Below are 144179 nucleotides of genomic sequence, written 5' to 3' on the forward strand. Positions count from 1 at the left end.
CTCGAACAGCTTGCACCATTTTATATTGTCGAACGCTTTTTCCACGTCGACAAATCCTATGAAAGTGTTTTGATTTTTCTTTATCCTTGCTTCCATTATTAGCCGTAACGTCAGAATTGCCTCCTCGTCCCTTTGCTTTTCCTAAAACCAAACTGATCGTCACCTAGCGCATTCTCAATTTTCTTTTCCATTCTTCTGTATATTATTCTTGTAAGCAGCTTCGATGCATGAGCTGTTAAGCTGATTGTGCGATAATTCTCGCACTTGTCAGCTCTTGCCGTCTTTGGAATTGTGTGGATGATGCTTTTCCGAAAGTCAGATGGTATATCGCCAGACTCATATATTCTACACGCCAACGTGAATAGTCGTTTTGTTGCCACTTCCCCCAATGATTTTAGAAATTCTGATGGAATGTTATCTATCCCTTCTGCCTTATTTGACCTTAAGTCCTCCAAAGCTCTTTTAAATTCCGATTCTAATACTGGATCCCCTATCTCTTCTAAATCGACTCCTGTTTCTTCTTCTATCACATCAGACAAATCTTCACCCTCATAGAGGCTTTCTATGTATTCTTTCCACCTATCTTCTCTCTCCTCTGCATTTAACAGTGGAATTCCCGTTGCACTCTTAATGTTACCACCGTTGCTTTTAATGTCACCAAAGGTTGTTTTGACTTTCCTGTATGCTCAGTCTGTCCTTCCGACAATCATATGTTTTTCGATGTCTTCACATTTTTCCTGCGGCCATTTCGTCTTAGCTTTCCTGCACTTCCTATTTATTTCATTCCTCAGCGACTTGTATTTCTGTATTCCTGATTTTCCCGGAACATGTTTGTACTTCCTCCTTTCATCAATCAACTGAAGTATTTCTTCTGTTATCCATGGTTTCTTCGCAGCTACCTTCTTTGTACCTATGTTTTCCTTCCCAACTTCTGTGATGGCCCTTTTTAGAGATGTCCATTCCTCTTCAACTGTACTGTCTGCTGCACTATTCCTTATTGCTGTATCTATAGCGTTAGAGAACTTCAAACGTATCTCGTCATTCCTTAGTACTTCCGTATCCCACTTATTTGCGTATTGATTCCTCCTGACTAATGTCTTGAACTTCAGCCTACTCTTCATCATTACTGTATTGTGATCTGAGTCTATATCTGCTCCTGGGTACGCCTTACAATCCAGTATCTGATTTCGGAATCTCTGTCTGACCATGATGTAATCTAATTGAAATCTTCCCGTATCTCCCGGTCTTTTCCAAGTATACCTCCTCCTCTTGTGATTCTTGAACAGGGTATTCGCTATTACTAGTTGAAACTTGTTACAGAACTCAATTAGTCTTTCTCCTCTTTCATTCCTTGTCCCAAGCCCATATTCTCCTGTAACCTTTTCTTCTACTCCTTCCCCTACAACTGCATTCCAGTCGCCCATGACTGTTAGATTTTCGTCCCCCTTTACATACTGCATTACCCTTTCAATATCCTCATACACTTCCTCTATCTGTTCATCTTCAGCTTGCGACGTCGGCATGTATACCTGAACTATCGTTGTCGGTGTTGGTCTGCTGTCGATTCTGATTGGAACAACCCAGTCACTGAACTGTTCACAGTAACACACCCTCTGCCCTACCTTCCTATTCATAACGAATCCTACACCTGTTATACCATTTTCTGCTGCTGTTGATATTACCCGATACTCATCTGACCAGAAATCCTTGTCTTCCTTCCACTTCACTTCACTGACCCCTACTGTATCTAGATTGAGCCTTTGCATTTCCCTTTTCAGATTTTCTAGTTTCCCTACCACGTTCAAGCTTTTGACATTCCACGCCCCAACTCTTAGAACGTTATCCTTTCGTTGCTTATTCAATCTTTTTCTCATGGTAACCTCCCCCTTGGCAGTCCCCTCCCAGAGATCCGAATGGGGGACTATTCCGGAATCTTTTGCCAATGGAGAGATCATCATGACACTTCTTCAAATACAGGCCACATGTCCTGTGGATACACGTTACGTGTCTTTAATGCAGTGGTTTCCATTGCCTTCTGCGTCCTCATGTCGTTGATCATTGCTGATTCTTCCGCCTTTAGGGGCAATTTCCCACCCCTAGGACAAGATAGTTCCCTGAACCTCTATCCGCTCCACCACCCTCTTTGACAAGGCCGTTGGCAGAACGAGGCTGACTTCTTATGCCGGAAGTCTTCGGCCGCCAATGCTGATTATTTATCAAAATTTAGGCAGTGGCGGGGATCGAACCCGGGACCGAAGATGTTTTTTTGATTATGAATCAAAGACGCTACCCCTTTTTTTATTTTTTTTTATATCCCTAGACCACTGGTACATTGCTGATTTTGAAGTAGACAGATACAAAATTTCCAATATGGAAATAACCGATACGGCAATAGTCGAAACGGAAATAACCGGTACGAAAGTAATCGAGTCGAAAATACTTGAAACAGAAATAAGCAATACCGTAATAAACAGTAGAGAAATAACCGATACTTTAATAACTGAAATCGGTTTGCCAATAACTGATACGGGACTCTTCAATACAGAAATGGCCATTACAGAAATAACCAATACGGAAACACCAAATCTGATAATCAGTGATATGAAAATAACTGATATGGAAATAATGGACATGGTAGTACCTAATACAGAAGCATCTGATAGTGGAATAAACAGTAACGAAATAACCGATGCCACAATATCTGACAGTGAAATAACCGATTCGATAGTAGCTGATATGGAAGTATCCTATACGGAAATAACTGATAAAGATATATTCAGTACTGAAATATTCGATACAGAAATATCTGATTCAGAAAAACTCAATAAGAAAAGGCCGATGAAGAAATAGCCTATACGGAAATAACCAATACAGAAATAACCATTACAGGAATAATTAACAGCGAAAAAACCGATGCGGAAATACTTGATACCCAGAAATGCGATATCAGAATACCTTATGCTGGCATCTTTTGTCAAGCTGTGTGAAGTTAATTCGTCTTCTCTGTCTTTTGTACACCATATCTACTTGAACGCCACATGGGCCGTGCATGAACTTTTAGCGAGAGAAAGATAGTCAGTACCCTTCTCTATGGGCACTAATTTCTCAGTTTCAGATTCTGTCGTCGTGTCATTACGAGAGATGTATGCAGGAGAAAATAGTATTCATTTTCGGACGTTCGCTATCGAATTTTATAAAGCTTCCCATGGAATAAATAACATCTGTTGTACAAGTAACAACTCCAGTTGCAATTTCCAGAGCACTTCTCTGACACTCAGGCTGAGTAAACAGATCTGTGATTAATTTGATAACTCTTTCAATCTTTTCTGTCTGTTTCGTTTATCAGATTGATAAGGAAGCTAGATCGAAAAATGTTGCTCGAGAATAACTTGCACATGGCTTCTTTCAAACCTGAATTAAAGTTGCTCAGAAACCTTCCAAAAAGTCTGTGTTATCGTTCCACCTTAAAATCCTCTGGACAGACAGTCTTAGATACTTAACCTTAATGACTTTCCACGCCGATTGCACTGATGAATAGAATCTGATTTTTCGTTCTACTTACGCACATCGCATAACATTAATGTTTAGAGTTAGCTCCCAATCTTTAAATCAGGGACTAATCTCAAGTATCTCTGCAGTTCCTAGTATGCTTTTAAGTTTATTCAGTAGTCATAGCAGCTGTTTTCAGCCTTTGCTTACAAGACCCCACAGTCCATTCGAAACGCTTAAAATTCCAACCTTTCTGAAGGTTATTCATAAAAATTCCTCTTTTTGGGAAGATTCTAAGAAGTTTAGGGGACAGATGAAGTTCTAAATAAGATAGAACCAAACGTCAAGAAACCTAGCAGATCCATTCGTACAAAAAGCGTGCCTTCGACACGATCTGCCAGAAAGAAGGTAAGGGCCTCAGAAGCTTGTGTTGTCAGTGCAGAAAGAAGCCAGTGGCTGATTACTTCTGCTCTGTGACTGATTGGGGCTCAAATCTGGCAGCTGTCATACAGTTACCTACAATCCTTCAGACTTTCGGCACTCTGGAAGAAACAATCTGTAGGTCAATAGCGAGCTTCCGGGTGTCCCGTTGAGTTGCAGTTTCCATTTTATGCACAGTATTTGGAGGATCCATCCAGCTGTGATCTTCAGGTGCTGTTACGTTTACTCGCTGCCTGGACTCCAACAAGAGTTAACTATTGACGGTCTCACGCCATCATTTATAACCGAGTTCGATTTTCGACATCCACTATGCTCTTTTTCACAGCCGGCACATACGAGGAGTGACGAAAGTGCAACAGACGTTTATGTTTTTCTTAAAGAATCTGTATTTATTCATCAACATCAACTTGGTCCATCCAGAGTAATCGACTCAGATATAATACGCTTTTTCCAGCACTTTATCCAATCTTGGAAGCACTCCTGGAACTCACTTTTCGTTATAATGTTTAGCTCCTCCAGCGATTCTGTTTTTATCTCATCAGTGACGGAAAAACGACATCGTTTCATGGTTCTCTTCAGCCTAGGAATAGAAAGGAGTCACAGGAGTCCATGTCCGGCGAATACGGTGGCTGAGGCAACGTGACGGTTTAATTTTTTGCCAAAAAATCACGAACAAGCATTGAGATGTGAGCGGGAGCATTTTCATGATGCAATTCTCACTAGTGGTTTTACCACAGTTCTTGTCGTTTTCTTTGGACTGCTTCAAGAAAACGACGCCTAACTTCCAGGTAATATTCCTTATTGCCTATACGACAGGAAATCATGATTCACTATGTAATCGAAAAAAACAGTGAGGTGAACCTTCTCATGTCATCGAACTTGTAGAATTTTGTTCTGTCAGTTTCCATTGGAACGATTGTGCCTTGGTTTTGATGTCATACCCATACACCCATGTTTTGTCACCTGTTATAACCTCCTTTGGAAGTTCTGGATTGTTGTCGACTTTATTCAGCAATACCTGAGCGATGCCTAGGCGACGTTGTTTGTGGTCAAAGTTCAACAATCTCGGAACAAACTCTTCTGCTATACATTTGAAAACCAAAACATCCGAAAATATTGCTTGGGATGAGCCAAAAGGTGTGCCGATTTCATCATCAGCCTCTCTGATGGTGATCCGGCGATTTTCCAGAAAAATTTTCTTTATTTTTTCCACATTGTCATCACTAACTGATGCACTAAAGCATCTAGGGTGGTCGTCCTCTTCAACGTCTTCTCGACTCCCTCTGAAACGTTCATACCACTCAAACTTTTGTCTTAATCAAAGTAGATTCCCCATAAGCCACAGCCAAAATTTCGAAAGTGGTGCTGCACTTTATTCTATTCTCAAGCAAATTTAATGCAAATTCTTTGATCCATCTTTTGCGAAAGTAAAAATTCGCCGAACACTCGAAATCACATATAACCTTTTCGACTGTCAAGAATAAATAAAAATTCAAAACAGCTGAAACTGCAAACGTACATCAGGAACATGTGTACAAACATGATAAATAAATTAAAAATCGGATGTATAAACCCCACGAAGTTAAATCACCCTTTTTTTGGTCACACTTTGTATTCTGTGAAACGCAGATTCTCTCAACGTCTTCCAGTTGTTGCTGATGTGACGCACGACGAGATTTTAATAAGCTGAGTACACATAACGGAGAAACTCGCAGCAGTGGCTTTGTAGTCAGCGCATTGGACTCGCATTCGGAAATACGAAAATTCAAATCCGCATCTGGCCATCCACATACAAGTTCTCCGTGATTTCACTAAATCACTGCAGCAAATCACGCGATAGTTCGTTTGAGAGGGCACGGCTAGTTTCCTCCCTCGTCCTTGAAATAATCTGAGCTTGTGCTACGTCTCTAATGAACTCGATGTCGACGGGACGTTAAACGCTAAGCTTTTCTTTCTTGCAGCACCTGAAAAAGACTAGTGGCACGATCGTCAAAATATTGTTCATAACATGGAAACAACCCAGCAGAACAACCAGAAGCACACTATTATCCAACTGCGCCAAAAAAATCTTAAATTATGTTGTTCGAAGTATTTAAAATACGTCTTTCCAAGTGCAAAAAAGTGCGTATTTATTTCAACATATTCATTTTTCTTAATTTTTTATTGGTTTAAAGCAAATCACGTTTCACCGATACAAATACGCGACACAATGAAGGAGCAGTTTAATTTGTCTCACTTCATTAGCAAATGTAACCAAAATTGCGTAAAGATAAGCGAACAACTGTGCCACATAATTTGTCTACAAAGTGCATAAGCTTGAACCAAAGTTTTATATAAATTATAAACCTTAAGTACAACAGCCACGTTTCTTAACATGTCGACTTTCGACAAAATAGCGTTGAACCAAAGTGTTTAGACTGATTGATCGAAATCATACTTAGATGACTGGAACTGCTCATATTTACAATTTTGGTTCGCTTTCTGCAATTAACAGCAGTTGATTACCAAAGATATTGAAATGTGATTTTTAGAGCATATTTCTCTGACTTCCGCTAAGATCTGAAAGTGTCGTCTGGTTGCACATTTTCCAGGTAGAGTTGAGTCATCACTTATGGCCATCTTAAGAGTAATTCGAGATGGGCTCTGTGTCTACTATATTAAAAAAGTTTAGAAGCTGCTTCTAAAAATCATTTTAATTGCTTCAATGTATTTACATTACTATTGTGTAGGAAGAAATGTCATAAGTTTGATAACAGAAGCAAAGAAATATTTAATACCAAATGGCATATTTCTCCAGTTTTGGGCACATTAACTCTGGCTGTGGCCAGTCATTTCTCTACTTTTGGCCACTATGTGTTACTCGTATACTCATAATAAAACAGGCGCTTTAAATGATAGTAGAATTAGCTTTCTAGAATGTTATTCGTTCTTCATAAAAGAACATAAAAGAACATAAAAAAACCATGCACAAAGTAGATAAAAGCTACACCAATTAGTAGTACAGAAAAACAGTTGAAAAAGAGTATTCTAATGACTTGCATAGAAACAATCTATGATTAATTCCTTTTAGGAGCTAGAAAAAAGGTTCCATCTATATTAACAACTCTGTTAGGTTCTCATTTAACTTTTCTCTGTCGCTCAGTGTTTTAGATACTTACTAGAACCTATTTCTCATTTTTCTTCACTGAAATAAGACCTCTGGCACCATTAAAATTCACTGTCTTTTTGTAACAACCTTCGCGTCTCTTAAGATAACCGTCGTACTACTTATTTCCGCCTGGTTGTTTGCAGTGCAGTTTGGAACCTCACAAATCCGCTTTACAGTGGATTTTTACATAGATGCAAAGAGATTTTGTTTAGTAACTTGAAGCCCCATAGTGGAACAGTCGAGAACAATGTCCATCAATATTATTTTCTGCTCTTTTCCCGCTAAGAAAGAATGTACACCATGGTGTCCAGTACATTCTTGTGGAGACAGACCAGAAATTTTATTTCTTAATGTTCTTGCAGCGTTGTACAACCTATTTGCAGTAGCGATCTCCAGTGCATTTTTAACTTTTCTGGGAGAATACTGATATCTCTTATTCTTTCGCTGGCTCAAAAACCTTGATTTAAAAATGTTATATTTTCATAAATCGTATTGCATAATTTACTACGTTACAAGGATAGATAAGTAACGTGACATACTGAGGCAAGACTATTAATTAGGTCTATCTTGGTAAAAATACGAGAAATATTTTAAAGAGGCCTAGTTAAATAAAATTAGCCTAATTAGAACACAGACCAAATCTGTATTATAGATGTTCTGTATATATTTTTAAATGTGCCCAAAGCAGGACACGTGTCTCTGCTTACGGCCACAAGCATTGCCGTAACAGGAAACAAAGACTAAATATTGATCTGTTAAGAGCCATAAAATTTTAATGGTACGTTTATGGCCTATACCATATTTAACATGTAAGAAATGAAACTAAAATATTTAACCTTAGCTTGCAATAGATTAAATTTCTTCTGCTGCTTTATTTACAATCCGTTATGCGTTGCTTAAAGAAGAACTCCCTGAACTCAAGTTCCTCGACATGGACCTTTCCACAAAATTATGACTCCAGACAAGAACAGAGGAAGTAATACTTGTCTATCTAATTGAATAGCATATTTCATGTTGTTTATAATAAGCTATTGTAAGATTTGCTAGTATTCAAAAGAAGCTTAAAAATTCACTATCACGTCAAAGTAACCATAAGTGCAGTAGTGGACAAAATTGGAGCCTTGAGTCCTATTACTGTATACACTACCCGATCAAAGGCATCCAGACACATCTGTGTAATGCCGAATTGACCACTAGACGTCACGACTGTCGGATCCTCCATGATAAAAGGAGACAGCGACTGTTGTATTGTCAATGAAGAAACAGTAGCAACAGAATGGGGTGGTCAAGAGGGTTCAGTGATACATTACTGCAGGTATTTTCTTAAAAGTATTACCGACACTGTGAAAGTGGACACTCTACCAGTGCAAAATTGTTTAGTATCTGGCGCTATCAGTCCCACAAGCCAGAGGGTTGATAAGCAAGTACAGGTTAATGTAGAATTAGAGAACGGGGGCATTAGTTGCACGTTTCTCGTGGTGAAGTGGAATTTTGGAAGAAGCTTATTGGGAATGGAGTTCCTGTGCTGAAGGAACGCTAAAATCAACCATCCTAGTGGCCAGTGCCATTTGATAGTTGATGGCAAAGAGTTTGTTTTATATTTAATTAAAACCAAGCCACGTCATGGTAGATTCTGTCAGGGAGTTAAAGTAAAAATCATTCGATCTCGGGTAATCTGCATACACGTTCGTCTGACTATACCAGTACCACACCTGTTTCGTCAAATGATGATAATGTAATGTGTGATCCTGCCCAAGTGCACAAGACAGCTGAAAAATCTGGATGTTTGTCAGAGGAACAGAGACTTGATGTGTCATGCTAAATTTTTCTCAAGTAAACCTGGAGTAATTAAGAGATATCAGTATCAAGCGGAAATAGTTGCCAATAAAACATGTTGCTATGGAACGAAGTCTGTCCCGTGAACTGAAAGGGAGGTGGAATCAGAGAATTCTAAACAAATACACAAAATGGAGATACTGTACATGGTACACCATGTCTTATTTGTAAATACGTTTCTTTTATCCCGTTATTTTATTTGTACGATTCATTATCTAAATGTATTTTGCATAGTGACTCTTGTTTGCTGTTTGGTAATGTTAAACACCCCCCCCCCCCCCATGAACCATGGACCTTGCCGTTGGTGGGGAGGCTTGCGTGCCTCAGCGATACAGATGGCCGTACCGTAGGTGCAACCACAACGTAGGGGTATCTGTTGAGAGACCAGGCAAACATGTGGTTCCTGAAGAGGGGCAGCAGCCTTTTCGGTAGTTGCAGGGGCAACAGTCTGGATGATTGACTGATCTGGCCTTGTAACATTAACCAAAACGGCCTTGCTGTGCTGGTACTGCGAACGGCTGAAAGCAAGGGGAAACTACAGCCGTAATTTTTCCCGAGGACATGCAGCTCTACTGTATGATTAAATGATGATGGCGTCCTCTTGGGTAAAATATTCCGGAGGTAAAATAGTCCCCCATTCGGATCTCCGGGCGGGAACTACTCAGGAGGACGTCGTTATCAGGAGAAAGAAAACTGGCGTTCTACGGATCGGAGCGTGGAATGTCAGATCCCTTAATCGGGCAGGTAGGTTAGAAAATTTAAAAAGGGAAATGGATAGGTTAAAGTTAGATATAGTGAGAATTAGTGAAGTTCGGTGGCAGGAGGAACAAGACTTTTGGTCAGGCGATTACAGGGTTATAAATACAAAATCAAATAGGGGTAATGCAGGAGTAGGTTTAATAATGAATAAAAAAATTGGAGTGCGGGTTAGCTACTACAAACAGCATAGTGAACGCATTATTGTGGCCAAGATAGAAACAAAGCCCATGCCTACTACAGTAGTACAAGTTTATATGCCAACTACCTCTGCAGATGATGAAGAAATAGATGAAATGTATGACGAGATAAAAGAAATTATTCAGGTAGTGAAGGGAGACGAAAATTTAATAGTCATGGGTGACTGGAATTCGTCAGTAGGAAAAGGGAGAGAAGGAAACATAGTAGGTGAATATGGATTGGGGGGAAGGAATGAAAGAGGAAGCCGCCTTGTAGAATTTTGCACAGAGCATAACTTAATCATAGTCAACACTTGGTTCAAGAATCATAAAAGAAGGTTGTATACCTGGAAGAATCCTGGAGATACTAAAAGGTATCAGATAGATTATATAATGGTAAGACAGAGATTTAGGAACCAGGTTTTAAATTGTAAGACATTTCCTAGGGCAGATGTGGATTCTGACCACAATCTATTGGTAATGAACTGCAGATTGAAACTGAAAAAACTACAAAAAGGTGGGAATTTAAGGAGATGGGACCTGGATAAACTGAAAGAACCAGAGGTTATAGAGAGTTTCAGGGAGAGCATAAGGGAACAATTGACAGGAATGGGGGAAAGAAATACAGTAGAAGAAGAATGGGTAGCTCTGAGGGATGAAGTAGTGAAGGCAGCAGAGGATCAAGTAGGTAAAAAGACGGGCTAATAGAAATCCTTGGGTAACAGAAGAAATATTGAATTCAATTGATGAAAGGAAAAAATATAAAAATGCAGTAAATGAAGCAGGCAAAAAGGAATACAAACGTCTCAAAAATGATATCGACAGGAAGTGCAAAATGGCTAAGCAGGGATGGCTAGAGGACAAATGTAAGGATGTAGAGGCTTTTCTCACTAGGGGTAAGATAGATACTGCCTACAGGAAAATTAAAGAGACCTTTGGAGAGAAGAGAACCACTTGTATGAATATCAAGAGCTCAGATGGCAACCCAGTTCTAAGCAAAGAAGGGAAGGCAGAAAGTTGGAAGGAGTATATAGACGGTTTATACAAGGACGATGTACTTGAGGACAGTATTATGGAAATGGAAGAGGATGTAGATGAAGACGAAATGGGAGATAAGATACTGCGTGAAGAGTTTGACAGACCACTGAAAGACCTGAGTCGAAACAAGGCCCCGGGAGTAGACAACATTCCATTTGAACTACTGATGGCCTCGGGGGAGCCAGTCATGACAAAACTCTACCATCTGGTGAGCACGATGTATGAGACAGGAGAAATACCCTCAGACTTCAAGAAGAATATAATAATTCCGATCCCAAAGAAAGCAGGTGTTGACAGATGTGAAAATTACCGAACTATCAGTTTAATAAGTCACAGCTGCAAAATACTAACGCGAATTCTTTACAGACGAATGGAAAAACTGGTAGAAGCCGACCTCGGGGAAGATCAGTTTGGATTCCGTAGAAATGTTGGAACACGTGAGCCAATACTGACATTACGACTTATCTTAGAACAAAGATTAAGAAAAGGCGAACCTACGTTTCTAGTATTTGTAGACTTAGAGAAAGCTTTTGACAATGTTAACTGGAATACTCTCTTTCAAATTCTGAAGGTGGCAGGGGTAAAATACAGGGAGCGAAAGGCTATTTACAGTTTGTACAGAAACCAGATGGCAGTTATAAGAGTCGAGGGGCATGAAACGGAAGCAGTGGTTGGGAAAGGAGTAAGACAGGGTTGTAGCCTCTCCCCGATGTTATTCAATCTGTATATTGAGCAAGCAGTAAAGGAAACAAAAGAAAAATTCGGAGTAGGTATTAAAATTCATGGAAAAGAAATAAAAACTTTGAGGTTCGCCGATGACATTGTAATTCTGTCAGAGACAGCAAAGGACTTGGAAGAGCAGTTGAACGGAATGGACAGTGTCTTGAAAGGAGGATATAAGATGAACATCAACAAAAGCAAAACGAGGATAATGGAATGTAGTCAAATTAAGTCGGGTGATGCTGAGGGAATTAGATTAGGAAATGAGACACTTAAAGTAGTTTTGCTATTTGGGGAGCAAAATAACTAATGATGGTCGAAGTAGAGAGGATGTAAAATGTAGACTGTCAATGGCAAGGAAAGCGTTTCTGAAGAAGAGAAATTTGTTAACATCGAGTATAGATTTAAGTGTCAGGAAGTCATTTCTGAAAGTATTTGTATGGGGTGTAGCCATGTATGGAAGTGAAACATGGACGGTAAATAGTTTGGACAAGAAGAGAATAGAAGCTTTCGAAATGTGGTGCTACAGAAGAATGCTGAAGACAAGGTGGGTAGATCACGTAACTAATGAGGAGATATTGAATAGGATTGGGGAGAAGAGAAGTTTGTGGCACAACTTGACTAGAAGAAGGGATCGGTTAGTAGGACATGTTTTGAGGCATCAAGGGATCACAAATTTAGCATTGGAGGGCAGTGTGGAGGGTAAAAATCGTAGAGGGAGACCAAGAGATGAATACACTAAGCAGATTCAGAAGGATGTAGGTTGCAGTAGATACTGGGAGATGAAGAAGCTTGCACAGGATAGAGTAGCATGGAGAGCTGCATCAAACCAGTCTCAGGACTGAAGACCACAACAACAACAATGTTAAACATTGCTCACTGCTACCTTATAAGCACTGAACGTTCATAATGCTCCTCCCTATTGTAAATATTAGTGCGTATTATTAGAACAGTAAGGACAATGATAAATAGAATTTGTTACATATATTTCTGATGTACTTGGCAGATTTATCATTATGGACATTTAGCCAAAGATGAATAGCCTATTTAACATGAACAAATCATTTGTAAATATTTGCGATGTAGGAAAATATAAATTGCTGCTTACCGCAACGATGACACGTTATGTTGCGAACAGGCACAGTTAAAAGACACACATAATCTTTCGGCCACAGCCTTCTCCAGAGAGAGAGAAACACACTCCATTCATTCACACAAGCCAGCACACTCACGCACACATGAACGCCGACCCCAGCAACTTGGGCCAGAGTGCAATCTTTTCCTACATTGTTGATATTCCTACCTGGAGCTTCCGTTGTTTGATTTGTTAATATTTTGTAGAAACGCTAAATGGGAAGAGGCATTTGTTCCCAAGCTCGTGTGGGAAATTATTTTCCTATATGAGTGATGCGGATGGAACCACAGATGTCAGTTTTGCGTGCTGTATTTATGTGATCAGTAGTGACTACATCAGATGCGAAAGACTACCTTAGTGACACACCATGAGATTGTACATATGCATATGCAGTATAGGTTATATGTTTTACATACTTTGATTGTACTGTGGGACTAAGATGCACAGAATCCTACTCGTCCACACAATATGTAATATGGAAAGTAAATGGCAGTGACATTTGTTTTACGCTTACCAGACACTTGAAAGAAATATTTTAACATTTTATGACGAATACGTGTGTCTTTTAGTTTTGTAACTAAAGTAAAATGAGCAATTGATTTAGTCTAGCGCTGGTACAGTAGGGTTTCAGTTTTATAGTACGTAAGTGGCACAGTGTCACGGCTGTCGATGTAAGGCAAGCTATGAATTGTTCAATGGGTGTTTCATCCTAATCTTGAGTTGTAATTGTCTTTTGAGACCGCGGCGGATTTGTTACTTTGGTGGGTTTACCATGTCCGACTCGTGTTAGTCCTGTGTAAGAATAAGAGAAAAGGTTCCCAAGTCCTGAAGTTCATACTTATATTGTATTACTTATATGTATCAGTATTTTGAGTACCATGCAAAAATTACAGACACCAAAAATTAAACGTAAGTTTTGTAACGAAAGAAAATGGGAGACACTGTACTCTCTGTGTAGTACAAATAATTATTGTTAAAATTCCTTGACCCAGGTACTGTAAAGAAAGTTTTACTGTTCGTGGGACTACCAAAGAAAGAGATTTTTTTATACGTTCCTAGTGAAGTTGTTAAAGTCGAACTACGTGCGAACCTAGTGTTCTTTCAGTCAAGTCTGAACTGATAAGGTAGTATGTGGGACGGTCATACAAGCAAAGATGTTGCGCGATGCACGCAGGCGGACGTCCGGTAAACATCTGAAAGCGCACAGTGCCTGTGAACTCAACCCTGATGAACTGGGACAGATGTGAAACTGAGTGAAGTGTCTAAAAGGCGGCTGTTAACAATACCGCTGCAAAAGACTATTGTAGCCATGTATTCAAATGCATCCCATGCGGACTACAAACCGTTACACTACAGTGACGTTCGTTACTTTCCGACAGTGAAAAAAATTATGTGATCATTCGGTACTAATATGCTCCATACTTTGACATAAATTGATAAATTGACAAGAAGAGCTATTAAGTTTGTAAATATGTTCCGTGTTTACGCCAGAAAAAAAAATAGCAGACCGCATCGGATTTGGGTAAAATAAATGTATATTTCTGGCTAATTGTGACCGTTCTTGTTTGTAGGCAGAACAGAGCGCGCGCTTTGAAGTTAGAAGTCAGGAAGTTTCATTTGAGTCCTGGAAGTGTTCGCAAGCGTGAAGAATCTGCTTCCCCCCCCCCCCCCCTCCCTGCAGGGCACTGAAGTGTGCGACTCCGCCATTTTATGCTTCCACAACGTGAGTACTTGGCGTAGTCTGGGAACTCGAGCAGCGGCCGAATCCACTTTTTGTTTACCCAGTGAGTAGCGAGACAGCAATCGATGTGCCAACCTCCAGACAGCTAAGGAATACACAGTGAGCGCTAGTCGGGAATTTTAGCAGTTTCTCCCCTGTGATTTGTGCCGAAAAGAGAAATCACGGATTGTCAGGCTGGTAATCGTGATACGTGCTTCCCTAGAGGGCCTTGCGCTCCGGAACGAGAGTGTGTGGTTGTAGCGAGGGCGGGGAGCAGCACGTGGATCAGCGAGGTCTGACTTTCTCTCGCCGAGACACTCGTCTGCACCCTTGGACGAGTTTATTATTCTGAGTGAGTGTCGCAGTTTTGCAGCAGCGCAATCCTTTTACCTCTGAGCCACACGCAACTTGCATGTCTTTTAAATCACAACTTGTGTTGCATTTGTATTAATACGGAGTTGGGTTTAGTATCCAACAGTTTTCTTTAATAGCGTTTGTGGTGTGCTCAGACCTATTGGAGCGCCGCCTGCACTTCCGCTAGAAGTCTTCCATGTTACTCGTTTCAGTTAGCTCATAAACAACTGCGGTGTAATCTGTAGTCTGGTTTGATAAATCTCCTTTGTGAAAGGTCTTTGTTGATAATAAGTTGAACGGTGTTACACACCCAAGTTCAACCCTCTTTTAATACTTTGTGGATAGTTAACATTGCACAGTCTTTATTTTCAAGCATAGCTTTTTCTTATTACATCATTTTTACAACAAATTCTATTTTTGCCATTTTGTCTAAAACTGACATGGTGAGACCGTGGCTGTGTACAATTAATATAGGTTAATTCTTACGAAGAAGGAAACAACAACCAGCCACTATTAATACTGCTATTGGACAGACTGAGAGAAACTTTGAGATTCGATTCAAAGAACATTTAGATGCCATACGTCTGAACAATCCTTCAAAATCTGCATTTGCAATGCACACAACTCTCAGTAAACATAGAGTGAAAAACATTGAAGACCACATTCAAATATTGCATCACGGTGAGAAAGGTAGCCTCATGAATCTGCTTGAAGAGATACAAATATATACACATAAAAGCAAAACAGACAGAGCTAGCCAATGCAACCTTTCTACAAAGCTTCATTCAGCTATTATTCAGTCTAACACATAAATAAACACTACTCCTTTTAACAACAACATGCAATCAATAATCCAAATAAAGTATTACATCATAATATAGCTGCCTGCTCAATTACACATTACTGCAACTGTAAAATTGATTTAAAAATAAAAGTGGTGTGCCATACTACATTTATGTTATTACTAATGTCACATTATTCATGTATCTCGTGTATATCTTGTCAACTGTTTATTGCACTGTATTTACACAATACCATATAAGTAACATTCATACAACTGGCCATCACATTTTCCCAAGTTATTTGTAATTAATGCTCACTGAATATGGTATTCTTTGTAATATAAGTACTTGTAATGTACTTGTAATGCTACCTTGATTCTTGGAAAAAAATATTACTGCTAATATACTTGATTCAAAATTTCAGTGCACCATAGATTGCTGTTAATACAATTGTTACTGTCATATTATTCATTTTATCTCACTTCTATGTTGCTCCTTGTATATAGCACAGTATTTACATAATACCATACAAGTAGCATTCACACAAGCTGGTTACTACATGTGTCAACTTCATTTGTAATATTATACGCTCATAATGTAAGGTTTATCTTTGTGTTTTAATTTTCATTAAGTTATGTTATTCTTTACAAACAGTCATTCTGTGAAATCGAAGCAACCTGTATATTGTCTCTGAGAGAGAACGTCTCTGACACTGCTGTGTTTGTAAATCTGCAATCTCTGTGATAACTTCACATGTGGCAAATTCTTTTTGGTGTGTGTTTGTGTGGTGCTTTGCACAATATGGTAATGTACAAGTTACGTAAGTGCTGGATATATTTAGGAATATGTGAAAAATACAATCCTGCAACTTCGCAACAAAATCGCGCGGAATTTTTGACGTAAGTACCATAGCCAATTAACCTCACATATTTATTTACGCTGTATTTCATCGTTTGGAGGTTAGTTATTTTCACATAGGGCGCTTCTAACGCTGTTTTTCTACCGCAGGGTAACAACACACCAAAAATACTTCGCCACAGTGGAATAATAAAAACCTAAAACGGACGATAATGTAAAGTGTATCTTGAAAATCATGTGAACAGCCGTCTGATGATGAACTTGCCAGTTCGAAACAAGTAACGGCGCTATTTGCCTAAATAAATAGCAGTATTAATAGTGGCTGGTTGCTGTTTTCTTCTTTGTAAGAATTAACCTACATTAATTCTATTTTTTATGAATACCACTGACCTCAGATTATATTGTATACTCTACATCAATGAAATAAACTAGATTAATTAAAATTGCTCCCTTTAACTTATTTCGCTCAACTTCATCACTCTGAACAGGCGGCCGTTCATTATTGAAAATTTGATAAATATGTTCAGTAACATTTGTATATATTAATATATGTTTTCATTTTGCCGGCGGTCCTCACTCAAATCAATTTGAGGACTTTTCAGTGGAAAGAAAGATTCAATTGTTATACTCCTTATGAATTTTCTTTTTTTTTAAGGTATGAAGTCGCTGGAAGAGTCTTCCTTTTTTGCTGAGTACGTGAGAGTGGCACGACCACTGCGTAGCCCCAGAATGTCTCGTTGCAAAATAAAACAAACATAAAAACAGGCTGTCAAGAAGGAAGGTAACATTTCAAAGGAAAGAACAGTTTTGCACGCTTTATGGATAAATAAATCATCTATATAAATGATGGAACACACCAAGGAAACTGTAAAATGGATGAAAACTATAGACATAATTGTATCTCTTGAACTTGTTATCGAGTGCCTTCATTCTGAATCAGTGCAATAACCGTAAAGAGTGCTTTGTAGTATGCCTCGCTCCGGTAGTTTTTTTTCTGCACGGCTGTTCATTGCCGTAAGTTGGGGAGGAAGAGGACTTAACATACTAAATGAGACATGGAAACAAATTAATCGTTGAGTTCTCATCGGGCGCTGTAAAGTAAAATTGACTTTGTTGCGATTAACTTACTTGTCACCTGAGCTCTTATCCAAATCATCTTTCAAAGATTTACGGTGCTCGTGGAGGGCGTATAACGAGACATTTGTTAGAATATTCATCTATCTTGTGTCGTACCCTGTGAAGCTATTTAGTAAAAATTAAACGGAACATGTGATGTTGAAAGATAGCTTCCGTCAACTGCAGTTGAATGCTTAAAGCGAATACCGTTAACACAACAATTCAAGGGGGCTACGAAAGGTTAGCTATTATTTCTGTCTTTGCTCTACTTTCTCTTTAGTTAATTATATATAATGTACAATTATCTAAAATATTTCGTAAGAGAAGGTACTTTTATTTATAAGAAAACGAAGCTGTCCAGTGAAAGATAATATTAATTCCGTTAACGGAGATTCTATTCAAAGCGCCGATGCTTCCATAAAATGTACTGATGAATGTAAAGCCACTGAAAAATCTGAAAGTGTAAGCTTCATTAGTCTTCATCCTAATATCTTGTTCTTAGGAGCTCAAGCTGAGGAGATGGTAAGTTTGGTAGTTGTCATATATTTCGTCCACAAATGTTATTTAGGTCCGTGTATTGTATCGGCTTGATCATTATTTTAAGCCTCTTCCTTGACTCAGAATCATTTATTTCATTTACACTGGGATTTATTTATGCTTCACCAAAAAGTCAGATGAAGTTGGCAGCGAATTTTCCGGATTCAGAAGACCGCACACTGTTGGTGCTCTTTCGTTAAATGCTTTTCTGTTAAGGGCCAGAATCATCTGAGATATTTAAGCCAATCATTTTTCTGCTGTATGAAATACTATACAGCAAAAAGCAGGAGCGTCTGATCGGCTTCTGTTCCCGAACGACGACACCCGCCTACTTACTCGCTGAGCTGCTGTAGCGAAACTGACTGTGCACAGTAAGGGTGTGGGCTACAGAAAGGTAAACTGATCAGTATAATTCTGGAAACTCCAGTTATTAGTAAGATGTCCTTTTTCCTCCTTAATACTTATTCAGCTGCGCAAATTCCAATAGGTTATGGGCCCAGCGTGCATTTGGAATAAGTATATCAATAAAATAGTAGGGAGAAAGTATTGGAAAGGTTCCAATTTACGTGAAGTGCGAGTTATCCTTACAAGACGATCGCAATATTTTTCCACATTATTTTTCGGTGTTCTTTACGGCAATAAAAAGCAAGTTACCGTTAAGAATGAGTGCGGCACAAATTCCACAGATTGAAAGACTTATAGGTCGCGAAAACTATGCAACCTGGAAGTTCGCAGTAGAAGCGTATTTACGTTTAGACGACCTATAGGACGTGGTAGATGGGACAATGAAATCTACAGATCAGAATTATTCAAGTAAGGATAGGAAAGCAAAATCAAAATTGATATTATTGATTGATTCGGTGAATTATGTTCACGTTGAAAAAGCTGCTACAGCGAAAGAAGTCTGGGACAATTTATGAAGTGCATTCGAGGATGGTGGTCTTACGAGAAAAGTAGAATTATTACGCGAGTTAATTACCACTCGTCTGGACAAATGTAAGAGTGTAGACGAATACGTTAACAAAATAATAACCACGTCGAACCGACTGAGAAACATCGGATTCGAGATCGCTGACGAATGGATAGGAACATTGCTGTTGGCAGGACTGCCCGAAAGGTATGCACCTATGATTATGGGACTTGAAAGCTCTGGTATACCAATCACAGGCGACAGTGTTAAGGTGAAAATCCTACAGGACGTAAAGAGTGCTCCAAGCTGTTGTACATTTGAGAAGGAAGGTTCGTCTGCTCTCTACTCAAAAAACAAAAAGAAGAAACCGGTGAGGTGCTATAAATGTCAGAAGATGCGACATATTGCGTCTCAGGGCAAAGAAAAAGTAAGCCAAAGATCAGACACTCAGCAAAACAGGTATGTTACTGATAGCCCAGAGAGAAGGACCAATAACAAAGGTAAGTCACTCTCATGTTTTTATTCTTTTGGTGGGATGAGTAATCGTGATATGGAATGGATTTTAGACTCAGGTGCATCTGTGCATATTGTTAAAGATAAATCACTTCTTTATGACATCAAAGATAAGACTCATATGGGAATATCTACTGTTGATGGCAACAAGCTCCAGTCTCACCTGGCTAGGAAACTAGATCTACATGTAGGTGTAAATGTTGAATCAGATATGGTTACAGCACACAATGTTCATTATGTGAAAAATGTGTCAACTAACCTACTGTCTGTAGGGGAAATTGTCAAGAAAGGAAATACAGTCACCTTTGACATGCAGGGTGCAAGAGTAATCAGTGAAAGTGGTGAAGTTATAGCTACAGCAAGTAACGAAAGGGGTATTTTTAAGTTGGATACCATTGACAGTAAACATAAAAATGTTAGTGATTCAGTATATTCAGCAGAAGGTTTTTTATGGCACCAGAGGCTTGGACATCTAAATAGAAAGAGTATGTCTATAATAAAGGATATGGTAAAGGGAATACAGAATTTTAGTGTGTCCAAGGATCCCTGTGAGACATGTATAAAGGGAAAACAAGCAAGGTTACCCTTCAAGACTAGTAAGAGTAAATCCACAGAAGTCTTACAGTTAATCCACACAGATGTATGTGGCCAGATGGAGTGTGAATCCATAGGTGGGAGTAATTATTTTCTTACGTTTATTGATGATTACCCACGATATACTCATGTTTATTTTCTTAGTTCTAAAGACCAAGTGAGAGATATCTTTGAGCAATATTGCAATATGGTTGAAAGGTGGACGGGAAAAAAGATCAAGATCATCAGGTCTGATAATGGGAGAGAATATATTTCCCAGATATTGAAGAAACTTCTGGCAGAAAAGGGAATCAGGCATCAAACTACCATAAGGTACAGCCCATCTCAAAATGGGGTTGCTGAGAGGGCTAATAGGACCATTGTTGAGAAAGCAAGGAGCATGATGACTGACGCTGAATTATCCAAAGATTTTTGGGCAGAGGCAGTGTCAACAGCTATATATTTGAACAATAGATCACCTACAAAAGAATTAAAGAATAGAACCCCTTATGAGATATGGGTAGGAAAGAAACCTGATCTAAGCAATATAAGGGTTTTTGGGTGTGATGCAATGGCACATATTAGAAAACAGCTAAGAGGAAAATGGGATCCGAAAGCTAAAAGTATATTTTTGTAGGCTATTGTGGAAATTCAAAGGGCTACCGATTAATGGATCCATTGACTAAAAAGATTGTCACAAGTAGAGATGTAATATTCTTTGAAAATAGAAAGGACTCAAAAGAGAGCAAAACCACTACATCAACTGCACCTAGTTCAGAAGGTGAAACCTTGTGTGAGGAAATAGGAAGTGAAGAAGAGGAAGACGACAGCCAAGGACAAATGGATACAATTTATGATGACAATGAGTTAGAGGATGAAAAACATGAAGAAAACAATGTAAGGCGTTCTTCTCGTGTACCATAACCGAAGGAATATCCGGATTTTGAGATGTATACAGCACAGTGTTTTAATGATGAGCCAAGAACAGCAGAAGAAGCAATGAGTGGCCCAAACTCTCAAGAATGGAAAGAAGCAATGAAGAAAGAATTAGAATCTTTATATCAGAACGAAACCTTTGAATGGGTAGATATGCCAGGAGATAAGAAACCACTGCAGGCAAGATGGGTATTCAATTTGAAGAACCCTGAAAGCTCATCACCAAAATACAAAGCAAGACTTGTGGTAAAAGGATATTCACAAAAACAAGGGGTAGATTACGAAGAAACTTTTTCACCTGTAGTCAAGTATGCATCATTGAGATATCTTTTAGCCTTGGCAGTAAAACTAAATTTAATAGTTCATCATATGGATGTTAAAACGGCATATTTAAATGGGAAATTGGAGGAGGAGATATATGTCATTCCACCAAGGGAAGCCATAAAAACCAGGTCAGAAAGTAAAAAGATTTGGCGTTTGAGAAAAAGTATTTATGGACTCAAACAAAGTGGACGTTGCTGGAATCGATGTCTACATGAAACTCTAATAAATATGAATATGAAGCAATCCAAGGCAGATCCCAGCATTTACTATAAAGGGAGAAAAGAAGAAATAATAATAATGGCGATATGGGTGGACGATTTCTTTATCCTGACTGAAAGTGAAGGCCAAATGAGAATTTTCAAGAAACAGCTGCAAACCAAGTTTAAGGTGCATGATTTGGGAGAAGTCAAACGTTATTTGGGTATGCAGATTACTAAGGATGAAGAAAGACAAGAATTGAGCATAAGTCAATCATCATACACGGAAAAAATATTAAAGAAATTTGGCATGAGTGATTGCAAACCCATAAGTACTCCAATGGAAGTAGGAGTGAAGTTAAGTGTAAATGAGACTGATGTGGAATGTGACAAGAATGTTCCTTATTTAGAAGCAGTAGGGAGTCTGTTATATTTGTCTCAAACGTCACGACCCGACATTGCTTTTGCCACCAATTCAGTGAGCAGATATTGCAGAGACCCAAAGGAAAAGCACTGGAAAGCTGTAAAGAGGATATTCCGATACCTAAGAGGAACCTCAAACTATGAGTTAAAATACCATAGAGATGGTAATGCAAAACTAGAGGGATATAGCGATGCGGACTGGGGGAGTGAATTGGGAGACAGATACTCCACCACTGCCTGCTGTTTTAAATTAATGGGGGGCCTCACATCATGGTCCTGTCAAAAGCAAAAAACTGTTGCATTGAGCACCGTAGAGGCCGAGTATATGGCACTATCTTACACCACACAGGAAGCATTATGGCTACGAACAGTAATAAGTGAAATAGAACCCAATTTAATTGAGGAACCTACAACCATCTTCTGTGACAATAAGGGAGCCATAAACCTAGCTAAAAATGATGTTACTAGTGCTAGGACAAAGTATATTGATATACGGCACCATTTCATTCGGGACCACGTAGAGCGACAGAACATTACCGTGGACTATCTGCGTACAGAAGACATGTTAGCTGACCTTCTGACCAAACCCTTGGAAAGGGAGAAGTTTGAGAAGATTGTGGGACTATTTGGTTTAACTTGTGGAAGCAACACACAAAATATAAGTTCAAGAAGGGGTGTTGGAATTGTGTGAACAATATATTTCGTGTGTGACGGCGCAAAGTGCACTGTGTAAAATAGACCTCTTTGACATTGTCTAACACTCTTTGTGTGCGCTAATTATTCTGTTGTGTTCGCTGTAATTTTGTTTGTTCTTGAATGTGCAAATATAGTTATTAGTAAGATGTCCTTTTTCCTCCTTAATACTTATTCAGCTGCGCAAATTCCAATAGTTAAAATTTTCCATATCCATACTAATATCACATAAGCGAAAGTAACTCTGTTACCTTTTCATGACATAATCGCTAAACCGATTTTCATGAAATATGGTATGCCGATAACACGAACGCTGAAGACGGGCATGTGTATACAAGATACTTATTGACTTGAAGAATATTACGGGAATTGTGTATAATATTTATTCATTGAAAAAACTGTTTGCTCTCTGACTTTTGACCTCTATCACATTAGTGGTGGTTGGTGGTGGTTGGTTTGGGGAAGGAGACCAGACAGCGTGGTCATCGGTCTCATCGGATTAGGGAAGGATTGGGAAGGAAGTCGGCCGTGCCCTTTCAGAGGAACCATCCCGGCATCATTAGTGAAATTGCTTTTATTGGTTGATGTAACCTACATAAATAATACGATTCAAGGTCATGAATACACAATGTTTATACAGTCCTCAACGTATTCATTCCATACTTCCATACAATAAGGTAATAAGTGAGTAAGTAACTCTGTCCGTTGCGTTTTGACGACTAGACTGCTGAACTGATTTCAGTAAAAATTTTATATGGAGGTAGCCTGGAACCTAAGAAAGCACATAGGCTACTGTAGAAAGCATAAAAAGGGACCTCTGAAAGGGTTCACTAGAGAATGGAACAGCTCTATTTACATAACTGAACATAGGGGCCTAAACCATGACGAAAAATTATTAAAATTGTTGCGTAATGTACATGTTTTACAACTAATAGCTACCGTGTATAGCAAATCACGAGCCGTGCTTATCCGAACAGGCAGGCACGTCCAGAGCAGCTGACACTATAGCACTTATAATGACTTACTTCCCGCCGCTCATCATACGGTACTACTGATATGCTAGTGCAGCCACGGGTAACAGCTAGTACATTATAAATGCGAAAGTTTGCGTGAGAGTATGTCTGTTACTCCTTCAGTCGATAGGGCTGGACGCAACTGGAAGAAATTTGTTATGGAATTAGTTTATACTCTGAATAACACAAAGGCTACTTTTAAAAGTGTGTAGTGCAAGGTATTAATTGATATGAAGAATATAACGCGAAATGTGGAACAATAATTAATGTTATAAAATTTTATTTACTCTTTGAGTTTCGAACTGTAACATACTTCTCAAAATATTTTTATTGTTTAATATGTCCTACATTATGCGATTCAATGCAAGGAATACAATGCTTATACAATCCTCAAAGTATTTTATCCATACTTCCGTACACACATGAATTTTATTCACTGAGCGTCTGGCGTATCTCGTAGCTTCTTAGACGCTTGAAGAGTCACAACGGCGGTGTCATTTAAATGGTTTACGACGGAGACACGTCGTGCCTCTACATGTAAGCGTGGTATACTTTTAGTGAGGCTCGGATTTTATTACGATATGCGAGAGTAACTTCTATTAACAGGGGCAGACATGTGGACAAATGACTTTTTTGCACCTACAAATATTACAAAATATGGCTGCACTCAACTAGAAACTGCTTACTTTCTTTCTTCGTCGAGTTATTACGTTTGTTACTCCTTGACGCGGAAAGGAGTTGGTGGAGGTGGATGAACTTTGACATGGAGATAGGCTGCATCATGAATTAAAACATATGCTGCCTTTAATTCCGAAAACATCGCTATTTGTCGTGGTCAGCCCATTACTGCAGAATACTGGCTCTCCATACATAGACAGTTATGATCTTTTCTATGCTAGGCATATCGCGAACAGTTGTAACATTATTTACTCCCTGGCCTGGCACATTTTTTACTTCGCTACTCTGTCGCCTAAAAATTTTTTCATAAGTAAACGAGTGAATCGTGAGCAACATGTATTCTCTAAGCTTCCCTCAGCGTCTTAAAATGTCTTTTCTTCGATTTGCTGGGCCACGAGTAACTCGTGCCTCAATATTTCCAAGACATAATTTTTTTATGACGTACAGGCGTGATTAGTGACTCTCAGGCATCAACATTTCTTTGTAAATAACTGTTTAACCGCGGCCAACACCGCGGGCCGCAGCTAGACTAAGAGCAGAGAGCTACTGCCGCTAGAAATTTTTCCTTTTCCTTTTGAATAACTCTTTTTCCGTCTTACTTCTAATAAAATAAAAACAAAATCATACAATAGGCTATTAAAAGAAGACAAATTACATCTGCATCTGAATTTTTCATTTATTTTGCGCCAGTTGAAAATGAGACGGCATCAGAGATAAAAATGGCTGAAGTGAGCGTCTAATCAGTAGTAAAGGGCACCTGACGGGAAAAATATAGATGAAAACGCCACATAAAACCTCGAAAGTAAACAGAGAGAGTTTTGTCGCAATCACGTTTCAACTAGTTAATAGCTATCTGCTCTACGTTACGCGCGGTACACAGACGACAGTGACAGGCGTAAAAGCGTCACTCGTGACTCAACCGCTCGCAGTTCTCTTTGCTTCATTTGGTTTGTGATGCACAGAACTCCCGAAATCACTGTTTCCCCTCATGGGCGCACGCAGCGTGAACGGAATCGTTCCGCAGAATAGCACCCATTTCTTTATTAAACAGAGATCCTCTCTCGTAGCTACAGAAAACATCGAGTTTTCGAAACAGCGAGCTGCATTTTATCTGGCACCAGATTAGAATGTAGTTTTGCGGACAGTTGTGGCAGAATAATAGCCATACGTACACGTTTTGTCTACCAGTGAAATAACACAGGAGACCGTGGGTGCATATCGACGCACGCGCATGTGCTCGTGTTTGATGTGTGTGTGTGTGTATGTGTGTGTGTGTGTGTGTGTGTGTGTGTGTGTGTGTGATTGTGTTTATACGTGCGTGCGTGTGTCCGAAAGAGAATCGGAGTTCACAGCGCCCCACTCCCGAGCTGCGCAATTTATATTCTCACGAGTGACTTCCCAGATGGCTTCCGCGCGCGAATGGGGAAATATCAGCAGCGAACCGCACCGTACGCTCGGCACCAAACGAATCCTGTAGTCACCACTCACGCCACAGAAAGGGACCACCGCTCGTTAGATTGCGTATCCCCCCTGATTCTCTAGCCGTCAGGTTTTATCGTTGCCACTCAGCCCACAGCGGAGCACAGGAATGATCCTCAAACAGCAGGCTGGCCACTGATGTCTCGCAGCTGTAATCCTCACACATGCTTTTACCTTCCCTGGAAACCCATAAATATACCCAGAAACGCGCGCACACACACGCACGCACCCACGCAGGCGCGCTCTTAAACATACAAACATCACAAACTTTCCGTTTTTGACTGGGACATTAAATTAGTTCCCAACCCCGGCTATGACCAATGTTTTTAGGGGGTTTCCTCTGTTGTAACACAGATGGCAGAAATTGAAATCCTCTTCTAAAAATCCCCAGTTGAAAGACCCTCAACTACATTACGAGGTCGTTCGATACGTGACTAAAAGGTGGTCATCACTTGAACAGCCCGTTCCACCTAGAGAATGAAAAATATTTTCAAAAACTAGATCAGTCGAAGAACTCAAACACATACGCATCAGGAATTTTTATTTTCATTTAGGGCGTTGGAGAATTTTGTCCCAGATTTACATTAAAATACTTTCAGTGCCCTAGTTCAAACAGCCACAGGTGGAAATCCTCTCGCATATTTCTAACTGGGAACCTCTCTGCCCTAAACTGAGCTTACTGGGATATTCGCCTGAAACGAATAAAGTTCAAGAACAGCCCACGCATCTCACTTGAGTAGGAACGAAAAAGATGTGATTCTCTTGCAATCCACATCTCATCATCATCGGTGTTCTGCCCTAGGGCAGGTGCTCATATGTAGCTCTCCATGCTATCCTATCATTTGCTAACCTCGCCGTTATCTCGTAATTCTTTTCTGTCCTTATAATATCCACAATCTGGTATCTTCTGCATCTTCTTCTTCCAATCACCGTTCCTTTCATAGCTTCCATCAGTAAGTAACCTATTCTTATCCAGTGTCCAAGCCAATGGTGTTCCCTTTACCTGATTACCTTCAAAATTACATCTCTTCCCCATGCTTCTCAACACTTCATTTCTCATTTTGTTTACCCGTTTTATCCCCTCCATCCTCCTCCAAATCCAATGCTTCTACTTTTCTTTCTACCTCTTTTCCCAGTGTCCATCTCTCAGTTCTGTGTAATGCCATGCTTCGTGTAAGGTACTTCTCCAACCTCTTCCTCAGGTCCCCATCAACGCAGGCACATAGAAGCCTTCTCTTCTTATCAAATACCAACTTGGCAGCTGGTATACTGCTACAATCATTTTCACCTCCTTATTGCATCTCATATCTTCCGTAATTATTGTTCCCAGATATCTGAAAGCACTAACTTGTTCCGTATCTTCCCGTCCTTACTTTATAGTTGCTCTTACTTTCCTCGCACTTATCACCGTACATTTTGTCGTCTTCTTATCAATTCTCATTCCGAATTCCTCGCCAGTATTATTTAATTCTTTTAACATTCCAGTCATAGTTTTTCGCTTTCTCCCAATAACTCCACATCATCCGCAAATCGAATACATTGTATTCTCCTACCACCAACCAGCATTCGCCTTTTACGTGTGAAACTTTCCTGAACAATATGCTCCAAATACGTGTTAAACAATATTGGGGAGAGACAGCACCCTAGCCTCACTCCCATTCCACTATGGTGCTTTCCTCTGTCATCTCATTCCCAATCTGTACACGCATTTTCTGTTGTAGGTACTGATTCTTCATCAACTATCTATCCCTCCTGCCGAACTACTATTCCTTAGAATGACCATTAATTTATTCCACTGTACTCTGTTAAAAACATCCTCCATGTCAACGAAAACAGTATAAACATCTCTTCCTCTTTCGGTGTATCTCACACCTATAATTCTGAACAGTCCAACAGTATCTCTTGTAATTTTCCCTCTTTTAAATCCGTAGTTCCTCTTTCAGTTTTCCCTAAAGTCTTCCATTTATCACCTTAGAAGAAATTTTGCTGCATGAGAAATCAAACTTTTGGTTCTAAAATCCTCATATTTCTTGGTATTGCTTTTCTTCTCAATCAGTATCATTACTTAAGAGAGAGAGGTCGTCTGGCAATATACCTTTTTCATGAGTCGCATTAGGTAGATAAGTTAATTCTTTCACACCACTATTCCCAAGGCTGTTAAACAACTTTACTGATAATCCAGCAATTCCACTTGCTTTACATATCTTCATCCCTCTTAAAGACCTTTCTATTAACCTTCCAAGATGCAGCATCATTTGTCCTCTCCTATAACTCTCTCACCACTTGTAATTCAATACCGCTTCGTTTCAGAACTGCCTCAAACAGGCAGTCTGCATGTTCTTGCCACGTTCCAAGACTTTTGCATCTCTGTTAGTAGTAAAATTTAGCTGCTCACCAGTTCCACAGTAATGGTGATTTATTAAGCATGGAAGTAACTTTAGAAAATTTATGAAGCAGGGTTACAGCAAGTTAAACCGCATAATAATTACTTACCAAATTCTTTTTTAAAATTTTACAAAATTATTTAAAATCTCTACTGTCTACCGTCAACCATGAGAGCTCCAAAGCCCATTTGTGAGCGGCGGGGACCAGATTGATTACCACTGCTCTAAATGTTCAAACCATATATCATGCACATGAATTGTTTAAGTAATATACCACTGATATGCGTCCATTCCATAAGCGAAAATTGTCCTACGTTATCTACAAATAAAATCAGAGCACACAGTTCCAGTTTACTCAACTTTATTCACTGTCCTTCCGCATCTCATGCAATGTGACACACGTACAGATTTTAATGTTTTATTTGTGAGTTTGAACACGAAAATGGGCATACATAGTAGCCATGCCACATGTCAAGAATCAGCCTTATGTTATTTGTCACCAGCCTCCCACTCGATTGTTCAGCCTCAACAGTCGCAAACAAGCTCTCTTACGACAAAGATACATTTTCAGAGAGAAAAATAGAATAATGGAGACCGCAAATACCAATGATCTACACTTAACTGCAAGATGGAGAAACATCCAAATACATGTGAACACTACAGTAATCAGTAACGAACTGAATCAGATTTTCACTGCAGCAGAGCTGTAGCATTGGCCAAAGAGTTTCCTTGCTAGATCCCTGCTTGATTGATGCAAGGTCACCACACATTGAAAGATTTACATTCTTGTAATATTTGAAAGTATTGACAGTTATTGGTAACAATAATGTATCAAAGAAATATTATTATCCATAGATGATTTTATAAAGAAATTTTAACTTCCAAGTTTATTGATTTACACATTTATTTGCATTTTTTACAATCCATTGCAAAACAACGAACATAGACTAATAATATACTTCAACTAGTCCTCATACTGCCTCTGCATGCATGTCTACTTCTACACAGACTGTTTGCCATGATACATCTCCCACCAAAACCTCTCAAAGAAAACAACTCGAAGATATAACTTACATACAAAGTTAGTGAAACACCAAAATTTATTTGAGTTTATATAAAATAATGCTTTTTCTTTTTAAAAAATTGAGCGCTTGTTACAATAATTTAAACTTATGAAAATTAATTTTATAAAATGTAACATATAATTGAGACACTATGATTTTATACTGTACCTAGGAAAATAAATAAAAAACATAACTAACAGTTGATTTTGAATGTGATAGGTGATATGAACAATCCTTCATTATACAATATTTACTTCAAAAGTCAATGTACAATGATTTCCCTCAATTTTATGTAAAAAATGATAAATTGAACTTATTGATCCTGCACAATGACATAAAATGAAGTGACCAGGACCTGAAGTAATTATCTCTAGTAACTTAAAAATATTACAATTCCCCCAACACCAACAGGATTCCACACATAATATTTCAACATCCAGGGACTGAAGTGAGTCAGTTAGTTGTTCTTCATATAATTAAAAATTATTTGCACTTAGTGAAAGGAGACTCAAATGCAAAATATTAATTTTCCATGTTGTACAATGATTTTGTTACATTTTGTTGAAATGATCCAAGTTTCTTCTTGTTAACAGACCTTCGTTATTTTCTGCAGTCCATGTTCATCTAATACAATCTAATTCCATGGATAACATTTTCCAGGTCATACGTCTTCCACATGTTTTATACATTCCTGGAACAACACAGTACTAAATCACACCACTGTGAGGGTGCAAGTCAGTGTATTAAGAAAATCATAATCATTATTTACAAAAGTAGCTGAGCTGAGGTTTAAAGTCTGCAAAAGTGTAACAGGTAACATAAGATTTTACAGTAACAGTGGTTTCCATGTATCATTTAATGCAGACATGTATGAAAACCATCACAAAGTTAGTCTACATCATTAAATATAAAAGTCTTAGCATTAGCGGTACCAAAAGTAAAGAAAATAATTACATTAAAGCAGCTATGAAATCAAATACAGATAGTGGAGTATTAGGGAACCAGAATAGCTAGCCCTAGTAATAGTAAGTAAACGTAACATTAAATATCTGCAGTGATAATATATTATAATCTCACAATTATCATTTACAGTTTCAACTCCAGAATAACTTTATACCTTTACTCAAAGCTTCATGCAAAAAATACTAATCAACAACACTACCAACACATTATCTAAAATATTTCACAACAACTACAGTTTTCTACATGATTCCTGTAATATTAATCCCACAATACCTTTATCCATTCTCCATTTCAGTTAATTGTTTTGTCTACCAACTCCTGCTTCTATGTGGCTATGATTGTGTGGGTAGAACAGTAGATTATGGCCCTAGACATCCTGGGTTCAATCTTGGGTGAGTGTGGGGATTTTTCCTCATTCCAGTCCCTCCAGGATGGCACCAGTTGCACTCAGCCTGCTATCAAATTAGTACAAGGCTTTTCTCAAGGAGCCGGCCGAAGTGGCAGTGCGGTTAAAGGCGCTGCAGTCTGGAACCGCAAGACCGCTACGGTCGCAGGTTCAAATCCTGCCTTGGGCATGGATGTTTGTGATGTCCTTAGGTTAGTTATGTTTAACTAGTTCTAAGTTCTAGGGGACTAATGACCTCAGAAGTTGAGTCCCATAGTGCTCATAGCCATTTGACCCACTTTTTTTTTTTCTCAAGGAGTATAAGGCAGCTGGCGAAATGGGTCTCACCACATTTGCCCTGTCAGTGCTGTGGTGAAGAAGGCTGCATGGCCAACAGTCTAACCATTGGCTTGTGCCACAGACATTTTTACACTTTTGCTTGGTTCTAGATTATTATGAGACGGTACTTCAGTATAGACAGCTACTGCATTTCTTTATCAATTACTCTGTAGTTAATCATTATTTATGTGTTATCTTACATACTTGTAATTATTCTTATGTTATCACTTTAAACTATGTAGTACAACTCTTTTTCTTAGATACACAGGTACCATACAATGTTTCATCCTCTTAGTCATATCTTAAGCTATTTTTGTAATCAGTTACTTGTCACAGCAACATTCCCAAACTGCCTTAAATATGCTGATGTTATACCTCTCCACAAGAAAGGGGACAAAGAAATGCCATCAAATTACCGATCGATCTCACTTTGGCAGCTTTTTCAAAAATCTTTGAAAAGGTTATGTTCAAGTGTCTACTTAAGCAGCTTAGTGAAAATAACGTACTGTCAAAGTCACAGTTTGAGTTTCTTAAGGGTTCTGATATTGAGAAAGCTATTTAAACTTACAGCAAAAATGTCCTTAATTCATTGGACAACAAATTAGAGGCAACTGGCATATTCTGTGATCAGCCAAAGGCGTTTGACTGTGTGAATCACAACATTCTTTTAAGTAAATTAAAATATTATGGCGTCACTGGTAGTGCTGCAAAGTGGTTTCAGTCATATCTTACCAATAGACAACAAACGCTGTCATTACGTAACACTTCAGCGGTAGGCAATCAGACATCATCTGACTGGGAAGAAATTACATGTGGTGTTCCCCAAGGTTCCATACTAGTTCCATTACTGTTTCTTGTGTATATTAATGACCTGCCATCTGTTACATTACCAGATGCCAACTTTGTCTTATTTGCAGATGATACAAACATTGCAATAAATAGTAAATCAAATATAAATTTAGAAAGAGCAGCTAATCAAGTTTTTGCTGACATTAATAAGTGGTTCCTAGCCAAGTCATTGTCATTAAACTTTGAAAAGACTCACTATATGCAGTTCAGAACTTCCAAGAGATTTCCATCTGGTGTGTGTATAAAATATGATGACATGGAAATAGGAGAAGTTGAGAGTGTAAAATTCTTGGGATTACAACTTGATAATAAATTCAGTTGGGAGCAACATACTAACGAACTGCTAAAGCTCCTAAACAAGTCTGTGTTTGCAATGCGAATGATGTCAGTCATAAGAGATATAAATATAAAAAACTGGCATATTTTGCTTATTTTCACTCCATTATGTCATATGGTATCATATTTTTGGGTAACTCCAAAAACAGAGAAAAAAATTTTAGAGTACAGAAGTGTATAATAAGAGTAATGAGTAGTGTAAATCCAAGAACATCATGTCGAAACCTATTCAAAGAATTGGGCATATTAACCACAGCTTCTCAGTATATTTATTCCTTAATGAAGTTTGTTGTAAATAATACATCACTTTTTCCAACTAACTGCTTAGTATACAGTATCAATACTAGGAGTAAGAACAATATACATAAAGATTTAAAATTAGTTACTCTTGCCCAGAAAGGAGTCCAGTATTCAGCAATGCATATTTTCAATAAGTTTTCAGCAACCATTAAGAGTTTAGTTTTGGACAATTTAAATGTAATTTAAAAGAATTTTTGGTGGACAACTCCTTCTATTCCATCCATGAGTTTCTCAACAAGTGCAGTAGACTATTTTAATGAAAATTTATTATACTGTAATTTTTGACCATACTTGGTTGTAACAGCCAAGTAACTACCTACTGTGTGAATGATGGATGTATAGAAAGCAAATGTAAGTCTTAAGTCTGTAAATAGTGGAAGTTTAATTTTAAATCTTGTACATATGCTGACTGTTCTTAACTGAGGATCACTGAAATGAATAATTTACTTTAATTTTTGACTTGATTGTAATAGCCAAGAAACTAGCAAATGTCTGAATGATGGATTTAATGAAAGCAGATGTAAGTACTAAACCTGTAAATATTAGAAGTTTAAATTTCATTCATGTACATAATTTCACTGTTTATTGACTGAGGATCATTAAAATTAATGAAATTCATGTTTTTCTAATTACATTTTTGTAATGTGTTTATCTGACATGTTCCACACCCAGGAGACTTCCTCTTTTATGGGTCTATGGAATGAATAATTAATCTAATCTAATCTAATCTAAACTGTTAACTATACTCACACATTACATAGTCCCATGAGATTTAATCAATACAATCCACTTCGTAACCATGAGTTCAACATCACATTCCATTGAGTAGTTCAACACTACTAATAATTCTTCATAATACAACATAATCATCATCATTATCTGTGAGGAAACCTAAAACATCATAAAACCAATGAAGAATACTAGAAATCCATGATAAACCTACCCTCTCACAATAAGCATCCACTGTTGCCTCTCATATAATTACAGCATTTCAGTATAAATGATAATGAACAAATTGCATCAATAACCATTTCATCATAGCTTCACTGCAAATGAAACATTCTAAGTTTCATTAGTAATACACCTCTCAGCACTACTCCACCTAGACCATAACAAGTACAGATATTCTTACTTCCTTTGAGGTACTTATTAGATTATGCGGTCTTACCCAAAAAGACTTCTTCTTCTTACAACAATTGACATTTATTTCCTAAATATGAATGGGGTGGTTATTAATTATTATTTATTCTATACATATTTCTATCTCCAACACAAAAGTTTGTACTTCCATAAGACTGATCACAAACCATTCACTGTATAAGGAACAAGATTATATCTCCCTTCAACTAACTCAACGTCAATACTATTCAATCAAACATAGGATAATCGTTTGCATGATTTAGTGTCAGTCCACTCCAAGCCGAATTACATATCAACTTATCTACAGACATGCCAGTTAAGAAAGTATGAATGTGGTTTCAGTGTCAAAGACCATTGAAAATTTTTATTTAATTCTTAACAAATGTAAGGTCACAGTTAAATGAAAAAATTCTCAGGTGATTACTACTGCTTCCCAGCATAGAGAGAATAGAGATGAGAGAAGGAAATAGCTTTGACCAACAAACAGAAAATATGAAGAACGAAAGACCACAGAAACGAAAGTGAAAAAATAGTGCTATATGGACCTGTGCTCGCCAGTTACATTTGAATTGTGTATGTCCCTCTGAGAGTTTATAGCGATACAATCGCCAATATTTCAGTAAAACCAAATGACATGTAACAACGAAAGAAACACAAAATGAGTTTAATGCAAGTCATATTAAGGAACAAGCACAATCACGAAACCATCAAGTCATCATAATACGCCACAATTCCTAGCCCTACATAGTACAATCAGTATATCCAGGAAGCGTAATACAATTCCTTGCACAATATAGACTATAAAACCATCACTAAATATCCGAGCATCATAGCATAAAGCACAACGTAATAAACTGGAAAGTTCAAACAGAAAAATAAAGAAATAGTCTTCAAATTCTCCCTTCTAAATATATTTGTGCGTGTTGCTATTGGTTTCCTATCACTAATTAATTTATCCTACCAAATAATCTCCATTACAATGTGTTACACTGCACACAAAGAACGTTGCCAAGAATATCTCAAAAAAAAAAAAAAAAAAAAGGATGTGGCCATCACTTACACCAATATAGCTTTTGGATAAACTATCAGATAAGTGATTCATGCTATTAGAGCTTCCTGTGTGTCTAGATATTTGCGTGAGAAGGAAGCCATTAAGGGGCGTTAGTTTCAGAGACACTTAAAAATTAAAATTCAAGAGTTAACCAGCCATTTTAAGACATGTGATTCACTACTCTCTCTTTAGCGAGCTGCATACATGTAGTATTTAGTCATGTGGAAACTATGTCGTGGGACACTGTACAATTGAGTAGTAATTCAATACCGCAAATTGCCTCCTTCTTCTATATATATACATATATATATTCCCTCATTCTTTTTTAAAACCCTACAGTTGTGGATGAATGACTGGAAGGCAGGTAACGCAGGTAACGATGACCAACAAATTTTTAAGCTAAAGCTACAACTGTTTGTGTTACAGACCTTTTGGGAAAGTCTATTTTTGCCACCGAAATTATGAACTATTTTTTTTTTATTGATGATATCTATCACCACAGAGCAAATATGAGAATGGAAGTGTACCCTGTTGCCCAAAACTAGCCCACTCCATTCAACCTTGACTTTACTTTTAACTGTTTCAAATGAAACTAACGTTTGAAATGCCAGGAAGTTTTCAGAAGAATAATGTAACTGTTCACATCGATAAAAATTCATGGTAGTGCCTGAATGTTGTACTGTGCTCCACATCATCCAGAAAAAGTATAGAAATTACATTTTAGTAGTGGCTTGATCACATTCGAAGAGGTGCTGTGTGGTTTGGTGCAATACAGTATCTCATCTCAAAGTTTTCGACACCATAAACTTTTTCTCAGCTGACAAACTCCATGAAAACCAATAACTGCTGAAGTCGCGTACAGCCTCAAAATAGCTACCACGTAGCGCTAACTATGTCCCTCTGTTGGCTTTTTTCTTCTCAGATTTTTCTTGGAATCGTCTCTACCCCTGCTCAAACAACAAAGGAACAAAGCCACCGTTTGTTAATTTTTCACCATCGATAACGTCTGATGTTACCTTTGGCTGTGTAGTGACGCCGGCTCTTCACAGTGCCTGTTGTCTTTCTACACACTCCATGTTTTGATTTCCTAATTGGCCCAGTTTCACCTGCCGAGGGTTCTAAATGCCAGGTGCAACGATGTCTCATTTCGTGTCTTGAAAAGGACAAATTGTTCAGCTGTATAAATATTGGCAGTTGTTGATGACGTTACCCAGATGCATTCCCGTATTCGATACTCTGGGAGACGGTCACGAACAGAATTGTGTGAACAGCCGGGAGACTATATCGTAACCGTGAGGAATTCTAATGTAACCAAAAAACTTGTTCCGCTAACACAAGCCGTTGTGATCATACAGCATGGTATTTTTTAATCTGGCAGTGTAATAGGTAGAAAATTAGACACAGACTGTTACAAATCTCGAGAAAATGACTGTTTACTGCCGAAAAGTGTTCGATACAGTTCCGCACTGCCGCCTAATGAGCAAAACACGAGCGCACGGAATATCAGACCAGCTGTGTGATTAGATAGAAGAGTTTGTAGCATCAGAACACAGCATGTCGTTCTCAACAGAGGGAGGTCTCAGAAGTAAAAGTAACTTCGGACGTACCCGAAGGGAGTGTTTTAGGGCCATTGCTATTCGCAATACACAAAAATCACGTAGCAGAGAACGTCGGAAGTTCCATAATGCTGTTTTACACAGAGAAGTCGCAATTCCAGGAAACTGTAGTGAAATGCAGGAACATCCACAGAGCAGCAACACCTGGCGCACAGAGCGACAATTAGCCTTCAACATAAACAAATGTAACTTATCGCGTATATATACAGTAAGACCCGTTATTGAATGATAACATGATTGCTGAACAAACACTGGAAGCAGTTGCTTACATCAATTATCTAGAATTATACTTACGCAGAGATGTAAAATGGAATGAGCACATGAAACTAATCGTAAGTAAGGCAGACGCCGGACTGAGATTCGCTGGAAGGATCCTCAGGAAATGCAGTCTGTCAAGAAAGCGGGTTGCTCACAAAACCGTCCTTCGAACAATAGTCGAATTTTGCTCGTCAGTCTGATATCCATGCCAAAAATATTGATAGACGAATTAGGAAAGGTTCAAAGAAGAGCAGCACGTTTCGTTACAGGTTCATTAACCAAGCACGAAAGCCTCACAGAGATATTCAACTAATTCCTGTGGCAGGCGCTGCAAGAGAGGCGTTCTGCACCACGGTGCTGTTTATTGTTAAAATCCAGGAGCGAACGTTGGTAGAAGAGTGAACCAGTGTATTACTTCCTACTATGTGTATCACGCAACTCCATCATGAAGATAAAATTAGGAAGACTCGATCCCGCACGGCGGTTTACCAGCAATAATTCTTCCCGCGAACTATTTGTGACTGGGACACGAAAATGGCGAAGTGACATTGATACACGTAGTACCCTCTGCTACACATCGTAAGGTAGCTAAGGGAGAACAGATGTACATGTACCGGTAACGGTTGAAACTCTTTTGTTTACAACATTTCTCTACAGGGTGGTCCATTGATATTGACCGGGCCAAATATCTCACGAAATAAGCATCAAACCAAAAAGCTACAAAGAACGAAACTTGTCTAGCTTGAAGGGGGAAACCAGATGGCGCTATGGTTGGCCCGCTAGTAAGCGCTGCCATAGGTCAACGGATATCAACTGCGTTTTTTTTTAATAGGAACCCCCATTTTTTATTACATATTCGTGTAGTGCGTAAAGAAATATGAATGTTTTACTTGGACCATTTTTTTCGCTTTGTGATAGATCTCGCTGTAATAGTCACAAACGTATACGTACATGGTATCACGTAACATTCCGCCAGTGAAGACGGTATTTGCTTCGTGATACATTCCCCGTTTTAAAATGGATCGTTTACCAATTGCGGAAAAGGTCGATATCGTGTTGATGTATGGCTATTGTGATCAAAGTGCCCAACGGGCGTGTGCTATGTATGCTGCTCGGTATCCTAGACTACATCATCCAAGTGTCCGGACCGTGCCGGCCAGTGTGGCCGAGCGGTTCTGAGCGACCGCTGTGGTCGCAGGTTCGAATCCTGCCTCGGGCTTGGATGTGTGTGATGTCCATAGGCTAGTTAGGTTTAAGTAGTTCTAAGTTCTAGCGGACTGATGACCTCAGATGTTAAGTCCCATAGCGCTCAGAGCAAAAGTTTTGTCCGGACCGTACGCCGGATAGTTACGTTATTTAAGGAAACAGGAGGTGTTCAGCCACATGTGAAACGTCAACCACGACCTGCAACAAATGATGAAGCCTAAGTGGGTGTTTTAGCTGCTGTCGCGGCTAATCCGCACATCAGTAGCAGACAAATTGCGCGAGAATCGGGAATCTCCAAAACGTCGGTGTTGAGAATGCTAGATCAACATCTATTGCGCCCGTACCATATTTCTATGTACCAAGAACTGAATGCCGACGACTTTGAACGTCGTGTACAGTTCTGCCACTGGGCACAAGAGAAATTACGGGACGATGACAGATTTCCTGCACGCGTTCCATTTAGCGACGAAGCGTCATTCACCAACAGTGGTAATGTAAACCGGCGTAATATGCACTATTGGGAAACGGAAAATCCACGATCCTAGAAGTGGAACATCAGCGACCTTGGCGGGTTAATGTATGGTGCGGCATTATGAGAGGAAGGATAATTGGCCCCCATTTTATCGATGGCAATCTAAATGGTGCAATGTATGCTGATTTCCTACGTAATGTTCTACCGATGTTACTACAAGATGTTTCACTGCATGACACAATGGCGATGTACTTCCAACATGATGGATGTCCGCCACATAACTCGCGTGCGGTTGAAGCGGCATTGAATAGCATATTTCATGACAGGTGGATTGGCCCGCACGTTCACCGGATCTGACGTCCCCGGATTTCTTTCTGTGGGGAAAGTTGAAGGATATTTGCTACCGTGATACACCGACAACGCCTGACAACATGCGTCAGCGCATTGTCAATGCATGTGCGAACATAACGGAAGGCGAACTACTCGCTGTTGAGAGAAATGTCGTTACACGTATTTCCATATGCATTGAGGTTGACGGACATCATTTTGAGCATTTATTGCATTAATGTGTCGCCGGCCAAAGTGGCCGTGCGGTTAAAGGCGCTGCACTCTGGAACCGCAAGACTGCTACGGTCGCAGGTTCGAATCCTGCCTCGGGCATGGATGTTTGTGATGTCCTTAGGTTAGTTAGGTTTAACTAGTTCTAAGTTCTAGGGGACTAATGACCTCAGAAGTTGAGTCCCATAGTGCTCAGAGCCATTTTTTTTTTTTTTTTTTTTTTTTTGCAGTAATGTGATATTTACAGGTAATCACGATGCGTTCTCAGAAATGGTAAGTTCACAAAGGTACGTGTATCACATTGGAACAACCGAAATAAAATGATCAAACGTACCTACGTTCTGCATTTTAATGTAAAAAACCTACCTCTTACCAACTGTTCGTCTAAAATTGTGAGCCATATGTTTGTGACTATTACAGCGCCATCTATCACAAAGCGAAAAAAGTGGTCCAACTAAAACATTCATATTTCTTTACGTACTACACGAATGTGTAATAAAGAATGGGGGTTCCTATTTTAAAAAACGTAGTTGATATCCGTTTGACCTATGGAAGCGCCATCTAGCGGGCCAACCATAGCGCCATCTGGTTTCCCCTTTCAAGCTAGACAAGTTTAGTTCTTTGTAGTTTTTTCGTTTGATGTTTCGTGAGATATTTGGCCTGGTCACGATCAGTGGACTACCCTGTATGGTCTTTCAAAATGTGTGTTACTTTTCACGGCTTTGGCATTAATTTGGATACTTCTCAAGAAACAATTACTGAATAAAAAACATCGTAATTAGGAGAAGTTTACCATACCATGTTTTCAAAAACCCGCCACCCTCTCAAGGAAAGGAAAAGACACACTAAAAATTCTCCCGCAGTTCTGCAACAACAGAAATCTTAAACATAAGGTAAATTGCATCATAAAATAGCCACACAGGATTCAGCGTAGGTCGTAGCAGCAACGATAACCATGAACGGGATACAAAGAAAATGTTGATCACGAGGGGTCGTCATAATGTTGTAAACTCCGGAAAAGAAATGAATGGTAAACTGAAGGTTCCATAAGACATTCTTAAACCACGGAAATTTCAAGTGAACAAATGGAAAACAACACCAGTGTTAGTACGCGAAAATAAGGGAGAAATTAAAACCAATATAAAGGTTGATTCCCTCAGAATTTATCATGTGAAACAATTTAGTTATCTTCTTAGTATAATGACAGGGGACAATAGATGCTTAATGGAACTGAAGGACTGTATTAGCAAAACAGACATTTATGGCTAAGAAATGTATAGTAAGAAGCAAACTGTAAATATACGGAATACACTGCCCTACGGAAATGAAAGTTGGACCGTGGACAAATTAGAAAATAATCAACTTGAAGCTGCTGACATGTGGACATGGCTGAAAATGATATGAACGAGCTAGATGGAAAGAAACCGAATATGGAAGTCCTAAGAAAACTTAATGAAAACAGAAGGTTGTTAGAGGAAATGGAAAACACAAAAGTAAAATTTATTGAGGATGTTAACAGACACAACACTTCTATCATTAACATTTTTGAAGGCAACATGTCGGCCGAGCGGTTCTAGGCGCTCCAGTCCGGAACCGCGCGACTGCAACGGTCCCAGGTTCGAATCCTGCCTCGAGCATGGATGTGTTGATGTCCTTAGTTTAGTTAGGTTTAAGTAGTTCTAAGTTATAGGGGACTGATGACCTCATATATTAAGTCCCATAGTGCTCAGAGCCATTTGAACCATCTGAAGGGAAAGCGTTGAGAAAAAAAGTAAGAGAACGGTCCAGGATAAAGTATTTGCAAGATATCGAGAGTAGGATGGATGTGATAGTTACACGAAACTGAAACGAACAATCAGTAGCAGCAAAGTGTGGTTGCACCGACGAAACATTATGCATTAGAATTTATATGAATGCATATTTCAGTTACCTGCCTACATTTCCGGCACATACTAAATTCGTCCGCCGCTCGTGGTCTCGCGGTAGCGTTCTCGCTTCCCGAGCACGGGGTCCCGGGTTCGATTCCCGGCGGGGTCAGGGATTTTCACCTGCCTCGAGATGACTGGGTGTTTGTGTTGTCCTCATCATTTCATCATCATCCAGGAAAGTGGCGAAATTGGACTGAGCAAAGATTGGGAAATTGTACGGGCGCTGATAACCACGCAGTTGAGCGCCCCACAAACCAAACATCATCATCATCACATACTAAATTCCTCTCTCTGTGCACCGAAGCACGGTGCTGTAGGAGCCGAAAGAAAATTATGCGGCTTACTGATAAGGAGGAGAGGCACTGCGAACAAGCATAACATTAACCACATAACTTAGTTTTTTCGAGCTGATCACTATCAGACGTAAAGTCATGCACGTGAGCATTTGTATCAACACTTTCACACTACACTCAAGCACAACAAGAAAATTTAATGGTTGTCTGACACGATCATTCAGTACAGGAGGCGATTTCTAATTTTGTATCGCTGTCTTCTTTTGAAATATATTTATTTGCCAAGATAGCTACGTTAACACGATTACTGGGTTACTAGTTTCGGCGGTATGTATTGCCGTCCTCGGATCTATAAAACGAAAACACCAAGAAGGAATTGTGCGAGATAAGTGAAAGTTCGCAGACGTGTTTTTACATCTGAAAGATGACGTCTTATTCAGATTTCGCGCCAGTCGAACAAGAGTGGCGCTAGCAGCGACACTACAAGGATGCAAATCAGGTTTCCCTTAAATACACGCTGTAGCGGTGGTGAGTGATAGTTAGCTCTGAGATGGGAGGTGGTGATTTGCTGCGAGTCAAAAAATGTCTTTAAGGGGCTCCGGAACGCCCTATACTTGCAATGTTAAAATAACGCTTATAAATTACATCTTTTCTCACAAAGTATTTGAGGTAGGAAGTTGAACTTTTTACAGATTATTTATTGGAATATGGGCTACAACTTAACACAGGGATTTTACAAAATTTTAGTTCAGTCATTAAAGATGATTTTTTTTTCAATTGTAATGAAAATTTACAACATTTTTTTGCAATTTTTTATTTATATATTAAAAAATATACAGTTTTTTTGGAAAAAGGCTGTGTTAAATTATGCAGAAGGTACTGTGTAACATTTACTGAAAGTTTGAAACAAATATGTTTGGAAGATCCTTAGAAAACATGTAATTAGTATGAGAAAATAAAAGTTTTGGGAATCGAGCGACGAAGATTGGATTAACTTTTTAGTGCATTCCAGGTCCATAGGATGGATTATCTTCATCCTCTGCAAACTCTTCCTCCAGCTTCCTCTTGTTCCTCCTCCTGTTTACTCTTGCTTGTATTTCTAGACTCTTTACAGCCCTGTCTGCAGCCCGAAGGCGTTCCTTGTCTAAAGCAAGCATCGCTCGTACCATGTTAGAACCTATCTTCATTCCCATATTTCTAAATACCTTGCACCTTACAGTGTTGCCATCATTGAAAGTCGCAACAGCATGATACACACCAAAGTGAAGTGTTTCTATTCCAACAAATACAGTCTTGGGGATTCTCGACCATATAACACTATTTACACTTTCATTGGAGTTTTGAGTTTTTCCGTGAATACACTTTTTCAACAGTTGAGGTGCTGCTAAGTCTCTGAAAACAGGTTAGCCACAACACATACTTTATCTCACATCACTAAAATGTACCTGATGAACACGGACGTTAATAATAACACCATTTGACAGCAGTTTAACAGCGTCACAATGGGTCACGCCCATGTAGAACACATTTCAAAAAAAAATGTTTAAATAGTTGTAGTCTTAGGAATTGAATAAATTATATATCTATTAAAAGGTAATAGTCTGCAGATTCAGAAAACGCAAAAAAGTAAAAATTGAACTTTTCGTGATTTTGAGCCTTTCCGGAGCTCCTTAAGGCGACGAAGATGCCATTATCAACAACACACTGAGTTTGAACGAGGTCATGTAATAGGGCGATACTGCAGAAAGACTTGGCAGGAATGTAGCGACTGTACATGACTGCTGACAGCGGTGATCACATGAATGTATTGGTCGCAAACAGGCCAAGCTCGGGACGGCCATGTTGCACTACTAGGAGGGAAGACCATCGTGTCCGCCGTACTCCTCTGTCGCATCGCACTGCATCAGCAGCAGCAATTTGAGCAACAATTGCGACCACAGCGGTACATCAAACTGTTACAAATCGGCTACTTCAAGGACGCAGCATGTCATTCTCAATGGAGAGAAGTCTTCCGAAGTAAGAGTGATTTCAGGTGTGCCGCAGGGGAGTGTCGTAGGACCGTTGCTATTCACAATATACATAAATGACCTTGTGAATGACATCGGAAGTTCACTGAGGCTTTTTGTGGACGATGCTGTGGTATATCGAGAGGTTGTAACAATGGAAAATTGTACCTAAATGCAGGACGATCTGCAGCGAATTGACGCATGGTGCAGGGAATGGCAATTGAATCTCAATGTAGACAAATGTAATGTGCTGCGAATACATAGAAAGAAAGATCCCTTATCATATAGCTACAATATAGCAGGTCAGCAACTGGAAGCAGTTAATTCCATAAATTATCTGGGAGTCCGCATTAGGAGTGATTTAAAATGGAATGATCATATAAAGTTACCAGACTGAGATTCATTGGAAGAATCCTAATGAAATGCAATCCGAAAACAAAGGAAGTAGGTTACAGTACGCTTGTTCGCCCACTGCTTGAATACTGCTCAGCAGTGTGGGATTCGTACCAGATAGGGTTGATAGAAGAGGTAGAGAAGATCCAACGGAGAACAGCGCGCTTCGTTACAGGATCATTTAGTAATCGCGAAAGAGTTACGGAGATGATAGATAAACTCCAGTGGAAGACTCTGCAGGAGAGACGCTCAGTAGCTCGGTACGGGCTTTTGCTGAAGTTTCGAGAACATACCTTCACCGAGGAGTCAAGCAGTATATTGCTCCCTCCTACGCATATCTCGCGAAGAGACCATGAGGATAAAATCAGAGAGATTAGAGCCCACACAGAGGCATACCGACAATACTTCTTTCCACGAACAATACGAGACTGGAATAGAAGGGAGAACCGATAGAGGTACTCAAGGTACCCTCCGCGACACACCGTCAGGTGGCTTGCGGAGTATGGATGTAGATGTAGATGTAGATGTAGACACTCCGAGCCAGACGCCCTGTAGCGTGTCTTCCGCTGTCTCCAAACGACCGCCATTTTCGACTTCAGTGGTGTCAAGCGACAGTTCGTTAGATGGCAGGATGGAGGTCTGCTGTGTTTCCTAACGAAATTCTTGTCTCGACATCCCGACAAGAACCAATTTTGTCCCGATTTTGCAAAATAGTGTTACGAATTTGGCTGAAGTACTGAAGCAACGACATCTGTTAGCGCAACATGTAAATGCAGCATCAGTTAGTTTTATTTATGTCAACAGGTTGGTGTTGACCAGGTCGTCTCACAGGTGGCGTAGCATGCTCCGTTGCATGCTGCTTCTAGATCTGGTCCCATCACTCGAGAAAACACCAGAATTTTCTAGTAGTATGAGGGTGGAAGTATTTAAGCAGCGTCATGCGGAAGAATTGCGCAGTTCTCTGTAAGTTAGTAATGTCTGAAGTGTTTACTGCGTGTATATAGGGCGTGGAGTGTAGAGTGACGTATACTACGATGACTAAAGTGGTATTGTCGACTGGTTACTGTCTAATAAACTTATATTATCATAACTTACGAAAATACTTAAGGATGGAAAGAGAAAGTGTCTCTCTTCGGATGATTTCACGAGAGAGTGGTCTTTTGTCAAGAAAGGACATACGGATCAGGAAGCGCTGTGTGAGATTTGTAACTGTTTCATCTCAATAACTCACGGAGGTAAGGCAGATGTGAGGCTTCACATTTCTACAGAGAATAAAACAAATAGATTCGCTGTAGCATGGACATCAAAGCCCATTTCTACACTGATGATTAAAAAAGATACCCGGAAAGGATTACTCGTTGCTGCTGCGGAACTAACAACAGCTTACAAAATTGTCGAACATAATCAGTCCTTCAGTTCTCTTGACTGTACCGTAAAACTGAATGCCGCAATTTATCCTGAATCCAAAGTCGCCGCAAAGGCGTCTACAGCCAAGACCACAGCTACAGTTATTGTTATAAATATTCTCGCACCACACTTCGTGTTCGAATGCATAAAACAATTGCAAGAAGTTTCATTTTACGGCACAGGCACCGACGCATCGAACCGCAAGGCCGAAAAGATGTTTCCTTTAGCTGTTCAATAGTTTACTCAAACTGATGGAATCCAACATAAGCTATTGAAATTTGATTCATTGAATAACGAAACATCGAAGACAATTGCAAAGTTTTCTGTAGACTCTTTGAGACAACTGCAAATTGCATTCGATGAATTAATCGCTTTTTGTGGAGACAATAACAATACCAACTACGGAGGGCTTCATCGACGCGTCCAGCGGAATGTGTTTCACCAACTTGAAGAAGAACAAGGAATAATTGTTGAAGGGACTGAATTCCCTGCCCATATTCTCCAGAGTATTATATCAGGTCTTCTGCAGTTTTAACTGTCTATATTGAAATAATCGTCATGAAAATATTTAATTATTTGTCAATATACACGGTAAGGACAAAGAAGTTGAAAGAGTTCTGCTTATACGTTGCTTTCAGTCATCAGACCCTTCTGTCTCTCAAAAACAAGATGGTTGCCGTCAATGCCTATAATTGAGACAATCCTTAAGCTTTTGATTCAATTAAAATAATTTTTGACACCGACGACAGGCCATCAAAAATAATTTCAGATTCTTTCAGAAGTCCGATCAGTGAAATTTACTTCATGTTTCTGCAGTCAAACTTGGCGCTGTCTGAAAACAATATAAAAAGCATCGAGAAGAAGAAAGTCTCGATAACAGAGATGTTGTTGTTGTGGTCTTCAGTCCTGAGACTGGTTTGAGGCAGCTCTCCACGCTACTTTCTCCTGGGTAAGCCTCTTCATCTCCGAGTACCTACTGCAACCTACATCCTTCTGAATCCGCTTAGCATATTCATCTCTTGGTCGCCCTCTACGATTTTTACCTTCCACGCTTCCCTCCAGTACTAAATTGGTGATCCTTTGATGCCTCAGAACCTCCCACCAACTGATCTCTTCTTCTGGTCAAGTTCTGCCGCAAACTCCTCTTCTCCCCAATTCTATTCAGTACCTCCTCACTAGTTACGTGATCTACCCATATAATCTAACAGGGATAAGAAATGTATTAATCGACACTCGAAGATGTCTGAATGAAAGGAAGACTGCCAATTTTACTGGCTTGCAAACCAAGATGAATTTGAACAAAGTAAAGAATGAGAACACTAACCAAGAAATAATTAATTTGATTTCTAAATTTGAGGAAGTTGAATGGCTTTCTATACCATAGCATATGATTACTTACAGAAAAAGGCTATTTCTTTTAATAAATATCAAGTATTTTATCGGGTGACGCTATCTGAAGCACCAGATTCGGTGATGATAGAAAACACTGTTATGTACTTAACTAAAAATGTTGTGAAGATTTCAGGGGACATTTGTTTTCTTTACTGCTTGCTCAATATACAGATTGAATAACATCGGTGAGAGGCTACAACCCTGTCTCACTCCCTTCCCAACCGCTGCTTCCCTTTCATGCCCCTCGACTCTTATAACTGCCATCTGGTTCCTGTACAAATTGTAAATAGCCTTTCGCTCCCTGCATTTTACCCCTGCCACCTATAGAATTTGAAAGAGAGAATTCCAGTCAACATTGTCAAAAGCTTTCTCTAAATCTACAAATGCTAGAAACGTAGGTTTGCCTTTCCTTAATCTTTCTTCTAAGATAAGTCGTAAGGTCAGTATTGCCTCACGTGTTCCAACATTTCTACGGAATCCAAAATGATCTTCCCCGAGGTCGGCTTCTACCAGTTTTTCCATTCGTCTGTAAAGAATTAGTGTTAGTATTTTGCAGCTGTGACTTATTAAACTGATAGTTCGGTAATTTTCTCATCTGTCAACACCTGCTTTCTTTGGGATTGGAATTATTATATTCTTCTTGAAGTCTGAGGGAATATCGCTTGTCTCATACATCTAGCTCACCAGATGGTAGAGTTTTGTCAGGACTGGCTCTCCCAAGGCTATCAGTAGTTCTAATGGAATGTTGTCTACTCCGGGGGCCTTGTTTCGACCCAGGGCTTTCAGTGCTCTGTCAAACTCTTCACGCAGTATCGTATCTCCCATTTCATCTTCATCTACATCCTCTTCCATTTCCATAATATTGTCCTCAAGTACATCGCCCTTGTATAGACCTTCTATATACTCCTTCCACCTTTCTGCTCTCCTTTCTTTGCTTAGAACTGGGTTTCCATCAAAGCTCTTGATATTCATGCAAGTAGTTCTCCTTTCTCCAAAGGTCTCTGTAATTTTCCTGTAGGCAGTATCTATCTTAACCCTAGTGAGATAAGCCTCTACAACCTTACATTTGTCCACTAGCCATCCCTGCGTAGCCATTTTGCTCTTCCTGTCGATCTCATTTTTGAGACGTTTGTATTCCTTTTTGCCTGCTTCATTTACTGCATTTTTATATTTTCTCGTTTCATCAATTACATTCAATATTTCTTCTGTTACCCAAGGATTTCTACTAGCCATCGTCTTTTTACCTACTTGATCCTCTGTTGCCTTCACTACTTCATTCGTCAGAGCTACCCATTCTTCTTCTACTGTACTTCTTTCCTCCATTCCTGTCAATTGTTCCCTTATGCTCTCCCTGAAACTCTGTACAACCTCTGGTTTAGACAGTTTATCCAGGTCCCATCTCCTTAAATTCCCACAGAACACTTACATTTCGAATATGGTAAAGACTTAATACTGCCGTGAACATTGTGTAAAGAAAGTATCAGACCGACTTAAATAGAGTCATCATTGGGTTGTCTGCCTTGCGGTAGGTTTTGACTCCATAGCCCTCCATGCTCCTCTGTCTTCTGCGTTCCTCTGCATTCTTGGTACCCTCCTTGTGGCGTGCTGACATCATCCAGCATCTGGAACCTTCTTCTGCCCTTCCCTCTCTTTCCCGGAACGAAACCTTCCATTGCCTCTACTAGAAGACAATCTCTTCTAAGATTGTAGCCTATCCAATTTAGTTTCCTGTTCTTCACCGTCAGCAGCATCCTCCGTTCTTCTCCAACTCTCCTCAGTACTTCTTCATTCCTGACTTTATCAGTCCAGCTGATCTACATTGCACAAGCTTCAATTCTCTTCTCATCCTGCGTTCTCAAAGTCCACGTTTCCGCTTCATACAAGGCCACGCTCCATATTAAGCACTTAACCAATCGCTCCCTTAATTCCTTGTTTAAACAACTAGTTAGAAGTCTTTTCTGCTTTTGAAATGCCTCTTTCGCCAGACCCATTCTCACTTTGATATCTTGTTGGCAATCCATGTTTTCTTTAATCCAACTTCCCAAATACTTGAATGCCCTTACCTGTTCTATGACATCTGACCCAAACTTAATTTTTACTTTTCTTTTCTTTAGGCCTCTGACCATGCTTTTGGTTTTCTTTTTTTTAATTTTAATACCATATGCTGCACAGGCTCCATTTAGGACATTTAGTATTTGAGTTTCGCCATGTCATCTGCAAATCTTATACATTCAACTTTCCTCCCACCTATCCTGATGCCTCTTGTCCCATCCATACAACTTTCCAGTGCTACCTCCAGAAAGATGTTCAATAGTATCGGTGAGAGACAACAGCCCTGTCTAACACCTCTCCCAATCTTGCTGTCCTCGTAGACCCCATTACCTGTTCGTACACGAGCTTTCTGGTTCAGATGCAGATTTGCGATCAATGTTCTCTCCTCCTCTCTACTCCCTTCTTTTTCAAGATATCTAACAGCTTATTCCACCGCATTCTATCAAAGGCCTTTCCGAGGTCTATGAAGACAGCATACACTTCTTTGCCCTTTTCTATGCATCTTTCACCGATGGTTCTTAGAAGTCCAATAGCATCTCGTGTTCTCTTTCCCCCTATGAAACCATATTGTTCTTCACCAAGTGTTTCTTCCAGCGTTCCATTTAGACTCCTATTCAGGATTCGAAGAACTACTTTTGCTGCCTGCGATATTAGGCTGATTGTCCTATGGTCTTCACACTTTTTGGGATTATTGGTCTTTGGGATTGGGACTATTATACTTACGAAAAAGTCTTCTGGCCGTTCCCCCTTGTCATAGATGTAGTTGCAAAGAGAGGTCAACTCATTTTCGACTGTTTATTTTCAGTTCTTTAAGATTTCTGCCGGAATGTCATCCCCTACACCACACGCTTTGCTGCTTTTAAGTTCTCCCAATGCCTTATTTACCTCTGAACCTAGGATAAAATCTCATTTTTCGTCTTCATTTACTGATTCTTCCTTCTCAATCTGCAGATCGGAAGGTCTTTGATCCACTTCATAGTTTCAATATATTCTTTCCATCTATTCTGAATAGCGTGTGGGTCGCTTAAAAGAGTTCCTTCCTTCCCTTCTATCTCCATGTTTGTTCTATTCTTCCTTCCCTGAAATACTATATCCTATCCTACTCGATACATGTTTTCGTACTTGCCCTCTTTCTCCAATGTATCAATTTCTTAGCAGATTTCTCTCGTCCATTTTTCCATGGCCTGATGAATTACTCTTCTCAGCTCATTGTCCAGTCTTCTGTATTGCCTTTTCCCTTCATCAGTTTATGCGTTTTTCCATTTTCTCCTTTCTGCCATCTTCAAGATCATGCCATCGGTAACCCATGGTTTTCTTCTCCGCTTGCACTTCACCAGACCAACAACATCTTTACTGGTTGCTTTCAGGGTGTCTGAATTGATTCCACTGTTCATTTATGCCCTCTGTCTTTTCTCTAATTTTTCACTTGTCTCGGAACTCTTCCTCAAACTTTTTGCTTATTCCTTCTGCCTTTAGAGCATCCAAGTTAAATTCCTCTCTCACTTTACCTACCAATCTAACCTGTACATCTGCTACAATCAAGTTGTGGTCCGAGTTAATATCTGCTCCTGGATAAGCCTTGGCATTTCTCATGCATTTCCAAAATGTACTCTGTATTGGTATATAATCGATCTGGAATCTGCTGTTGTCTATATTGGATGTCCATGTGTACCGTCTTCTTTTGTGATGTTCAAAAAGCATGTTGTCAACTAACAGTGAGTTTTCCTTACAAAATCTAACCATTTTCGCACCACTTTCGTTTCTGTTACCCAATCCAAACTTTCCAACCACATCTCCGTCTTTCCCTTCGCTAGTCTACCGCCTTCCAATCTCCCATTACTATGACTCACGCCTTTTCGTTCTCTCTCTCCACCAGTCATTCAATACTGCTGTAGCACTCTTCAATCTCATCGTCGTTATGTTGACTCGTGGGCATGTAGACCTGTATCAGAACTACATCTTTCTTGTGGCCTTTCAACCTCAGCATTATCAGTCTGCTATTTATGTATTCCACCGTCATTATCATGGTTTTTACCTTCTTCTTTAGCATGATAGCTACTCCATTCATTCCATTTTTTTTCCTCGCCTGAACAAAATAGTTTGTAATCATTACTCTGTAACACACCATAGCCACCACATCTCACCTTGCACATTCCAAGAATATCTATATTCTTGCATTCCTTTTTCGCATTTTCCAATTTATCAGATTCTAAGAGGGTGCGAACGTTCCATGTACCGATCCTTAGCTTTTCCTCTTTCCATTTCTTTTTCTTTATCTTTACACTTTCAATTATCCTCGATGTACTCCCCTCCAGGAGATTCGATTGAAGGGATGTTTTGCCCCGGAATCACTATATTGCGCATAGAGGGCCATGTCAAGTGCGCCTTGGGAATAGTACTGTGGCAGCTTCCCGTTGCTTTCCACATATGATGCTAGCTTCCCACTCTGGGTCAGACGCTGTTTAGTAAGCCTCTTGAAATACCACAGGCTGCACTGACAGTATATGCGTGGGAAATCCGTGATTGTTACTGGCTGGTCTGCTGTGACGTGATTTGCAAAAACTGATATGTTTCGTTTTTTTTCATATTTGCAACCTAATGCGAGTTCACGCGCATTAATACATTAAAATTGGTTGTAAGAACAATTCAACACTTTCCTGCATATGAATACCATCCACCAAACTTTAAACTGCGGGTATGACACATGTGGCAAAAGCGGAAGAACTACAGTTTCATGTGTTACAAGTTGACGTGATTTTTCGACACTTTAAAGTGTGAACTTAACAACAACAGCTGTAATTTTTGAATGAAATGTTGTCGCCGTGCACATACGAGGGTTAGAACTTTAATAGTGGCAACTATTTATTTACGGCTCGCACAAAACAGATACGTGTTTTACTGACCTTCAAAGTAGTCACCAGCATTGTGTACAACCCGTTGCCAGCGATGTGGAAGTCGTAGGCTACTCTTAGCAGTGCCAGTTGTGTTCACAGTTCGAGCGGCGCGATCTATTGCCCGACGAATTTGTAGCAGTTCTGAAGCGAATGCCGTGAAGTGTTTCCTTCAGTTTAGAAATCGAATTGAACTCACTAGAGCTTAAGTCAGGGGAGTGCAGCAGGTAGTATAGCACTTAGCAGCCCCATCAGTCAAACAAATCAGTAACAGCTTGCACTGTACGTACTTGAGCACTGTCCTGCAAAATGATTGTCAGGTCCTGCAGAAAGTGTCATCGTTTCTATCCCAATGCTGTTCACTTTTTGAACACAACCTACGACCAGCTTAGAGACAGAAATGGTGAGACTTTCTGCAGAACCTGATAATCATTTTCCCGGACAATGCTAAAGTACTTACAGTGCAAACTGTTTCTGATTTGTTTGACTGATGGGGCTGGTAAATATATATGGTGGTAGTATCTGCTCCCGAAAGAACAGTTACCGTGGATGACCATGCAGCTTTGCTAGAAATGAAATGATAATTAAATGGGCACCCTAGCTGCAAACAGGCGTTGATGTACTTCATTGGGGACATGTTGAAAATGTGTGCCCCGACCGGGACTCGAACCCGGGATCTCCTGCTTACATGGCAGACGCTCTATCCATCTGAGCCACCGTGGGCACAGAGCATATTGCGTCTGCAAGGACTTATCCCTTGCACGCTCCCCGTGAGATCCACATTCCAAACATGTCCACACCACTACATTCGTAGTGCGCCTAATAGATGTTTGCCCATCATACTCATTACTCGTGGCAGATTGATCTACCAAGTGCCGTACGAGTTCGGGCATAGCGTGTGCGTTCGCACAAGAAGGTCAATGGCCGGGAAGCCATATTTTAACTATATATGGCGGTAGTATCTGCTCCCGAAAGAACAGTTACCGTGGATGACCATGCAGCTAGGGTGTCCATTTAATTATCATTTCATTTCTAGCAAAGCTACATGGTCATCCACGGTAACTGTTCTTTCGGGGGCAGATACTACCGCCATATATAGTTAAAATATGGCTTCCCGGCCATTGACCTTCTTGTGCGAACGCACACGCTATGCCCGAACTTGTACGGGACTTGGTAGATCAATCTGCCACGAGTAATGAGTATGATGGGCAAACATCTATTAGGCGCACTACGAATGTAGTGGTGTGGACATGTTGGGAATGTGGATCTCACGGGGAGCGTGCAAGGGATAAGTCCCTGCAGACGCACTATCCTCTGTGCCCACGGTGGCTCAGATGGATAGAGCGTCTGCCATGTAAGCAGGAGATCCCGGGTTCGAGTCCCGGTCGGGGCACACCCAACATGTCCCCAATGAAGTACATCAACGCCTGTTTGCAGCTAGGGTGTCCATTTAATTATCATTTCAGGGCTGGTAAACGCTTTACCATCTACTGCACTCACTTGACTTAAGCCCTCGATTTCTAAACTGAAGGAAGCACTTCACGGCATTGGCTTCAGAACTGCTACAAATTCGTCGGGCAATAGACCGCGCCGCTCGAACTGTGAACGTAACTGGCACTGCTAAGAGTAGCCTACGAATTCCACATCGCTGGCAACGGGTTGTACACAATGCTGGTGACTACTTTGAAGGCCGGTAAAACTTTGAAACACGTATCTATTTCGAACGAGCTGTAAATAAATAGTTGCCACCATTACAGTTCCAACCCTCGTACGCTGACAAGCCACAACGTTATGATCAGAGTTGACCGCGACGTTCGATGCAGCCTGTTGACATTTCGGGCACGTGACGCAGTGAGATACGCTCTTTTAAGCGGAGCAGACACTTACTTGCATGACCCTAGCGAAGATATGGGCTGAAAATGGAGAAATCCATTGAGATAAGCGACTTTGACAAACGAAATGAAATGTCGTGTGGCTAGGGCCTCCCGTCGGGTAGACCGCTCAGCTGGTGCAAGATTTTTAAGTGACGCCACTTCAGCGCCTTGCACGTTGATAAGGATGAGATGATAATGAAGACAACACAACACCCAGTCCGCGAGCGGAGAAAATCCCCGACCCAGCCGCGAATTGAACCCGGGCCCCTTTGCGTGGCATTCCTCCACGCTGACCACTCAGCGTTGAGGCGGACACTTTGACAAAGGGCAGATTATTATTAGGCAGAACCTGTGAACAGTATCTCGAAAAACGGCGAGCTGCTAGAATGTTCACGTGCCACTATCGTAGACGCACAGTGAAACTATCACTAGGCGCTAAATAGTTGGACGTCCACGACTCTTCTCAGAAACTGGAGCTCGGAGGATTGTCTGCTCTGTAATGGTGGACAGATGGTGATGTGTGGCATCTCTGCCCGAAGAGCACAGCGCTGCGGTGCGCACGAGTGCTTCGGAGCACACCGTTCATCGTACGTTATTGAACGTGGAACTCCGCAGCAGACCATTCCTACGCGTTCACATGTTGACCCAACGACATCTTAGGTTACGATTGCTATGAGCACGGGACCATCGGTATTCGATCCTCGATCAATGGAAACGTATCGATTCTTCGGGTGAATCACATTTTTGCTACACAAAGTCGATGGTCGTCTCCACTAACGCCGTCATCGAGGTGAATGGCGGCTAGAAACGTGCAGCGCTGCATGGATGCAGGCTGGCGGTAGCAGTATTATGCGGTGGGAGATATTCTCCTGCCCTTGCGTGAGACTTGTGGCATCTCTTCACACTTGATGCCTCCCCGAAGGCGATGTCATTTTTCAGCAGTATAATTCTCCGTGTCTCAGAGCCATAAACGTGCTACATTGGATTGAGGAGGCTTATAGTGAGTGAACTGACGTTGATACCTTGATGGATAAATGTGCTCGATGTAAATCCTATGCAACCATCTGAGACGCTATCAGGCGCCATCACCGCGTACGCAAATCAGCGGCCCGTTATTTACGCGAATTAGATGACCTATGCGTAGATATCTAACACCACACACTTCCACAAACCTACCAATAAACCGTCGGATCCCTGAAACGTACAGTCAGTGATGTATTTTGTTCCAAAAACCGACAAACAAGCTATTAAGCAGGTGGTAATAATATTTTGGCTCATCAGTGAATGTACGTCAATTAAGTACGGTGCTAGCCGCTTCCGCTCAGCCTATATATAACCGCAAACGAATATTACTGTCGTGAAATGAGTTATAAACACGTCACGTAAGAGGACGAAACGGCTGCATTTTAACAATGGTGGATCTGCTACAATTTCGCCGCCACCGACATGTAGGCGCTGACACCATCCACGAAGCACAGACAAGCAACTTCCATCGCCATAAAGCTATTAGTCTGTCAAGACTCTGAAAGAAACGCAAATAAGTTTCAAAGTAATGTCTCATCATTTACGTCTCTCTTAGAAAAAGTGTAGGCTTCTTGTGTGGTGACTAGATTCGAAACTCCAAGACAGAGGAAAAGTTAGCCAACTTTATTTCTTTTTATTTTTGTTTGTCATTGTACAGAGTGTTATGCGTAAAGTGCAAATATTTTGTACCTGCGTCTAACAGTCTTCGCCCAAATGTCACATAATTTACTACCTGTCTTCTGCATGGTCATAACAGAACCACAAAGTGTACTATGCCTGTCATACAGACTACCGTTTTCTGCCCTTGCATCCACACTTCAACACCTGACCTGCTGTCCACCTCGATAGCTGAGTTCTCAGCGCGACGGAATGCCATTCAAAGGGGCCCGGGTTCGATACCCGTCTGGATGGGAGATTTTCTCCGCTCAGGGACTGGAAGTTATGTTATCGTCATTATCTCATTCTCATCGACGCACAAGTCTCCGAAGTGGCGTCAACTAAAAAAATACTTGCACCAAGTGACCAGTCTGCCCGGCGGGAGGCACTAGCCACACGACATTTCATTTCACATTACCTACTCAGGGAAATATAAGTATTAATGAGTGACTCTAGCCACATGCACTCGGTGACACTAACCAACCTAAAAACATTCTACTCCCAACAGCTATAATTATTGATCTACAAATGGAGTAAATATTGACGTAATATTGTTCAGTACACTTTGCTCACCTATATATCTGCACATGTCGTATGTATCTTTAGGTGTCTTTTTGAAGATGTTCTTCAACATATATAGAGGTGTAAAGTGCCTGGACATTTATAAGTAAGAGCAAATGCCCGGGATAAATGCCTGGGCAAGTGCCCAAAATGTGATTCATTACGGTTGGTTTTAGTTATTTATGCTTAATCACGGTCAACATTTGATGGTTTAAATCTCTTTCGAACCAGTTACGTTACAAGCCTACAGGCCGAGTGCCACCACGAACCCAGAATGGACTGAAATTTAGAGTTGCATTCCGTGGTGTTCAGCGATGAGTCTCACTTCCATTCGTGGATGTCAGACTGATGTCATGGTCTCTGTAGACAACATGCTGAAATATCGCATGAAGAAGCGACAATCGAGTGCGGGCCTACTTCTTGCAATTATTGTACGGTGAGCTGCTGGATATGAGAACAGAACAGTCTGTAGCAACAATGGTAAACGCTGTTGTCATACACTACTAGAACAAGATATGAAATGGTATGTTCCAACACGATAACGCAATGGGCCACATTGCAGTTCACACAGCAGACACCTTGAGGAATGTACGGACACTTGACTTGCCTGCTCTGACTGCTAACTTGCCACTCATGACTGAGGCGTAATGGACAGTGTGTACTTTCATACCTGCAATCTTCTTCAACTGAAACAAAATATGTTTCAGGTACGGCGATAAATTCCTCAAGATAACATTACAGGCCGTCTACTTCCATGCCACAGTGAATACAAGAGTGTATTCCTATCTGTGGCGATCGCACCTCGTACTAATGTTGAGTATAGATGTCCTTTCCCATCGGAAATTAATATTCGTTACCTGATGAACAACTCCGCGAAGTCTGATAACTATCGGGCAGGTGCTCCATGACGTGATACGTCCCATTTCCGACAGCGTATGTTCTTTCTTTTTACACTTTCCGATGTGTACTATTTTAAGTTCTTGGTGAACGAACGAAAAACGAAAAAGACGAAGAACGTGCCCTTTACACTGAAATAAGATCTCAGATGAGGACAGCTGCAAAGCGGATGCGATTCCTGCCGTGGCGCACGACCCCCGCCTCAGCCAAACGAAGTTAGGCTCACAACTGAATTAGTCGCGCTGCGCACCCGACGACCTTCCCGTGAAAAGCTGTCTCGCTGGGTTTTGCTTTACGCCGCCGTGTTGATTTAGACTGGAGAGCCAAAGAAACTGGCACACGCGCCTAATGTCGTACAGGGTCACTGCGAGCACGCGGAAGTGCCGCAACACGGCGTGGCACGGACACGACTGATGTCTGAAGTGGTGCTGGAGGGAACTGACATGAATCCAGCAGGGCTGTCCGTAAAAGTACGAGGGGGCGGAGATTTATTCCAAACAGAACGCCGCAAGGCAACCCGTATATCCTCAATAATGTTCTTGTCTGAGGAATTTGGTGGCCAGCGAAAGTGTTTAAACTCAGAAGACTCTTCCTGGAGCCACTCTGTAGCAATTCTGGACGTCTGAGGTGTAGCATTGTGCTGCTAGAATTTCCCGAGTCCGTCGGAATGCACAATGGACACGAATGGATACAGATGATCAGACAGGATCCTTACGTACGTGTCACCAGTCAGAGTCGTATCTAGACGTATCAAGGGGGCCCCATATCACTCCAACTGCACACGCCCCACATCATTACACAGCCTCCGCCACCTTGAACAGTCCCCTGCTGACATGCAGGGTCCATGCATTCATGAGGTTGTCTCCATACCCGTGCACGTCTATCCGCTCGATACAATTTGAAACGAGACCCGTCCGACCAGGCAACATGTTACCAGTCATCAACAGTCCAATGTCGGCGTCGACGGCCATAGCCGAGGCGTAAAGCTTGGTGTCGCGCAGTCATCAAGGGTACTCGCGTGCGCCGTCGGTTCCGAAAGCCCATATCGATGATGTTTCGTTAAATGGTTCGCACGTTGACACTTGTTGATGGTCCAGCATTGAAATCTGCAGCAATTTGCCGAGGGATTGCACTTCTGTCACGTTGAATGATTCTCTTCCGGCGTCGTTGGTCCCGTTCTTGCAGAATCTTTTTCCAGCCGCAGGCATGTCAGAGATTTGATATTTTACCGGATTCCTGATATTCACGGTACACTCGTGAAATGGTCGTACGGGGAAATCCCAACTTCATCGCTACCTCAGAGATGCTGGTTCCATCGGTCCTGCGCCGACTATGACATCACGTTCAAACTCACTTAACTCTTGATAACTTGCCATTGTAGCAGCAGAAACCGATCTAACAACTGCACCAGACACTTGTTGTCTTATATAATTGTTGCCGAGCGCATGCCGTATTCTACCTGTTTACAAATTTCTATATTTGAAAACGCATGTCTATACCAGTTACTTTGGCGCTTCAGTGTATATCAAGTGACTTACAGAAAGAAGCACGTCGAAAGTGTGATACTATTTCGTGCTTCGAAACTTATCAGCAACATCAGTAAATTATTATAAATTAAAGAAGATCAGTCTAGAAATGGCTGACACGGATGTTTAGGTGTACCGGACAAAGAGCCAAAATTTTACACCCATAAATCAGTGTCGTCTGTGCCTTCAAATTTTCCACTAGACGACGTCATTGTTAGTTGGAATGGAATGCACAGCACAGTCCTTAGCGCACATGTGCACATGAAGGGAAAAGCTTTGTAAGTCATTTCAACAAGGATTATTTCAGTGAAACAGAATTGTAGTAATAAGGGCGTAAACATTATGAAATCATAACGTGTCACGAGGTTCCCATAGGAAAGGCTAAGTTTTGAGATGGTAGTCTCATCTTTGGTTCTCATCAAAGCACACACCTGTACAAAATGGTTTGTTCACTGTTGCAGATGACTGACATTTGAGTCATCACATTAATGGAAAACTTCGCATTACTACGTACAAATTTTAAATCTAAGTCTGCATTCAATCATTCATTCAGCCAAATGCTTATCCGGTGAAGCTCACGCTGTGAGATGACAAAGTATGATCCGTTAGATAGAACAAAAAACGATTCCTACAGGTAAATCCCTCATCCAACTGAACACACCTAAACCAGCTGCATCATGCGACCCAACACTCTCAGTGAGGAAGAATGCTAAGACCACTCGGCAAAATAGAAACATGAGGTACATCAACTAAACGTAAAGACGGGTGGAACCTGTGAGAAGACACATCTATCCTGTCTGAAGTAAATGTCCAAGAGGTGGAGGAAAATAGCTTACTCCTGCGCATACACAAGAGTTTTGTAACGTCTCCACACTCCCATCCCTTAAACCTCTTGACCCCATCGTCGAGTACCTAACTATCTCGGAAGCAAGGCTATCGGTTTCATACACTACCGAATAGAAAAGGGGAAACGTGTACAAAACATCGCAGAGAACGTCAATGTAGATTCAGCCATCTACCACAATAGTTTCGATATGACGTTATTACATAGTAACAGGTTTAAAACTGGTACTGATTTTTCACAGAATCAAATATTTAAACTGAATGAATAATTTAGTTGCTTGAAATTTGTACGAGTACAACAGTCCCATGCTTTGCTGCTTCATATCTGGATAAAATCTCGTTCGACGAAATCTTCCATCCTCTTCGTTAGTGACAATTGACTGTCGTGGCTGCTGTTGTGGTGGTCTTTTATGGGCATCTTGTGTTTGGTCAGCGAAAGCTAGCACTACGTCATGCGGCCAGAGACTGTGTCCATATTTCTTTAGCGAATTTGGTTTCAAAAACTGCTGTGTGGCATGGGGCACAGAGACTCTTCGACGTACAAGAATCTCATCTGAACTACCTACACAGCTGGCGTTGAGCGGCGAGACGATGTACGGCTAGTGCCCCAATTCTACAAAGAGTTGCTCCTTTGCCACCATACTTTCCATTGCCTGTCACGCAGTAGGAAACAGGGCGTTGCTCGGTATCATTCCCACCACTGGGTATTTATGTGGGCTGTACCGCACCAAAAACGCCTGAAACAGATTAAAACTACTAAACCCAATGCAGGGAGCATCCGTCTGCACGTACAAATCCCGTCCCCTGAGATACTGCAAATACATGCACCCCGCATCGCCTTCCGCATCTGTCTGCCTTCCCCAAGAAACATAACGTACAACTTCATCCACTTCCCACCCCTATCTGAAGATCTTTTTGATACAATACACTAATAGCAAAAGCCAATCTCAGCACACAATATCCTAACCACCAACCACCAATCCTGGTACCCTGCTACCGAATTAGTGAACCAAAAATAGAAACACCTGTAGCTCCTTCACAAACAGAAAAAACTAAAAATATAACAGGGAAAAAATAGCCATAGTCAAATTCAATAAGAAAAATAATAATCAACATGAGTAAAGAAAGAACAATATACTCCAACCCCAGAAGAACCGTTAATAAATGTTTACGTTTAGAAGGAAAAAACATAAAGACCAGCAAAATATACCAATAAAGAAGTAAAAACAGAGAATATAATCATTAGTTTTAATAGTTTAAGAAAAGCACCGGTCTTGTAAACCGGAAATAAGCCTAGCCCCCACTTTTAAAGCTTCAAGGGTGAAAAAGTTTCCACCACCAGTCCCCAAAACTGATATTTTAATAAACTAACCCTTGAAATAATCAAAATAATAATTATATCACTATGAAATGTAACAAATATTAATTTTATTAAATTAAGACATCCAAAATCAATAAAACTCTTCATTGCCCTTCAAACCTTCCTTGTCTGATTAATAACAGGAACAATAATGGAAAGTTATTGACTGTCATGTATTTTATTCTTAACATTTCTTGCTGGTTTATTAGTTCTACTTATCTATATCATAAGAATTGCATCAGATGAAATACTTCAGCCTAAATCAGTTACTATAATCGTCCCTTTAACAATGTGAATGTTTATTATATCAACATTAATTATTTTAGACATGATAATATTTATAGATTTATTCAAAAATACCGAAACTATAAATTTGATAACTCAATCAATTATCAAGAAATAACAATATCTTTAGAAAAATTATATAATAGACCAACATTTATTATTACAATAATAATAACAATTTATTTATTTTTAGCACTATATCCATTTTCAACCTTCCATATCCATTCAGGTCTTATCCACCATCTCCTGCTGAAGCTTCATCTAGCTCCGACACCCCAGTAATGAAATACATCTCAAGATATGCCCCTCTTTTCAGCCCTAGTCACAGCGCTCCACCCCACGCCATCGCTCCGTCTGCCTCTCCCTGCCTCCGCACTGCTGACTTTCAATCGCAGCCTGTGGCTCCAGTGGCCCCCACGGTCATATGCATCACTCCGCCTACACTGTGACTGTGGTCGTTTTCATGCATCATCAGCATCACCATTACACCGTAGCATCATTCGCATTACCGTTTATGATTACATTTTAACTGTAATATAAAATCGTCCATGAAGTATTAAAAATCATCTACATGATCCATCAGTGTGTGTGTGTGTGTGTGTGTGTTTAAAGAAAGGCACTGCTTATTGTCATCTGTTTTTATGTAAACAACATAAGCGCTGTCTTCAAATGTGTATTTAAAAAAATCTTTATCTATTTTCATCTGTTTTTATGAATTTAAAGCATATTTCCAAGTTATAAGTTGGCAGTTATAAGAGTCGAGGGACATGAAAGGGAAGCAGTGGTTGGAAAGGGTGTGAGACAGGGTTGTAGCCTCTCACCGTTGTTATTCAATCTGTATATTGAGCAAGCGGTGAAGGAAACAAAAGAAAAATTCGGAGTAGGTATTAAAATCCATGGAGAAGAAATGAAACTTTGAGGTTCGCCGATGACGTTGTTATTCTGTCAGAGACAGCAAAGGACTTGGAAGAGCAGTTGAACAGAATGGATAGTGTCATGAAAGGAGGGTGTAAGATGAATATCAACAAAAGCAAAACGAGAATAATGGAATGTAGTCGAATTAAATCGGGTGAGGCTACGGGAATTAGATTAGAAAATGAGACGCTTAAAGTAGTAAATGAGTTTTGTTATTTGGGGAGCAAAATAAATGATGATGGTCGCAGTAGAGAGGATATAAAATGTAGACTGTCAATGGCAAGGAAAGCGTTTCTGAAGAAGAGAAAGTTGTTAACATCGAGTATAGATTTAAGTGTCAGGAAGTCGTTTCTAAAAGTATTTGTATGGAGTGTAGGCATGTATGGAAGTGAAGCATGGACGAGAAATAGTTCAGACAAGAAGAGAATAGAAGCTTTCGAAATGTGGTGCTACAGAAGAATGCTGATGATTAGATAGGTAGATCACATAACTAATGAGGAGGTATTGAATAGGATTGGGGGGAAGAGAAGTTTGTGGCAGAACTTGACTAGAAGAAGGGATCGGTTGGTAGGACATGTTCTGAGGCATCAAGGGATCACCAATCTAGTATTGGAGGGCAGCGTGGAGGGTAAAAATCGTAGAGGGAGACCAAGAGATGAATACACCAAGCAGATTCAGAAGGATGTAGGTTGCAGTAAATACTGGGAGATGAAGAAGCTTGCGTAGGATGGAGTAGCATGGAAAGCTGCATCAAACCAGTCTCTGGACTGAAGACCACAACAACAACAACATTTCCAAGTGTGGGACCTTTGCCTGAAGAGCAGTTTTGTCCGCTGCCAGCCCAACCCTTTGTGGGGAACTGGCATAAGAATAAAGAAAAAATGCCGACAAACAGAATCGACAGGAGAGTCAATTGGAGGGTCGAACCGACGAGCAGCCCTCTAGTTACTACGAGCGCCTCCGGACAACAGTCTGCAATCATTCTTCGATGGCAGTCACTCTCCCACCAGTTCATCGCTTTTCTGTCTGATTTAGAAAACTTCATTGGAACTGTCTACTTAATGGACTCGGACTCTGATATACAGTGATACTTGTCAAAAACTATGCCGTACAATGTCTTATAAAAGAGAATTAAGTGTTGTACGGCTCTCCTGAAGCCATCGATTCTACATCCGCATGACAATTTTGGGAACCCGAGCAATGAGAGCAGCAATATCGCGTAAGGATAATTCTCCGTCTCTGTAGGGCACAGTCCTATCACTGCCAAGTAGAAAGAGCTGGAGTATGCGTTTTCTCTTTACTGAAGAGTACATTAAGCCTGAAGATAGTTGTTTATCACTGTGTAAAGCTTTGCATTCGTCTAGATTGGGCTCTGGATAAGGGAGAGGTTAGAGTGTTTGGAGGAATTAATTCCGAAATTTACTGAAAGTGCTGAGTTAATAATTTTTCATAATACGTCTTCGTCAACCCAGAATGTGAGACGACTTGCTAATTTGCAAGAAAAAATCGTGATTAAAGTGTCTGAACAACGTAAGTTTTGTAATTTCTTAGACTTTCCCAGCGATTCGGTGTCATCTTGTGAAATCGGATGTACTGACGGTGGTCTGCGTCTTCCCAACACAATCTTTCGACGTGTTCATCAGGTATTTCTTGCGACTGGTCGACAAGCTGACTTTGTCCCACACTTATGCCTGACCGGTGAGAATCTCTCGAAAACGCTTCTGTATTAGTAAAATTTATTGTAATAAATTGACGGAAAGCTTCATATTGGTGTTAAAGATGTACTTTAATTTAACATTGTTACTTCGCAAAATGTGCACAACACTGAAGCGCGAAAGAAACTGGTATAGGCATGCATTCAAACACAGAGATGTGTAAACAGGCAGAGTACAGCGCTGCGGTCGGCGACGCCCATATAAGACAACAAGAATCTGGCGCACTTGTTAAATCGGTTACTACTACTAAAATGGCGTATTAACAAGATTTAAGTGAGTTTTAACGTGGTGTTACAGTCGGCGCACGAGCTATGGGACACAACATCTCCAAGGTGCCGATGAAGTAGGGATTTTCCAGCACGACCATTTCACGAGTGTACCGTGAATATCAGGAACCCGGTAAAACGTCAGATTTCCGACATCGCTGCGGCCAGAAAATGATCCTGCAACAACGGGACCAACGACGACTGAAGAGAATCGTACAATGTGACAGAAGTGCAGCCCTACTGCAAATTCATGCAGATTTCAGTGCTAGGCCATCAAGAAGTGTCAGAGTGCGAACCATTCAATGAAACATCATCGATATGGGCTTTCGGAGCCGAATGCCCACTGATGTACCCTCAATGACTGCACGATGCACAGCTTTACGCCTCGCCTGGGGCCGCCAACACAGACATTGGACTGTTGATGAATGGAAACATGTTGCCTGGTCGGACGAGTCTCGTTTCAAATTGTATCGAGCGGATGGACGTGAACGGATATGGAGGTTTCATGAATGCATGGACCCTGTATGTCAGCAGGGGACTGTTGAAACTGGTGCAGGCTCTGTAATGGCGTGAAGCGTGTGCAGTTGGGGTGATATGGGACCCCTGAAATATCTAGATACGACTTTGTCAGGTGACACATACGTAAGCATCCTGTGTGATCACCTGCATCGATTGATGTCCATTGTGCATTCCGATGGACTTGGATAATTCCAGCAGGGCAATGCGATACCCCACACGTCCAGAATTACTACAGAGTGGCTCCAGGAACACTCCTCTGAGTTTAAACACTTGGGGGCCCTACACGATATTAGGCAGGTGTACCAATTTCTTTGACACTTCAGTGTAAAAGGACTAGATCTTAACTTTTGCTTTATATTTTATAAACACCTGACACTAAACTATCTTTCAATTCTTTTGCAAATGTATACATCTTTTCTATGCTTTTTATTCTGAATGGTAGTATGTTTTACCATATGATCGACATGTTTCCTCGCATTTGTGTGTTTCTTTCATAATTTGTAAATTATTCAGCGGAAACTCACTCCTCAGAGAGCACTCTTACATGTACACAGCATCAAATATTACAAAACATGCCCATATTAATTTAATAAAGAAGTCCGAGAATCTTTCGGAAATACTTAGGTGAAAAAAAAAAATTAGGAACAGCTCAACGCGATCCCGCTAATTTAAACTTCATAACTCCACACTCAAAACCACTACACCACGATGACCTGACGGAACTTCAAACTTCATGCTGTAGACCTAATGAAACCTTTAACTGCTGATATGTCATTATATGACGTGTAATTACAAGGGCTATTCGGAAAGTAAGGAACGATCGATCGTGAAATGGAAACCACAGTGAAAATCCAACGAAGCTCTGAACAGATGTGTTGGGCAGTGTCTAGTATGCGTCTAGATAGCGTCACGTCGCTCTTTTCAATTCTGAGGGCACAGTGAGCACGTAAAGATGCCTAGAAAGTAGTGTCTCCCGCCTGGTATGGGTGCCTGCCAAGAGATTTCGCCTGATGTCATGCAACCCCACATAACGTAACTGTCATGTAATTCCTTCTTCATGATAGTTCTCGGGCGTACACTGCAGGGCAATGAGGACGCTCCTGCAGCGTTTTCGATGGTTAGTGTTTCATCACCCTCCATACTGCCCAGACCTGGCTCCCTCCGATCTTCATCTCTGCTCAGATGAACTGCTGGCTAGGAAGACATCATTTTGGCACAGACAACGAGCTGCAGTCCAGCGTAGAAAACTGTCGGAAAGCACGGCAGGCTTCCTTCTATGACGAGGGCGTTGATAGTTGGTACAACGCTACGACAGACGTCTAAATCGGAGCGGCGACTATGTAGAGAAGTATATACTTATATGGATATGGTTTCTGTTCTTTCGGACATGTCCAAAAGAACAGACGCCATATCCATGTAAGTATATAGTTCTGGCATACCGGCCATGACCCTCTTCTTCCGTGCGGATGCACACATATTACCCGAACTCTTACGGGACTTAGTAAGAATATCCTCCACGAGTAACGGGTGTGTTGGATAGGGACACTACGAATGTAGTGTGTGGACATACAAGGTGAGAATGTGGGTCTCGCGGGAGGCGTGCGAGAGATAGTCCCTGCAGTCGCACCATCCTCTGTGCCCTTGGTGGCCCAGATGGATAGAGCGTCTGCCATGTAAGCAGGAGATCCTGGGTTCGAGTCCCGGTAGGGGCACACATTTTCAGCTGTCCCCGTTGATATCTATCAACGCCCGTCAGCAGCTGAAGATATTAATATAATTCTAATTTAATGTACAGAAGTAGCTGTAAGGCGGAGCAAACTGTTGCAAATGAAACAGTTCTGATTTTCACTGTGGTTTCCATTTTGCGACTGATCGTTCCTTACTTTCTGAATAGCCGTCGCTTAACAATTAGTAGCAGAAACGTCATCTTTTTATAAATCTGGTATGAGCTGTTGCCTTGAAACCGCACATTTTCATAACACATAAGTTATGATACGAAAAGTATAAACTATTAAGAGTCCAATATGATGACTGCCGACCACCATACATCGTTCCTAAACGACGTCGATAGCAGTCCCTGCTGAGTTCGATACTGTTTGTGATGTCAAAATGATGTCACATGTGTCTGAAATCTCGTGAACTGAGTGCTACCCTCCGACACGTGGTACTTGACATTTCTCCCTCTTACACGAGCTGTAAAAGATCTTCTTACAAACAAACGACATGCAAATGCAATTTTTGAATAATTGACTCATTGTGGAGTATTTTTTTTATACGCAGAATATACATGGAGTTACTCGTACCTGCTTCGTGACGGTGCACTGAAGTACTAACCATTTGCATATCAAAGCAGTTGCCAGTTGTACGTTCGTTCTATGCCTCCTTCCCAGTGTTGTAATTTTAATGTCCAGTACTGAAATTTAAATAATAATACGGAGCTAACAGCGAAATATGGAAAAGCCGCAGCACGCTCCCCACAGAGCGCAGTCCGGCGCCTGGTCGTGGCGTGTCACTGACTGGCAGACCACACGGCAGTCGCATTTTTGCATTCTCTTATATTTATGGCACGTGTAGCTCAGTACTGAGATATCAGTCCACCGAAGCAGTTCGGTGCAACTCTGAAAAATCATCAAGAAAATCTACTTTAAAGTTTTCCACCATTCTTCAATTTCCAATGGTAGGCGAACTGTCCAACCAGACGGCCACGCAGCCCGTCGGTAATACTGTCTTCCTTTAGCATATTAAACACGCTTGGAAAAATTCAAATCCGATATTACCGAGAATTCCGGGAGTTGAATTGAATGGTTTTGGCTGAGGGATAATGGGTTTCAACTCCACGTAGCAATAATACACTGACGAAAAGAAAAAATCGCAACACCGAAAAGGAGTTTGCAATATAAACGAAAGATGGCTGGTATATTTCTACATCTCAAAGATGATGTCTGTTCAGATTTCACACAAGTCGCGTAAGAGTTGCTCTTGTAGCGCCATTATGAGGATGCGAATCAGGCTTGGTTTAAATACACTCTGTGTTCTCAGCCAGAAAGACCAATGGCCGCAAGCAAACATCAGCCAGGAGTTGCGAATCGTTGTCAGCGACCTTGTACTTAGTGACACGTGGGTATTACGACATGGAGATGCACCGGTATACACCTATGTGACAAGTCATTCGGCGAGGAGAGTAGACCGCATTTATATCTCACGGGCTCATGCAAATGATGTCCAGGACGCGGAACGCTCTCCGTTGGCATTTTCCGATCACAGCGCTTACATATGTACGGTGCATCTTCCCCGTAGAGAGGTGTGGAAAAGTAAGGCCCCGTGGAAGCTAAACATTCAACATGACCCTGAATGCCGTCAACAGATCTTTGAGACATGGACGATGTGCGAGCGAAGAATTGGAAGGTATGCGACGATGCTTGATTGGTGGCTGACTTGTGTTAAACCGGTTCTTCGCCGTACGTTCATCTCATATAGCAGGGAGATGGCAGAATGGCGCCGCCGTACGACCGACTTTTATTTTGCAACGCTGCGCGACCTGGATGACGGTCCGCCGGGACAGGACATCTGGATCGAATGCAAAAGGATAAAAGCTAAACTAGTGGCTTTAGCAGGGAAACATCTTCAGCAGGGGCGGGCAAACGTTGCACGCGGCTCATGAGCGCACAGCGCTGCACGTGTGCTGCTCGCGTGCAGGCGTCGACCGGGGCTGTGGCGACAGCCGGCAGGTTGCGGCAGTGTAGTGCCAGGCTAAGCTGCGGACGTTGAAGCGAAGCGACCACTACGTAGTGAACGTTCGATTTCAAGAAACGGAGAAGTAGAGATTTGCTATCTTTTAAAAAGTAATGGGAGAATCATTTTTTCTTTGTGCAAAAACGTGAAAATTCGAAATGTTTAATATGTGGCAGCATTCTCGCTGGTCAACGGAAGTTTAGTATTGAAGGCCATTATAATAAATTTCACAAGGACGAGTACAATTTATTGTCGGATTCTGAGCGGATGGGGCCTTGACTGAGCTTAAGAAGAGCGATCTGACGATACCAGATGAATCTGTCGTAGTTGGCCGGCCGCAGTGGCCGAACGGTTCTAGGCACTACAGTCTGGAACCGCTCGACCGCTATAGTCGCAGGTTCGAATCCTGCCTCGGGCATGGATGTGTGTGATGTCCTTAGGTTAGTTAGGTTTAAGTAGTTCTAAGTTCTAGTGGACTGATGACCACAGATGTTAAGTCCCATAGTGCTCAGAGCCGTTATTATGGCCAGAGGTGGTTGTTCTGGGTACTGATTTCTCAGGATCTATGCACCCAAAATGCGTGAAAATGTAATCGCATGTCAATTCTACTATATATTCTACAATGAATACCAGTTTATCATCTGCATTTGTTCTTGGTGTAGCAATTTTAATGGCCAGTAGTGTATTTTTTTTGTGTTGCGAGTTTTTATGTCGGTGTATAAAAAAATGCAGGCATTCGTTTGCCGCTTGATGTCATTGTGAGCTTTAATTGAGCGCATGTGGGGCGCAGAAGGTATAGACTTGATCCCGAGTGAGTGAAATCAGCATCAACAAGGATCGGTGGGGGAGGGGGGGGTCGCTGTCTCCCCCGCAGACGCAGAGTGTGCGCTGAGGGTCGGCGGTGCGTGACTCCCGGCCGAACGCCCCCGCGGTACATTGTGGGGGCGGAAGGCCTGCCGCCCCCCGCCACTCGAGCAGAGGGCGCGAGCGACGCGCCGGCGCAAAAGTTGCCGGATAAATCAGGCGGTAATACGGCGCGCGCGGTTAATGCCGGCGCTTATAAGAGTGCGACGTGACCGGAATCCCAGATGAGCCAGGCAGCCGCCCTTCAGGCGGGCAAAGCGAGGGAGGCGGGGCGGCGCCGGCCGGGCTCCCTTGGCCGCAGCACACCTACAACATCCTGGCAGCCACTGCTTCCATAGAGCAGAACCTAGTTTGTAACTGTGAGATAGCTAACGAAGATTTCCTTTTGGACTAACGTCTACCCCCTTCCTCCTGTCAATAAAATTACGAGAACTAGCTACTAGCTAGTAGCTGCCGCTCCTCTCGTCGGTCACCGTACGAGATCTGGCTACAGAATAACGGGACTCTTGCTGTAAAAAATTTTATTTCAGAATCTTATATAGTTTTCTGTTGAGGGTAACCGCAACTGAAGTAATCCGTGTCTCAGAAATCTACATCTACATCTACATGGATACTCTGCAAATCACAATCAGGTGCCTGGCAGAGGGTTCATCAAACCACCTTCACAATTCTCTATTATTCCAATCTCGTATAGCGAGCGGAAAGAATGAACACCTATATCTTTCCGTACGAGCTCTGATTTCTCCTATTTTAACGTAGTGATCGTTCTTCCCTATGTAGGTCGGTATCAACAAAATATTTTCGCATTCGGAGGAGAAAGTTGGTGCTTGGAATTTAGTGAGAAGACTCCGTCGCAGCGAAAAACACCTTTCTTTTAATGATTTCCAGCCCAAATCCCGTATCATTTCTGTGACACTCTCTTCCATATTTCGCGATAATACAAAACGAGCTGCCGTTCTTTCAACTTTTTCGATGTACTCCGTCAGTCCTATGTGGTAAGGATTCCACACCGCACAGCAGTATTCTAAAAGAGGACGGACAAGCGTAGCGTAGGCAGTCTGCTTAGTAGCTCTTTTACATTTTCTATGTGTCCTGCCAATAAAACCCAGTCTTTGGTTAGCCTTCCCCACAACATTTTCTATGTGTTCCTTCCAATTTAAGTTGTTCGTAATTGTAATACTTAGCTATTTAGTTGAATTTACGGCTTTTATATTAGACTGATTTATCGTGTAACCGAGGTTTAAAGAGTTCCTTGTAGCACTCATGTGAATGACCTCACACTTTTCATTATTTAGGGTCAACTGCCACTTTCCGCACCATTCAGATATCTTTTCTAAATCGTTTTGCAGTTTGTGTACCATATATGTCCTATTTTGTTTATAGGAACCAGTGGGCCCTGAACGCCGAGGCGGTTGGAGGGTTGCTGTTCGCCGCTTCGTGGTATGAAGTAAACGCTCTTTAGACGATTCAGCTTTTCAGCTGGCAATTTGAACTACGACACCCTGCTTTTTGTGAAGAACAGTATTTTATTTTGAGAAGGCTAAGTCCCTGGCCTTCCCGTATCCGGATTTAGTGTTTTACTGGCGTATGTACGCCCGAAGACGTGGTCTGACATCACGAAACTGGTCGTGCTCCTATAAACAAAAAAATTCATGTACAGCTGCTAGCGGATTAATTCTGAAAAATGTATTTCAAACACATAAATATTTAGTTATTGGCACCCTCAGCATACTCCCCTCCTGTATCCCCACAAAACTATATGAGAATTTTCCGTTGATGGAAAGAATGCTGCAAGTCTTCCTCGGGTAGCTCCTTGATGACACATGCCTTTTTTCTTTCGCTGCTGCAACAGACTGAAATCTTGTTCGTTTTAATGGAGAATAGGTAAGAGTCACGTCGCGCTATGTGAGGCGAATAACTTGATGATCTAATCCTGGGTTACTGTACTTTGCTAGAGAACAGACAATGCTGTATGACACAATGCATTGTCGTCATGCAGAACCCATGACCTGTTCTTCCAAAATTCGGGTTGTTTTACTTGTTTTCTCACGGATTTGAGCAAGAACTTCAAGGTAGTAACGTTTATTAATAGTCTGACCTTCAGGAGTACAGCGAATATACGTAATTCAATGAAAATCGAGAAAACAATCTCTCTGAATCTTGATTTGCTCATCTCTTTGTGGAGTTGGGCCATTCCAATGCATGGTCTGGCACTTAGTTTCTGGATAGTAAGTGAAAAACCAAGGTTCGTCACATGTTTTAAGCCTTTCCAAGACATTATGATTACTTTTAGTGGTTTTCAAAGTATTAGTACGAACATTTTCACGAACTTCTTTTAGTTCGATCGTAACATTTCTCAGTACCAGCGTCGCATATACTTTTCTTATTTTCAATTCGTTACGTAAAATTTCCCTTACGTGTTCTTTGCCAATTTCTACTTTTCAACAATCGATCGAATACTATACCCTCGGACAGATCAAATCAGGTTACCTACTTTTTCGATACTTCCTTCCACTTTTAGTATTGAAAAGCGCCCTGGGCGTGAGTCATCTTCAACGTCTTCTTTGCCGTCTTGGAAACGTTTCATCCACACGGAAATTCGCGTTCATAATATACAGGTTTCGTCAGACACATTTTTTAGTAACATGTAGGTTTCAGTACCAGTTTTAAGTTACGTCTGAACCTTTACGACAATTCGTTGCTCTGTTATTACACTTTTCATTTTTCTAGAAAAACAAAAGCTCTTAAATAAACGAAGACCAAGACCGCAGTGATTTGTCTACAGGCACCAGAGATGTCGCATTCACGCTTCACAGCTATTGGACGTTTATCTTTGGCGCATGCGCACTTACTCTATAACAGCGTCAGTCCCGTTAGGCACATCCCAAGTGTATGTGGACGACTTCACAGCTTCCGCTGACGACGAGGTATGCATTAGCACGGTATATAACCAGCTAACTGACCTGAAGAGCGTCATCAAATTACCGATGTCGAAAAGGGCCACGAATTCTTCATCATTGTAACAGCCATGACAACCTCAAGACTTACCCTTCCAACGGAAACACACGTCCTCGGACTCCATTGGAAGACTGATTACGATACACTTCACGCTTGAACTACTGAAACCTTAAAATGTTTCTCAGCACAACCGACAACGAAATGTCATGTCCTTCAGAATACCTCAAGACTATATGATCCTCTCGGACTCTACTCTTCTGGTAGTATCAAATGCAAGTTCTTGTTTCAAGAAACCTGGATGAGAGGTACATCATGGCATGAAATTTCGGCTCTCGCTATCGCGTACCCACCGCTACGGTCGCAGGTTCGAATCCTGCCTCGGGCATGGATGTGTGTGATTTCCTTAGGTTAGTTATGTTTAAGTAGTTCTAAGTTCTAGAGGACTAATGACCTCAGAAGTTAAGTCCCATAGTGCTCAGAGCCATTTTTTAACTGTTTTCGAAAAATTTTAATGCCAACATTAGGAGGCGTTGTATCACTGTATTCATCTTTTAAAGTGCTTTCGGTCTCTATTAAAAAGTTTAATGTCCCGTTAAAAAAAGCTTTCTTCACCATCTTGGTTTATACAACAGTGACGTTAGTTAAACGTGCAACGAAATTGCGTGCCTCTCTGCGTACTATCACTTGTCAAAAACTCGTTTCGGTATCTTGAACTGTTCACGAAATAAAAGGACTGAAAGTGTTAGCCGATTGGTCCTTTATATGTAGATGTAGGAATAGATGTGGACAACTACTTCTTGAAAATAAAGAGTAACTCTGTAACGCAGCAAGCTAATACGAGATAACATCCATTGTAGTAAGGCACGTGGTTCTAGTACGGTGGCTGCAGGATGGCTATGTTGTGGGTTTTTTTTTTTTCGCTTTGCTCACAGAACAGCTGATGCTGCCTTCAGTGAGAACTGCATAGCGTAACATTCAGTCGATACGGAGAATCATACCGTCTACGACTCTAAACAATCTATATTAGTTATTATCCAATTCTGTTCAAATTTGGTACACAGCCTTTTGTTATTAATGGCATGACGCTGTCAAAATTTCAGATTTTTATTTATTATAGTTCCGGAGATAAAGAGAATTACCTAAAAGTCACAAAACCTACGTTTGTTTTTTAAAACCAATCTTTAAACAATAACAGATTGACTTTCACTATCACTTGAAGCCATTACATAGTTGTCGGTGCATGAAAATTAATTAATTGGAATTTTCTTCTTAACACTTGAGTCGCTTTGCATTACGTAATACAAAAATCGGTCAAAATTATTATTTGATTATATTTTGTTGTGTGAATGCGTGAGAATGATTGAGAGAGTGTATGTGGAACATACGTTAAAATTTAATATTTCAGTTTACGTAAAACCTTGTACTAACTAACCGTGGAAAAGTTATGTTGCAACCACGATTCAGGTGACGTATGTCGGTGTGAGAATGCTTTTGTACAAAAGCAGCCAGAATGGAAGTTAGAGGCGGAATAAGTTTATTTATCAATTTGAAGAATTTTTCGCACTTTGCTTATTTTGATTAAACATAATAAAAGAAATGGAACTTTTACTGACATTAATCACTATCAAATTAGTGATTGGATAAGGCAAGATTTGCCGCGAGAATGATCGGGAATGAGCGTCCTGATTGGTCGTTTAGATTAATAGGCAATCAGAATTAAGCTGTTCCCGTGTGAATAGAGGAGTGGACAGAGGAGAGTACATCGAGAGAGTCGCTTGCTAGCCAGCCTAGGGATAACGCGATGTTAGATCCCTACTTAAAAATACTCTATAAGATGAGGAAGTAGTGAGCTAATTTCGGTTCGAACATATCGCTACTGAAGCGACTGGAGTTACGAACATTTTAAAGAAAGTTTGGTGTTTCTAAGTTCAATAGTTTGAGAGATATGAACGTGTGAACTTTCCGGTCGTAGTAACAACTCCGCGTGGCGTGTTTCGCGCTCTGTACGGAATATTTTGGCGAGCACCTCTTACGAAGAAGACCACTGAAACGACTGAATGTTTAACTCGCGAGTAGTTGTGGGTCTCTGACTGGTAGAACGTGAAAATTTGTCGGGTTACACAGACAGTGAACTTTCAATGATAACGTTTCACCATATTAAATACGGACTTGATAGCCATTTTACGTGTGTCAGTATAAATGAAAAACAGAGTTAATCCAATTTTAAACGCTTTTCTGCAAGCAGACTCAACATCCCGAACGCCCGATTTTTTAACCATGAACTTTCAGGAACTGACTTTCAACTAGAGTTATGCGGCGTCTGTGTCGTAGGTATTAGGTAGTGGTTTCATCAATGCTGCTTTACACAGCCTATCACGTATCTGCTACCGCAGAGTGAAGGGGAATCGGCAAGAACCCTATCGAGGTAGGTGGACTGAACGATAGATTTAACAACAACACAGACGACCGACCCCACCCCGCCGCAACTCCAATGTCACACTTCTGTGTAGAATATTCTTCAGTTGATGGAGCTTATGAATACGTGATGTTTGTTGCTGACCTTCGCGGAAGAGGTTAGGTTAGGTTAGGTTAGTGGTGTTTAACGTCCCGTCGACAACGAGGTCATTAGAGACGGAGCGCAAGCTCGGGTTAGGGAAGGATGGGGAAGGAAATCGGCCGTGCCCTTTCAAAGGAACCATCCCGGCATTTGCCTGAAACGATTTAGGGAAATCACGGAAAACCTAAATCAGGATGGCCGGAGACGGGATTGAACCGTCGTCCTCCCGAATGCGAGTCCAGTGTGCTAACCACTGCGCCACCTCGCTCGGTTCCGCGGAAGATCATTTTGCGCTGTTAAAGTGCCTCGTGAAGTTAGTAGTTTCATGTTCCATGGACTATTTGCACTCCAAATCGTAATGATGTGAATGAGTCATTTTACATTCACATTGAAAATTAATCTGTAAATATGGCTACATGTTGAAGATTTATAAAATTTTCTATTTTTTATTAAATTCACAGTTATGAGTTAGTAATTCATATCCATCACCATTTAGAAAATGTAATAATAGAAACCATTCATCAGAACAGGAGTTGTCAAGGCACAACACTCTTTATGGGTTTTCAAATTTTACTTTGCTTTCTGTCAGCGATTTTATATCACTGGGTAAGCTACCCAAAACCTTAGCTGCGGCATTGTGCACCCATTTTGCGCTAAAGACCACTTTAATGTGGTGTAATGAATGTCATTTTTTCTTCTGGTATTGTAATTATGTAGATCATTATTCCTTTCGAACTGCAGCGTATCATTTACAACAATCTTTGTGAGGAAACAAGTATACTGTGAAGCAGTGGTCAGAATGTCCAACGCCTTAAACAGATATCTACAAGGCGATCATAAGTGAGCGCCATACATTATTCTTACTACACTTTTTGAGCAATGAAGACTTTCCTTCTTAAACATGACTTACCCCAGAACATTATCCCGTATGACATTGCTATATGTGAAAATATGCAAACTATGTCACCTTATTGGTTTGTCTGTCCCCAGGGTTTGCAATGATTCTAAGTGGAACTGTGGTTGAACTACGTTGTTTTAGAAGTTCCAAAATATACTCTTTCCAGTTTCAAGTCTCATCAATATGGACATCTAAGAATTTTGAAGTTTCTATCTTATTTATTGTTTTCTTACCATATCTTACATTTATTATTGGTGTAGCACCCCTACACGTGATGAATGAATAGGTTGTGTCCTTTTAAAATAGAAGGTGAGACCATTCGCAGAAAACCAGTCAATCACACTTTTAAGAACATCATTTACCATTTCTTCTGTTGCTGTATGTATACTTGATCTGATTACAATAGTAGTGTCATCTGAAAAAAGAACTAATTCTGTATGTTGAATATTAAACGGAAGATCGTTTATGTATATGAGAAACAATAGCAGACCTAAGATTGAGCCATGGGAAACCCCTCACGTGATTTTCCCCGAATAGAATAATGCCGCTGGACTGCTCAGGTCGAATAACGAAGTACAACTTTCTGCATTCTTTTGGTTAGATATGAATTATCCATTGGTTGTTTATATCATCTATCCCAAAAAACTTAAGTTAATCAAGGATAATATCGTGAGTCACACAATGAAATGCGTTAGATACGTCGCAGAAAATACCATCCGGCGCTGTATTGTTATTTAATGCTTCTAAAATTTGGTGAGTGAACTTGCAAATGACATTCTCAGTTCAGCAACTCTTCTGAAACTCAGTGATTTGCAGATAATATTATTGTTTCTCAGGTGAGGTACTGTTCTTGAATATTTCTCCTTCTCGAAAACTTTGGAAAATGATGTCAGCACTCAAACAGGCCTGTTGTTATTGACATCTCTCCTATTACCTTTCTTTAAAGTGAGATTTAACAACGGTATATTTCAGCCTCTCTGGAAAAATGCTTTGAGTTAGTCATGTATTACATATTTCAGATAAGATAGGGCTTGTTGCATGGGAACATATCTTTAACACTCTATTGGAAAGACCGTCAAAACCAGATGAGCTTTTGTTTTTGAAAGAATATTTAACTTCCTTAATTTCAGAAGGAGAAGTTGGTGATACATTCACATGACTAAATTTTTTGAGAGTTGCTTTTCAATATACTAGTGAGTTTTATCTCTAGAACTGTTCATTACTGTATTTCTACTCTATTTAATAAATTTAAGAAATGTCTGTCTTTTGAAGAGCGTGGTTTATGACAATCAAAGCTACGTATTTGGAAACAGCCAGAAACGTGCCCGGTAAAGCGCTGCGAAGTGTGCTGTCAACGGGAGAAATACTTCCACTGGACTTTCCTGTGAAACTCCGAGGAATTTATTTCATAACGTCGTTTTCGTAAACTCTCATCTCTTGAGCAAGCCCTTTCGTTAGACCAAATTGCAACGTTATTCTCGTGTTGCTTGCCGCTTGACTATCTCGAGACGACTGCGCACGATTGTGTTTGAAGTACTGCGCCAGATGCAGGCTGTGTCTTGTCCATATGATGTCATCTACAGTTTTTGTAAATTTAATGACGAAAGAGTACTCTTTTCTCCTGCATCGTCTGTGGTGTCTTTGCCGCGCGGAATGGCCGCGCGGTTTAAGGCGCCATGTTACGGATTGAGCAGCCATTCCCGCCGGAGATTCGAGTCCTCCCTCGGGCATGGGTGTGTGTGTTGTTCTTAGCGTAAGTTAGTTTAAGTAGTGTGTAAGTCTAGGGACCGATGACCTCAGCAGTTTGGTCCGTTAGGAATTCTTACAGATTTGAACATTTTGTGGTGTTGTTGTCGAGTAGTAACTTTTACCAGTTATATTTTATCTCTTTCCAGTTTGTTGAACACCAGATAACATTTCAGACAACACAGGATCTCAATTAGATATATCTGTTCTTTACTGTGTACCAAACTTCTTCATTGCCTCACAATATTAATTTCCATTTTTAAACTGCAGGTTTGATTTTCTACAACGTGGAAAGGAAAAGATAATAGGAAATATACAGCACGGATGACGACTTTGATAAACTTCTAGTAGGTCTGTCGTCAACATCATTCATTAAATTGCCGCTGAGTGGCAAAGAACTTCTATATACGGATCGAAAATATTATATCAGATTCCTCTCTCTCAAAATCGACCTCATGTACCTAAATGATTTACTAACCTTTTGTCTCATGCCACATAAACTCCTCTCCTGGCCCTGCGTATAACAAAAATTGAAATACACTCTTTCGATAAAATTAATTTCTTTGGTTCAAATGGCTCTGAGCACTATGGGACTCAACTTCTGAGGGCATTAGTCCCCTAGAACTTAGAACTAGTTAAACCTACCTAACCTAAGGACATCACACACATCCATGCCCGAGGCAGGATTCGAACCTGCGACCGTAGCGGTCTCGCGGTTCCAGACTGCAGCGCCTAGAACCGCATGGCCACTTCAGCCGGCCATTAATTTCTTTCTCCTCCGTAAAATTCAGTATACACCCTAAGAAAAAAGACGACGCACCACAGAGGAAATAGCCGAATGGGATGTAAATTGATAGGTCATTGCAGTTTCAGAAAAACTGGATGATTATTTCAAGAAAAAGAACTGCACAAAGTGAGCGGCTATATAAGGCGTTGGTCCACCTCTTGTTCCATACACAAGCAGTCATTCAGCTTGGCACAGTTTCATAGATGATTGGTATGTTGATTGTGGGGGAAGGGACCAACCACCAAGATCGTCGGCCGCATGATATAAGAAGGCAGAAATCAAGGGAGGAACATTACAAACAGCACAGTTCAGTCAAAGTGAAGGGATAATAGGTAAATAAAGAGGAGAAAGGAACGTCACGGCAGCTGGAAGAGGAAAGAACAGGAGTGGGGTGGGTCGAAATGGGGAGAGCAGGGTTGGTCCAGAAACGAAAAGCACAGTGTGGCACCAGCAGCAGCATCGACCCATCCCGATACTCACTCTGTACCATTATCACGATACAACAGGGACAACGCCAGAGGAAGTGGACACAAGAAAAGCGGAAACAAACGTGCACAACAGACCAGACGAATGAGGGGAAGCTGACCGGTGTGGAGACAAGGCCAAGGCTTCCATAACCAACGCCTGCTCTAACTGAGAGACTCAAATTCCAGATAAAAATTCAAGGACTTAAACCTGAGACGACAATCCACTTTTACAAAGAAAACCAAGGACATAACCATGTGACTGTCGTCCATTAACGCCCGAGGAAACGAAGGTGGGAGGCCATATTTAGTGTGAAGGGCCGAAAGGCTTAAGCAGACCAGTGAAATATGGATCACCCTGATGGCAGCCTGGCAGCTATAAAAGGGGAGGGGCGGGAGGGGCTAATTGTGGAGTAAAAATCCATGGGTCAACCTAGTACGGCCGATACGAAGGTGGCAGAGTGTGGTAGATTCCCAGCAGGAAAGGAGGGAAGAACGGCACCTGGTGGGAGGCTCCTTGATTGTGTGACTGCGCAAAAAGGGATTTGGTGTAAAGCCGCAAGAGAATAGGGAGTAAGCAGCCCCCTCTCCCACCGCACCGAGCCAGACGATCAGCAAGTCCTTTCCCCAGGAAACCTACATGACCAGGAACTCAAAAGAAACCAACAAGAACAGCGAGAAGGTTGTGGATATCATAGACCAAGGGGCACTGTGAAAAACATTGACCGATAGCCTGAAGGCCACTCATTGAGTCCATACACAACAAAACCCATGTGAATGAGGACTGTTTAATGAAACAGAGGGCCCAATAGATGGCCGTCAGTTCTGCAGTAAACATTCCACACGTGGCAGTCAAGAGATGTTGTTCCATGCCAACATAGGCTATGAAGGCGTACCCTACATGATCGACTGATTTAGAGACACTGGTGTAAATAACAATAGCATCTTGAAACTCCCGTAACAGTGTTCTGAACAAAAGATGGAACATCACTGGAGTCATGGAGGCTTTCGGATCCCAGAAGACATCCATCCGAAATCAGGCCAAGGATCTAAACAAGTGGGGAGGGGGGAGAGAATGTGGGGAATAAGGAGGGGAGACGGAAGTCATGGTAGACAGGTGAGGCGGAGGCCAGTCGGTGAGCACACCCGAGGTCAGGCAGTGGATGGGCACTGGCCCAGAGCCGCAAAAAGTATGGAGTGTGAGGAGTGAGCAGGGAAAGAGTAGATGGTGATGGACGGGAAACCAGGATCTGGGAGCGCCGAATCGAAAGTGGCTAAACAGGTACTATGATGGTGAACTTGGTGCAGTGTGGAAGGGGCAGCTGATCCATGAACTCGAGAACCATAGTCCAGACAAGACACAACTAATACCTAGTAAAGGTGCAGAAGGGTTGAAAGATCTGTGCTCCAAGAGATGTGGGCAAGGAATTGAAATACATTGAGTTTATAAAAGACCAAACCTTTGGATGACGGATATGGGGCAACCAAGTACGCTTATTGTCAAAAAGAGGACACAAGAAACGGCTCTCGGGAACCATGGTTAGGTGTGGGGCGTTGGGATAGAGCTCTGTATCACAATGGATAGTAGATGCGACAGAAGTGCACCCCCCCTCGACTTAAGGGGAGAGAATTGAAAACCAGGCAAGGGTGTCCATGCACAAGCACACCAGATTGCACCCTGGAGCTATCGTTCCATAGAGACCACCAAGTGGGTCACAGAGGTGAGCACCGGTCTGGCAGAGGCCACAAGTCCATTAAAAGCGACGAGTAAAAGGACACTTAACACAGAACCCTGTGGAAGGCCATTCTCCTGGGTCTATGGAGAGCTGAGAACAATGTCAACCTGGACTCTGAACTATCAGTGGGAGAGGAACTGGCGAATAAAAACCTCCAGAATGCCCCTAAGACCACAATCTTGTAGTGTAAGGAGGAAAATATGGTGTCAAGCTGTATTTTAGGCCTCACAAAGATCGAAGAAAACTGCGACAAGACGGCGGCACTGAGAAAAGGTCTGCTGAATTGAAGTTTCCATTCGAAGTGGAGGGGATGTGAGTGAAAGGTCACTGGCAGAGAAAGTGCCATACTTGGCACTAATAATGAGTAGAGGGATCATCATTAAGAAGGCCCTGATCGTGGTCTGCAAGAAATCGGTCAATGAGGAGTCCCAGACTAGATGGAAAAGCACTGCCCCACATAGGGTGATGGGCATAATATCCCCAAGGAGGAGGAAGGCAGGGGAGAGTTGATGAATGAAGGCAGTTAGGACATTAGATGTAGGTGGCCTGTCAGGAGGGCGATAGAGATCGTAAACTGTGACTGCAGAATGCACAAGGATGGCAAATGCTTCCAACGTAGTACAAAATGGAATCCATGTACTAACAAAGTCCATAGGGACCAATGTGCAAACACCACCAGAAGCCCTCAAATGGCCGACCCAGTTCTGACAGAAAGACTAGAACCCGTGAAGGGAGAATGAATGAGCATCAGTAAAATAATATTCCAGGAGAACAACACAAGCTGCTCAGAAAAAGACAATAAACATGTGACACAGCTTCCTCACACGACATCCAAAAACCCAAGTACATAACGTTACCATGTTTAGGTGTCATATCAGACATAATAGCCAAGCTGTTCGAAAAAACAGACATCGCGATCACCTTTGCCACCAACAACAACTTAAAAAATAAACTCATACATGACATCTCACATCCCACATAGAAACGTAACAAATCAGGAATTTATAAAATTGCATGCACTCATTGCAACAATTATTACAATGGCCAAAGGGCAAGAAATTTTAAAACCCACCTTAAAGAACACATTGTTTCAGACTTGGCAAACCGAATAAATCAACTATATCGAAACATATAAATGAAACAGGACACAGTGTTACAATAGACAACGATCTCAAAGTACTACATAATTTAGAAAAGAGCTGGAAGTGGACATCTTGGAAGAAAATGAAATATTCATCCATGGCCACATGGGGAATATCGAGATCCTGAATGAGATGACAGATTTCAAAAATTCGCATTTCTTTTCCAATTTCACTACATTACTCCTAGAATAACATGACAATCGTCTGACATTAGCCCCAGCAATAGCTTAGAAATATATAAAATAAATAGTTTATATCATGATGCGTTCAATAATATAGTAACAGGTGCTCAATTTGTAATATATTTCGTCAACTTACATCTGTAATACGATAACAAGACGTGCAGAAGACATGTAAACATCTAACACCACATAGATTGACAAATCGATAGTCAAATCGAAACCAGCTGTATTTCGACTCCCATCTTGTGCACTGCACTCCAGAACTGTTGGTGATCTTGTTTCCAAGTTACTACTATGTTAGTGACAATTTGTGAAAAGTGACCAAGAGAGCCACGGAAATGGAAACACCGCAACGCATCACTACGGGACTGTCACGCCAGAAGAACAAAGATGACCATAAGATTTGCGAAAAGACTATGTAACATCATTATGATCTTATTGTAAAGTTGTTTTTGTAATACCATTTAGCCTGAAGATGAGGTTTAACCCTCGAAACCTGTCGCTAAATAAATAAGTAATACAATTGTTGACAAAGTTTGTGACTGGTAGCGCTAATTTAAAGAAAAACCCTTACATAGAATAACAGGTGTTAGGTAGTACCAATTCCGCACTATGAACTACCAGCGCATTTGGAGAATGTTACCCTGGCAGAAAGACAACGACTGAGGTTTACACACAGTGAAGCACGACCACGTTCTCTCTGTATCGTGTGACAGTACACGACCGCAAAATTTTATGGGAGTCGTACTGGCCGAGGAACGTGACCTCTCCGATCAGCGGGCCTGAATCCATTGGTTTTGTTGCTCTGGATGCATTTTAAAGGCGTTGGTCTGTGCCCAACCCATCAACAATCTGCAGACGTCACAAGAGCGCATGTGACGCAATCTGAATGGCGCCATGTGTACTTCAAAGAGTGTGTGATTTACTGCGAAGAAGGGTCGAAGACCATGTCGGAATGAGTAAGTGTCTGTTTTTACATACGAAACAGATGGGAACGAGATGACAGACTGGTCCATATCTCCACAGGTATTGATTTCCAACATATCATTATAGCTTCTTTTTTTTCTAATTTTGACAAATACTACCTCCTTAAGGACTCTTCATATATATACCACGTGTCCACGCTAGAGGTACGCAGAAACATTTGCTTCTATTTCAGTAACTACACTCAAGAGCCAAAGAAACTGATACACCTGCCTAATATCGTGTAGGTCTCCCGCGAGAACGCAGAAGTGCCACAACACGACGCTGTGTGGACTCGACTACTGTCTGAAGTAGTGCAGGAGGGAATTGACACCATGAATCCTGCAGAGCTGTCCATAAACCCTCAAGAGTACCAGGAGGTAGAGATCCCTTCTGAACAGCACGTTGCAAGGCAATCCAGATATGCTCAATAATGTTCATGTCCGGGGAGTCTGGTGGCCAGCGGAAGTGTTTAAATACAGAATAATTTCCCTGAAGCCATTCTGTAGCAATTCTGTACATGTGGGGTGTCTCACTGTCTGGCTGGAACTGCCCAAGTCCGTCGGAATGCACATTGGACTTGAATGGATGCAGGTGATCAGACAGGATGCTCAGGTACGTCTCACCTGTCAGAGTCATATCTAGACCTATCAGGGGTCACATATCACTACAACTGCAGACGCATCACGTCATTACAGAGCCTCCACTAGTTTGAACAGTCTCCTACTGACATGCAGGTTCCATGCATTCATGAAACCTTGATAGCCGTTCACGTCCATCTGCTCGATACAATTTTAAACGAGACTCGTCCGACCAGGCAACATGTTTCCAGTAATCAACAGTCCAATGTCGGTGTTGACGGGCCCAGGCGAGGCGTAAAGCTTTGCATCGTTCAGTCATTGAGGGTAAATGAGTGGGCCTTCGGCTCCGAAAGTCCATATCGATGATGTTTCGTTGAATGGTTCGCACGCTGACACTTCTCGATGGCCTAGCAGTAAAATCTGCAACAATTTGCGGAAGGGTTGCACTTCTGTTACATTGTACGATTGTGATCAGTCGTCGTTGGTCCCGTTGTTGCAGGATCTTTTTCTGGCAGCATGCGATGTCGGAGATTTGATGTTTTACCGGATTCCTGATATTCACGGCACACTCGTGAAGTGAGATGTTGTGTCCCATCGCTTGTGCGCCGACTATAATATCACGTTCAATTTGACTTAAATCTTGATAACCTGCCATTCCAGCAGCAGTAACCGATCTAACAATTGCGCCAGACATTTGTTGTCTTATATAGGCGTTGCAGATCGCAGCGCCGTTTTCTACCTGTTTACATATTTCTGTATTTGAATACGCATGGCTATACTAGTTTCTTTGGCGCTTCAGTGTATAAAGGTTTATAAGTTGGTTATCCAACATCATATACTGGAGTTCTAACATTTTTATGAATATTGATACAGTCCAATGCGGACACCGTTCGTTGCTCGACAAATATCAAAACGATTCTCCACACGCTCATAAGCTTGTCAGGTGTTATGGCCCCTGCCGTGGTGTAGATTCGTTGTCTAAAATCTGCTTCATCTGGAATCTCCGTGTTCTGTAAACAATGCCCTTGAGGAACCGCCATGCACTGAAATACAACAGAGTCCGATCGGCAGACCGAGGGACCGAGGCAATGGTACCTCCCACACCCCTCCCCACTCAATTTCCGATCCAATGGCCTGGAAACGTCTCCTGGAGAAATATGGTAACATCGTATTTATGTGGGGGGGGAGGGACAAGGAGGGGCGTTGGGCCTTCACCATCGTAGTGAATAACGACGTCGGGAGGCATCTGTGGAACCGTATCGTTCGCCAACAAGTTGAGGTAGGTGTACTCTGTCACAAGCGAGCATGCGCCATGCTACTCAGCGCTGTTCATGAAATGGTATCACGTCTTTGAAAGTGTCGCTCTCGATTACGTGTTTTCCCAACAAAACGTCGAGTTCTTTCGTCATAAGGCCCAAGATGCTACTCCAGGAGGGTGTAAAATGAATGTGCGCAACGGAAGATACTGAACGCGAAAATGAAGATTTGGCCCTGTCTGACTACCCTCCGAAGCACATCTTAGGATCTCTTAATGGTGATATTATCTCCTCCTTCTTACTGTTTAACACATAAATTACAACATAAATATAAATGAATAATTTAGAGGACTAGTAACTACTGCTTATACATTTATTGTGGATTAAAACCCCTTTATATATTACAAATGTATGTCAATGTCCAACGGACATAAAGAGATACAAATGGATTTCCTAAGTAATATGATTGATCAATTGCCCAAATCTGCCCCTTTTTATGGCTCTGCGATCTAATATAAATAACGTGAGATGACTGACATCACCTACGTACCAAACACTAGAAGACACTACTTTCAAAGAGGATGTACAGTGGTGTGCATTGCATTGCATTGCCTAGAGAAACGTCTACGTTACTTACACCACTGGCGTCTCCGTGGTAGGTAGGTGGCTGACCCTCCCTATTCAGTATGAAAAGGTTGCGTTCATTTACCACGTCAACCACTAGGTGTCCCCTGTCGTCACTTCTATCTGAGTTCCATAAGGGGGATTTCGCTTTGATAACTGTTAGAATGAGCTGCCTTTTTTCTTTCTGAGTGTCGTGCAATGTCTTTTATTTTGTCTAAGAAAGGTTTTATATCATAGAAGTACTGAGCGTAAATAGACGACATGAGCCATACATCCTGTCCGTCTGTTATTTCTGCTGTAGCGATGTGTTCAGATCAAAACTGTGTGATCTGTGTTACTATGAGGTTTTTATTAACTACTATTGTCGCGGCTTTCGCATTTGGTGTACCTGCTATTGTGATGTAATGTAAGGCGAGCCCTGAAATCTTCCCGCCTCGCAGAAAAGGTTCCTGAACGCAGGCGATGTCTGCTTTTGTTTCTTCTGAGAGTCTACCTAGTTCGATGTCCTGGCAGTTTAGTTGTATTACCTTCATAAGGGATATCTAGTGAAGGAAAACACTTCGGCGTGGTTTCTTTAAAATCCAGAAACACGCTTCCATGTGCTCTCACGAAGCCCTTGTATACTTTCCCTAGGTTTAGGCGGTATCCCTTTCGCGCACATGCCTCTCCTAAGAGCTTACATAGTTCTTTGGGGTTCGTTGGCAGACTTTCAACTCTTAGGATCATCCTGTATCCTGTCAGTTTGTTCTGTAGTTGTAAAGCAGACTTTATCCCCGTTTTCATGCTTAGTTCGTATTACATAGCGAAGAGCTGTTTGAAATATATCCTTCTAGTCTGATAAGCCGTAGGTTAGCTTCTAAATTTTCGTAGTTTATGTGATTAACGGTATCCAGCTGGGGGTCCTTCGTTGTGTCTGGTTGGTGTTCTTGACTGTTTGTTTGTTGGTCCGATTTCGAGTAATTTTGCAGTGCAGCATGTTTTTCCTGCTTTATGATTTCTGGCAGTGTGACGTTTGATGTATTTTCGCTGAGCACTTCCCCTGATAGTAACTTGATGTTCTTGATCTCTTCCGAGGACTTGTTCGTGAAAGGTGACTGCTGTATGTCCCTTTGTGGGGTGGTTGTGTCTGGTGTTGTGCCGGTGCAGGATGTGTCTTTCTTTCTGTTCAGCTACCTTACTGTTGTGTTTTTCGTAGTGACTGTGTGTGCCAACCCCGTAGACAAAACGAACTGGTGTAACATAGGGTCTACATTTGTTGTGCGGGTAGTGTGCAGTTGTCTTTGTCTGTTTTTGCCTGTGGCGTTGGATTTCTTGTGAACTCCGTGACATCTTCATTCTCAGGATGTTCAAGGACGTCGTTACATTTCTTTGAACTATCTCGTAGTATTTCATCTTCCAGTTCGTCAACTCGCAAAAGGAGACCAGCCTGGAAGAAGGCCCAATCAAACATGTGATGCTTCAGATGCCTGGTCACTTCATATCCAGTTGCTCCCTGCATACACATATCGTCTATATATTCGATAATGCTGAAGTAGCTAAATTGTATTGTCTCCCAGAACTGAGGTTCGACATCTGTGTTTTGGGGTTGTAATAATCTCATGTGTTGCCGCCAGGTACACCGTAAGTCATCGTCCCCATGGTCTGTAATAAGCGTCTTGGATTAGTAATAAAAACGTCGTCGGTCCCGGGTTCGAATCCCCACGCCACTTAAAATTTGATTACTAATCAGTATTGACCGCTGAAGACTTCGGCATAAGAATTCACCCTCATTCTGCCAATGGCCTTGCCAAAGAGGGCGCAGGAGCGGACAGAGGTTCAGGGGCACCCTCCCGCCCTTGGAGTGAAAAACTACCCGCAAAGGCGTAAGAATCAGCATTGATCAACGGCATCAGGATGCAGAAGGCAATGTAAACCACTGCATTAAAGACACGTAAAGTGTGGCCTGTAAATGAAGAAGCGTCATCATGATCTCTCCATTGGCAAAAGATTCCAGAATAGTCACCCATTCGGATCTCCGGGAGAGGACTGCCAAGGGGGAGGTTACCATGAGAAAAGGATAACACTCTATGAGTCAGGGCATGGAATCTCAGGAGCTCGAACATGGTAGGGAAACTAGAAAATCTGAAAAGGGAAATGCAATGGCTCAATCTAGATATAGTAGGTGTCAGTGAAGTGAAGTGGAAAAAAGACAAGGATTCTGGTCAGATGAGTATAGTGTAAAAACAACAGCAGCAAAAAATGGTATAACGGGAAAAGGATTAGTTATTAATAGAAAGGTAGGACAGAGGGTGTGTTACTGTGAACAGTGCAGTGATAGGGTTGTTCTTGTCAGAGTCAACAGCAAACCAACATCGACAGCGATAGTTCAGGTATACATGCCAACATCGCAAGCTGAAGATGAACAGATAGAGAAACTGTACAAGGACATTGAAAGGGTAGTACAGTACGTAAAGGGGGATGAATAGCCAGTAGTCACGGGGAACAAGAATGCAGTTGTAGGGTAGAAGAGAAGGTTAAAGGAGAATATTGGTTTTGGACAAGGAATGAGAAAGAAGAACGACTTGAGTTCTGTAATAAATTTCTGCCAGTAATAGCGAATACTCTGATTGACACTCACAAGAGGAGGAGGTATACTTGGAAAATGCCAAGTGATACGGGAAGTTTCAGTTAGATTATATCATGTCAGACAGACACTACGAAATCAGATACTGGATTCTAAGGCGTACAAAGGAGCAGATATAGTCTCAGATCACGGTGTAGTAGTGATGAAGAGTACGCTGAAGTTTAAGAGATTAATCAGGAAGAATCAGTAAGCAAAGAAGTGGGATAGGGAAGTACTATGGAATACGAGGTGCACTTGAAGTTCTCTAAGGCTATAGAAACAGCAATAAGGAATAGTTCAGCATGCAGTACAGTTGAAGAGTAATGGATATCTCTAAAAACAGCAATCACAGAAGCTGGAAATAAAATCAAAGGTGCAAAGAAAGTAACAGCAAAGAAACCGTGGATAACAGAAAAAATACTTCAGCTGATCGATGAAAAAAGAAAGTACAAAAACGTTCAGGGCAGTTAAAGAATACAGAAATACAACTCTCTGAGAAATAAATTAAATAGGAAGTGCATGTAAGCTAAGACGAAATGACTGCACGAAAAATATGAAGAAATCGAAAAAGAAATGATTTTTGGAAGGACTGACTCAGCATATAGGACAGTCAAAACAACGTTCGGTGAAATTAAAAGTAAGGTTGGGAACATTAAGAGTTCAACGGGAATTCCACTGTTAAATGCAGAGGAGAGTGTGGGTAGGTGTAAAGAGTACATTGAAGGCCTCTATGAGGGGGAAGATTTATCTGATGTGATAGAAGAAGAAACAGGAGTTGATTTAGAAGAGATATGGTATCCAGTATTAGAATCAGAATTTAAGAGAGCTTTAGAAGACTTCACATCAAATAAGGCAGAAGATATAGACAACATTTCATCAGAATTTAAAATCATTGAGGAAAGTGGCAACAATACGACTATTCACGTTGGTATGTAGAATGTATGAGTCTAGCCACATACCATCTGACTTTCGGAAAAATGCCATCCATACAATTTAGAAAACTGCAAAGGCGGACAAGTACGAAAATAATCGGTCAATCAGTTTAACATCTCATTCATCCAAGTTACTATCAAGAATAATCTACATAAGAATGGAAAAGAAAACTGAAGCTGAGTTAGATGACGATGAGTTTGGCTTTAGGAAAAGTAAATGCACAGAGACGCAACTCTGACGTTGCGGTTGATAATGAAACAGAACTAGATAAACATCAAGATATGTTCTTAGGATTTGTCGACCTGGAAAAAGCGTTCGGTAATGTAAAATGGTGCAGTGAGAAAAATATGGGTAAGCTATAGGGAGATACGGGTAACACACAATATATACAAGAGCCAAGAGTGAATAATAATAGTGGACGACCAAGACGAAGTGCTCCGATTAAAAAGGGTGTAAGACAGGGATGTAGTCTTTAACTCTTTCTCTTCAATCTGTACATCGAAAAAGTAATGATGGAAACAAATGAAAGGTTCGGGAGTGGAATTAAAATTCAAGGTGAAAAGATATCAATGATACGATTCACTGATGACATTGCTCACCTCATTGAAAGTGGTGTAGTCACTGCGGAAACAGCTGAGCATAGCGTTGTCGAGCCGCTTTCCCTGTGCGTTCACTGAACCCACGCATGACGTGCTTACCAGTCAACTGCTCATCAGTTATTTCTATGCTACTGTGTACCACTGTTAACGTACAACCAACACAACCATAATAACAAGTCCGAGGCAGGACTGGGCGATACTGAATGCAGTCTTGAGGACAAAGAGTAAAGTAGGCATCACTGTCGTCCACGGCAAGTTATTGTTGTTGCAGCTCTACACGCTACTCAGCAAGTTGTTGTTGTGGTCTTGAGTCCAAAGAATAGTTTGATGCAGCTCTCCATGCTACTCTCTCCTGTGCAAGCTTCTTCATCTCCGAATAACTAACAAATACTACAGCATACATCCTTCTGGATCTGCTTACCGTATTCATCTCCTGTCTTGGTCTCCTTCTACGATTCCCCCCCCCCCCCCTCCCCCGGCCTCCTCAATTTCCTCCAGTACTAAATTAGTGATCCCCTGATGTCTGACAATGTGTCCATGTGTCCTATTAACCAATCCATTCTTTTAGTCAAGTTGTGCCACAAATTTCTTGTCTCCCCAGTTCTATTCAGTAGCTCCTCAATAGTTCCGTGATCTGCCCATCTAATCTTCAGCAGTCTATTGCTGCACCGCGTTTCAAAAGCTTCTATTCTCTTCTTGTGTGACCTGTTTCACTTACATTCACTTCCACACATGTCTACACACCAGAGAAATATTTTCAGAAAATAACTTCCTAACACATAAGTCTATATTCGATGTTAACAAATTCTCTTCAATAAATGGGTACATTCCAGACAGATACCTTCGGAAAAGGCTTCCTAACACATAAGTCTATATTCGATGTTAACAAATTTCTCTTCTTCAGAAACGCTTTTGTTGCGATTGCCAGTTTACGTTTTATATCCTCACTTCTTTGGCCACCAACTGTTATTTTGCTACCCAAACTGAAAAACTTATCTACTAATTTCGTTTCCTACTCTAATTCCCTCAGTATCATCTGATTTAATCTGACTCCATTCCGTTATCCTTGTTTGAATGTTGTTGTTCATCTTGTATCCTCCATTCCAGACACTGTCCATTCTGTTCAATCACTCTTCCAAGTCCTTTGCTCTCTCTGATAGAATTACAATGTCAACGGCAAACTTCAAAGTTTTCTCCATGAACTTTAATTCCTAATCCAAATTTTTCTTTGGTTTTCTTTACTGCTTGCTCATTGTATATACGGAATAACATCGGTGATAGGTTACAACCCTATGTTGACCCCTTTTCAACCACTGTTTCTCTTTCATGCCCCTCGACTCTTATAACTGCCGTTTGGTTTTTGTACAAGCTGTAAATAGCCATTCACTCTCTGTATTTTACCCTGCTACATTCAGTATTTCAAAAAGAGTGTTCCAGTCAACATTGGCTTACGCTTTCTCTAAGTCTACAGATGCTGTAAATATAGGTCTGCCTTTCCTTAATCTATCTTATAAACGAAGTCGTAGGGTCAGTACTGCCTCGCGTGTTCCTACATACCTCTGAAACCCAAACTGATCCTCCCCGAGGTCGTCGTCTATTAGTTTTTCCATTCCTCTCTAAGGAATTCGTGTTAGTAGTTTGCAACCACGACTTGTTAAACTGATAGTTCGGTAATTTTCGCACTTTAGTACATTCTCCTACAAGTATGTGGGTGCTTCGCCTGTCTCATTCATCATGCACACCAGATAGAAGAGTTGTGTCATGGCTAGCTCTCTCAAGGCTATCAGTAGTTCTGAAGGAATGTCGTCTACTACTTGCTTCGACTTAGGTCTTTCAGTGAATTGTCAAATGCTTCTCGCTCCGTCCTCTTCAAGTTCATCTCCCTTGTAAAGACCCTCTACAACTGCTTCCACGTTTCAGCTTTCCCTTTTTTGCTTAAGATTGGTTTTCGGTTTCCCATCTGAGGTCTTGATATACATATAGCTGCGTCTCTTTTCTCCAAAGGCCTCTCTAATTTTCCTGTAGATGGTGTCTTTCCCCTGGTGATATATGCTTCAAAATCCTTACATTTGTCCTTAGCCAGAAAGTATGGGGAGTGAATGGAACAAGTTTGTTTCTAAACCAGACACACAGTGGTTCAAATCAATGTCGATGCAAAACGGAATGAAAGTACACTGTAACGAGCCATCGGGGATCCCTTACACTAGAACACGCGGAAAACATCCCTGAAAAACTCCCGAAATTTTGTCGGTGAAGTTCTGTTTCATCCTGTTGATAAGTGCGGTGTTAGCAGTTTCTGTCATATTATGAATAATACAAGATAATAGCGTCTTCGCAAAAACTTCACAGTTTTTGTCGCTCAGAACGGGACTTCTCGGCTAGCAAAGAAAGTCTGAGAAAAGCTGTTCCAACCATATAATTTCATTTTAAAAGGTCCCACAATGAACGAGCGCGAACGAGTTACTGTAGCCAATGTTTTATGTGGACGAGCTGTAAATTCATACACACTGAGCTATGAATAAATTTTGCAAAGTAACAACGTACGAAGAGTATTGGCAAACAACAGGACCAGGCAACGCTGCTGTAAATGCAGAGCTGCATTCGTCATCACTTCTCGTCTTTAACAGGAAAATTTCTGCTAAACATATAGAAACGAAAGAAATTAACTATTAGCAGTGACGAAGTAAGTCGAACTTTTGGCATTAGTTGAGGAGCACCACCCTTCTCCTTTACATTCCATTCATAAAATTTTGCAAGAAAATTGTTTGGTTCAAATGGCTCTGAGCACTATGGGACTCAACATCTGAGGTCGTCAGTCCCCTAGAACTTAGAACTACTTAAACCTAACTAACCTAAGGACATCACACACATCCATGCCCGAGGCAGGATTCGAACCTGCGACCGTAGCAGTCACGCGGTTCCGGACTGAAGTGCCTAGAACCGCACGGCCACCGCGGCCGGCCAGAAAATTGTTTCCCTCGTATTGCTACCATACCATCTAGGCCTACACTACCCTCCATAAGTTTGGAAACACCAACTGATTATGGACAATGGAAGGAAAATACATTATAAAGTTGGATTTTACTGTCTTCTAAATACTTATTAAGCTCAAACAATACATAGCAAAAAGCAACTATTAAATTTTAGTTTCCCCAAATTGTCACCCATTACTTTGATCACTGCCTCGCATAGTCCTGGCATACGATGGATCAATTTCTGCAATCAATTTCTACATCTACATCTACATTTATACTCCGCAAGCCACCCAACGGTGTGTGGCGGAGGGCACTTTACGTGCCACTGTCATTACCTCCCTTTTCTGTTCCAGTCGCGTATGGTTCGCGGGAAGAACGACTGTCTGAAAGCCTCCGTGCGCGCTCGAATCGAATTTTACATTCGTGATCTCCTCGGGAGGTATAAGTAGGGGGAATCAATATATTCGATACCTCATCCAGAAACGCACCCTCTCGAAACCTGGCGAGCAAGCTACACCGCGATGCAGAGCGCCTCTCTTGCAGAGTCTGCCACTTGAGTTTGTTAAACATCTCCGTAACGCTATCAGGGTTACCAAATAACCCTGTGACGAAACGCGCCGCTCTTCTTTGGATCTTCTCTATCTCCTCCGTCAACCCGATCTGGTACAGATCCCACACTGATGAGCAATACGCAAGTATAGGTCGAACGAGTGTTTTGTAAGCCACCTCCTTTGTTGAAGGACTACATTTTCTAAGGACTCTCCCAATGAATCTCAACCTGGTATCCGCCTTATCAACAATTAATTTTATATGATCATTCCACTTCAAATCATTCCGTCCGCATACTCCCAGATATTTTACGGAAGTAACTGCTACCAGTGTTTGTTCCGCTAGCATATAATCATACAGTATAGGATCCTTCTTTCTATGTATTCGCAATACATTACATTTGTCTATGTTAAGGGTCAGTTGCCACTCCCTGCACCAAGTGCCTATCCGCTGCAGATCTTCCTGCATTTCGCTACAATTTTCTAATGCTGCAACTTCTCTGTATACTACAGCATCATCCGCGAAAAGCCGCATGGAACTTCCGACACTATCTGCTAGGTCATTTATATATATTGTGAAAATCAATGGTCCCATAACACTCCCCTGTGGCACGCCAGAGGTTACTTTAACATATGTAGACGTCTCTCCATTGATAACAACATGCTGTGTTCTGTTTGCTAAAAACTCTTCAATCCAGCCACACAGCTGGTCTGATATTCCGTAGGCTCTTACTTTGTTTATCAGGTGACTGTGCGGAGCTGTATCGAACGCCTTCCGGAAGTCAAGGAAAATAGCATCTACCTGGGAACCTGTATCTCATATTTTCTGGGTCTCATGGACAAATAAAGCGAGTTGGGTCTCACACGATCGCTGTTTCCGGAATCCATGTTGCCTCCTACAGATTCTGGGTTTCCCAAAACGACATGATACGCGAGAAAAAAACATGTTCTAAAATTCTACAACAGATCGACGTCAGAGATATAGGTCTATAGTTTTGCGCATCTGCTCGACGACCCTTCTTGATCACTGGGACTACCTGTGCTCTTTTCCAATCATTTGGAACCTTCCGTTCGTCTAGAGACTTGTGGTACACGGCTGTTAGAAGGGGGGCAAGTTCTTTCGCGTACTCTGTGTAGAATCGAATTGGTATCCCGTCAGGTCCAGTGGAATTTCCTCTGTTGAGTGATTCCAGTTGCTTTTCTATTCCTTGGACACTTATTTCGATGTCAGCCATTTTTTCTTTTTTGTGAGGATTTAGAGAAGGAACTGCAGTGCGGTCTTCCTCTGTGAAACAGCTTTGGAAAAAGGTGTTTAGTATTTCAGCTTTACGAGTGTCATCCTCTGTTTCAATGCCATCATCATCCCGGAGTGTCTGGATATGCTGTTTCGAGCCACTTACTGATTTAACGTAAGACCAGAACTTCCTAGGATTTTCTGTCAAGTCGGTACATAGAATTTGACTTTCGAATTCACTGAACGCTTCACGCATAGCCCTCCTTACGCTAACTTTGACATCGTTTAGCTTCTGTTTGTCTGAGAGGTTTTGGCTGCGTTTAAACTTGGAGTGAAGCTCTCTTTGCTTTCGCAGTAGTTTCCTAACTTTGTTGTTGTACCACGGTGGGTTTTTCCCGTCCCTCACAATTTTACTCGGCACGTACCTGTCTAAAACGCATTTTACGATTGCCTTGAACTTTTTCCATAAACACTCAACATTGCCAGTGTCGGAACAGAAATTTTCGTTTTGATCTGTTAGGTAGTCTGAAATCTGCCTTCTATGACTCTTGCTAAACAGATACACCTTCCTCCCTTTTTTTATATTCCTATTTACTTCCATATTCAGGGATGCTGCAACGGCCTTATGATCACTGGTTCCCGTTCTGCACTTACAGAGTCGAAAAGTTCGAGTCTGTTTGTTATCAGTAGGTCCAAGATGTTATCTCCACGAGTCGGTTCTCTGTTTAATTGCTCGAGGTAATTTTCGGATAGTGCACTCCGTATAATGTCATTCGATGCTCTGTCCCTACCACCCGTCCTAAGCATCTGAGTGTCCCAGTCTATATCTGGTAAATTGAAATCTCCACCTAAGACTATAACATGCTGAGAAAATTTATGTGTAATATTCCAAATTTTCTCTCAGTTGTTCTGCCACTAATGCTGCTGAGTCGGGAGGTCGGTAAAAGGAGCCAATTATTAACCTAGCTCGGTTGTTGAGTGTAACCTCCACCCATAATAATTCACAGGAACTATCCACTTCTACTTCACTAGAGGATAAACTACTACTATTAGCGACAAACACGCCACTACCGGTTGCATGCAATCTATCTTTTCTAAACACCTTCTGTGCCTTTGTAAAAATTTCGGCAGAATTTATCCCTGGCTTCAGCCAGCTTTCTGTACCTATAACGATTTCAGCTTCGGTGCTTTCTATCAGCGCTTCAAATTCCGGTACTTTACCAATGCAGCTTCGACAGTTTACAATTACAATACCGATTGCTGCTTAGTCCCCACATGTCCTGACTTTACCCCGCACCCTTTGAGGCTGTTGCCCTTTCTGTACTTGCCCGAGGCCATCTAACCTAAAAAACTGCCCAGTCCACGCCACACAACCCCTGCTACCCGTGTAGCCGCTTGCTGCGTGTAGTGGACTCCTGACCTATCCAGCGGAACCCGAAACCCCACCACCCTATGGTGCAAGTCGAGGAATCTGCAGCCCACACGGTCGCAGAACCGTCTCAGCCTCTGATTCAGACCCTCCACTCGGCTCTGTACCAAAGGTCCGCAGTCAGTCCTGTCGACGATGCTGCAGATGGTGAGCTCTGCTTTCATCCTGCTAGCGAGACTGGCAGTCTTCACCAAATCAGATAGCCGCCGGAAGCCAGAGAGGATTTCCCCCGATCCATAATGACACACATCATTGGTGCCGACATGAGCGACCACCCGTAGCCTTTTCTTCTCGTTAACAGAGCGCAACAATGATTTCCTTGCTGCTGCATAATAATGGAGGTTGTAAAAAATGTAGGTTAATTCTTACAAAGAAGAAGACAGCAATCAGCCACTTTCATTGTAAGAATTAACCTACATTAACTGTACACAGCCACGGCCTCACCATGTCAGTTTTAGACAAAACAGCAATGGAGGTTGTTTTCTGCCATACCTGTCTCGCTGCTGATTCCCCAGTTCAGTTCACGGATAGTTTTGAATCTATTACGTTTACTGGTATCTACCAAATACATTTCCTGGCGTTTTGACATTTTCCTGGGTGCACCTGAGAGAGGACGATCGTCATGGGAGCCTATATGTCGATGACGGTCTATGGTCTTTACAACTACACTAATGGATATCTTCAATTTCTTTTATATATGTCGGACACTATTGCCTTCTGGTGCAAAGTGGTAATCTTTATCCGTGAACGATAAGACATGTGTCACTTTCGAGCCATTTTCAGTTACTTTCGGGGCATGTTCTACCTTATTTCGCAGCGTGTCCTAGCTTCGTACAAACGGAATTAAAACTGAACAGAGCTGAAAACTACGTACCTCTACACAGTCGTGCCGTCTACTGGCGCCATCTGGTGTCTTTAATAGAACTGCTTGAACAGATAAAGTCAGTTTATATAAAACTGAGAAATACCAGTATGTACACTAATTATTTGCGCAATACTGTAGTGCCATTATTACTCGTTACTTGAGCATACTATTCTGTATTCTAACCGACAGCTCCCACACATCACTCTCATCTTGATCCGTGGTAATACGCAGCTAGGTGTTTCCAGACTTATTCAGGGAATTTTAAATCCTATAGATCTGGTCTGAAGTCAGTTATGGACCAGGGACAGTACAGAAAGATAAAACAGCAGTCAAGTGGACTGGTAATAGTACTTATTTATTCAGGAACCATTACAGGAAGAAGTAACAGTACTCGTTACTGTGTTGGTCTGATGCGAGTCACAGGAAGAGGTACCACTTTACAATAACTGCGTGGGAATGTTCGTGATGAAGCTCTAACACAATGAGGCATAGCACGAATCCTAGGTCTGCAAGTCAGTGTCCGCTAAGATAAAGTCCGTCCAAGAACGGCGATGGTCAGCGCTACTCCAAATGAGGAATCGCAGAGGGATCGGCGAAATTGCCCGGAGTGACTCCCGACGATGACTAACTGCCCAGAGGCCGTGCACCGGCCTAGGTACAGCAGAGGTGGGGATGCACATCTGCGGAGGCGTGCAGCTCGGAGTATTTTCCACCTCATGACTTGTCGAGGGAAATAGTTCCGCCGGCTGCTCCTCTTGTCGTTGATTCGAACAACACCAGACGGCGAAAGTAACTCCTGCAGCGGTGACGTCACACTATAATGTCTGCCACAAAAATAAGCTTAATTTCTCCACGAGACCATGATCATGCTTTATCCCTCACGTCTGACTAGAGACGATATACAGGGTGTTACAAAAAGGTACGGCCAAACTTTCAGGAAACATTCCTCACACACAAAGAAAGAAAATATATGTGGACATGTGTCCGGAAACGCTTACTTTCCATGTTAGAGCTCATTTTATTAATTCTCTTCAAATCACATTAATCATGGAATGGAAACACACAGCAACAGAACGTACCAGCGTGACTTCAAACACTTTGTTACAGGAAATGTTCAAAATGTCCTTCGTTAGCGAGGATACATGCGTCCACCGTCCGTTGCATGGAATCCCTGATGCGCTGATGCAGCCCTGGAGAATGGCGTATTGTATCACAGCCGTCCACAATACGAGCACGAAGAGTCTCTACATTTGGTACCGGGATTGCGTAGACAAGAGCTTTCAAATGCCCCCATAAATGAAAGTCAAGAGGGTTGAGGTCAGGAGAGCGTGGAGGCCATGAAACTGGTCCGCTTCTACCAATCCATCGGTCACCGAATCTGTTGTTGAGAGGCGTACGAACACTTCGACTGAAATGTCCAGGAGCTCCATCGTGCATGAACAACATGTTGTGTCGTACTTGTAAAGGCACATGTTCTAGCAGCACACGTAGAGTATCCCGTATGAAATCATGATAACGTGCTCCATTGAGCGTAGGTGGAAGAACATGGGGCCCAATCAAGACATTACCAACAATGCCTGCCCAAACGTTCACAGAAAATCTGTGTAGATGACGTGATTGCACAATTGCGTGCAGAATCTCGTCAGCCCACACATGTTGATTGTGAAAATTTACAAAAAATGGTTCAAATGGCTCTGAGCACTATGGGACTTAACATCTATGGTCATCAGTCCCCTAGAACTTAGAACTACTTAAACCTAACTAACCTAAGGACAGCACACAACACCCAGCCATCACGAGGCAGAGAAAAACCCTGACCCCGCCGAGAATCGAACCCGGGAACCCGGGCGTGGGAAGCGAGAACGCTACCGCACGACCACGAGATGCGGGCGAAAATTTACAATTTGATCACGTTGGAATGAGGCCTCATCCGTAAAGAGAACATTTGCACTGAAATGAGGATTCACATATAGTTGGAAGAACCATTCGCAGAAGTGTACGCGTGGAGGCCAATCAGCTGCTGATAGAAGGCAGATTTCAGACTACCTAACAGATCAAAACGAAAATTTCTGTTCCGACACTGGCAATGTTGAGTGTTTATGGAAAAAGTTCAAGGCAAACGTAAAATGCGTTTTAGACAGAGCTTCACTCCAAGTTTAAACGCAGTCGAAACCTCTCAGACAAACAGAAGCTAAACGATGTCAAAGTTAGCGTAAGGAGGGCTATGCGTGAAGCGTTCAGTGAATTCGAAAGTCAAGTTCTATGTACCGACTTGACAGAAAATCCTAGGAAGTTCTGGTCTTACGTTAAATCAGTAAGTGGCTCGAAACAGCATATCCAGACACTCCGGGATGATGATGGCATTGAAACAGAGGATGACACGCGTAAAGCTGAAATACTAAACACCTTTTTCCAAAGCTGTTTCACAGAGGAAGACCGCACTGCAGTTCCTTCTCTAAATCCTCGCACAAACTAAAAAATGGCTGACATCGAAATAAGTGTCCAAGGAATAGAAAAGCAACTGGAATCACTCAACAGAGGAAAGTCCACTGGACCTGACTGGATACCAATTCGATTCTACACAGAGTACGCGAAAGAACTTGCCCCCCTTCTAACAGCCGTGTACCGCAAGTCTCTAGAGGAACGGAAAGTTCCAAATGATTGGAATAGAGCACAGGTAGTCCCAGTCTTCAAGAAGGGTCGTCGAGCAGATGCGCAAAACTATAGACCTATATCTTTGACGTCGGTCTGTTGTAGAATTTTAGAACATGTTTTTTGCTCGAGTATCATGTCGTTTTGGGAAACCCAGAATCTACTCTGTAGGAGGCAACATGGATTCCGGAAACAGCGATCGTGTGAGACCCAACTCGCTTTATTTGTTCATGAGACCCAGAAAATATTAGATACAGGCTCCCAGGTAGATGCTAATTTTCTTGACTTCCGGAAGGCGTTCGATACAGTTCCGCACTGTCGCCTGATAAACAAAGTAAGAGCCTACGGAATATCAGACCAGCTGTGTGGCTGGATTGAAGAGTTTTTAGCAAACAGAACACAGCATGTTGTTCTCAATGGAGAGACGTCTACTGACGTTAAAGTAACCTCTGTCGTGCCACAGGGGAGCGTTATGGGACCATTGCTTTTCACAATATGTATAAATGACCAAAAAGATAGTGTCGGAAGTTCCATGCGGCTTTTCGCGGACGATGCTGTAGTATACAGAGAAGTTGCAGCATTAGAAAACTGCAGCAAAATGCAGGAAGATCTGCAGCGGGCAGGCACTTGGTGCAGGGAGTGGCAACTGACCCTTAACATAGACAAATGTAATGTATTGCGAATACATAGAAAGAAGGATCCTATACTGTATGATTATATGCTAGCGGAGCAAACACTGGTAGCAGTTACTTCTGTAAAATATCTGGGTGTATGCGTGCGGAACGATTTGAAGTGGAATGATCATATAAAATTAATTGTTGGTAAGGCGGGTACCAGGTTGAAATTCATTGGGAGAGTCCTTAGAAAATGTAGTCCATCAACAAAGGAGGTGGCTTACAAAACACTCGTTCGACCTATACTTGAGTATTGCTCATCAGTGTGGGATCCGTACCAGATCGGGTTGACGGAGGAGATAGAGAAGATCCAAAGAAGAGCGGCGCGTTTCGTCACAGGGTTATTTGGTAACCGTGATAGCGTTACGGAGATGTTTAACAAACTCAAGTGGCAGACTCTGCAAGAGAGGCGCTCTGCATCGCGGTGTAGCTTGCTCGCCAGGTTTCGAGAGGGTGCGTTTCTGGATGAGGTATCGAATATATTGCTTCCCCCTACTTATACCTCCCGAGGAGATCACGAATGTAAAATTAGAGAGATTCGAGCGCGCACGGAGGCTTTCAGACAGTCGTTCTTCCCACGAACCATATGCGACTGGAACAGGAAAGGGAGGTAATGACAGTGACACGTAAAGTGCCCTCCGCCACACACCGTTGGGTGGCTTGCGGAGTATAAATGTAGATGTAGATGTAGATAGTGCCTGCACATGCTGTACATGGTACGGAAACAACTGGTTCTCCCGTAGCACTCTCCATGCAGTGACGTGGTCAACGTTACCTTGTACAGCAGCAACTTCTCTGACGCTGTCGTTAGGATTATCGTCAACTGCTCGAAGAACTGGCTCGTCCATTGCAGGTGTCCTCGTCGTTGTAGGTCTTCCCCCGTCGCGAGTCATAGGCTGGAATGTTCCGTGCTTCCTAAGACGCCGATCAATTGCTTCGAACTTCTTCCTGTCGGGACACCTTCGTTCTGGAAATCTGTCTCGATACAAACGTACCGCGCCACGGCTATTGCCCCGTGCTAATCCATACATCAAATGGGCATCTGCCAACTCCGCATTTGTAAACATTGCACTGACTACAAAAGCACGTTCGTGATGAACACTAACCTGTTGGTGCCACGTACTGTTGTGCTTGATGCTAGTACTGTAGAGCAATGAGTCGCATGTCAACACAAGCACCGAAGTCAGCATTACCTTCCTTCAATTGGGCCAACTGGCGGTGAATCGAGGAAGTACAGTACATACTGACGAAACTAAAATGAGCTCTAACATGGAAATTAAGCGTTTCCGGACACATGTCCACATAACATCTTTTCTTTATTTGTGTGCGAGGAATGTTTCCTGAAAGTTTGGCCGTACCTTTTTGTAACACCCTGTATAATACAAGAGTTGCCGTTTTTAGCATAAAATGGCTGATAATGTTCTTTTCACAACAGTCCCCGTAAACTTGATGTCATTATGACGCCACGCGCAATATCGACGACCGCATGATCGGCTATCGACTGTCGCTAGCTTTCACACAAGATTTCATGTGCGCATAACGGAGATTTACAAAAACGCGTCGTTCTTCGAATGATTTATTATATTTATTGCTATAATCGTCAACAGTTTACAAATTAAAAATGAAACACACTTTTTTTACAATTTGCAGTGTGCCGTTTCAGTGTAATGGAGCACTGAAAATTTATCACAAACACATCGCCATTACCATTAAATGCCAATTAATGGCACATCAAAGATACATGCCTTCAAGACAGAATATGATAGGCCAGTCCGGAGCTAAACCTCGCAAGGTTAAGTCTTAGAATAATTAATAACGTCGTGGTTTCTGGAGCCGCTTCCTTAGGAATGTAATACAAGTATTTTTTTTTCTTTTTCTTTATTGTTATTTTAATCACCTTGTACAAAGGTGGGCTGTCAGTAGCATAGTACGCTGCTCTTCAGCTGCGAGTGGTACAATATATATGACATAAAGGAGGTACAGATAATACAATAAAAATGGTGGGCAAAAACTGTAGACACGAAAAACAATATACACGAAACCGTTCACGCTGGACAAGAAAGAACACTAAAACCTGTTGACACGACGCACAAAACACGGACGACTACGACGGCACAGGTGAACAGTGGTGGCGTGACGGTGAAAGAACACTAAACACAAAACGAAGTCACACACGAGACACTGATGGCGATGATCTCCGGCGCGCGAATGTCCACTGAGCGTGTACGAGTCCGGGTACCTGCCAAGAGAGGAGGAGAGGGGTGGGAGGGGAGAGCAGAGATGCCAACGGCAGGGGAGATAGGGGGAAGGAAGGAAGGGAGGAAAGGGGAGGGGAAACCTGGCGGAATAGCGGTCGTGGAGGGGAGGATGGGGGGGGGGAAGGAGAGAGAAGGGAGGGAGGGTGCCCAAAGGAAACAACACAGGAAGTGGGAGGGGATGATCAAAGTTGATAGGAGGGGTAGATGGAGAGGAGGAGGGCATCATCAGGGAGGGGGAGCTGGCGGAAGCCACCTTGGGAGAGGGTAAGGAGGGTGGAGAGATGGAGACCGGGTGGGACGTGGGAACACAGGTGCAGCAGTGGGTGGGGGTGGGAGAGGATGAGTGAGACAAGCAGGTGAGGAGGATCGAGTTTATGGGAGGTGTAGAGGATCTGTATCCGTTCGAGGAAAAGGAGGAGGTGGGGGAACGGAATTAGGTCATACAGGATCTGCATGGGGGCTGGGAGAAGGATGCGATATGTGAGGCTGTGAGCATGGCGTTCAAGGATCTGAAGGGATTTGTAAAAGGTAGGGTGGGGTGGCGGAGATCCAGGCTGGATGGGCGTAACAGAGGATAGGGCAGATGAGGGATTTATAGGTGTGGAGTATGGTGGAGGGGTCCAGACCCCACATACGGCCAGTAAGGAGCTTGAGGAGACAGAGTCAGGAGCGTGTCTTGACTTGGGTTGTCTGGAGATGGGAGCTCCAGGAGAGGTGACGGTCGAGGGTGACGTCAGGGTACTTAAGGGTGGGGGTGAGGGCGATACGACAGCCATAGATGGTTAGATAGAAATCGAGGAGGCGGAAGGAAGGGGTGGTTTTGCCTACAATGATCGCATGGGATTTGGAGGAATTGACCTTGAGCAACCACTGGTTGCACCAAGCGGTGAACCGATCAAGATGGGATTGGAGAAGGTGTTTGGAGCGCTGCAGGGTGGGGGAAACGGCAAGGAAGGCAGTGTCATCAGCAAACTGGAGAAGGTGGACTGGGGGTGACGGCGGCGGCATGTCCGCCGTATACAAAAGGTACAGAAGGAGGCAGAGGACGGAGCCTTGGTGCACACCGGCGGAGGGAAAAAAGGTGTAGGATTTCGTGTTATGGATGGACACGTAGGAAGGATGGTGGGAGAGAGAGGAACTGATCAGACGGACGCAGTTAATGGGAAGCGCGAAGGTTTGGAGCTTGAGGAGGAGACCGGAATGCCATTCGTGGTCATAGGCACGATCGAGGTCCAGGGAGAGGAAGACTGCGGAGCGACGGGAATTTAGCTGGTCGGAAAGGAGATGAGTGAGGTGAATGAGAAGGTCATTGGAGGAGAAGGACGGCCGAAAGCTACACTGGGTAACGGGAAGGAGGCAGTGCTGGCGGAGATGCTGGTGGATGCGTCGGGTGAGGATGGATTCCAGGACCTTGCTGAAGACCGAGGTAAGGCTGATGGGACGGTAGGAGGAGACGGCGGACGGCGGTTTGCCAGGTTTAAGGAACATCAGGATACGGGAGGTTTTCCACAGGTTGGGGTAGTAACAGGTGGACAGGACTACACTGTAGAGCCTGGCCAGAGTGGAGAGGAGAGAGACAGGAGCTTCATGAAGGTGACGGTAGGTGACACGATCGTGACCAGGAGCGGTGTTGCATTTGGTGCGGAGTGTAGCAATGAGATCCTGTGTAGTGATAGGGTCATTGAGTTCTGTGTGTACAATGTTGTCCAAGTACTGGAAACAAGGTGCGAGGGGAGGGACAGAGGTGTCAGTTCGATCATGGACATCCAGAAAGAGGGAGTAATTGAACTGGGGATCATCGGGGATGGAAAACGCATTGGAGAGGTAGGAGGCAAAGTGATTGGCCTTACTAAGAGTGTCAGGGAAGGGGTGATCATCATGGAGAAGAGGATAGTAGGGGGAGGGTTTAGTTCCGGTAAGGCGATGGAAGGCTGACCAGAACTTGGACGAGTTTATAGGTAGGTTGGCATTTAAATGGGTGCATGTCTGTCGCCAGTCCCAGCGTTTCTTAGCAACGAGCAAATTGTCGCTGGAGTTGCCAGTGGCGTCGTAGTGTGTCCGGGTCACGCATGTGGAGGAAGGCACGGTAGAGACGGCGGGATTCACGGAGGAGGAGGACGGCCTGTGGGGGTAAGGTAGGATGGTGGGGGTGGATGGTGACAGTAGGGACGTGGGCTCCACAGTCTCAGACAAGGTCTGCTGGTGAAAGGAGGTGGCATGGGTTACACCGTCAGGGTGGTGGTAGGTGAAGGGGTGGCTATCGACCTGGGTGGAGAGGGTACCTCGGTAGGCATTCCAGTTGGCACGGGAATAGTCATGGATGTACTTAGGGGGTGGGTCATTACGAGGGTCGGGGCAGGGGCGACGACCGTCTGAAATGGTGAGGAGGACAGGGAGATGGTCGCTACCAATGGGCCCCAGGACATCCACCGTTATGCGGCCAAGGAGGTTGGGGGAGGAGAGAATAACATCAGGAGTGAAGTTGGATTCAGGACGGGTGTGCTGGGGAATGGGAATGAGGTCGCCTTGAAGGGAGGAGAGGAACCGATGCCACCGCCGTAACTGGGCGGCGGAACGACTATGGATGTTGAGGTCGGCGGCGATCACGTAGGAGGAGAAGATATGGTCAATGTAGGAGGGGAAGTCGAAAGGAATAGGGGCGTTAGGGCAGACATAGATGGTGGCGCAGGTAACGGTAAGGCCGGGGAAGAAGAGACTAAGGATCAGGTGTTCGGTGGGGTCGGGAAGGAGAGGTTGGAGCCGAACGGGGATCTGGCGGTGGTGGCCAATGGCAACTCCGCCACACGCAATCGGGAGGGGATTATCGGAGCAGTGAAGTAGGTAGGGCGAAGTGTGGCCGGTGTGGTGTGGTTGGAGGAAGGTTTCATTGAGGAGGAAGGCATCCATGCGGTGGTGGCAAGGGTGTGCAGGAAGAGGTTCTTGTTGGCGGGAATGGAGCGGATATTGTTGAAAAGGATACTAAGCTGTCGCGCCATGACAGGGATTTAGACGAGGGTGTCAAGACGGGAGAAGGTGAAATGGGCCTGGTTGTTGGAGTAGGTGGCGTACATTTTTGGGTGGAAAACGGAACAGGCAGCGAGGGTGATCTGTTGGAGGGTGTGTGGGCGCTGAAAAGGATGAACATTCTGAAGGACGATGGTGAGGAATCTGATGATGTCCTCAGCGGTAGGGGGTGGGCGAAGGGAATTGCCAGGAGGGGTGGGGGCGTCTAGAGGGCGGACAGGAACGGTGAGTTCAGGAGTGGTAGGAGGGGGTCCGGCCTTACATTTCTGGGAGTAAGTAGGATGAGGGAGGTTACAGGTATTGCAGTAGGGGGGTGGGGCTGCAGATTGGGGCACTGCCATAAGAAGTGGGCTTGTCTACAGTGCAGGCAGGTGGTGGCCTCCCGGCACTCAGATGTCGTGTGTGCATTATACCGCAAACACCTTTGGCAGCGGAGGGATTGAGGAGGGGAACGGGAGGGGTCAACTTTGGTGCACAAGTATGGTTAAAATGGCTCTGAGCACTATGTGACTTAACTTCTACGGTCATCAGTCCCCTAGAACGCAGAGCTACTTCAACCTAAAAGGACATCACACACATCCATGCCCAAGGCAGGATTCGAACCTGCGACCATAGCGGTCGCGCGGTTCCAGACTGTAGCGCCTTTAACCGCTTGGCCACCCCTGCCGGCTGCACAAGTATGTTCAACACTATTGGATGATATATACATTTAGTCTGATCTGAGAACGAAGGATGAAATAAATATTTAGCGAGTTCCGAGTGTATGGTTAGACAGGAACCCAGGGTGTCCAGAAAAGGACTCCCTGATTTCAAAATTAAATATCTCGAAAACAAAGATCGATAGAGGAATGCAATAAACGGTATGTTTATTGTGAAAGCTGTAAGAAGTTTATACAGCAGTTTGAAATAATAGTTACAAAAGCTGCTAACAGATGGCTCTGTAATCGCCATACGTAATGCCTAGTATAAATAGTGATCCGAAGCCCAGAGCGATCAGTTCCACTATTGAAACGTGAAAGGAGGTTAGCGCACCGAAGGAAGAGATTAAAACCATGTACTCCATTGAACAACGCGTTTTTCTGGTACTAGAGTACCACAGGTTAGAAGAGAGTCTTACGGCAACAAGGCGAAGTTTTCAAGTACGATTTAATGTTCCAAAAGGACCCGATGCGAAACCCATTCATACGCTCTTCGCAAAATTTCAACGAATAGGCAGCGTAACTGATGAGCTAGTGGGGCACGTTGGGCGCAAGCAAACCGCAGTTACGCCTGAAAATATCGCCACAATTTCTGGAATTATTCAGCGAAATCCAATGTTATCCGTCCGTAGAATTGCATCTGAGGCTGGTTTGAAGCGTTCCAGCACGCACAAAATACTGAGAAAGAGCCTACTCATGTTTCCATTCAAAATTCAAACGCACCAGGCTATACCCGTACGAGCTGTGCAACAAAGGGTTGCCTTTGCTAATCAGATGCTCAAAATGATTGATAGCGAAGGATTTGGTGTTGGCTGCATCTGGTTTACAGATGAAGCACACTTCCACCTCAATGGATACGTGAATAAACAGAACTGGCGATTTTGGGGTTCCGAAAAGCCATATTGGTGTGAAGCGAAACCCCTGTATTCGCCTAAAGTTACTGTGTGGGCTGCAGTATGCAGCAGAGGCATTATTGGCCCTTTTTTTCATTCGAGAAACGGTCACTGGTGCACGTTACGTTGCAATTTTGGAACAAATTGTCGCCACACAGCAAGCTTTAGAGAATCGACCAGGTACTGAATGGTTTATGCTTTCTTGAGGAATACTTCGGGAATCGAGTCATTGCTTTGGAATAACCCAAATTTACTGGTGCAGGCATGGATTGGCCTCCATATTCGCCGGATTTGACTCCCTGTGACTTTTTTTTGTGGGGCACAGTGAAAGACATGGTCTACCCAAAGCATCCAGCCACGCTGGACGAGCTTGAATCGGCGATCTCTGTGGCATGTGAATCCATTTCGGTTGAGACACTACGAAATGCAATGGCGAATTTCATTCTTCGTTTGCGCCACCTCTGTAGTGCCAATGGTGAACATTTTGAAAACATTGTGATGTGATTGTTTGCAAAGATTGTTTTCATACGATTATTTCACTTATGTATGCTGATATGAGCTGTACAAAATGGTTCAAATGGCTCTGAGCACTATGGGACTCAACTGCCGAGGTCATTAGTCCCCTAGAACTTAGACTAGTTAAACCTAACTAACCTAAGGACATCACAAACATCCATGCCCGAGGCAGGATTCGAACCTGCGACCGTAGCGGTCTTGCGGTTCCAGACTGCAGCGCCTTTAACCGCACGGCCACTTTGGCTGGCTGAGCTGTACAGCGTACAGCGCCATCTGTTAGCAGCTTTTGTAACTATTATTTCAAACTGCTGTATAAACTTCTTACAGCTTTCACAATAAACATACCGTTTACTGCATTCCTCTATCGATCTTTGTTTTCGAGATATTCAATTTTGAAATCAAGGAGCCCTTTTCTGGACACCCTATAAGAGGACAGCTTTAAATGCCACGACTGAAACGAGCTGTAATAAAATTTGTATTTTATCTTCTCTCAAATATTTGTCTCTTTATTTCCAAACACACTCCTGGAAATGGAAAAAAGAACACATTGACACCGGTGTGTCAGACCCACCATACTTGCTCCGGACACTGCGAGAGGGCTGTACAAGCAATGATCACCCGCACGGCACAGCGGACACGCGTGGACGTGAACCGTATGTGCAGTTGACGGACTTTGAGCGAGGGCGTATAGTGGGCATGCGGGAGGCCGGGTGGACGTACCGCCGAATTGCTCAACACGTGGGGCGTGAGGTCTCCACAGTACATCGATGTTGTCGCCAGTGGTCGGCGGAATGTGCACGTGCCCGTCGACCTGGGACCGGACCGCAGCGACGCACGGATGCACGCCAAGACCGTAGGATCCTACGCAGTGCCGTAGGGGACCGCACCGCCACTTCCCAGCAAATTAGGGACACTGTTGCTCCTGGGGTATCGGCGAGGACCATTCGCAACCGTCTCCATGAAGCTGGGCTACGGTCCCGCACACCGTTAGGCCGTCTTCCGCTCACGCCCCAACATCGTGCAGCCCGCCTCCAGTGGTGTCGCGGCAGGCGTGAATGGAGAGACGAATGGAGACGTGTCGTCTTCAGCGATGAGAGTCGCTTCTGCCTTGGTGCCAATGATGGTCGTATGCGTGTTCGGCGCCGTGCAGGTGAGCGCCACAATCAGGATTGCATACGACCGAGGCACACAGGGCCAACACCCGGCATCATGGTGTGGGGAGCGATCTCCTACACTGGCCGTACACCACTGGTGATCGTTGAGGGGACACTGAATAGTGCACGGTACATCCAAACCGTCATCGAACCCATCGTTCTACCATTCCTAGACCGGCAAGGGAACTTGCTGTTCCAACAGGACAATGCACGTCGGCATGTATCCCGTGCCACCCAACGTGCTCTAGAAGGTGTAAGTCAACTACCCTGGCCAGCAAGATCTCCGGATCTGTCCCCCATTGAACATGTTTGGGACCGGATGAAGCGTCGTCTCATGCGGTCTGCACGTCCAGCACGAACGCTGGTCCAACTGAGGCGCCAGGTGGAAATGGCATGGCAAGCCGTTCCACAGGACTACATCCAGCATCTCTACAATCGTCTGCATGGGAGAATAGCAGCCTGCATTGCTGCGAAAGGTGGATATACACTGTACTAGTGCCGACATTGTGCGTGCTCTGTTGTCTGTGTCTATGTGCCTGTGGTTCTGTCAGTGTGATCATGTGATGTATCTGACCCCAGGAATGTGACAATAAAGTTTCCCCTTCCTGGGACAATGAATTCACGGTGTTCTTATTTCAATTTCCAGGAGTGTATGTAGCGACTTCCAAGTGTGTGGTCATCATTCGAGGGTTGGATTCCCTCACTTCTTCGTCGAAGAGTTTCACTGACTGGGCTACTCTCAGGGTGCACCTTCGACGTGGAAGATCCCCACCCTTGCCTTGCCGTCTGCTCGCCGTCACTACTGCTCGCCGCCGCCGCCGCCGCCGCCGCCGCCGTTTGGTCGCCGCCTGCCGGTCCTCGCCGTCGCCGCCTGCCGGTGCTCGCCGACGCCGCCGCCGCCGCCGCCGCCTGGTCGCCGTCTGCCGTCTGCCGGTGCTCGCCGCCTGCCGGTGCTCGCCGCCTGCCGGTGCTCGCCGCCTGCCGGTGCTCGCCGCCGCCGCCGCCGCCTGCTGTCCGTCCGTCTGTTTCGCCGCCGCCTGCTGTCCGTCCGTCTGTTCGCCGCCGCCTGCTGTCCGTCCGTCTGTTCGCCGCCGCCGCCGCCGCCGCCAGCCGGTGCTCGCCGCCGCCGGTGCTCGCCGCCGCCGGTGCTCGCCGCCGCCGCCGTCGCCGTCCGCCCTGGTCGTCCGACCCTGGTCTTCGTCCGTCTGCGACTTCGCCTGTTCCCCGTTTGTGTCCTTTCCTTTTCGTGCTGTGCGTATTTTCTTACTGTCGTCATGTCCGCCCCCACCACCACCGTCACTACTACCACCACCGCCATCGTCTATACATCCCCTTCCGCCGCCTCCACCACTATAACTTGGTGTGCCCAGTCCCCCCCCTCCTTCCATCCCACCTCTCCTCACTCTCCCTTCACCCTCTATCTTTGTCGCCCCCTCTCCCGCTTCTTCCTCTTGCTCGTCTCGTTCTGAGCTTTTCCCCCCACTCCCCCAGCCTGTCACTGCAGCTCCGGCTCGGGTGGTGGCCCGTCGGGCCACTGTCCACTCCCAGCTCTTCCCGTCACCTTCGCCATCACCGCCGCCATTGCCACCGTCATCGTCATCGTCGCCGTCGCCTTCGCCTTCACCGTCCCCATCTCCGGTGCCGACTCCTGCCCCGGGACCTGCCACTCCCCGCCACATTCCAGTTGTTCCCGTCCCCCACACCTCCTCCGCCGCCGTCAAGCGCCCCAGTGGCACTCCTGTCTCGTCTGCTCCGAAAAAGGCTCCGCCTCGTCCCCCTTCCTCCACCCCTGATGCCATGGATGTCTCCCCGCCCGTCCCTGCCCCCTCCTCCTCCTCCTCTACACCCTCCTCCTACCGCTACCTCCTCTCCCATCCAGATCCCTCCCTCCTTGAAGCCCAGAACCTCACCCTCTTCCTTCGCCAGAATTGTCCTGGTGCCCCCATCTCCCTCCTCACTCCTCGCCATGATTCGGTACTCATCTCCTCCCCCAGCCCTACCCTCCACACGGACCTCCTTTCCCGCATCCCTATCACCAGCTTTGGCCCTCATGTCTCTCTCACCCCTGCTCCATCGCCACCTCCCTCCCGCCAATCCCAACCTCCGCATCGCCTGCCGACCCTCACCGCCGTGATCACTCGGCTCAGTCCAGTGATCACGGAGGAGGAGGTGTTGGCGGAGCTTCAAGCCCATCCCCATCTGGAGGTGCGTGCGGTTCGCCGGATCCATAACGCTGCCGGACCCACCCGCCTTATGCGCGTTTTCTCTGAGCATGCCCCCTCCATAGACCGTCTCCTGAAGGAGGGTGCCCTCCTTTTTAACCAGCGTTATAAAGTTGACACCTCCCGTTCCCCTCCTCAATCCCTCCGCTGCCAAAGGTGCTTGCGATATAATGCGACCCCAACATCAGAGTGCCGCGAGGCCCCCACCTGCCCGCACTGTAGGCAAGCCCACTTTTTACGGCAGTGCCCCAATCTCCAGTCCCCCCCCCAACTGTAATACCTGTAACCTCCCTCATCCCACCTACTCCCAGAAATGTAAGGCCCGACCCCCTCCTACCACTCCTCAACTCACCATTCCTGTCCGATCTCTGGACGCCCCCACCCCTCCCGGCAACTCCCTTCGCCCACCCCCTACCGCTGAGGACATCATCAGATTCCTCACCATTGTCCTGCAGAATGTACATCCTTTTCAGCGCCCACACACCCTCCAACAGATCTCCCTCGCCGCCCGATCCGTTTTCCACCTCAAGATGTACGCCACCTACTCTAACAACCAGCCCCATTTCACCTTCTCCCGTCTTGACACCCTCGTTTAAATCCCTGTCATGGCGCGACAGCAACGTATCCTTTTCAACAACATCCGCTCCCTTCCTGCAAACAAGAACCTCTTTCACCATAACCTTGCCATCCACCGCGTGGATGCCTTCCTCCTTAATGAAACCTTCCTCCAACCCCACCACACCGTCCACACTTCGCCCTACCTCCTCCACCACTTCGATAATCCCCTCCCGATGGCGCGTGGTGGAGTTGCCATTGGCCACCACCGCCAGATCCCCGTTCGGCTCCAACATCTCCTTCCCGACCCCACCGAACACCTGATCCTTAGTCTCTTCTTCCCTGGTCTTACCATTACCTGCGCCACCATCTATGTCCGCCCTAACGCCCCTCTTCCCTTCGACTTCCTCTCCCACATTGACCGTACCTTCTCCTCATACGTGATCGCCGCCGACCTCAACATCTATAGTCGTTCCGCCGCCCAGTTACGCCGGTGGCATCGGTTCCTCTCCTCCCTTCAAGGCGACCTCATTCCCATCCCCCAGCACACCCGTCCTGAATCCAACTCCACTCCTGATGTTATCCTATCCTCCCCCAACCTCCTTGGCCGCATTACGGTGGATGTCCTGGAGCCTATTGGTAGCGACCATCTCCCTGTCCTCCTCACCATTTCAGACGGTCGTCGCCCTCGCCCCGACCCTCGTACTGATCCTCCCCCTAAGTATGTCCATGACTATTCCCGAGCCGACTGGAATGCCTACCGGGATACCCTTTCCACCCAGGTCGATAGCCATCCTCTCACCTACCACCACCCTGACAATGTCACCCATGCCGCCTCCTTTCTCCAGCAGACCTTGTCTGAGGCCGTGGAGGCCCACGTCCCTACTGTCGCCATCCAGCCCCACCGTCCTACCTTACCCCCACAGGTCGTCCTCCTCCGTGAATCCCGTCGTCTCTACCGTGCCTTCCTCTGCACGCATGACCCGGACACACTACGACGCCACCGGCAACTCCAGCGACATGTTCGTAATTTGGTCGCGGCTAAGAAACGCCGGGACTGGCGACAGACATGCACCCGTTTAAAAGCTACCCTACCAATCAACTCGTCCAAGTTCTGGTCAGCCTTCCGTCGCCTTACCGAAACTCAACCCTCCCCCTACTATCCTCTTCTCCATGATGATCACCCCTTCCCTGACACCCTTAGTAAGGCCAATCACTTTGCCTCCTACCTCTCCGATGTTTTTTCCATCCCCGATGATCCCCAGTTCGATTACTCCCTCTTCTCGGATATCCGCGATCGAACTGACACCTCTGTCCCTCCCCTCGCTCCTGGTTTCCAGTACTTGGACAACATTACACACACGGAACTCAATGCCCCTATCACTACACAGGATCTCATTGATACACTCCACACAAAACGCAACACCGCTCCTGGTCACGATCGTGCCACCTACCGTCAACTTCGTGAAGCTCCTGTCTCTTTCCTCTCCAACCTGGCCAGGCTCTACAATGTAGTCCTGTCCACCGGTTACTACCCCGACCTGTGGAAAACCTCCCGTATCCTCATGTTCCTTAAACCTGGCAAACTGCCGTCCGCCGTCTCCTCCTACCGTCCCATCAGCCTTACCTCAGTCTTCAGCAAGGTCCTGGAATCTTCCTCACCCGACGCATCCACCACCATCTCCGCCAGCACCGCCTCCTTCCCGTCACCCAGTGTGGCTTTCGGCCGTCCTTCTCTTCCGACGATCTTCTCCTTCACCTCACTCATCTCCTTTCCAAACAGCTAAATTCCCGTCGCTCCGCAATCTTCCTCTCCCTTGACCTCGAACGCGCTTATGACCGTGTCTGGCATTCCGGTCTCCTCTTCAAGCTCCAAACCTTTGCCCTTCCCATTAACTACGTCCGTCTGATCGGTTCCTTTCTCTCCCGCCGTCCATCCTATGTCACCATCCATAACACGGATTCCTACACCTTTTTCCCCCTCTGCCGGTGTGCCCCAAGGCTCCGTCCTCTCCCCCCTCCTGTACCTTTTGTACACGGCGGACATGCCGCCGCCGTCGCCCCCCATCCACCTCCTCCAGTTTGCCGATGACACCGCCTTCCTCGCCCTTGCCCCCACCCTGCAACGCTTCCAACGCATTCTCCAATCCCATCTTGACCGGTTCACCGCTTGGTGCAACCAGTGGTTGCTCAAAGTCAATCCCTCCAAAACCCAGGCGATCATTGTAGGCAAAACCACCCCTTCCTTCCGCCTCCTTGATTTCTATCTCACCATCTATGGCCGTCCTATCGCCCTCACTCCCACCATTAAGTACCTTGACGTCACCCTCGACCGTCGCCTCTCCTGGACTCCCCATCTCCAGACGATCCAAGCCAAGGCACATTCCCGACTCCGTCTCCTCAAGCTCCTTTCCGGCCGCACGTGGGGTCTGGACCCCTCCACAATCCTCCACACCTATAAATCCCTCATCCGCCCTATCCTTTGTTATGCCCATCCGGCTTGGATCTCCGCCCCCCCCCCTACCTTCTATAAATCCCTCCAAATCCTTGAACGCCATGCTCTCCGCCTTGCCTATCGCATTCGTCTCCCCTCCCTCACGCGGATCCTGTATGATCTCATCCCCTTCCCCCACCTCCTCCTTTTCCTTGAAAGGATACGGATCCTGTACACCTCCCGTAAACTTGATCCTCCTCACCCGCTCGTGTCCCCGATCCTCTCCCACCCCCGCCCACTGCCGCACCTGTATTCCCACGTCCCACCCGGTCTCCATCTCTCCACCCTCCTTACCCTCTCCCGAGGTGGCTTCCGCCAGCTCCCCCTCCCTGATGATGTCCTCCTCCCCTGCATCTACCCCTCCTATCAACTTTGATCCTCCCCCCCCACCTCCTGTGTCTTTTCCTTTAGGCACCCTACCTCCCCCCCCTTTCCCTCCCCTTCTCTTTCCTTTCCCCCCTCCCTCCTACCCTCTCCTCCGGGCTTCCCCTCCCCCTTCCTCCCTCCCCCTCTCTCCTTTGCCCATGGCATCTCTGCTCTCCCCTCTCCCATTTCCCCTTCCTCCTCCACCTCCTCTCTTGGCAGGTCCCCGGACTCGTACTCGCTGAGTGGACATTCGTGCGCCGGAGATCATCGCCATCAGTGTCTCGTGAGTGCCGTCATGTTTAGTGTTCAGTGTTCCGTCATACTCCATCGTTCACCTGTGCCATCGCCATCTTCAGTGTTAGTGCGTCGTGACAACAGTTTGTAGTGAATTATCGTCGAATGTGAACGGCTCCGTGTTTGTCTTTATGTGTCTCCTGTTTTATTCCCCACCGTTATGTCACATTTGTGTATTCTTTCTGTTCTTTCTTTATCTCCTCTACTGCTGAAGAGCGGCGTACCATGCTGCTGACAGCCTGCCTGTTTGTACGGGTTTGAAAATAACAATAAAGAAAAAAAATAAATAAATAAAAGTGTGTGGTCATCTCCGGCGGTAATTCGTTAGCATACCGCCCTTCGATTTGTGCTTTCACGGTACCAAACGAAGTGATAGGTGTTCCAGGTGCCAGCCAGCCAGCTAGCCCGTCAACGTGCAGCGGTCCAGCCAGCGTCGGTCCTCGCCAGCAGCAGTCACCGCCAGCAGCCAGCAGCGGTCTATGCCAGCAGCCAGCGGCGTCCCCGCCAGCGACACGCAGCGGTCTTCACCTGCGCCAGCCCCAGCCAGCATCCAGCGGATACCAGCGGTCCCCGCCGCCAGCGGTCGCAGCCAGCGGCCAGCAGTGGTCCTAGCTGCCAGTAGCAGCAGCAGCAGCAGCAGCAGCAGCAGAGGCGTCCCAGCCAGCCAGCCAGCCAGCCAGCCAGCCGGCAGCCTCAGAGTAGGGCTTAGGCCCCAGTCTCCTTCGTCTTTCTTCGTCCCTTTCTCCTCTGTGTCTCTCGTTGCCCTGCCCGTCTCTCGTTTGCTCCTTTGTCTAGTACTGTGTTTTTTTCCCACTTACCGTAATGTCAGCCCACACCACCTCTTCTACAGCCACCACCACTGCCATTGTATACACCTCCCCCTCCGCTGCTGCCACCACTATCACGTGTTGTGCCGCTTCACTCCCCCCTCAGTCAATCCCACCACTCCTCACTCTCTCATGTCCCTCCCTATTTGTTGCCCCGTCCCTCCCTCCCGCGCCTCCTCTGATCCCTTCCCTCCACTCCCTCCCTCTGCTCCTGCTGTTACTGCGGCCCCCGCCAGGGTGGTCGCCCGGCGGGCTACGGACCACGCTCCACTCTCCCCTTCACCTTCGTCATCGTCATCGTCCTCGTCATCGTCCTCACCGTCACCTTCCCAATCGCCCTCACCGCCTCCGGCGCTGCCTCCAGCCCCGGGACCTGCCACTCCCCGCCACATTCCAGTTGTTCCCATCCCCCACACCTCCTCCGCCGCCATCAAGCGCCCCAGTGGCACCCCTGCCTCCTCTGCTCCCAAAAAGGCTCCGCCTCGTCCCCCTTCCCCCACCCATGATGCCGTGGATGTCTCCCCGCCCGTCCTTGCCCCCTCATCCTCCTCCTCTACCCCCTCCTCCTACCGCTACCTCCTCTCCCGTCCTGATCCCTCCCTCCTTGAAGCCCGGAACATCACCCACTTCCTTCGCCAGCCTTGTCCTGTGCCCCCATCACCCTCCTCACTCCTTGCCGTGATTCGGTGCTTATTTCATCCCCCAGCCCTACCCTCCACACAGACCTCCTTTCCCGCGACCCTGTCACCCGCTTTGGCCCTCATGCCTCCCTCACCCCTTTTCCTTCCTCACCTCTCTCCCGCCAAGCCCAACCCCCGCGCCGTCCTCCGACCCTCACCGCCATGATCACTCGGCTCAGTCCGGCAATCACGGAGGAGGAGGTGTTGGCGGAGCTTCAGGCCCATCCCCATCTGGAGGTGCGTGCAGTTCGTCATATCCACAATGCTGCCGGCCCCACCCGCCTTATGCGGGTTTTTTCTGAGCACGCAACCTCCATAGACCATCTCCTGAAAGAGGGTGCCCTCCTTTTTAACCAACGTTACAAAGTCGACCCTTCCAGTTCCCCTCCTCAATCCCTCCACTGCCAAAGGTGCTTGCGGTATAATGCGCACCCAACATCTGAGTGCCGCGAGGCCCCTACCTGCCTGCACTGTAGGCAAGCCCACTTTTTACGGCAGTGCCCCAATCTCCACTCCCCCCCCTCCTGTAACACCTGTAACCTCCCTCATCCCACCTACTCCCAGAAGTGTAAGGCCTGACACCCTCCTACGACTCCCGAGCTCACCGTTCCCGTCCGCCCTCTGGACACCCCCACCCCTCCCAGCAACTCCCTTCGCCCACCCCATACCACTGAGGACATCATCAGATTCCTCACCATCGTCCTTCAGAATGTCCATCCTTTTCAGCGCCCGCACACCCTCCAACAGATCTCCCTCGCCGCCCGTTCCGTTTTCCAGCTCAAAATGTACGCCACCTACTCCAACAACCAGGCCCATTTCACCTTCTCGCGTCTTGACACCCTCGTTTAAATCCCTATCATGGCGCGACAGCACCATATCCTTTTCAACAACATACGCCCCCTTCCCGCCAACAAGAACCTCTTCCTGCACACCTTTGCCACCCACCGCGTGGATGCCTTCCTCCTCAATGAAACCTTCCTGCAACCATTGGGCACCACCGCCAGATCCCCGTTCGGCTCCAACATCTCCTTCCCGACCCCACCGAACACCTGATCCTTAGTCTCTTCTTCCCCGGCCTTACCGTTACCTGCGCCACCATTTATGTCCGCCCCAACGCTCCTATTCCCTTCGACTTCCTCTCCCACATCGACCGTACCTTCTCCTCCTACGTTATCGCCGCCGACCTCAATATCCATAGTCGTTCCGCTGCCCAGTTACGGCAGTGGCATCGGTTCCTCTCCACCCTTCAAGGCGACCTCATCCCCATTACCCAGCACACCTGTCCTGAATCCAACTCCACTCCTGATGTTATTCTCTCCTCCCCCAACCTCCTTGGTCGCATAACAGTGGATGTCCTGGAGCCTATTGGTAGTGACCATTTCCATGTCCTCCTCACCGTTTCAGACAGACGTCGCCCCCGCCCCGACCCTCGTAATGACCCACCCCCTAAGTACGTCCATGACTATTCCCGTGCCAACTGGACTGCCTACCGGGATACCCTCTCCACCCAGGTCGATAGCCACCCTTTCACCTACCACCACCCCGATGATATCACCCATGCTGCCTCCTTTCTCCAGCAGACCTTGTCTGAGGCCGTGGAGGCCCACGTCCCTACTGTCGCCATCCACCCCCACCGTCCTACCTTACACCCACAGGCTGTCCTCCTCCTCCATGAATCCCGCCGTCTCTACCGTGCCTTCCTCCACATGCGTGACCCGGACACACTACGACGCCACCGGCAACTCCAGCGACACATTCGTAATTTGCTCGTGGCTAAGAAACGCCGGGACTGGCGACAGACATGCACCCATTTAAATACTACCCTACCTCTCAACTCGTCCAAGTTCTGGTCAGCCTTCCATCGCCTTACCGGAACTAAACCCTCCCCCTACTATCCTCTTCTCCATGATGATCACCCCTTCCCTGACACCCTTAGTAAGGCCAATCACTTTGCCTCCTACCTCTCCAATGTGTTTTCCATCCCCGATGATCCCCAGTTCGATTACTCCCTCTTCCCAGATGTCCGCGATCGAACTGACACCACTGTCCCTCCCCTCGCTCCTGGTTTCCAGCACTTGGACACCATTGGACACACGAAACTCAATGCCCCTATCACTACACAGGATCTCATTGCTACACTCCGCACAAAACGCACCACCGCTCCTGGTCCCGATCATGTCACCTACCGTCACCTTCGAGATGCTCCTGTTTCTTTCCTCTCCACCCTGGCCAGGCTCTACAATGTAGTCCTGTCCACCGGTTACTACCCCGACCTGTGGAAAACCTCCCGTATCCTCATGTTCCTAAAACCTGGCAAACCGCCGTCCACCTTCTCCTCCTACCATCCCATCAGCCTTACCTCAGTCTTCAGCAAGGTCCTGGAATCTATCCTCACCCGACGCCTCCACCAGCATCTCCGCCAGCACCACCTCCTTCCCGTTATCCAGTGTGGCTTTCGGCCGTCCTTCTCTTCCGACGACCTTCTCCTTCACCTCACTCATCTCCTTTCCGACCAGCTTAATTCCCGTCGCTCCGCAATCTTCCTCTCCCTGGACCTCGAACGAGCTTATGACCATGTATGGCATTCCGGTCTCCTCTTCAGGCTCCAAACCTTCGCCCTTCCCATCAATTATGTCCGTCTGATCGGCTCCTCTCTCTCCCACCGTCCTTCCTATGTCACCATCCATAACACAGATTCCTACACTTTTTTCCCCTCTGCCGGTGTGCCCCAAGGCTCCGTCCTCTTCCCCCTTCTGTACCTTTTGTACATGGCGGACATGCCGCAGCCGTCACCCCCCGTCCACCTTCTCCAGTTTGCCGATGACACCGCCTTCCTTGCCCTTTCCCCCACCCTGCAGCGCTCCCAACGCCTTCTCCAATCCCATCTTGACCCGTTCACCGCTTGGTGCAACCAGTGGTTGCTCAAGGTCAATCCCTCCAAAACCCAGGCGATCATTGTAGGCAAAACCACCCATTCCTTCCGCCTCCTTGATTTCTATCTCACCATCTATGGCCGTCGTATCGCCCTCACTCCCACCCTTAAGTACCTTGGTTCTCACCCTCGACCGTCGCCTCTCCTGGACTCCCCACCTCCGGACAATCCACGCCAAGGCATGCTCCCGCCTCAGTTTCCTCAAGCTCCTCTCTGGCCTTATGTGGGGTCTGGACCCCTCCACCATCCTCCACACCTATAGATCCCTCATCCGCCCTATCCTTTGTTATGCCCATCCGGCTTGGATCTCCACCCCCCCCCCTACCTTTTACAAATCCCTCCAAATCCTTGAACGCCATGCTCTCCGCCTTGCCTATCGCATCCGTCTCCCCTCCCCCACGCGGATCCTCTACGATCTCATCCCCTTCCCCCACCTTCTCCTTTTCCTTGAAAGGATACGGATCCTGTACACCTCCCGTAAACTCGATCCTCCTCACCCACTCGTCTCCCCGAACCTCTCCCACCCCCACCCGCTGCCGCGCCTGTATTCCCACGTCCCACCCGGTCTCCATCTCTCCACTCTCCTTACCCTCTCCCGAGGTGGCTTCCGCCAGCTCCCCCTCCCTGATGATGTCCTCCTCCCTTCCATTTACCCCTCCTATCAACTTTGATCCTCCCCCCCACTTCCTGTTTCCTTTCCTTTATGCACCCTCCTTCCCTTCTCTTTCCTTTCTCCCCCGTCCCTCTTCCTCCACCCCTCTTCCCCCGGGCTTCCCCTCCCCCTTCCTCCCTCCACTACTCTCCCCTGCCCATGGCATCTCTGCTCTCCCCTCTCCCTCTCCCACTCCCCTTCCTACTCCTCCTCTCTTGGCAGATACCTGGACTCGCACATGCTCAGTGAACATTCGCGCGCCGGAGATCATCGCCATCAGTGTCTCGTATGTGTGCTTCGTTTTGTGTTTCGCGTTCTTTCGCAGTTACAACTCCACTGTTCACACGTGCCGTCGCCGTCCTCTGTGTTCTGTGCGCCGTGCCAACAAGTGTTAGTGTTTTTATCGTCCAGCGTGAACGGCTTCATGTTTATTGTTTTTTGTCTCTACTTTTTTTTTGCCCGCCATTTTCATTGTATTGTCTATGTCGCCTCTTTATCATATGATTGTACCACTTAAGGCTGAAGAGCGGCGTACTATGCTGCTGACAGCCCACCTGTATGAGGTGCTAAAATTACAATAAACGAAAAAAAAAAAAGTGTGTGGTTAGGACGGCGGACATGCCGCCGCCGTCACCCCCGTCCACCTTCTCCAGTTTGCCGATGACACCGCCTTTCTTGCCCTTGCCACTACCCTGCAACGCTCCCAACACATTCTCCAATCCCATCTTGACCGGTTCACTGCTTGGTGCAACCAGTGGTTGCTCAAGGTCAATCCCTCCAAAACCCAGGCGATCATTGTAGGCAAAACCACCGCTTCCTTCCGCCTCCTTGATTTCTATCTCACCGTCTATGGCCGCCCTATCGCCCTCACTCCCACCCTTAAGTACCTTGGCGTCACCCTCGACCGTCGTCTCTCCTGGACGCCCCATCTCCGACAATCCAAGCCAAGGCACGTTCCCGACTCCATCTCCTCAAGCTCCTTTCCGGCTGTACGTGGGGTCTGGACCCCTCCACAATCCTCCACACCTATAAATCCCTCATCCGCCCTATCCTTTGTGACGCCCATCCAGCCTGGACCTCCGCCCCCCCCTACCTTTTGTAAATCCCTCCAAATCCTTGAACGCCATGCTCTCCGCCTTGCCTCTCGCATCCGTCTCCCCTCCCCCACGCAGATCCTGTATGATCTCATCCCCTTCCCCCACCTCCTCCTTTTCCTTGAAAGGATACGGATCCTGCACACCTCCCGCAAACTTGATCCTCCTCACCCGCTCGTATCCCCGATCCTCTCCCACCCCCGCCCGCTGCCGTGCCTGTATTCCCACGTCCCACCCGGTCTCCATCTCTCCACCCTCTTTACCCTCTGCCAAGGTGGCTTCCGCCAGCTCCCCCTCCCTGATGATGTCCTCCTCCCTTCCATTTACCCCTCCTATCAACTTTGATCCTCCCCCCCACTTCCTGTTTCCTTTCCTTTAGGCACCCTCCCTTCCCGTCTCTTCTCTTTCCTTTTCCCTCTTCCTCCTCCCCTCTGCCCCCGGGCTTCCCCTCCCCCTTCCTCCCTCCCCCTCTCTCCTCTGCCCATGGCATCTCTTCTCTCTTCTCTCCCCTCTCCCATTCCCCTCCTCCTCCTCCACTCTTGGCAGGTCCCCAGACTCTTACACGCTCAGTGGACTTTCACGCGCCGGAGATCATCGCCATCTGTGTGTCGTGTGTGTGCCTCGATTTGTGTTCTTTCGCCGTCACACCTCCACTGTTCACGTGTGCCGTCGCAGTCCTCTGTGTTATGGTCGCCGTGTCACCAAGTGTTACTGTTTTTTCGCGTCTGGCATGAACGGCTTCATGTTTATTGTTTTTTTGTATCTCCATTTTTTGCCCGCCGTTTTTATTGTATTGTCTGTGTCACCTATATGTCATATTATTGTACCACTTAAGGCTGAAGAGCAGCGTAATATGCTGCTGACAGCCCGCCTGTATGAGGTGATTAAAATTACAATAAAGGAAAAAAAAATGTGTGGTTAGGCCCCCAAATTCTATAAGTCCCTCCAGATCCTTGAGCGTCATGCACTCCGCCTCGCCTTCCGTATACGCCTCCCGTCCTCCACGCGGATCCTCTATGATCTCATTACTTTCCCCCATCTGCTCCTATTCCTCGAACATATCCGCATCCTCTACACCTCCCGCCGCCTAGAACCCCCTCACCCCCTGGTTGCTCCTCTCCCATCCACGCCCCCTTCCATGTCTTCACTGTTGTGTCCCCCCCTACCCTCCATCTCAACACCCTACATCTCCTTTCCCAAGGTGGCTTCCATCAACTCCCCCTCCCAGATGATGCCCTCTCTCCCTCCATTTATCCCTCCTATCAACTCTGATCCTCACTCCCCCTCCTTTCCTCTGTCTTTTTCCCGGGCTCCCTCTTTCCCCCTTCCATCCTCTTTCTTCCTCACCTCCCCTCTCTTTACCCCCTTCTCTCCCCCGAGTCCTTTTACATTTCCCTCCTCTGCCTCCTCTCATTCCCTCTCGTGTCTGCCCTTCTCCCCCTTTATTAGTCCTCTCTGTCCTTGGTTCCCCCCTCCTTTTCGTTTTTTGCTCTCCTCCCTCCTTGTTTTTCCCCCTCCTCCAGGTCCCCCCCCCCCCATCTGCCTTTGGCTCGGGAGTGCCGCCATTTTCGTGCAGTGTTTTACCGTGTGTGTTTTTCCAGTGAGTGTTCCGTGTTGGGTCTTTTGGGAAGTGTAGCGAACAGCCATCATACTGTCGCTGGGTGTGATTTTTTATCTCTTGCGAACAGACACCAGACTGTCGCCCTGTTTTTTAATTGTGTGCCTACTATGTTACTTGTCTGATTCCTGTGTATTTTATCAACATTGCCAACCCCTTTTGCTTTATGTTTTAACTTTCCGCATTTTCACGCCATTTTACACTTTAAGTCACCATTTTATCGCCTGTTTTTCCTTGTTTCTTTCTTCTTCCTTTTTTAAAAAAAAGTCTGTAGGCTGTAGAGCAGAGTACTAAGCTGCTGCCAGCCCGCCCCCTTCGGGGGGAATTGAAAATCAATAAATAAAAAAAAAAGGACAGGCAATATTATATCAGTCAAGGATTTTGCTGGGTAATGTCAGTTGCCGCTGACTCGTGGCTCTCGATATGCAAAAAAGTAAGTAATTGACCCACGATACCAAATCATCACAAATACATGTAAAGATCTATTACGAGTGGTGTTCACAGATTTGGTGGTCAGTTTGGTGGTCAGTATACCCATGCAACCTTATACCCTCTACCTCCTCCCCTCCACCCCCACCCCCCATCCCACACACCTAACGCTTGGAACACCGAAACGATCATGTTCGACAATGATGGACGTACCCTAAAATGGCGAGAGGAGGGAATACGCAATGCACCCAGAAACGCTGTCGAACAAGATCGTTCTTGTGGTCCAGGTGTCATGGAAGAGGAGGCACAGTGTTGCATAGGCATAGTGACCTCCAAACCTTTGAACACGGTACTCTCACCAGTCAAGGCTATTGTGGCACTGTAGTCCTTCCCCACGGGTATCACTTCAAGGCCGCATTCGGCCCTGACTTCACTTTTATGCATGACAATTCAAGACCGCATCGAACAGTACAGGTGGAGGGGCCCTTGGAATGAGAGGACATTCGGCGAATGGACTAGCCTGCCCGTCTATCCAATCCCAAAGATCACGTTTGGGAAGTGTTGAGAAGACGTTTCGCAGCACGTCCACATGCACCAGCGTCCATCCAGCAGCTGTCAGCCTGCACTAGCGGAGGACGGAACGCCCTTACCGAACTTGAGTCCAGTATGATAGCACGGTACAGAGCATGCATTTCCGACCATGGTGATCACACACCCTATTAAGAACCTTATCCCATCTTTTGTCATGTCCAGCGGATAACCATAAATCGCGGTTACTTCAGTGTAATTATTGACTTCGAATAAAAGGGTCATTTACTTTATTGCGTATTTCTTTCACCCATCGTCTGTACTACACTATAGTACTTCTATCCGCATATTGTCCTAGGTTCATGTAATATGTTACTTAGCAAGAGCATATCGTGCGAAAGTTACTTTCGGCTTTACGTTTTGTAAAAAAATGGTTCAAATGGCTCTGAGCACTACGGGACTTAACATCTGAGGTCACAGTCCCCTAGAACTTAGAACTTCTTAAACCTAACTAAGGACATCACACACATCCATACCCGATGCAGGATTCGAACCTGCGACCGTAGCGGTCGTGCGGTTCCGGACTGAAGCGCCTAGAACCGCTCGGCCGCACCGACCGGCTTTTCTTTGGCACTTACGTTTTGCACACTAGTGTACATATCCTTTCCTGATACAATTTGAAAAGCATTTATAATAGACTCCCCTCTATTAAAGAGACTATTCCCAGCCGAATTTCTGCTTTTACCACTCTCAGTCTGGTTGGGCTTATTGACAGTACTTGACAGTACTTTTTCTAAAATTTCCAGCCTGTCTATTCCGATTGTTTCCTGTAGATCTGAAAAAGCAGTTAATGCAACTGGGTCGTTGTGAAGTGTCCCATTATTAAGTGACACATTATAATTGTTTTCAAAGATAACGTTTTCTTCCCTGAAGGTTATTCTTCAGTTGGTACCATTCGCCTTTTCTATATGCTAAAACACCAGTAGACTCCATCGCACCAAATGCTTTTTTTTTTTTAACTGACTTCCATTATCACGAGCACGTGTTTCGTCATGGCTGTCAATTCGTGCCTTGCATGTAACCACACTCAAACTAGGTTCCACACTAAAATGCTGAAAGTAATGCTTGTTACAGAATGAGTGACCCACATTGCCTCTGGTTGGACACCTATGCCGGCCGCGGTGGTCTAGCGGTTCTGGCGCTGCAGTCCGGAACCGCGAGGCTGCTACGGTCGCAGGTTCGAATCCTGCCTCGGGCATGGGTGTGTGTGCTGTCCTTAGGTTAGTTAGGTTAAGTAGTTCTAAGTTCTAGGGGACTTATGACCTAAGATGTTGAGTCCCATAGTGCTCAGAGCCATTTGAACCATTTTTTTGGACACCTATCACAACCGTTCCGCATGGAACAACATTCCTTCCGTTCCTGGTAGATCTGAATCCTGCTGCCTTGGTAAATGTCTAAAGGGACTCTGTTGTTTGAGGACTGTCAATCATTTCTTCAAACATTCACCTACTACAAGTTATAGGTGCATGTCAGAGGGAAGCAGTCACAGACTTTCCACCATCTTTACATTGATTAATCGAAGCTGTCTTGTGACCTAAGGAAGCAGTATCGAGTGTGAATTTTCAGTGTGATGGAGGGATGAAGCCGGCCGCTGTGGCCGAGAGGTTCTAGGCGCTTCAGTCCGGACCCGCGCTGCTGCTACAGTCGCAGGTTCGAATCCTGCCTCGGGCATGGGTGTGTGTGCTGTCCTTAGGTTAGTTAGGTTTAAGTAGTTCTAAGTCTAGGGGACTGATGACCTCAGATGTAAAGTCCCATAGTGCTTACAGCCATTTGAACCATTTGAAGGGATGAAAATAATGGATGTGTGACCCATAAGCCACACTGTCCACCGAGCGAGGTGGCGCAGTGGTTAGACACTGGACTCGCATTCGGGAGGACGACGGTTCAATCCCGCGTCCGGCCATCCTGATTTAGGTTTTCCGTGATTTCCCTAAATCACTCCAGGCAAATGCCGGGATGGTTCTTCTGAAAGGGCACGGCCGACTTCCTTCCCCATCCTTCCCTAGTCCAATGAGACCGATGACCACGCTGTCTGGTCTCCTTCCCCAAACAACCAACCAACCACACTGTCCACCCACATTAATGCGACGTCCCGTCAGAAGCCTTAATAAAAACGTTTTGCAGCGTGGACTGCAGAGAGACGTGCAGGAAGAGATTCTGTGAGGTTCTGGAAGGTACCGACTGCAGTGTGGAACCATGCCGACTCCATTACCGTGGCCATCTGCGTCAGGTTTCGCGGTTGAGAAACGATGGCACGAACTGCCCGATCGAGGTGGCCCCACAGATACTCGACTCGGTGTAAATCCGGAAGTTTGGTGACCAGGGTAGCCCGGTAGACTCGTCCTGGTGCTCTTCAACACTGCGAACTGTGTGAGATGTTGCATTGTCCTTGTGATAGATGCCATCGTGCCGAGGAAAAACAAGCTGTATATAGTGGACGTGGTCCCCAACGTTAGATACATACTCGCGTTGATGCACTGTGCCTTCCGGACCATAACGGTACCTCCTCTGGGCTGGACCCTTCCGAAGACTGCTGCACGTACCTTGGACGGTCGTTGAGGAGACACGGTCGGTAGCCTCACGGTGTGTCTGGGCGTTCAGCTGCTCAACAGCCGCACGTCTACTTGCCCGTACACATCCCCAGAGCCGTCGTTCTCCCTGTCATCTGGCGCCTCCGGTGCACCACAGACGCCCTGCCGCTCGTTTTGGATGGCGCCATTTTGCCATGCACGGCTTACGTTAACCACGGCGGCACGCGAAAATTTTACAAACTTAGCCCATCCTTGGCCCAAAAGCCAATGACCTTCCTCTTTCATACGTCAGATGAATCGCTGCGTTTTCGCATTACGAAAACGACTGCACTGTTTTCCGCGTCCTCCGGACACTCTTTTTATACCCTCCACTGCCAGTACTGCCACCTGCCGTCTGCGAGTGGTTATTTCACGTTGACGGTGCAACAGTGGACATTAACAGCCGCATCAACAAAGCAAGAGGAGCTTTTACAACTCTACACTCTATCTGGAAATCGAAGGAAATATCACTGAGGACCAAATTGCGGATATTTGAAAGTAATATAAAAAAACTGTGCTCCTTTATGGATGTGAAACATGGAAAGTAACAAAACAGTTAATCCACAAGCTGCAGACATTCAACAACAGATGCCTGAGGAACATTCTGGGGATACGTTGGCCAAATATCATCTCCAACGAAACTCTTTGGGAAAGAACAAACCAGAAGCCAATTGAGCTGTAAATCAGAAGCGGTTAGGACATACTCTTAGAAGACCAAATGAACATATTGCGAGAGAAGCACTTGACTGGATCCCGCAAGGACGACGGGGAAGAGGCCCAAAATGACATGGAGTCGGTCAGTTGAAGCAGAAGGCCATCAGCAAGGAATAGGATGGGAAGAAATGATTATACTAGCAGAAGAAAAAACAAGATGGCGATCCTTTGTTGCAGCCCTATGCTCCACATATGGAGTTAAGGGAATTAATAATAAAAAAATAAAAAAATATACGTTACTTCCACCAGTTCTGAATTTTGACGACCTTTCATATGTTACACACTCCATTCATCTGTCAACAAAGAAAACTCGTCCTGTTTACAAATTTTTAACATCATCTCTTTTCCTCGGCCACAGAGCGTAAATCACATAGCTTGTGTCAGCGCTTTAATTCATTATTTTCTTTACGAGATATTATTGTGCAAAATGCTTAATCATGAACATTAACATGGTTACCTCTTTACTACTACTTCCAACAGAGATAACTTTCAGGCTCGTAAATCATTTGGTTTTTACGCACGCCTGTCTTCAAGGCAGCTATTACCCTACGACTGCGAGTGTTCGATACCGCCAGACCGAATGCATAAACACGCCCCAGTGTCGACGAAGCAAAATTCTGCAGCCGATTTCCGAGAGCGCCGTATTACAGCAATTTACGCCCTTTAAATTATTCACTCCAGTGAGCAGCACAACTGGCCTCGAGCTGTCGGGGAGGTGCGCCCGCTTGGACGGCAGCCAAGAGCTTCTGAAAGAACTGCCGGCGGAGAGGCGCTGCTCCCACACAGCTGCTGCCGCGCTGGGCCGTGTCCGTGCCTCTACTGGGGTCCCACTGCCCTCTGCTGGAACGAAGTCTACAGCTGTCGACAGCAAAACGATGGCGATAAAACTGTCTGCTAACTGTCACAATGGCCGAGCGGTTCTAGGCGCTCCAGTTTGGAACCGCGTGACCGCTACGGTCGCAGGTTTGAATCCTGCTTTCAGGCTTGGATGTGTGTGATGTCCTTAGGTTAGTAGATTTAAGGGGCTCCGGAACGCCCTATACTTGCAATGTTAAAATAACGCTTATAAATTACATCTTTCCTCAGAAAGTATTTGAGGTAGGAAGTTGAACTTTTTACAGATTATTTATTGGAATATGGGCTACAAGTTAACACAGGGATTTTACAAAATTTTAGTTCAGTTATTAAAGATGATTTTTTTCAATTGTAATGAAAATTCACAACATTTTTTTGCAATTTTTTATTTATATATTCAAAAATATACAGTTTTTTTTAGAAAAAGGCTGTGTTAAATTATGCAGAAGGTACTGTGTAACATTTACTGAAAGTTTGAAACAAATATGTTTGGAAGATCCTTAGAAAACATGTAATTAGTATGAGAAAATAAAAGTTTTGGGAATCGAGCGACAAAGATTGGATTAACTTTTTAGTGCATTCCAGGTCCATAGGATGGATTATCTTCATCCTCTGCAAACTCCTCCTCCAGCTTCCTCTTGTTCCTCCTCCTGTTTACTCTTGCTTGTATTTCTAGACTCTTTACAGCCCTGTCTGCAGCCCGAAGGCGTTCCTTGTCTAAAGCAAGCATCGCTCGTACCATGTTAGAACCTATCTTCATTCCCATATTTCTAAATACCTTGCACCTTACAATGTTGCCATCATTGAAAGTCGCAACAGCAACTTTACTTTTACTCATTATTATACTTCAACAAAACAGAGACTCAAGAAACAGAATTAATTACGAATATTTTCGAGATAACGACAGAGTAAATAAACATGAAACAGTCGACAATCACACCAGCGATATATATTGAACCATCACAGGTTAACCACAACACATACTTTATCTCACATCACTAAAATGTACCTGATGAACACGGACGTTAATAATAACACCATTTGACAGCAGTTTAACAGCGCCACAGTGGGTCACACATTTCAAAAAAACTTTAAAAATAGTTGTAGTCTTCGGAATTGAATAAATTATATATCTATTAATAGGTAATAGTCTGCAGATTCAGAAAACGCAAAAAAGTAAAAATTGAACTTTTCATGATTTTGAGCCTTTCCGGTGCCCCTGAAGTAGTTCCAAGTTCTAGGGGAGAGATGACCTCAGCAGTCAAGTCCCATAGTGCTCAGAGCCAACTGTCTAAAACAGACGACCCCTGTGTGTTTCCGTTTTGACCCAACATAGTCAATTACGACTGCAGTTGTCACGGGTTCGTGAGATGGGACTGTGGAACAATGAAAACTTGTCGCTTGGTCGAACGAATCACGTGTCGTACGAAACACTTTTCATTTTATATCACTTTATATCTGTCCGAACGGAAGCTCGAAACATGCAGCATGCGGCGTACGCAGGCTAGAGAGCCTGTACAGAAAGAGTGTGGCCAACCGGACGATACGGCGGCCATTTTTCTGCCAAACTGCGCGCGGGACTTTTGAATGGCCAGTGGTGGAGTAGTGGAGTACACACTCACCGAATCAAAAGCACAAGACAATGTGGTGAAATCATTCGTTAAATGCCTTTCTTTACAGCTATAATATACTCATAGTAGCCTACTACATGCAAGCACAGGAAAATTTGATACAGTGGCTGTAAAAATTATTCGTTACTTGCATTTACCTCCTTTAAAGTTCGTTTACTAGACATATTGCAATGAAAGTAACGTAAATAAAAAAAATATAGTGTAAAGCATTTGTTTTGTATCGGAAGTGCATAACGCTCAAGACTTAACGTACCTGTATTACGTCAGATGAATGAAAGTCGTAAGCAGTTGTTTACTTGTGACATGCAAAAAGTGTGAGACGTATTAGTACTTCTTGTCACGTCTTCAAACTTTTTGCATGTCACAGGTAAACAACTGCTTACGACTTTCTTTCATATATATATGAATACCTCTTGTAGATAACAAACGAAAAAGATTACAAAAATCAGGTAATGCCTTACTGTAATAACGACCAAATATAACAAGATAACTACCGTATCCCTTCTACCCCACAGTAAGTAGGCCTATTAAAACCTGTCTTCAAGAGTACCTACAATTATTTACTACGAATAATGTTTCAGCAACCACGACAACTCCGGAAAGCATACTTACAACGTGCCTGCGTCAACAGTCAGGCAATGATACTGAAACCAAAATAATGCCTAGTGTGATGCGGAACGAAATGAAGTTTGACGCTATAAAGTCGAATGAGCATGGCAAAACAATTACAGGAGCTTTCCGTTTCCAGCAAGGACTGTCAGATACTGGCTTCAGAAAAGCTTGTGATGCTACCAGTATCCACGAACTGTTAAAGAAATAACAGCTTAAAAAACGATATACAACTAAATCGAACATGCATGCACAACGCATAACAAGTCTCTCAATAATTCAAATACCTTTTAATCGTTTCTAAAAGTCCTCTGAACTTCAATGTAACTCAAAAGCACTGCGAACATAGGAAGCGCGAGAGACGTTTGGCAGAAAAATGGCGCCAAAGCTAATCAACCAATCACGGGCAACTTCACCTGTGGCCCCTCTCTCCGTATACAGGCTCTCTAACGTAGGCCAGTGGCAGTAGTTCTGTAGTATCGTAGCTTATCGATACTGCCGGAGCCCGGGCCTCTGACATTCCTGCGCGTGCCGCGAGCGGTGGCTTGAAGTGGGTACCTCCAGGCCGCCGAACAGTGAAGACCGCCAGGACGGTGCTGTAAGCGGGGTGCACCTGGGCATCAGTCCTCTTCGATATTACTCCCGTGTCGCTACTTGGTGCCGAAAATTACGCGGAGCTGTCGATACCTAGCTCACCAGCAAACATTCAGTGTACTTAGACGCAACCCCCATGCCGGGCGTGTGCTTATAGCTAGCCACGGTTGCCACAAGTTGTCGATAGTGTAGCATTTCCTCACTCACAAGTACAATATACACTCCTGGAAATTGAAATAAGAACACCGTGAATTCATTGTCCCAGGAAGGGGAAACTTTATTGACACATTCCTGGGGTCAGATACATCACATGATCACACTGACAGAACCACAGGCACATAGACACAGGCAACAGAGCATGCACAATGTCGGCACTAGTACAGTGTATATCCACCTTTCGCAGCAATGCAGGCTGCTATTCTCCCATGGAGACGATCGTAGAGATGCTGGATGTAGTCCTGTGGAACGGCTTGCCATGCCATTTCCACCTGGCGCCTCAGTTGGACCAGCGTTCGTGCTGGACGTGCAGACCGCGTGAGACGACGCTTCATCCAGTCCCAAACATGCTCAATGGGGACAGATCCGGAGATCTTGCTGACCAGGGTAGTTGACTTACACCTTCTAGAGCACGTTGGGTGGCACGGGATACATGCGGACGTGCATTGTCCTGTTGGAACAGCAAGTTCCCTTGCCGGTCTAGGAATGGTAGAACGATGGGTTCGATGACGGTTTGGATGTACCGTGCACTATTCAGTGTCCCCTCGACGATCACCAGTGGTGTACGGCCAGTGTAGGAGATCGCTCCCCACACCATGATGCCGGGTGTTGGCCCTATGTGCCTCGGTCGTATGCAGTCCTGATTGTGGCGCTCACCTGCACGGCGCCAAACACGCATACGACCATCATTGGCACCAAGGCAGAAGCGACTATCATCGCTGAAGACGACACGTCTCCATTCGTCCCTCCATTCACGCCTGTCGCGACACCACTGGAGGCGGGCTGCACGATGTTGGGGCGTGAGCGGAAGACGGCCTAACGGTGTGCGGGACCGTAGCCCAGCTTCATGGAGACGGTTGCGAATGGTCCTCGCCGATACCCCAGGAGCAACAGTGTCCCTAATTTGCTGGGAAGTGGCGGTGCGGTCCCCTACGGCACTGCGTAGGATCCTACGGTCTTGGCGTGCATCCGTGAGTCGCTGCGGTCCGGTCCCAGGTCGACGGGCACGTGCACCTTCCGCCGACCACTGGCGACAACGTCGATGTACTGTGGAGACCTCACGCCCCACGTGTTGAGGAATTCGGCGGTACGTCCACCCGGCCTCCGGCATGCCCACTATACGCCCTCGCGCAAAGTCCGTCAACTGCACATACGGTTCACGTCCACGCTGTCGCGGCATGCTACCAGTGTTAAAGACTGCGATGGAGCTCCGTATGCCACGGCAAACTGGCTGACACTGACGGCGGAGGTGCACAAATGCTGCGCAGCTAGCGCCATTCGACGGCCAACACCGCGGTTCCTGGTGTGACCGCTGTGCCGTGCGTGTGATCATTGCTTGTACAGCCCTCTTGCAGTGTCCGAAGCAAGTATGGTGGGTCTGACACACCGGTGTCAATGTATTCTTTTTTCCATTTCCAGGAGTGTATTTATTTAAAGTGCACTTGTGTCAACTGACCTTTTGCTTCCCTGTTCAGATTTTTACGGCGACAGATTCCTTTGGCCATCTTCCACTCATTTATAATTACCAACGAGGACATAACATTTGGATCCTGCGGTTAAAGGCGCTGCAGTCTGGAACCGCAAGACCGCTACGGTCGCAGGTTCGAATCCTGCCTCGGGCATGGATGTTTGTGATGTCCTTAGGTTAGGTAGGTTTAACTAGTTCTAAGTTCTAGGGGACTAATGACCTCAGCAGTTGAGTCCCATAGTGCTCAGAGCCATTTGAACCATTTGGCTCCTCGGAACAGAGCTATTACCGACTCGAATCACAACAAATTAATTCTGTGGGAGGGGAGGGGCGGCTTCGGCAGTCACTTAAGCTTCCATTGGACCTGTGGTAGTTGTAGACTACGTGAACACTACTGCAGACCAATTTCCATTCTCGACATCTTTCCTGAAACTACATCATTTTCCACAGGATAGCTGTCTGTGTCAAAAGGCCAGAACCGTGCTACATTGATTGGAGGGGCACGATAGTGAAGTCACGTTGATGTTTTGGATACCAACCCGATGGGATACATCTGGGATCCTGTTGGCTGCCAGTTACACACCCACAAAACACCGGCCCGTAATTTACAGTACTTTCGTTACCTGTGCGTGGACGTCTGGCGCCACATACCTGTCAAAGACTTGTCGAATCCGTGTCACGCAGGATAAGCGACTGTACTGCGTTCCAAAGTTGGATCAACATGCTGTTTAGGAGATGGTAATAAAATTTTGTCTCGTCACTATGTGCTGTACGTCAACTTTCAAATGGTTCAAACGGCTCTGAGCACTATGGGACTTAGCTTCTGAGGTCATCAATCCCCTAGAACTTACAACTACTTAAACCTAACTAACCTAAGGACATCACACACACCCATGCCCGAGGTAGGATTCGAACCTGCAAACTTAGCGGTCGCGCGGTTCCATACTGTAGCGCCTAGAACCGTTCGGCCACCCCGGCTGGCTGCGTTAACTCTTCAGCGTGCCCTGACTTCATTTATGACAGTGCGCGACCGTTGCGAAACGCGCGGATGGAGAAGCTCTCCGTGAAAAGAGTCCGTTAGTTTCGCACCCTCTTCCGTAATTGTATCTTTCCCTGACTTATTACTTAACAGTCAATGTCTGCCAGGCACAGTTTAGGCTATCGCATGCCGATGTTTGGAGGATCATTTTCTGCTACAAAATTAATTTTATTTTGCTTTCCGTTCTTTTATGGGAATCAGCAGACTCGTTCATTTTACATACCTGCATGATATGAGAACGAGGCGGCATAGCCTCAGATTAGCCAGGGGAAAATCCGTTGGCCTTTCTTTATGCCTGACTGGTGGGCACAAATCGCAACGTCAGAACAAAGCCTTACCGCTGCTTTCTTTCTTTCTTTCTTTCTTTTTTAACAAACTCTGACATGGGCAATCGGTAACAACACACATTCCTGATGTAACTTAATGTTAAATATTAAGTCGGACTCAGATTTTATAAGTTACATCGCTTTCAAAGCTGTGGAATCAGCCTTCTCAGATGTGGAGACTGATTCATTCTACTTGTTTTTATTTTGCTTGGGAAGATTAATTTCCTTGGAGTGATAATTAGAATGATGAATTCGAGTTCTTGTGTGCCTCTGTAATAAGCAACGTGATTGTTATGAAACCAGTGGATTAACGAGGGTCATCTGCTGAGCGTTCGTAACTGACATATGTAAATAAGTTTGCCTTTGTTTTTGCTTATCTCCCATCCATTATGAAGTGTTGTTACTTTAATAAATAGGGATCCTGGACAATCCTTGCACATGCAGTGAAAGACTTACCTGCCTACGAGGCGAGACATGGCAAATGAAACGCTACCGATATTATTAGCTGAATTAGAACTATCGGCTTTCTCGGTGGCGACTCTGTTCGGGAGCCGAACCCGACGTCAAATTGAAATATGCCCCCTTTCATTGGAACGAGAGGATATTCGGCGAATGGATTGGCGTAACAATTCCCCACACTTAAATTTCACTGAGCACGTATGGGATGCTTTGGGAGGACGTGTTGGAGCACGTGCACTGCGTTGTCAATAGCGCTGGTGAAGTAATGGAACGCCGTACGGCAAGGATTCCTAACCAACATTGTCCCCAACATGGGAGCACGTTTCAGAGCAAGCGTTGCCATCTGTCGAGATCACACACTCTATTAAGAACCGTGTCCCGTCTTTTGTAATGTCCAGGGGACCATCATGAGTCAAGAACCGTGTCCCGTCTTTTGTAATGTCCAGGGGACCATCATGAGTCACGGAGACTTCAGTGTAATGTTTGTCTTTAAATGAAAGTATAATTTATGTTCGTTTCATTGCGAATTTCTTTCACAAGACTAATGGATTATATGCAACAGGATTGCATTCAACAGTTTGCATTATATGCAACAGTATGCATCGCAAGTTTCACCCATGTACGTTACTCTGCAATGACACCTCACGTGGAAGTTACTTTCCCCCTTACGTTTTGCACATCAGTGTACATTCCTTCATTTGTTAATGCTACAGAGTACAATGGGAAAGCCTTGGCTGTAGCAGTAGCAGTAGCAACTGTACAACAAGGTAAGATGACATTTAAATGTCTTGACGTAATATGCTCTATTGTAAAAGTAGTTATCTTACTAGTTTTGCAGTAACTTCATTTCATTTAACCTACAGATGCTCCCGAAGCAGACGAAAGAATTGAGAGGTCTTCTGTGCAATTCTGCACTTTTGACTTGCGGCCATCCCAAGCGCTTTAGAGAAGAGAACCGATAAACCTGATGTTTTTTTCTGGATATGTCAGAATAAAGAAATTGGTACCCCATTCCACAAAAATACCTAGGACACTGCATGGCTCATATCTGAGTACCCTGGATTGCAACAAAACCGGTAGATGTATAAAAAATTTCGGGAGTACATCAAGAGCTTCTGCTGGATAGATTGTTACTCAGATTATACAGGGGATGTTGAGTCGAAGACATGCAACACAAAAAGACTGATAAACGTTACGCCTTCGGCCAAAAGGCTTTCGTCTACAGTAGATAACACACTCACATTCACGCAAGCACAACTCACACACGCATGACCACTGCCTCTAGTCACTGTGGCCGAATGCGAGCAACTGAGCGCGATGGTTGGTGGGTGTAAGGAGATGTCTGGGGCGGGGAAGGGGAAGAACGGCAGGGTAGGGGTAAGGGACAGTAAAGTGTTGCTCGTGGGAGCATGTAGAGACAGGGTAGGGAAAAAAGACTGTGGGTGCGTTGGTGGAATAGAAGGTGTGTAGTGGACGAACGACGGGGGCTAACGAAGGCTGAAGCCAGGAGGGTTACGGCGATGTAAGATTTATTGCTGGGAGGGTTCGCACCTGTGCAGTTCAGAAAAGCTGCTGCTTATACATAGGATCCAGGGGCGCAGGCTGTGAAGCAGCCATTGAAGTGAAGAACACTCTGTTGGTCAGCATGCTCAGCAAATGGATGGTCCACCTCTCTCCTGGCCACAGTTTGTCGGTGGCCATTCAAGAGAACACACAGCTTGTTGATTGTCATGCCCACACAGAAGGCGGCACAGTGGTTGCAGCTCAGGCTGTACATCACGTGACTGCTTTCACAGGTTGCCTTGCATGGACCTCCTCCTTCCCCCACCACTCAGTTTGCTTCTCTCGTCATACGCAGTTGCTCGCAGTGTGGCCTCAATGGCCAGAAAGTGGTCAGCTGTGCTTCTGTGAATGTGTGTGTGTGTGTGTGTGTGTACTTTGTGTACTTTGCATGAAGGCCTTTTGGCTAGAAGTTCATGTGTTTAGTACTCTTTGGTTATGCCTGCCTGCGACTCAACATCTCCTCTATTCTCATTATATACACGGTGAGTCGTGTAAGACGTAACACCCCCTTTATTCCGGGGGCGATTGCACGCATCGGCGTGCGGTTTTCGACGAATCATAGCGGACTATGGGGCACATACGTTTGTACATGCATAATAATCACAACTTTTACAGGGTGTTTCAAAAATGACCGGTATATTTGAAACGGCAATAAAAACTAAACGAGCAGCGATAGAAATACACCGTTTGTTGCAATATGCTTGGAACAACAGTACATTTTCAGGCAGACAAACTTTCGAAATTACAGTAGTTACAATTTTCAACAACAGATGGCGCTGCGGTCTGGGAAACTCTATAGTACGATATTTTCCACATATCCACCATGCGTAGCAATAACATGGCGTAGTCTCTGAATGAAATTACCCGAAACCTTTGACAACGTGTCTGGCGGAATGGCTTCACATGCAGATGAGATGTACTGCTTCAGCTGTTCAATTGTTTCTGGATTCTGGCGGTACACCTGGTCTTTCAAGTGTCCCCACAGAAAGAAGTCACAGGGGTTCATGTCTGGCGAATAGGGAGGCCAATCCACGCCGCCTCCTGTATGTTTCGGATAGCCCAAAGCAATCACACGATCATCGAAATATTCATTCACGAAATTAAAGACGTCGGCCGTGCGATGTGGCCGGGCACCATCTTGCATAAACCACGAGGTGTTCGCAGTGTCGTCTAAGGCAGTCTGTACCGCCACAAATTCACGAAGAATGTCAAGATAGCGTGATGCAGTAATCGTTTCGGATCTGAAAAATGGGCCAATGATTCCTTTGGAAGAAATGGCGGCCCAGACCAGTACTTTTTGAGGATGCAGGGACGATGGGACTGCAACATGGGGCTTTTCGGTTCCCCATACGCGCCAGTTCTGTTTATTGACGAAGCCGTCCCGGTAAAAATAAACTTCGTCAGTAAACCAAATGCTGCCCACATGCATATCGCCGTCATCAATCCTGTGCACTATATCGTTAGCGAATGTCTCTCGTGCAGCAATGGTAGCGGCGCTGAGGGGTTGCCGCGTTTGAATTTTGTATGGATAGAGGTGTAAACTCTGGCGCATGAGACGATACGTGGACGTTGGCGTCATTTGGACCGCAGCTGCAACACGGCGAACGGAAACCCGAGGCCGCTGTGGGATCACCTGCTGCACTAGCTGCGCGTTTCCCTCTGTGGTTGCCGTACGCGGTCGCCCTACCTTTCCAGCACGTTCATCCGTCACGTTCCCAGTCCGTTGAAATTTTTCAAACAGATCCTTTATTGTATCGCTTTTCGGTCCTTTGGTTACGTTAAACCTCCGTTGAAAACTTCGTCTTGTTGCAACAACACTGTGTTCTAGGCGGTGGAATTCCAACACCAGAAAAATCCTCTGTTCTAAGGAATAAACCATGTTGTCTACAGCACACTTGCACGTTGTGAACAGCACACGCTTACAGCAGAAAGACGACGTACAGAATGGCGCACCCACAGACTGCGTTGTCTTCTATATCTTTCACATCACTTGCAGCGCCATCTGTTGTTGAAAATTGTAGCTACTGTAATTTCGAAAGTTTGTCCGCCTGAAAATGTAATGTTGTCCCAAGCATATTGCAACAAACGGTGTATTTCTATCGCTGCTCGTTTAGTTTTTATTGCCGTTTCAAATATTCCGGTCATTTTTGAAACACCCTGTATATTGACCGAGATAATGAGGCAAGTACATGTTTTTTAAATGGGGCGCTAAACCTTTTTTACCATCATTCGAACGCTCTGGAAAAGACGCGTATAGTGATGTAACGTATGTTGCTATTGTGATTTAAACTTTGCTTGAAAGATGGCGGATGAGGATGTACCTACGTAGCGCAGGCCGTGCAGGCTGCACAGAGCACGGCAACTCGGCCTGCGGGCCTCGCAAGGCGTGTTTACAGTCTGCAGCCGCTTCCGACCGCCTCGACCTTCAATCGTGCAATATTTCCCAGCGTCTTTCAAGCGAAGTTTGAATCACAATAGCAACATGCGTTATATATACGCGTCTTTTCCAGAGCGTTCGAATGATGGTAAGAAAAGTATAGCGTCCCATTTAAAAAACATGTACTTGCCTCATTACCTCGGTCAATATAAAAGTTGTGATTATTGTCCATGTACCAACGTATGTGTCCCATAGTCCGCTATGATTCGCCGAACACCGCTTGTCGATACGTGCAATCGCCCCCGGAATCATCGGGGGTGTTACGTCTTAACGACTCACCCTGTATAAGCTGACAGAAATAAATCGCAACACCAAGGAGTTGTGCGACATAAACGAAAATTGGTAGGCGTGTTTCTACATCTGGAAAAGTAATGTCTATTCAGATTTCGCGCCAGCTGCATAAGACTAGCGCCAGTACGAGGATGCAAATCAGGTTTGTTTTAAATACACGCTGTAACGGCCATGAGCGTTAGTTACCTATTAGATTGGACGTCAGTCAAGAATGGCTCTAAGAAAAAGGTTCAAATGGCTCTGAGCACTATGGGACTTAACATCTGAGGTCATTATTCCCCTAGAACTTAGAACTTCTTACACCTAACTAACCTAAGGACATCACACACATGCACGCCCGAGGCAGGATTCGAACCTGCGACCGTAGTGGTCACGCGGTTCCAGACTGACACGCCTAAAACCGCTCGGCCACACCGGCCGGCGCTCTAAGAAAACAAAGACGTTGTTAGCAATAACTCAGTGAGTTTGAACGATATGTAATAGGACTACAAGCTGTTGGGTTTTCCTTCTGTGATATTGTAGAAAGACATGTCAGGGATGCAGTCGCTGTACACGATTGCTGGCGTCGGTGGTTACGAGAATGTACGGTTGCAAGAAGGCCGGGCTCTGGATGGCCATTTGGCACTACCGAGAGACAAGACCATCGCGTGCGGTGTATGGCTGTGGCCTAAAGTACTGCATCTGCAGCAGCAATTTGAGCAGCATGTAACCTCCCCCTCACTTATCGACCTTAATGACAGTGAAAAATTAAACCGCGTGTACCTAATGGAAATTTGGGAAAAGCAATCGTCACCGAGGTTAATTTGTCGGTAAAGAGGGAGGAAAGGGTTACATCTAAATGAAAGGAAAAATGCTAATGAAACTGGTGGAAATTAATTTTGAAATAGGGGTAAACTTAATAAAGAAAGTAAATGTGCGGACGTTACGTTAACAATTAATTAGCGGTAATTAGGTATTTGAGATTTGGGGGAAATTACGGTCGCCAGTCCTAAGGACAATTACTATAGTAACTGAAAAAGAAAGGTTATTACACATATAATTAGCACTAGAAGCGTGGCAACTGAAGGTTGACACGTGTAGTGTGAAAACTGAAAGTTTGTCAGAAGTAATAAATTTCGCTACACTCTGACTTAATTTAGCAAAAGAATTAATAAAACCGGAAAATTGAAAGTTAATTTAGTGACTGAAATTAACAGTAAGCTTTGTTTCTGAAGCACAACGAAATTCAGTAAAATGCGGTTAGTCTTGGACTACCTCAACAATCATTTCAAAAGCTACTTGAATCTACACAATTTAGAAACAAGAGATTTAACTTTGAACTTGAATTAAAGGATTCTGTACAATTAACAATAGTAAAATTTAGTACGTACCAAGCTGAGCTGCAGTCACAGGTAAGCTAAAATACGGTAACAAAACTCACACTCTTAATTTGTGCTTGTGTAATCTAAATATTGTAGCCAGCTATGAATACCTTAACTGAACTTTGAAATTAAAGCAGTGAAATAGAATGATGCTGGCGTTTGAATTTCAACGACACTCGGGTTCATTCCGGAAAAGGAAGGGACCCTGCTTGGTAATGTAATTGGAACAATGAGCAACAAAGGTTCATGCTAAGTTGCTGTAATTTTGTGATGCAACAATTTTAAAAGTTGGAAAAGCTGAGGTCTGCCATACAGTTCTAAAACTTTACGTGCTTCCAGTCTTCCTTGTTGGTTGATTGAAGGTTTGAAGCCGTCGATCGAGGAGGTGGCGACAGTCACTCATTGTCGGCCGTCGCTGTTGCAGAAGCTGGATGTTGGCGCGCCTTCTTCTCGACACGGTCACCAGACGAAACGGGCTCTTGATGTGCGCCAGCTAATGCTTCCCGTCCGCGACACCATGTCAGAAACTATCATCGCAAGTCGAGCGCAATTACATGCTGCCAAACCCCGAAAGCGCGGCAACTCGCGGGAGCTTCAGACAACACACCTGCTCCACTCGCTACTCCAGCCAGACTCCCTCTGCCCGCGCTCCACGCGACAGAGTTAACACTACCAAAGATCCTACACACTTTGATTCTTCACACGACCTATCGATGTAATCGTTCGATAGCAGTTTTCCCTAGGCAAGACCCAGCGTAAAAATTCAAATAATATTTACGAAACAAACCAATTATACATCGACATAAATGCATAAATATATATATATATATATATATATATATATATATATATATATACAAATAGTAAAACAATTACAATATGTAAAGACACAGAAATGTCATATATTCAGGTAACAAAAATAAGGAAAACAAATTTATAGTACAATAGATGGAAATAGGAGGATATGCATTTCCGGCGTTACAAGCAGCTGGCACGACAGTTACACAACGAACTGTTACAAGTCGGTTACTTCAAGGACAGCTTCGATCCAGACGCCCCGTCAAGCGAGAGGTCACTGGAGGACAGCGTGGAGGCCTGGAGGTCTGTTGTGTTTTCTGATGAAAGATGGTTCTGCCTGGCTGCGAGCGATGGCCGTGTCTCGGTTAGGAGGAAACCAGTTGAGGGCCTACAAGCAATCTGTCTGCGTACTAGACACTCTGGGCCTACACCGGAGCTACGTATGTCCTGGAACGCGATTTCGTATGACAGCGGGAGTACTCTTGTGGTTATCCCACGCATCCTGACTGCAAATCTGTACGTCAGTCAGGTGGTCAGACCTGCTGCGCTGCCATGCATGAAAATCATTCCAGGGGTGCTTTCCAACAGGATAACGATTGCGCATTTACCGCTGTTATTGCCCAACAAGCTCTGCAAAGTGTCAACATGTTGCCTTGCTCTGCTCGAGCACCAGATCTGTGTCATATCGAGCACATATGGGACAGTTTTGGACGACATCCTTAGCCTCATCCACAGACAGCATCAATCGTCCCTGTATTCACCGACCAAGTGCAACAAGCATGGAACTCCATTCCACAAACTGGTCCCCGGTACCTGTACAACACAACGCACGCACGTTTGATTGCTTTCGTTCAACATTCTGGCGGTTAGACCTGTGACTAACTTACCAGCATTTCATATTTGCAGTGGCTTATCTCGCGCTTACATTAACCTGGAATCTAGTAACGTTAATCACATAAGTAACCTATACAAAATGTACTCCGGAAATTTCATTAGTCTGCATTAATTATTTTCTTGTGTTGCCATTTCTTTCCGTTAGTATGTATATGATCTTGTGGATAACGTCTGGAGTTGCGGGAGACGGTTCACCGACGATGTGGTTGTCAATAGAATGGTTGCTGCTACAGAAGACGGTAACGAAATTCATGCAAACCAGAGGAAGAGTGGTTCAAGTACTGGCAGTTGACCCTGAACATAAATACGTGTAAAGTAGTGGTCATAAAAAGGTGAAGAGATACAGTAAGGCAGAATGAATTTTACACTCTGCAGTGGAGCGTGCGCTTTTGTGAAACTTCTTGCCAGATTAGAAGTGTACGCCATACCGGTACTCGGGCACAAGCACGACTAGCGACCCTTCCGCACATCTTTACTTACGCCAGTTCCTCGTCTCCTGCATTCCGAACTTCACATCGCGATCCTTCCTCATAGTTTATTACCGCCAGGTCCTCATCTCCTACGTGTCAACTCCACAGAAGTTCTCCCGCATACCTCACTGGACTAGCGCTCCTGAAAGAAAGAATATTAAAAAAAAAAAAAAAAAAGAGAATGGTTCAAATGGCTCTGAGCACTATGGCACTTAACTGCTGAGGTCATCAGTCCCCTAGAACTCAGAACTACTTAAAGCTAACTAACCTAAGGACATGACACACATCCATGCCCGAGGCAGGATTCGAACCTGCGACCGTAGCGGTCGTGCGGTTCCAGACTGAAGCGCCTAGAACCGCTCGTCCACACCGGCCGGCAAAGGATATTGCAGGGACATGGCTTAGTCACAGTCTGGAAGATCGTTTCCGAAATATTTCAGTATGCAGCGGGACCGGTTCTGATTCGTGCTTGTATAGCGCAGTTGGTAGAGCACTTTTCCGCAAATGGCAAACGTGACAAAGGTCCCGGGTTCGATTCCCAGTCCGGTACACAGTTTCGATCTGTCAGTAAGTTCCAGAAGCAATACTGTTTGACTAAGTGACTGATGCTAAATCCACAGAAACAGTGACCACAGTAAGATACATAGGAGCAACCCTCCAGACTGACCCAAAGTGGAACTACCTTTTTTAGTGGGGTGGGGTGGAGTTTAAGACACAAAATAGCTAAGGTCACAAGCCACCATATCGTGACTTAAAATAATGCATTTTCTAAAGAAAGCATTCCTCGGTCCTTGAAGTTACTTGCGGCATAGGCGCCTAAGCGGAACTAATGGATGGTAAAGCTATAGCCAATAATGAGAGTGAATCAAGAACGCTAGTTACAGAGCAACAAACATGGTAGAAAGGTAAAATTAATAATGACAACAAGCCTCTTTCTTAAGAGGCTGATCGGCATGAGTTTCCAGGGAAACCGGTGTCCTCGGACGAAAGTTAAATCTGCTTCACGAAGTTTCCACAACGGCTGATAAGAAGAAAAAGTTCTGCAGCTTGTTAAAACCTTGGATAGCTCAGAGAACAAATGTATATTAAAATGTAAAGGGTTTAAAAACTCTCTTTTGGTTAGAAAGTATCGCGCTATCAGTCTTCGTTACAGTGCAGAGTGATGTGGAGTCGCCGCTTAACAGGCGACAAAGGCAGCAAAGTTCAATTAAAATTATTTCTTCGCGGCGAGATGGACAAGTAGAAGTCGCCCTAGCCGCAAGGAGGAATTTAGCCACCCTCAGCTTGCTTCCATGGACAGATGAGCAGCGTTGTTGTCAGATTGATGGGAAGATCCCACGTAAAGCAACACAGATATCATCGGAGGTGACGGGTTTGCTAAAACGCCTGCGTAGCAGCGTTGCAGCACTGGCAGCAGCGTCAGCAGCCCCATTCCGCGACACGCCGACACGTCCAGGAACCCACACGAATGACAAATTAGTGCCAGCATCGGCGAGCAAGTGAAGGCATTCCTGGATTCGTTGTACTACAGGGCGGAACGTGTACAGCACATAGAGGCTCTGGTGGGCACTGAGGTAATCAGAGCATACAACACATTTAGAGATTCCATGTTGCCAGACATACACGGTGCCCTGATAAGAGCAAACAGCGCTGCAGTAAAAATCGAATAGTTGTCTAAAAGAAGTGTGACGTTACTGTCAAGATGTGATATTATTGTCACATATTGCTATGCGATATTGTTTCATTTTCAGCCGTTACTTCATTGTAAATTTAGTGAGAATACTGGAGCGGTGTATTTGAGAAGGCAGACTTGCTCTCGCTAAATTGTCTTCCTCGCCGCACTGCTGGCAAGATGCAATCAATGACTTCAATACGAGATAACAAAGCTTCCGATGACAGTGCCATTAAAGCGGTGTTACAAAATGCGGTTTTCCGAAATTTCACTGTCAAACAAGATAAATTTTAAAATTACCAAATAAGCAGCAACAAGTCGCAAAATCATGTTTTCTTTATTTACTTTTGCAGATCGATTTCAATTGATTAACGGCCATCATCGGTGCTTTCAACGAATATACGCCCGGAGTAGTAACACTGTCTTAAATAGAGGTCAGACATAAAGTGACCACTCTGATGTTCCCCAAGGAAGTGTTAGAGGTCCTGTGGTGTTCGTAATCCATATGAGTGTTTTAGGAGACAAAGTCGCCAGACCTCTTAGATTGTTTGCTGATTGTTGTGACTTGGCAAGACAGCCAAGCCACTATGATTGGTAGCCGAAAGGCACGCGTTTAAGCTCACGCAGGCTGGCGTGAGGTCTGGAACATTTAAAGGGATTGAGACTGGCAAATAAAGTACGTAGCTGATGGAATACTTAACTTTAATCCATAATTGGTGAACTTCGCTCTTGACGGTACATGCATCACAAGATAAATAGCAAATGATAATGGCGCCTTGCTAGGTCGTAGCAAAGGACGTAGCTGAAGGCTATGCTAACTATCGTCTCGGCAAATGAAAGCGTAATTTGTCAGTGAACCATCGCTAGCAAAGTCGGCTATACAACTGGGGCGAGTACTAGGACGTCTCTCTAGACCTGCCGTGTGGCGGCGCTCGGTCTGCAGTCACTGATAGTGGCGACACGCGAGTCCGACGTATACTAACGGACCGCGGCCGATTTAAAGGCTACCACCTAGCAAGTGTGGTGTCTGGCGGTGACACCACACTGATGATGCTGTCATTTTTCGTCTTGTAAAACCATCAGAAGATCAGATCCATTTGCAAAATGATTTAGGTAACAAAACTGTATTGCTGACTGTAAATAATAAAAAGTGTTTAAAGTCTTCCACACGTGTACTAAAAGAAGTCCGCTAAATTTCAGTAACACGATTAATGACATAAATTTAAATGCTGTCAATGCAACTAAATACCTACGGATAAAAATTACGAACAACTTAAATTGTAACTATCAGATATATAACATTGCAGGGGAGACGTACCAAAGAACGTTTTTTTTTGGCAGAACACTTAGAAGATGGAAAAAATCCGCTAAAGGGACTGCCTGCACTACCCTTGTACGTCCTCTGCTAGAATTTTTCTGTAGAGTGTGGTATCATTACCAGAATTAAAAAGGACAATGAAAAAATTCGAAGGGGCTCAGCTCGTTCTGTACTATCGCGTAATAGGGGATTGAGTGCCACGGATGTGATACACTGTTTGAGGTGGCAATCAGTAAAACAAAATCGGAGATTTTCGATGTGGCGAGATTTTTTTATGAAATTTCAATCTGATTCAAATGGTTCAATAGCCCTAACAACTATGGGACATAACATCTGAGGTCATCGGTCCCCTAGACTTAGAACTACTTAATCCTAAGTAACCTAAGAATATCACACACACCCATGCCCGAGGCAGAATTGGAACCTGCGACCGTAGCAGCAGCGCGGTTCTGGACTGAAGCGCCTAGAAGCGCTCGGCCACAGCGGCCGGCTTTTCAGTCTGAAACTTATCCCTCCGAATCCTAAAATGTTTTGTTGCGGTCCACCTACGTAGGAAGACATTATCATCGAAATAAAATAAGAGAAATCAGAGTTCGCGCGGAGAGATTTATGATCAAAAAATGGTTCAAATGGCTCTGGGCACTATGGGACTTAACTTCTAAGGTCATCAGTCCCCTAGAACTTAGAACTACTTAAACCTAACTAACCTAAGGACATCACACACACCCAAGCACGAGGCAGGATTCGAACCTGCGACGTTGCGGCCGCGCGGTTCCAGACTGTAGCGCCTAGTACCGCTCGGCAACTCCGGCCGGCGAGATTTATGTATTTGTTTTTCCAACTCGCTGTTCGAGAGTGGAACGGTAGCGAAATAGAGTGAAAGCGATCCGATAAACCTTCTGCCAGACACTTAAGTGCGAAATGCATAGTAGTCACGTAGATGTACTGAAGTACATTGAGGCTATTATCGAGGCGAGCTGCGGAGTTACGGTGTATTAGCGCCATGTCTCCTGGGACCTGCGTGCGT

At 44.2% G+C, this 144179-nt stretch overlaps 2 non-coding genes across 2 annotated transcripts; one reads left to right on the forward strand and one right to left on the reverse strand.

Annotated features, from left to right (window-relative positions):
* Nucleotides 1-51780: 51780 nt before the first annotated feature.
* On the reverse strand, nt 51781-51855 carry Trnat-ugu (transfer RNA threonine (anticodon UGU)). Its single transcript has one exon. It is a non-coding gene; the product is annotated as a tRNA-Thr (tRNA).
* Nucleotides 51856-52449: 594 nt separating this feature from the next.
* Trnat-ugu (transfer RNA threonine (anticodon UGU)) lies at nt 52450-52524 on the forward strand. The gene has a single exon. It is a non-coding gene; the product is annotated as a tRNA-Thr (tRNA).
* The last annotated feature ends 91655 nt before the right edge of the window (nt 52525-144179 follow it).

This window comes from Schistocerca cancellata, chromosome 6 (genome assembly GCF_023864275.1).
Source record: "Schistocerca cancellata isolate TAMUIC-IGC-003103 chromosome 6, iqSchCanc2.1, whole genome shotgun sequence".
Classification (NCBI taxonomy): domain Eukaryota; kingdom Metazoa; phylum Arthropoda; class Insecta; order Orthoptera; family Acrididae; genus Schistocerca; species Schistocerca cancellata.